The sequence below is a fragment of the Poecile atricapillus genome, chromosome 24, assembly GCF_030490865.1.
Source record: "Poecile atricapillus isolate bPoeAtr1 chromosome 24, bPoeAtr1.hap1, whole genome shotgun sequence".
NCBI lineage: Eukaryota > Metazoa > Chordata > Aves > Passeriformes > Paridae > Poecile > Poecile atricapillus.
In genome coordinates this window covers 4,974,192-5,098,309 of record NC_081272.1, presented here as the reverse complement: position 1 = coordinate 5,098,309, position 124,118 = coordinate 4,974,192, and the positions used below count along the sequence as shown (strand labels likewise).

Sequence of the window (124,118 nt, the reverse complement as noted above, 5' to 3'; positions counted from 1 at the left end):
GGGGGGTTCCCAATTCCCCGGGTGTGTGGAGAGGACAGGAAAGGAGGGCTGGAGAGGGGAGGGGGCTGAATTCTTCCCCCTTCCAGGCGTGTGGGCAGCTGGGTACAGCTGAGAAAGGGACACCCCAGGACACGGAGTTGGTGTCACTCGGATCCAGCCCCAGGGCCCCGCTGCCAGCGCCCAGCCACGCGCTCAGGGATCAGGACCGAGGGGGTCTTGGCCACCCCCCAGGTTCCTCTCCCCCCGAGGCACCAGCACCTGCTGCGGGACCTCAGCCGCCCACTCGGGGCTCCTGCTGTCCTCGCCTCGCCAGGAGCATCTCCCGGAGCTGCCAAAGGATTCCTCGAGGATGTCTCACGGCAGCCAGGACGGGAGCAGTGCGGGATTCCCTGGACGGCAGCGGGACACGGGCCAGGGGCCACGGGCTCCTGGCTGAGCCCACGGGGGGGTGCCGCGGACACGGTGGGCTTCACTCCGGGGAAGTGAGTGGAAGTGGGGAGCCGGGCACGGGGGCTGCCTGCTCCCCGGGACCTCGGGGTGCTCTGGGCGCCTGAACGAGGGTCCTGTGGAGCCCCAGCCGCAGGGAGCCCCTCGTCCAAGCGCCCTTGGCCCTTGCCTTTTCCTGTGAGTGCGTCCTTGGGCAGCTCACGCAACACCGTGCTGGAGGCTGGAGCGCAGCAGGAAGGAACTGTGTCCAGCCCAGAGCCCGACTGTCTCCAGCATGACTGGACTCGTAGGAATCCGCGAATTGAGTGAGTGAGTCACGAATTCCCCCAAGACCCCCAGGGAACAAAGCAAAGCCACTGGCACAAAGGACATCCCCGGCCACTGCTCTATGTCCTTGTGTCCCTGCCAGCTCCCTGACAGCTCAGAGAACGCCGTGGGGTGCTGCGGGAGCAGCTGACCGTTCCCGTAACAGCCCTGTCCCCCTGCCAGCTGATAAGAGCCGCTGCGCGGAGGCGGCAGCAGCCACAGGCGGAGTGTTTGAAGCGTCCCCTCACCCCGTTCCTGCGGCTGGGCTCCACGGCGGGATGCCAGCTCGGAGCTCCCTCTGTGCCGCTCTGCGCGTGTCCCCTCTGCGGGGAGTGGCAGCCTCGGCACACGTCGGGCAGCCAAGGTGGAGGGGGACAAAGTCCTGCCGGGGCACCTTGGGCCCATGTGACGGCGGGAGTCAGAGCCGCGGGCTGGCACACACCCTGCCCTGCCTGTGCCACCATCCCGGTCCTGCTGGGGGAGGGACACGGTGCCAGGACCCGGTCCCCACTGCTCAGAACCGTGGGAAGACCCCACATCCAGCTGGCTGTGCCCTGGATGCCCCATGGACACCCGCGGGGTGCAGAGTGAAGATCCCACTGTTGAAGGGATGAATCCCTCCAAACCCACCCGGAAAAGCCGCACACCCCGCTGGGAACACCGGCAGAGGCCGGGACAGTGGCCCTATGGCTTCGGGGATGCTGCAGCGTCCCGGATCCCCCCCAAAGCCAATCCCCCAGGTGTTGCACCCCACACATCGGGCACTCCGTGGAACCGGGGGGCTGGAGACCCCACCCTCCCCAAATCCCCGGGCCGGGGCAGCTCTGGGGGCAGCGGGGTGGTGTGAGAGGGGCAGGGAGGTGCTGCGGCCGCAGTGCTCGGCTCAGAGACGACCCTGGAGCGAGTTTCTTGGTAGGAAGCAGCCAGGAAAGGCAGGGAGTGACCCGTGGCTTCCTCCCCAGCCAGCGGCACGGGAAGGGGCCACCTCAGCAGGACGTGTTGTCCCGGGAGGTGCCAGATCACAGCCATGGGGTGAAGCTTTGCTGTCTGGGGGCTCCTGGGGAGGGGGACTCCACCCTCACCTCCCTGGGATGGCCTTGGGGACATCGCAGCGTCGGGCCAGGAGCGTCCCCCTGCCATTTGGGGGGGGACACACCAAACAGGCGTGTGGGGCACAGCGACCCCTCCCTGTAATTTGTAAAAAGAACAAACAACAGCGCCCAGGTCCTTCTGCAGTGATGTCAACCCTGCCCCCCCCCCCCCTTTTCCCCCTCACAGGATGGAGCTGGGGAGGGGGGAAAGAGCTGGAGCTGGGATCTCAGTCCCATCTCGGTGGGTTTCTGCTGCTTAAGGGGTCAGGGAGGTGTCTGGACATTTGTGTCCCCCAGCCGGACACTCGCGTGGCTTGGCCGGGCTCTGCTGTCCCCTGGCCGCTCTCGGCGGAAGGGCTGGAGTGCCACCTCTCGGGAGCGCCGGGACAGAGACGGCAGCAGACGGGCAGCCTCTACTCCAAATTTTAATGAAACAAATAAGTTAATAAGTTAATCAAGTGAGGTAACTACCGCTGGCTCGGGGAGGGGGGCCGCGGGGAGAAGCCAGCCCCGGGAGGAGGGGTCCTAAGGGTTAATTCCTGCGTGCGACTGCGGGCAAAGCTGTCACATGCACCTCGCCCCACGCCACCCAGCCAGCGCTGTGTCCTCCTGTCCCCCCGTCCGGGCACTCCCGGAACGAAGGGAGGGCGCAGGGTGGGGGGCTCCAAGCAGCTCCGGCACTGCCCGCGCTGGCCACATGCACTAAGGGGGCGAGGAAACGAGCAGGGTCGGGGGTCCCCACTGCCCGGAGCAGAGGCACGGGAAAAGGGGATGCGAATCCCTCGGTGCCAAGCCCAGAGAGGGGTGGCGCTGGCAATGAGGGGAGCGGTGGGAGCAGCCCAGGACAGAGCCCGGCACCGTGGAGTCACCAGCGAGCCCCACCTGGAGCCTCGGCTGCAGCCCCAGCCGGGCACTTTGGCACCAGCCCGGTGATGCTGGACTGGGAACCAGCACCGGCTCTTTGGCACCAGCCCGGTGATGCTGGACTGGGAACCAGCACCGGCTCTTTGGCACCAGCCCGGTGGTGCTGGACTGGGAACCAGCACCGGCTCTGGGAGCAGGGCAGCGCAGGGGACTGGGGCAGAGTGGGAGCTGTCGTGGCTCTGCTGTAGGTGACATGCAGGGACACTGCCCTGTCCCCTCCAGGCCCGGCCCGTGCTTCCCGGACCACAGAGAGGACAGGGACACGGGCAGGGACAAACTGAGCACGGCAGGACCCAGCTGGGAGGGAATCCTCAAAGCAGGAGCAGCGGCTGGGACACAGCGGGAGGGACACTCCTTGAGGACAGCGCCTTGTGCCTGCAACCCTGCCTTCCCCACAGCCCCTGCTCAGCTTCCTGGCTCCAGGGCCACCCTCGGGTGCAGATTTTCCCCCCAGCCTTGAGCCCTCAGGGCCTCCAGAGCCCTCAGGGGCAGCACAGTCCAGGCCTGGGAGCTGGCAGGGTGTTGCTTATTGCCTATGTCCCCTCGGGTTGCTCTTCCCAGGGGTGTTGCATATTAAGACATTATTGCATAAATATATATATATATATATATATATATCTTCTATATATATATTGCCCTGGGAGCATGCATGGGCAGGCAGAAGGCTCTGCTGTGCTTCTGGAGAGGTGCAGCCTGGTGAGGGGGGACAGTCCCCTGCTCCCCGCACTGGGGACCCCAGTGACGCAGGTGAGACCACCTGGGTTGAGCCCACACACCCCTGCACTGGCAGCAAGAGGGAGGTAGGACCTTGCATAGCTGGTGGTGGCCCCGGCTCAGCTCTGGGGGACCAGGCAGGACCTGTCCTGAGGGCTGGGGTTCAAACCAAACCCCAGGGGATGGGACCAGCCCGGAGCATCCCCACCACAGCTGGGGAGCACCCAGGACCCCGGAGCTGGGGGAGTGTTATCCCTCAGGAAGCCGGGAACATCCCAGGAACATCCCAGGAGCACCCCAGGAGCACCCCAGGAACATCCCAGGAACATCCCAGGAGCACCCCAGGAGCACCCCAGGAACATCCCAGGAGCACCCCAGGAACATCCCAGGAGCACCCCAGGAGCACCCCAGGGGCACGCCAGGGACACCCCAGGAGCATCCCAGGAGCACCCCAGGAGCGTGGGCCGTGCCACAATGCCACAGACACCCCGCTGCAGCCGTGTCCCCGCAAAGGAAGACTTGGTTCAAGTAACACAGCGAGGGACAGCGAGGGACAGCGAGGGGACGAGGCCACGCCGCTCCCAGTGCCCCATCCCAGGGTCCATCCCGCTGCCTCCTGCTCAGTCCATGTTGGTGCTGGCCGACCTGGAGATGCTGAGGGTCTGAGCAGACACAGAGATGTCCTCGTGGTCCACGGGGCTGTGGTAGTCAGAGGTGATGTCGGGCTCTCCGGGCGGGATCCGCACTGCGGCCAGGCTGAAGGAGTTGGTGGAGCCCTTGCGGAGGCACTGCGAGTAGAGGCCAAGCAGCAGGTCCAGCTTGTGCTCGATGGATTGCACCTGGAAGGAGCACAGGGTGGCTCTGAGCCGGGCCCACCCTGCGGCAGCTCCTCCTCCAAAGGCACGGTGACACTCCCGGGGTGTCCCCTCCTGACCTGCCGCTCCACTTTGACCACGCGCCCCATCATGCTGAGCTCGTCCACCAGCTCCCCCTCCAGCGCCGGCTTCTCCCCCTTCTCCCGAACCTTCTTATCCGCAGGGAGCGCCCGATCCCTGCCCACGATCTGGTCCACGCTGGCGGGGGGGGAAGGGGCAGAGCCCATCCATCACTCCCAAGGGATTGGAAACCCACCAGGGACGGAGCTCTGGGGATGTGGGAGAACCCCCAGTGTCACCTGCAGGGCACCTCACCGCGTCTGCAGGCTTTTGATCCTGCCCAGCATGTCCAGGTGTCCGGCCGAGTACTGCTCAATGACATCCTTGACATCGTAGGGACGCAAGGTCTCCTTGAACTTCCTCTTGGCCACCAGGAACTTGAGGATCCTGCAGGGACAGCCGGGCTGGAGGCAGGAATGGGGTGCCCGAGGGGGCTCTGTGCACGCTGGGGGACACGGAGGGGACAGTCTCACCTGACAGCCCGGATGAGGGTCTTCACTGCCGGCATGATGTCCTCAAAGGTCAGGTCACAGGGGGAGCTCCTCTCCTCGCCACTGTCCTCCGGCGGGCAGTCGGCTGTGGGTGCCAGGAGCAGGTGGATGGCAGATCCCGAGGGGGATCCCCAACCCTGCAGCCCCCCGGTGTCCCCCAGCCCCCCCCCGCCCAGGGGCTCACCCTCAGCCGGGGTCCGCGGCTTCAGCCTCAGGGATGCTCGGAAGCGGGTGCGGTCGTTGAAGCTCCAGCTTTTCTGCACCTTGGTGGGGCTGGAGGCCTCGGTGACATCCTCGGTGCTGGGGGAGCGGTGCAGGGGCGGCCCCAGGTGCTGCTGCCGGCCGCGGCTGCCCTGGCGCTGGGAGCTGCTCAGCCGGATCCGCTCCTTGATGCCCATCTTGTTGCTGCGTGGGGACAGCGGGAGGGACAGATCAGGGGCATGGGGACAGGGACAGGGACCGGGGGTGGTCCCTGGGGTGAAGTGAGGGTGGCCGTGCTGAGCTCACAGAGAGCCGCCGGCAGGTGATGGGCACGAGCCAGGCCCGGAGCAGGTGGTTTCTGCAGGGGCAGCTCTGGCCTCGCTTCTCTAAACCCCTTTTTTTGGTTCCAAGAGCAGAGAAAGGCGGTGACAGACAGGGTGAGAGGGGACAGACAAGCGTGGCAGCAGGGGACACGCGGCAGAGCCACCTCTGAGCTGAGCAGAGCTCTGCTCCTGCTCCATCCCTGTTGGCACTGGAGTGTCCAGACCCGGCCTCCTCCTCCTCCTCCTCCTCCTGGCTGCACCTCCCAGTCCTGGCTCTGCTCCTGCCCTAATGCAAGTTCTGCTCCCAAACCCAGCTGCAGTTTTGGGTCGGGGGGAACACCAGGCATTGTTTATGCAGGACCTACACAAACCCCCCAGATTTTGCATGATGAGACCCCAAATACAGCTCAAGGGGACACAGGGACGGACCCTAAAGCTGGGGAGGGCACGGAGTGAATCCCACACCCGCTGCAGGACGGGCTCCATCAAACCCAGGCGTTTGGGGACATTCCTGGATTTCCTCAGCCGGGGCAGTGCAGGGATATAGGCAAGGTCCAGGCAGGGTCCAGGCAGGGTCCAGGCAGGGTCCAGGCAGGGTCCAGGCAAGGTCCAGGCAGGGCACAGGGCTCCCCGTGCTGGCAGGGGGCTGTCACACCCCTCCCACATCCAGCGGCTGTGCCAGAGGGTGGGAAGAGCTGTTTCCCAGGAATCAGGCAGGAGCACACAGGCGGGATGGGATTTACGGGATTTATCCAAGTGCTGGCCATTGCTGCCAGCAGCCCGTGATCATGCACGTTGCAATGGGGAAACTGAGGCAGTAAAGGGACAGAGAGGACAGCCAGCTATGCACAGCCTCCCTGCCCTGCCCAGGGACCCCCAGTTCAGCCTCCAGCCGCGGTGCCTCAGTCCCCAGCCCTCTCCATGCTGCAGGCACCAGGCAGGGAGTGCATCCATGCATCCCGAGCTTCCCGGTCCCGCTCTCCGGTACCTCCGTCTCCACGTGCCCCACGTCTGCAAGAGCCTCCTCTTACCACTAAAGATGGGGCTGGAGGGGCAGGGCAGAGACACAGGAGAGAAGAGAATCAGCCAGGGCCGGCGGGGAGCGGAGCGCGTTCCCGTCCCCCGCGGTGCCACCGCCCGGCGCCACAGCCTCGCCGCTGCTGGGAGGGCAGGATGTTTGTGTAGGTCCTGCATGAACACCTGTGCGGTTTCTCGGCTCTGTCACAAGGATCTGGGGACAGTCCCCGAGAGGAGGGACCGTGGTGGCCCCGCAAACCCCTCCGGGCGCTGGTGGGGGGCTCCCCGCGGCCGGGGGCGAGCGTTACCTGAGGCGTAAACACTTGTGGGGCTGCGCGTCCTCCTCATTCCAGCTTGGGGATGGGGGAGCACGGCGGGTTTGGGGGGAGGGTGGAGAGATGGAGAGGAGGAGGAGGAGGAGGGTGAGCGGGAGAGGGGAGAAGAGAGAGAAGATGAGATGTTATGAGAGGTTATGCTCGCGGGGGAGATGGGTGGGCTCAGGCCCCCAAGGGGGGGGGGGGTTTGGTCCTTCCCCTGCCAGTTCCTGGTTGGTCACCGAGCCCAGGGAGGAGCCCCCCGAGCCCCGAACTCACCTGGGAGAGCAGGTTCCGCTAAGCCCCACACCTGCAGCCTCAGCCCTGCTGATGTGGCATCACAGGGGAAACTGAGGCACGAGGCCTCTCCTCACCTAACCCTGGCCCTGGCTCGGTGTCCTGGGGGGTGGCCAGCGTTGGTGGCACTCTGGAATCTCCTCTTGAGGCAGAGGGGACAAGGGACATGGTGCAGAGCAGTGCCACCAGCAGCAGGGCAGCCACAATCCCTCTCTTCTCTCCTGGTGGGCACCGGGAACCTTTCCCAGCCCCAGGCTCTGGGATTTGCTCCTTCCGGGACCCCCTTGGCTCCATCCCGCCGGGATGGCACCACTGCCCTTGCCAAGGGATTTCCTGCCATGCTCGGTCACCCTGTGCCACATCCGGGGTCACGGTCAGGTTAAAAAGGGCAGTGAGGTGACTTGAGGAAGGCACAACACCCCGGAGTGTCCCTCTAGATAAAATCTGCCCCTTCTGGAGCTGGAACAGAGCTGGGAGCAGCAGGAGGAGCAGGAGGAGCAGGAGGGATGCTCAGCACGAGTGGGGAACAGGGCTGGTTTTGGGTGGTGGCACCTCGGGGTCTGGTCTGGCGGTGACAGTGACACCGGAGGAGGGCACAGAGGAGCAGAGACAGAGCAGAGAGGAGGGAGAACACGGGGGCTGCCCCCTCCTACCTTTCCCCTGAACACATGGCCAGGCTGAAGCTTTTCTGGGCAGGGGTGAAGGAGTGATAGGGCGGTGGGGCTCTGTCAGGCCGTTTTTTCACCTCTGAATTCCTAAATCCTCCGTTGCAAACCCGGTACAAATGCTCAAACATAAGGACCAGCTCTCTGAGGTCGGGGTGAAATAAAAAAGGTGAGAAATTAAAATTTCCAAAGCAAACAAAACCAACAAAGGGAGGCTGAGCAGCACCGGGTCCTTCTGAGTGCCAACCAAACCAAACCAAACCAAACCAAACCAAACCAAACCAAACCAAAACAAAACAAAACAAAACAAAACAACATTTTTGTTCAAAAGACAGTTTCTTATTTTGGGGTGATGGGGCTGGGGAAGGGTCCTGGGGCAGGATTCCACAGGAGGAAGGGTTGGATGTGCTGAGAGGGATGGCTCAGGCAAGGACAAACCTGGGATGGGGACTTGGGGACCTGTCACCATCAGATCCTGGGAGCTGCTGGAGCAGCCAGAAGGGGAAAGGTCAGACCCAGCAGGGATGGAATCTAGCTCTGTGTGAATTCCACCGCAGGGAAAACGGCCCTTGGTGATTCCCAGGATCCGGGGTGATGCTCAGGAAGTGGGGACTCGGGGCTGTGGCTGTTACAAGCCCTGCCTTTGGAAAAATCAAGAGCGGGACAGAAGGATGAATTTGTCACACAGCCAGAGTGGGGCAGGAGGGCAGGGATGCTCACAGGGATGTGCAAACCCTCGGGATCTGGAAGAGAGGACTGGAAAACCTTTTGGGAGCCTTTGACCCACCCACAGTGGCAAAATCCCAGGGATCACGGGGAGGACAAGCTGCAGGGACGGGACATGGGGCTCCCACTGGATCCCCCCGTGTCCAGCTGGGTCCACACTTGGAACCAGCTCCTGTCCAGCTGTAGCTCCACCAGCACAGCCCTGGGGTCCCTGAGGCACCATCCTGCTCCCTGTGGTGTGGAGGAACGCTATGGATGGGGTGAGAGGGGATGGGATGGGATGGGTGCTGTCACTGTGAGGATGATGAGGATGAAGGAGGGTCCTTCAGCAGACTCCCATCCTGGGAAGATGTCGGTGCTGCTCGACCCCCGGGGGGCTCCACAGGATCCCTCCTGGTTTCCCAGGCTGTTCATCCCCTCGGGGACCCCCGGGAGCCCCCCAGCCCTCACCCCTCCCGCCTACCTGAAGGCGGGCAGGAGGCTGTCGTAGTAACACCACGTGGCCGTCAGGTACACGCGGCTGACATCCGTGGAGTACAGGCGCCAGGCAGCCTGCAGGGGAGCGACATTCCCGGGAATCGGGATCAGTCGGGATGAGAGAACCCTCCCGGACCCTTCCCCTCCATCCCGGCCCCCACGGGCGGCAGCGACCAACCCGAAGGATCTCGGTGCTGGATGTCTGGTGTTTTGCAGACCGGGGGACAGCAGAGCATTCCCGGGAAGGGGCGGGCCGGGACTCGCCAGCCCTGCCTCACCTGGATCAGGTTGGCCGCCGGAGTCCGCCTCTTCTCAAAGTGCTTCTGCCGATGCTGCTCCTGCACTTTGAGGGCGAAGCCGGAGCCCAGGATCCCCTGGGGACAGGAGGGACAGGGCCGTGGGTGCGGGCACAGACCAGGCCGGGCACAGAGGCGGCTCTGCCCCTTTCCGCCCCTGTTTTTTGCAGCCGGGACTCTCTCCCGGCCCTACTCACCGCGGGCAGGGCGAAGAAGGAGATGCCGAGCAGGGCGAATCCGGCTGCCAGCATCCTGCCCAGCCACGTCTGCGGTGCCTTGTCCCCGTAGCCGATGGTGGTCAGGGTCACCTGGCCGGGGACACAGCAGCGGGGGGCCTGGAGGGCGCTCCCCCACCACGGCCCCGTCCCACCCTCCTGCTCCCCTCCCGGGGCCGGGGGAGCGCGGGGGCCGCGCTTACCGTGCCCCACCAGAGGGAATCGGCGTAGGTGGCGAACTGCACATTGGCGTCCTTCTCGGCCAGGTAAACCAGGAAGGAGGCGAAGATGAGCACCAGGAAGCCGATGTACCAGGCGGTGATGAGCTCCTGCGGGGCGCCGCGGGTCAGACGCGCTCGGGGACGTGTCGGGGGATGTACCTGGGTGCTTTTTCTCACCTTGCTGTGGGCGTAGACCACGGAGCCCAGGAGTTTCCAGGTGCCGCCGCGGCGGTCCATGCGCACCATGCGCAGGATCTGCAGGAAGCGCATGCTGCGCAGCGCCGACGTGGCGAAGATGTTGCCCTGCGTGCCCGCGGCGATGACGGCCACCGAGGCGATGAAGACGATGAAATCTGAGGGGACAGCGAAGCTCAAGGGGTGCGTGGGTGATGTCAAATTCCTCCGTCCTGCATCCCACCCCGTACCTATCACGCAGAAGGGTTTCCTGGCGAAGCGAAAGCGGCCGCGCCAGCCGCGGTAGCGGCAGCAGCAGCCGGCGGCCCACACGCGGATGATGTACTCCATACCGAACACCACGATCATCACGAACTCCTGCCGGGGGGAAAGGGGGAGTGAGAAGGGCAAGGAGAGAGTGAAGGAGCTCAGTTTTGAGAGGGGTAAAATGAATCGGGCTGAGCGTGGTGCGTGGTGTCCCCCCCCAGGCCACCGGAGCCGCTCGGAGCGGTGGGACGGGAGCCGTGGCCGTCGGGGCTGTCTGAGAATCGCTGCTCTCCTCCTCGCTCCTCGCTGGGTCCTTTTCCTCCGCTGTCAGCATTGTCCTCCTACCTCTCGCACAAACAAGACCCCGTTCTGCTTACTCGCAGGAAAGTCACAAGGACCTTCCCAATTTAGTCTCCATCACCCGGGAGAAGTCCCTGCGTCAGCTCTTTCTGACAGTTTGGGGGAAAGTTGCCTTTTTTAGCCCCTCGTGCCCTGCCTTTTCCAGCGGTTGATGCACGGAGGGACAATGGTGGGATGGGCCACCCACGGCCAGGCCACCCCCGACGGCTGGCAATGAGGTCACAGGGCTCCTGTCCATGACCTTGCCCGACTCTTTCAGGATATAAAGTGGGGAGAGGAAATCTTGAGCACCAGCCCCGCTCCTGCATCACTCACCAGGATGAAGAGGCACTCGTTGGCCAGTTTCTGGTGCTCCTGGATGGTGGAGAAGACCGACAGCACCAGGCAGCTGAAGACGAGGAGGAATCTGCAAGGACAAAGTGTCGGTGGGGGCACAGGAACAGCCAGGGCACCCCAGCTCACAGAGCTATTCCCCCCTCACAGCCTGAACCCCCCAGCCAAGACCTCCACAGGTTGTGGCAGAGCCACTGGGGACACATTTTGCCCCTAGATGGTGGCATGGAGCCTTTGGGGAGCTCAGGAGCCGCTCTGGGGCTCGCTGCCAGCTCTGCCGCAGCCCTGCAGCTTCTTAATTAAAGGCAGGGGGGAGGCGGGGGCGTCCCGCACTGTGGAGGGTTCTGGTGCTGCAGGAAGGAGACCAGAGTGCCTCTGGCCTGTCCCCAGCATCACTGCCACTGTGGGGACCTGCCAGCAGCTCCTGGGAAGTGTCAACCCAGGGGAAAAACCCCCAGCAGCAGCTCTGAGGCAGCTCCTCCCTGAGCACCGGGCTCAGGCACGAGGGGCTTTGGCCCATTTAAAATAAGGAGGGAAATAAAGAAAATTAAAAAAAAAAAAAAAAAAAAAAAGAAACAAAGGTAAAAAGAAAAAAAGAAAGTCGACTCCGAAGCTGAAGCAAATGAAACCTCCAAAAATACATTTTTTTCCCCTGATCCAGCGATTCTAAAAACGGAAAGCGGAGGGTTTGTGCCACGGGCCCACGTGACAGCAAGCCCAGGGCCACTCACTGCTCCGTCACCACAGCCCCACGGTGGCATCAGGGGTTCCTGGCACACCATGCTGGGTGGCACCAGCACGGCCTGGCTGAGCCCTGGTGGCCCTGGCACCTTGTCCTCAAGCTGGTGGCACCCAGCTCACGGTGACAGTGCCCAGGGGCCATCAGGGGTGCTGCAGGGGGTGTAGGGGGCTCAGCACCCGCTCGGGAGCACATTCCCATCTCTTTATGTTGTTGATGGGGAATTTTTGGGCAGAACCAGCTGCCTGGGCTATTGGAGCGGTGAAACCTGTTCCAGCTGTCCCAGCACCGGTGGGGAGGCTCCAGGGGACACAGCAGAGAGGGGCTGATGCTCTGTCCCTTCATCCAGGACCCCTCCCCACTGACCCCACAGCCCTGTGTAGGGCCAGGGGCTCTCAAACCCAGCCCTGGCATGAGAGGGATGAGGATGGCACAGCCTAAAGAGGACAGCTGGGTCCCCTTCCCCCAAAATGCTGCTGGAGCTGGGTGGGACCGACAGCAAAACATCCCTTGGGAATGGGAGAAGGGTTGGATGCGGAGCAGGGAAGAGGAGAGGATGGGACCAGGGGTGTCACAGCCGTGTCACCACCCTGCCCTCGCTGCAGGGGACACCGCTGCTCTGCCGGGCACTCCCCACACACAAGGCAGAAGGTTGGAGCTGGATCCTTCTCCCTCTGAATTATTAATTGGTTTTTTTTTTCCTCCAGCACAGCAGTTCTGGAATTAACCCCCACTGGGGATAGCGGCACCCCCGTGGCACAGGCAGGGAGCGCCGGGCCTTGGGCTGAGGAGCAAAACACGGCCCAGGGCAGAGCTCTGAGCTTTGTGCATCATCAGCAATAAAAGATTATCCAAGCAGGATTTAGCAGGCAATTACACGGGCAGCGGAGCACAAAGCAGAAGAGAAGGCAGAAATCTCCCAGCCTGCAGAGATTTGTGCCCCTTTCCCTCATCCAGCCGGCAGGGAGGGGGTCCCCAGTGCCCAGGGACACGTGGGGACCTGCTGTGGGTGGCCCTGGAGCACCACAGGTCACCCACTGTGATGGAAACCCGCACCCGCTGCGGGGTGGGGAAACCTCCCAGCCGGCATCCCCCAGGATTTGGGGAAGGATACAGGCATGAGGGGTCTCACGGGGCTGGCTGGGAAAGGAACTTTCTGGGAACACATCACCTGCTAGGAATTAACTTGTAAAGCCTGGGCAAACGCCCCGTCTCGGCTGCCGGCAGCGCTTAAGCGGCTTAGGGAAGGGTCAGATGCCTGAAGGCAGAGAGGGGAGCCAGGAATCAGCACCCCCCATCCCTCCCGGGCAGGAATTCTGCTCTCAGCCACTCTACCAAGCACCCAGGGGGGTTTTCCACCCTCAAACACCGTTGGGGATCGGCAGTGCCGGGCTCCCATCCCAATTCGCCGCCCTTCTCACCCGCCAAAAGGAGCTGAAAAACTGAGGAATGCTGGCAGGGAAATGGGGAGAGGGCAGACAGAATGGGACAGGAGCTTCAGGCCTTCCTCAGTGCCCTGCTCCAGGATCTCCGGGGATGGAGGGAACAGAAACTGAGCCGGTGTTTCATCTCTCCCGAATAAAATTCCCATCTCCAGCCCCCTCCCCGCGGGGTGCTCCCCCTTTTCCAGCACACAGCACTGCAGGGACACGGGGAGAGGACCCGGCAGGAGCAGCAGTAATGAAATCTCCCCAAAACAATAATGAAAACCCGGCGGGGAAGGCGAAATCTCCTCAATTAATCTTCATTAGGGTGGGCTTTGCCATCTGCTGCCGCCCGAGCCGGCTGAGGAACAGGTGAGCCGGGAAAGCTGCTGAGCTCAGGGGGAGCAGAGCCAAGTCGGCCTCCCTGGATGAGCAGGCAGGCACCAGTTGGCTCCCAGTGCCCCCCAGACACCCCTGGGCAAAGAGGCTGTACCCCAAAACAGCCTGGGATGAGCTGAGGGACCGGGATCATCAGAGCTCACGGGGCAGGATGGGGATGGAGCAGCCCAGCGCTCCCAGGATTTGTCCCCCAGCTCCTGGGACTGGCACGGGGGTGACACCGGCACGGGCAGGGCTGTCCCAGTCCCGCTTTGTCCAAACCCCTGGGATTGGCACAGGGGTGACACCGACACGGGCAGGGCTGTCCTGGTCCCACTTTGCCCAAACCCCTGGGACTGGCACGGGGGTGACACCGGCACTGGCAGGGCTGTCCCGGTCCTGCTTTGCCAAAATCCTCAGGACTGGAAGTTGGGTGACACCGACACGGGCAGGGCTGTCCTGGTCCCGCTTTGCCCAAATCCTCAGGATTGGCACAGGGGTGACACCGACACGGGCAGGGCTGTCCCGGTCCTGCTTTGCCCAAAGCCCTGGGATTGGCACAGGGGTGACACTGGCATGGGCAGGGCTGTCCCGGTCCTGCTTTGCCAAAATCCTCAGGACTGGAAGTTGGGTGACACCGGCACGAGCAGGACTGTCCTAGTCCCACTTTGCCCAAACCCCTGGGACTGGCATGGGGGTGACACTGGCACGGGCAGGGCTGTCCCGGTCCTGTTTTGCCAAAATCCTCAGGATTGGAAGTTGGGTGACACCAGCATGGGCAGGGCTGTCCTGATCCTGCTTTGCCCAAATCCTCAGGACTGGCACAAGGGTGACACTGGCATGGGCAGGGCTGTCCCCATCCCGCTTTGCCCAAACCCCTGGGACTGGCACAGAGGTGACACCGACACGGGCAGGGCTGTCCTGATTCTGCTTTGCCCAAACCCCTGGGATTGGCACAAGGGTGACACCAGCACCGTCAGGGCTGTCCTTGTCCCGCTTTGCCCAAACCCCCGGGCCAGGGCGTCCCAGCCCGGTGATAACTCGGCAGAAGGAAAACACCACACGCCGCAGGATAAACAGCTCAGCCAAGGGATGAGCGAGCAAACAGGCTCTGGGAAGACACAGATCCCTTCCCTGGTGGCACCACAAGGCCTAGGCCATACCCTCCAGCTGTGCCACCGCTGGAAATTTGGGATTTGGACCAAACCTGCCTGAGCGCTGCTCCAGCGAGGATGAGGATGGTGTTTCACCCTCCAGGCTCCCCGTGCAGTGAAGTTCAGCTCCGTCTGCAGCTGTATAAACAGCGTGTCCCATAAATCCCCATCCCTCGGCCCCGCAGCCCTTGAGGAGAGGTGGAGCAGGCGGACAGGAGATATAAATAACCGGGCTGTAGGGGCCCTGTTTGCGCCCGTAACCATGGCACGGAGCGTCCCACGCTGCCCAGAGGAGAAGCAGAAAAACTCTGAGTGTTTCCCCACGGGCAGAGAAAGCGCAGCCGGAGCCAGGAGCCGCGGCAGAGGCACGGCAAAGGCCGGCACACGCTCAGAGCCCGGCCCTGAGCCGGCTATCAGCACTGCGGGAAGGAGGGTGCTGCTCCCAAAACCAGGGATGAGGAGGGGTTGGGATGTTCCCAGCAGCCTGAGGAAGGCTGAAAGCAGAGCTGGGGTGCAGAGCCTCTCCTGCTCCCCACGGCAGCACCCACAGGGTGACATCCAGTGACATCCAGTGACATCCAGTGACATCCCACAGAGCCCACGGCCCCAAAACCTTTTGCTTTGGGAGGCAAATCTTGCTGGTGGCATCAGCCGGCACCCCTGTGGCACCCAGCACTCCCCATCCCCGCCGTGCCCAAGGGGAGCACGGTCACGAGGCTCCTGAGGACAGTGCCAAGACGCTCACACGGAGCAGCCGGGATAGTTTTGCTCTTGGATCATCTGGCAAGGAACGGGCTGGAGGGGGAGAAGGAACTGGAGTCTTTCCCAAGGTACCTCAGCAGAGGAATCGGGGCTGTCACCCTCCTCCAGCACCTGGGGGGGTCTGCAGGGCATGGGGACATTTGGGCCACAGGGATGTGAGTGGCCCAGAGAAGTTGTCCCAAAATTGGGACCCTCAAAGAACGGAGGGAAGATTTGGGATCGCTGCTGGGGGAGGGACAAAGAACCAAAAACTCTGCAGCATCACCCCTGCACCCCACTGGGACACCCAAACTGGCACCTCCTGTGCCGGCTTGGGGTGGTCTGGCAGGAGCAGGAAGAGGGAAGAAGGAAAAAAACCAGAAGGAAAAATCAATGCACCGTTTCATGTTGCGCCGAAGTCGCTTAATTTTATGCCCTGGTGACACCACATGGGGCTAGGGAAAGTGCTGTGCCGGCTTCTCCTGCCGCTGGCATTGCCCCTGGAGCAGCTCCCGTTTCAGCCCCAGGCAAGGTGGCCCTGGGGGCACAGCCCCTGCTCGAAGGGCACAGCCTCCAGTCCCTCTGGCTGTGGCCATGCCACCAGCCCAGCTGGGGGACACCCCGGTGACAGCGAGTTAAAAGCCTTCAACGAGCTAAATTCAAAGAGGTGGAAGAGCTGAGGGTTAAACTCGAGAGTTTAAGAGAGGTTTAAGGGTTAAATTCAAGAGGTTTTTCCTAGCAGGCGGTGGGGAGTCAGCACTGAGCAGGGATGGAGGGATTTTCCTGTAAACCATCCAAGGCTCCAGGTCTAGGAATTGCCCCGGGGTGCTGGCAAGGGCTGGGCACTGTCCATGGTGGCACGGCCAGCGTGGCAGGGAAGCGTTTTCCAGCCCCCCAAGCAGTGCTGAAGGGCTGTGACAAGGTCGGGGAGTGGAGCTGGGGGGTGACAGCCCCATCCTGCCCTCCACGCCCCTCTGGAACAGAAGCCAGGCACAGGGATGCTCTGGGAGGGACGGGCTGCCACCAGCCGAGTCCCTGGCCGAGGAGGGACACATCCACTGCCACCATCCCAAGCCAGCCGGGATTTCCCACTGGAGGCCAATGCTGAGCAGGGAGAGCCTGTGCCTGGCATCCCTCACCCTGCGCCAGGGTTGCCCTGGGACTCTGCCAGGAGCTGCCACCTCTCTGTCCCCACAACGACACCAAATACCCAACAGGAACAAGGCTCCCCCTGCCTCTCCCCCACGGGAAATAAACCCCAACAGCAGCGGGCAGGGAGCTCGGCCTGGCACGGGGGACGCTGCTCCAGGCGGGGGATTGCGGTTGTTCCTGGTGCTGCTGGCTGTCTTCCCTAATTTGCTCCAGGTTAAACTGCTCTGGATGGAAATGTTCCTACAGGACGGGGAAAAGTGCTGAGCTGAGCTGCTGGTGCACCCGGCAGCCGTTTCATAACCATCAGCACCAGTTCCCAGAGCCCGGGAGCCGCTGGGAATGTGGGGGGAGGCTGGAGGGTCACTATGGGCAGCGGGAATAGCCGGAATTGGACACTGGGAAACTGCGTGGAGCAGCTCCAGGCTGCAGGAACCCCCTGGCAGGGCAGCCCCTGCCCACGGGACCCGCAGCCGTGCCCGTGCCAACCCTCAGCAGCTTTGCCGGGAGCAGGGAAGAGCCTTCCCGCCGGCTACCGAAGAGGAGATTGGAAAAAGGAAGCTCTTACTTTGCCTTCTGGCTCTAAAGCCTCTCCCTTAATGCTCTGGGCTCCCTCCCGGATTTGCTCCGTAAGCTCCAAGGCTGGGAATTCTCATTCCAAGCGGGCCAGGCACGGCTTGGTGAGGCCGGCCAGCGCCTCTCTTCATGGTCAGAGTGGGGCTGGAGGGGCTGGGGGAGACCTCAGAACCTCGGATTTCCACCTGCACGGGCTCCCATGTCCTCACCATCCCCTTCCCGGCGCAGGGGACAGTTTGGGGACATCCATCAGACCCCAAAAGTGGCTCCAACCCCCCCGCCAGCCCCCCAGGCGGAGCTGCAGGAATGATGCAGCCACCAAACCACTGAGCCCGGATGAGATTTGGGATCAATTCGCAGACAGAAAGAGGCTGAAGTTGGTCAATAAACGCGATGGGCTCTGCCCCGCTCCGCGGCTCCGGGAGGGAATCGCGTCACTTCTCAGCGGGTATTTCCATTTTAGCAGTTTGCAGCCCTGTCTCGGGGCCAGCCTGCTCGGGGGAGCAGCGCAGCCGGGGCTCAGGGCACCGGTCCTTGTCACCAGCACTGCCCCGAGCTCGGCCCGCGGGCTCCATCCCCTCCCGTGCCCTGGAGGGGAAGGGGAGGGGGGTAACACCTTGCTCCTCTTTTGTTAAAACCCAGGGATTGCGGCACACAAATCATTCCCGACAACTTCAGAGCCGCTGCAACAGCTTCGCAACTCCCATCTGCTGCGAGAGAGAGAGAGAGAGCAACAAAAAACTTGGAAGAAGCCAGAAATGAGCAACATTACGGGAGAGGCTTTCACAGAACAGATGTCCGCACCTTGCACCCACTGCGGCGTCTTCCCACAGGATTCGGGGGGTCCCTGGCAGGACTCTGCCCTGCAGCTGCCTCAGCCCAAAAATTAAGCAAGTGAGCAAAACGCCTCCCCAGCAAAGGCTGGAGACGTTTGGCTCCTGCTGCCGGCGGCTGCACATCTTGTGGAACAAAGCCCAGCACCCAGGAGCTGCGGGCCAGGCAATGCTGGGGTGGCAGGGGGGCTTGGGGGGCTCTGCAAATGGGGCCGCTTGTCCCATGTGGTTGTTTTGGGAGTAAAACAGGCTCAAACTGGGAGGAAGAACTGGTGGAGGATGCTCAGGGATGGACATCCCATCCGGGAGATGAGCAAGGGCACATCTCTTCCACATCCCATGGGTGTCTGCGCCATAAATCTCGATTGCCTTCGCTGGCAGGGGGTTTGGCTGCCTTTCCCTGCAGGAGAAGCTCTTCCCAGGGTGGGATTTTCCACGCAGGATTCTGGCTCTGGGAGCCCGCTGTGGAGGTGTCGTTACAAATGGGCCCCGGGCTCGTGTCCTGGCTCCCTGGGGAGCTCAGGTGCCCTTTCATCCAGTGACAAATTCCTGCTGCCAGCTCGATGTGCTAACTTAGGCAAAGACCCATTTTCCTGCCTCTTAACGAGCTCCGGCTCCCGCACCCCAGAAACGACGCAGCCCCGCGGCACCACTCCAGGCGAGAGGGAAGGAGGCAGAATTTTGGCTGATGCCCTCACAGAAGGTTTGTGCCCACACCTGGCACACGCGAGGCAAAGAGGGAGAACACGTCCTGCCCCACGGCTGCTGCCGCCATGTCCCGGCAGTGTCCCCAGCAGTGTCACCGGGTCCTGGCTTGGGACAACGCGCCAGAACGGAGCCCCCGCTGTCCCTGCAGCTTCCAGGGGTGTTGGGGACCCCCCAGCTCCCTGTCACAGCCCCCCCTCCCCGAGGCAACAACCCCGAGAGGGTGAAGCTGTTCTGAGCCCTGAGCACGCCAAGAGCCGTGGGATGCTCAGATCCAGCGAGGGAAGCAGGAGCAGCACCTCGGAGCTTAGGAAAACACACGGAGCAGGGGAAGGAGCAGGTGTGCTCCCGGGAGCATCCCTCTGGCCCTGGAGCGGGATTTCCAGTGCCCAGGAATGGGCGCAGCTCTCGGGGTACAGCAGGGACAAGATGACCCCCGCTGTCCCCATCCCAGCCGGACACTGCTCTGGGGTGACACTTCAGCCTTGTCCCAGCACTGCCACAGGTACAGGACAGCAGAGGGTCCCCGGTCCCATCCAGAACTGTCATCCCTCGCGGGTCCGCTGCCTTCGAGGTCCTCCCACGCTCAGAGACCCCGGCCAGGGACAGGGACAGGGGCAGGGACAGGGACAGAGCAGGACGGTGACGCGGCGCCCGGCGGTGCCACCGGCAAGGGGCTCTGGGCCACCGCGAGGATTGAGTCCCATCCTCGGGGACGCGCTCAGCTCCTCGCACCGGCCCCTCTGCCACGGACCCGCCGCGGGACTCGCTCCCCTCCCGTGGTGGATCCCGGCACTGGGACCGGCTCCGGCGGCAGGAGCGGCACCGGAGAGTCCCCCCCGCCCGCCGAACGCAGCGGAGAAACTTCCCGGAGGAGCCCGGCGGGGCTCGCACTCCCAATCCCCCCGGTGCTCCTCCGCCGGCAGCGCCCGCTCCCCGCCGCCCCCGGGACTCGCCCGGCAGCGCTGGGGGCTGCGGCTCCCCGCGGCCCCCCGGTACTCACATGAAGACGTGGTAGATGAAAGCCCAGCCGCGAGGCCGCTCCAGCACGTTGTAGAGGCAGTTCTGGAGGCGGCGGCGGCAGCAGCGCGGGGCCCCGGCGGGCCGGGGGGCGGCTCCGGGGCGCGGCCCCGCCAGCAGCCCCCGGCGGCGGGGCGGGGGCGGCGGCGGGGGGGTCCCGCTGCCGGGGGTCCCCGAGCCCTCCGTCCGCACCGCCGTCAGCGCCGCCCGCCGCTCCCCGCCCGCCGCCCCGGCCATGGCCGCCCCGCTCAGGCCGCTGCCCGCCGCATGGCCCCGGCCGCCGCGGGACCCCCGAGCCAGCCCGGGGCCGCTCCCGGGGCCACCTGCCTTTAGCTGCCCGCCGCCGCCGCCGGGCCCTCCCACGCCGCCGCCCCGCCGGCCCGGCCCGCCCCGCCGTACCTGGCCCCCGCCCCCGGGGCTCCGCGGGACGGGGCGGGCGGGGAAAGCGCCGTGCGGGGCCGCGGCACCGGCGATGCTGGGTGGGTGCTGCCAGCCCCGTTCTGGGTACGGGACCCTGCTGGGGACGGGGAGCGTCCTGGGGCATCCCGCGAGTGAGGATTCCGCACCGCATCCCGATCCACAGCCCTGCGTCCCGCATCTCATCCCAAACTGCGGCCCTACATCGCGTCCCGAACCGAGTCACATCCCAAACTCTATCCCAGCTTCTTCCCATACTGTATCGCAAACTGGATCCCGCACCGCGTCCCAAATGGAATCGCATCCCAAACCACGTCACTGCCTCCTAAATTGCATCCCAAACTGGATCCCTCACCACATCCCAAGCAGAGGGTGTGGAGCATCCCTGGAGGAGCATCCCACCCCACCCATCCTCCACAGACTCAGCCTCCAGCCGGGCTCCGGGTGTTTCCCAACCTACACTCGCAGCCCTTTGCTCTCCTCACCTCTCAACACGGGGGAACTGAGGCAGAGGACTGGGAATTCCCTTTCCAAGCTGGATCCCAACTGGATCCGCGTGCTCTCACACATTTGGAGAATCCGAATGTCCCCACCCCACTCTTGCAGGTTCTCCCGGAGCAGAGATGAAGTTCAGGGCTTTGGGCAGTGAATTATTTAGTGGCAGTCAGAGATCCTGGCACAGCGTGGGCCCTCGTGAGCACTGTGGGATTTGGGAGATCTCGGGAATCTCACACAATAAGTAGACAATTTTATTTACTTGGAGGAAATGGTGCTGTTAAACCCACAATTCCCCTCCAAAGAAACCCCACACAGACGGGATAAGAGCCGTGGAGGCTGAAATCCTGGAAATCCAAATGAAATTCTCCCCTCCATCCATCCATAACTCCTGCATCCTCTCCAAAAGTGCTTCCCAGAGCATCCCCCCAGCTCGTCTGGCCCCTCTCCCGGCAGAAGCTCCAGAGGGAGCACCCTGACCTTCATCCCGCTGCCTTTGGAGCAGCACATTCCCCTCGCTGGAGGTTTAGGTTTCACCTGGGATTGATTAAAACCTCGGGGCTGCGGAGGGGGCGGGGGTTGAGGTGACCTGGAAAGGACTTGGGACGGGCAGGTGGGAATTGGGTTATTCCTGGGGCTGCGGGTCCCCACACGGGTTGGCAGGTCCCCATTCGCACCTTATCACCTGCCCAGAGCCTGGGAATCTCCATCGAAACGGGAGCTAGGAGGTTTTGGGACAGAGCCAGGCAGTCTGAATCAACATGGCACCAACCCATCCGTCAGAAGTGGTGGAGGTTTTGGGAAGGCATCCCGGGATTTGCTGACTTTGCCCCACACCTGCCTGGTTTTGGGGGTCCCACAGAGCCACTCGTGCCCCCTGTCCTGATGAGACTTTAAGGAGGATTCCAGAGGCCGGGAATGACGAGGGGGAGGCCTCTGTGCTTGGAGCCTGCTGCCCTCTCGGGATTGCAGCTCAAGTTCCTGGCACGGAGCGGCGGCCAGGATTTGCATCCACAGGATTTCCAGTAAGTTTTGCAGCCTTGGAATGCAGCTGCAGGGCTGCGGGGCTGGGGACAGCGGCTGTGGGACCGGGGACAGCCGGGACCCCTCACCAGGACACAGGGACCAGGGCAAAGCCCCAGCTGGGCTCCCCTCATGGGGGGTTTTGGGGAACATTTTGGAGGGAGGGATTCCTCCAACCCTTGGGAGCGGGGGAGCCTGACTGGGGTGACTGGGATGGGCAGAGCTGGGGACAGCGGCCTCGGGGGTCCCAGGGGTGGCACTGTCGAGGTGGGGCGAGCGCTGGTGACAGCGGTGACAGCGGCGTGGGGAGCGGGGAGGGCTGTGCAGCACCTGCTCCAGCCGGAGGCTTGGCCTCGTCCCAGCTCAATTAACTCCTGGCACCGCTCTCTGGGACAAAGCAGCGCCTGGGACAGCGCGGCCTCCTGCAGGATGGGGAGCCCCGGGCAGGGGGCTGGGGGCTGCTCTGCCCCAAAGTCACCCCAGAGCCCGGTCCCCGAGCTGCCCTGCGCTGTCCCCGAGCCGGGAGTGACTCCAGCGGCACCGCCCGGAGCTCGGGCACAGCCCGGAGCAGCCTCGTGGGACAGGGGCTCGGCTCCTCTTCCCAGCTCCGGAGGCGAGGAAGGAAGGAAGGATGGATGAAGATGCTGAGAGCTCCCGGGCTCGCCAGCTCTGGGACAGTTCCCAGCCAAACCCCTCCAGTCCATGTCCTGCGGAGATGGAGCAGAGCAAGGAGCTGGAGCTGATCTCCAGGGGAACGGGACTTTGGTGGCGGTGGCTGCAGCCAGAGCCCTCACCAGGAGCGCCTTTCCCTGCTCCAGTGTCCCTCTGTGCTCCTGGACCCGCAGCGCCAGAAGCGTGACCTTCCCTGCAGGGAGTTTTCCTTGGAAAAGGGTGGCTGGAGGTGGCAGCCCGGGGTGGGGGGGACCGGAGCCCTTCAGGGACAGAGCCCGCAGCAAACCGAGCGTGGCACTGCCCGAGTGCCAGCGGCCGGTGCTGAGCTCATCACCCCGAGGAGAAATGGGATCTCAAACCACTCCTTGGCAGGGAAGCACTGCCTCCTCCTCCTCCTTCTCCTCCTCCTCAGCTTCATCCCGGGTCCCTGGGGGTGTGACCAGCCCCGCTCCTGTCGCGCTTGCCCTGTAGAGTGGTGGCACTCCCTGTGTCACACACAGAAGGGTTGATGTCCCTCCTGCGGGTGCCACCGCTCGTCCGGCCCCTCGAGGGACACGTGTTTGTCTCTGTGTCACCCCACAGCAGCCAATCTGTCACCGCAGTCCGCTCGGGGGATCAAAGGAGCCCGTGAGCCCTTGCAGGGAAGTTCTGGCTCCTGTCACTGCCCGGGGTTCCAGTCCCTGTGACAAATGACGTTGGCTGTCCCCAAAGCACCCAACCTGTCCCAGTCTCCTCTGGGAGGGCAGGCAAAGCTGTACCTCTTTTACAACCTAAATAAAAAATAACTTTTGCCCGATTAAGGTTTGTTTCATTATAGAAATCAACATCTTGTATATGCAAATGAGCTTAATTAAATACACACTGACATCCACGATTATTACTCAGCTCTCTGCCCAGATCCGTGTCCGAGAAGATTCCATTCTGAAGCTGCCTTCAACAAACCCCATTTCTGTGCATCTGATCGAGAAGGGGTTTATTGAATATGACCACGCTTCTCGTGCCCAATTCCACACAATCGGGAATTAAAATAATTAATGAATCAGGAATTAAAATACCCCCAGCCCCTCCAATCCCTTGGAACTCAACAGGAACTCAACAGGAACTCCAGCCAAATTTCATTCACTTCATGCAACAGCTGGAAACTCCCTTCGGGAGCAGCATCTCCCTCCCATTTTCTGTTCTTTAAGCGATTTATTCCCATTCAAATTTAACCTATTTCCAGCAAACCCAATGCTGTGGGTAAAGAGCTTTTCCCCAGCAGAGCCTCGCCGGCCGCTGCCGGGGGCTGATAAGGGTGAGCAGCGCCTGTTCCGCTGCCCAGGTCTCTCTCCATCCCCACAAGCGGATTCCCAGCCCTCCAAACCCAAGGGATGCTTTTCCAGAGGTGTTTGGGGGGCACGGGAAGTCACTCATCTCCTGTGGCTGCAGGGAGGGTGGTAGGGCAGCCCCCACCGGGTGGGATCAGCTGCTGGCATCGGAGATCCAAACCCCCATCCCGGCTGTCCCATCGTGGGATCCTGGAGCAGAGACAGGGATGTGGATGCCGGGAAAAGGGACCTCTGAGCCCTCAAATCCAGGGAAAGGACCTCCGAGCCCAAGATCCCAAGGAAAAGGACCTCCAAACCCCCATCCCGGCTGTCCCATCCTGCTCCAGCCCTTCCAGTGGCAGCCTGGAGCCCTCAAATCCAGAGAAAGGGACCTCCAAGACCCCAAATTCCACGGAAAGGATCTTTGAGCCCTCAATTCCAAGGAAAGGAGGGACCTCTGAGTGCCTAATTGCGGGGGACTTCCAAGCTCACAATTTCAGGGAAAAGGACTCCCGAGACCACAAATTTCAGGGAAAAGGATCTCCAAGCCCCCATCCCGGCTGTCCCATCCCGCTCCAGCTCTTCCCGTGGCAGCCTGGAGCAGAGACAAGGATGCGACTGCCAGGGGAAGGGACCTCCGAGTTCTGAAATCCAGAGGAAGAGACCTCCGAGACTCCAAATTCCAGGGAAAGGACCTCCGAGACCCCAGTTCCAGGGAAGGGACCTCCGAGACCCCAGTTCCAGGGAAAGGACCTCCAAGACCCCAGTTCCAGGGAAGGCGCCACCGATCCCCAGTCCCGGCTGTCCCATCCCGGCTGTCCCATCCCGCTCCATCCCTTCCCACGGGAGCCCTCTCGTGGCCGATCCCACGCTCGGAGCTTTCCCGAAAAGTTTCCTTTTCTCCCCCAGTTCCGTCTTTTCCCAGCCCAGACGCTGCTCCAGCCTGGGATATCCCGGCTCTGCCCACGGACGGCAGCGATGCTCTGCGAGCTGCACCCCTCCCTCCCTCCCGCTGCTCCCAGGACTCATGGGATCGGGAAAACTTCGGGAATCAGGGAAAATGGGCTGGAACAGCGAGGCCCAGATCCCGCAGCAGCCAAATCCTGAGACAGAGCTTTGCTTCCCTTCCCGCGGGGCCTGGCAAGGGAGAACCTATGCCAGGTAAAGGGGCACCTGTGATGGGATAAGGGGAACACCTGGGATAAAGGGGACACCTGGGATAAAGGGGACACTTGGGATAAAGGGGACACTTGGGATAAAGGGACACGTGGGATAAGGGGACACCTGGGATAAAGGGGACACCTGGGATAAAGGGGACAACTGGGATAAAGGGGACACCTGGGATAAAGGGGACACCTGGGATAAGGGGACACCTGGGATAAAGGGGACACTTGGGATAAAGGGGGACACCTGGGATAAAGGGGACTCTTGGGATAAGGGGGACACTTGGGATAAGGGGCACACCTTGGATAAGGGGGACATCTGGGATAAAAGGGACACCTTGGATAAAGGGGACACCTGAGATAAGGAGGACACTTAGGATAAGGGGACACCTGGGATAAAGGGACACGTGGGATAAGGGGACACTTGGGATAAAGGGACACGTGGGATAAGGGGACACCTGGGATAAAGGGGACACCTGGGATAAGGGGACACCTGGGATAAAGGGACACCTGGGATAAAGGGGACACTTGGGATAAGGAGGACACCTGGGCCTGGTAAAGGGGGAAAGCTGTGGGGTCACCTGTGCCAGGTAAAGGGCTCACCTGTGCTGGGACAGGGGACATGCTGTCACTCAAGTCCCTGCCCAGAACATGGCACAGGTAAAGGAGGAGTGTGATGAGGTTGGAGCCAGGTGGGATTTGAGCTCTGCTCCCAGGGAACAGGGACAGGACAAGGAACAGCCAGGTGGAATTTCTGCAGGGAAGAAGTGGTCAGGCATTGGGAGGAACTGCCCAGGGAGGTTTGGAGGTGTCCAAGGGACCCCAGGATGTGGCATTGGTGACAAGGTGGGGATCAGGCACAGTCTGGACTTGGTGGGATTTTCCAACCTTGATGATTCTGAGGGTAGAAATTCCACCTGATTGGGAGGAAGACCCAAAAGAACCTTGGAAAGACCTCCTGCCCCTCCTCCCAGATCTTCCTGGCAAGATTTTATGTTGCCCAAAATCTCTGAGCTCTGCTGGAACACTGTGGGGGTTCTTTATGTACTCAATTTCACAAATATGTCACATATTTACCCCCAAACGCCTCACATCACCTGAGCACTCAGCCAACCCCTTTGTTCAGGCATCCTGTGCCTGATTTCCCTGCTCCAGGTGTAACATTTCCAGGGATTCAGGCTGCTCCTGGCCCTGGATCTCATGGACAGCACACACAGGATCTGACAAAAGCAAATTTATTTCCTTTTATGAAGCTTATATTACATGCATGGACCAAAGCCAGGACAACAGGTAACAGCAGGGCTGGGGTTTTGTCCAGATTCCGTCTGTTTTTCTGGAATCCAGAGGTCAAATTCAAGGATTTTTTGCCCTTAGAAAATACAATCATAGTACAAGGAATGTGTTTTTAAATTTTGTTTCACTTCAATTCCTCCTCCTCCTATTCCCTGCATACAGCAAATGCTCCAAAAAAGGAGGCAGGAGGGAAAAATCTAAACCACACACATTTTCCACCCCCCCCACCCACCCCCAAATTCCCTAAAACCCACTGAGATGGGAGGACCAAACCTAGCTCTATCCAGAGGAAAAAAAATACAAACAGAACAGCAGGAATAGAGCTCTGACAGGAGCAGTACCCTCAGGATTTTCCTAGAAATAAAAACATTTCCCACATTTGTTCAATGAGATGCTCCAAACCCCTTCGGATCAGTTCACTCGGGGTTTGGAAAAGCAGCTGGATACACAAAGATTGGTTTGGAAAATAAAAATATTGCATTCTTGGCAGAGTCTGCTGGATATTCTGGGTATTCCCACAGCAGAGCAAGGTGGAGATGGCAGAGCCTGCTGCTATAGGCTGTGTGTCTCAGGTGTGTTCCTCAGCCAGGTGGGTCTGGCAGAGGCGCTCGGGGTTGGGTTTGGGGACTCGTCACCAGGTCCCTGCTCAGTCCCCTGTCACCTGCGTGGCCTGGGCGTCCGAGCTCTGGTTGGTGGACTGGATGAACATGGGCTGGGTGATGTCCTGGCCAGCAGGCATTGTCACCTGCTGGATCTGGTACAGCTGCTGCAGACACACAATGTGACAAAGGAAACTCTGTCAGCGCTTAGCACCCCCAGGAACTCCCACATTCAGTCCCTCTGAGGTACCCCAAACCCACCATGAGCTGCCACCAAATCTGCTAACTCCCACCAAAGTCCTCCCAGGAATTCCTCATCCCCCTTCAATTCAATGGGCCCTTCTGCCCACTCAATTCCCAGAGAAGCTGTGGCTGCCCCTGGATCCCTGGGAAGTGTCCAAGGCCAGGCTGGACAGGGCTTGGAGCATCCTGGGACAGTGGAAAGTGTCCCTCCCATGGTCAGAAGTGGATGAGTTTTATGGTGCCTCCAACCCAAACAACTCCATGATTTATGACACTTATGGACCATGGAGATGATAAAACCTTTACTCCTGAATTGCTCAGGATTTAGGATTTCACCTGGAGTGCCAGGGACTGGGTTCATTCAGAGCAAAGGCAATAGAACATTAAGAATCCACCTCAATTTAGACTGGCACAGCATTCCCTTCCTGTGCCTTTTCAGAAATATGCAGATTTAGGAGAGTCCCCGTGCCCCTGATGACCCCCAGTTCTCACCTGTCCATCTGTGAACTGGCTGAACTGCTGCTGCCCCTGCTGCACCTCTGTCTGCGTTATCTACAGAGATAAGAGCAGCTGATCATTGCCAGCCCTTCCCTGAGGGTCACAACCCCACCAACACCATCCTGCTGCTGCCTGGGGAGAGGTTTTTAAACTCAGCCACGTTTTCCAGCACCCCAACCGCGAGAGGAACGGCAGCCATGGACACCTCCAGACCAAACGCCACTCTCCAGACCAAAACCAGGTCCTTCCAGACCAAAACCAGGTCCTTCCAGACCAAAACCAGGTCCTTCCAGACCAAAACCAGGTCTTTCCAGACCCCAAAACCATGTCCTCTCTGCCTCCCTCGAGGACAACGTGGCCTCCAGGCCAGCAGGAAGGCAGAGAAGGATCCCTCAGCCTCAACGCCGCTCCCGACGTTCTGCCTTTCCTGCACGGCTCCTCCCTCACCCAGGCAAGAAGAAGGAAAGAGAAGGTTGATGAGCCCAAAATGTTACCTGCAAGCAGCTGAGAAGCAGCAGGAGCTTCACCCAGAACCACACACACACACACAAGCTTTGCATGCACCTCTCACGGACACCTAAAGGAGGTTTCCGCTGTGTTCCTTGTTATTTTTTTAAAAAAAAACAACTCTGCCAAACAGGAAGAAAAGAAAAGTAGGAATCCTAACCCAAGAGGTGGTCGAAATCCCCTGGAATTCGCAGCTTCAGGAACTAGGGAAGAAGCCTTGGAGGCAGCCCTGTGGAGTGCATACCTGCTGTGCATTGGTTGCAAGCGTCTGGATCTGCCCCTGGACTACCTGGGTGCCTGACACGGGTTGGGCTAAGCGGATATACTGCAGCTGGCCAGCATTCAACTGGACCTGGAGACAGGTGGAGGGGGCAGGGAAAGAAAATGAAACAGGTCACTCTGCACCCTGAACACACAGCAAAATTCCCTGCTCGATTCCACCACAGGAGTTACGGGGGAGCTTTCCCCAGGAGATCCATGGAATTCTGGAGAGTTCCCAGTGGGAACCACCACAACAGACCCTAAAGGCACCAGGGCACAGAGCTCCTGGATATCCCTGAGGCACCACATTCCCTTTTTTCCAGGCTGGGAGGGGTCAGTTAGTAGCTAAAGCATATTAATGGCTCAGTTTCTCAGGGATTTGGGACCACGTTTGGTTACAAGAATTAAGTTTTACTCCTTTGAGGCAGCATTTCACATCAACTCTTATGAGCTGGCAGCACCAAATCATATTCTACACCTCTATCATATCCTGCACCACTATCAATCATATCCTGCCAAAAAATTAAGGAAGAAACAGGAATTTTCCCCATGAATAAAGCCAGCAGAGATGGCAAACCCCAAAGATATTTTTGGAAGCTTTGAAGGCAGCTCTCTGCCAATACCTGTCAAGCCCCACCTAGCAGAGGCTCAGCTTTTTGGTGTCAGCGCTTCATGTGAGAGATTCAACCCCAAATTTATTCCCTAAATCCTCTAATTTTGGGAGGTTGGATGCTTGGGAATATGGGACATGAAGAAAATACAGGAAATTATGTTAACACACACCTGAGAGCAATAAAAACGTCACAGATACCATTTCTGGATTTTCCTTCTGTTATTTATAACATTGAGATTCACAGTTTTAAGAGTAATTTTATAACAAAAAATCACAGTTTAAGGTTTTTTCTTTTTAAGAAGGGGAAGAACACACAGAACACTCTTCAAAAACTGCTGACTGATAAAGAAGTGCCTGGAACATTTGGCATTTCCATAAAAGCCACCAACTCCCCCATTTGTGTCGGAGAGCTCCAAAATTATTTCAAGAGCAAATAAACTCCCCCTGAGCAACAAAATTTCAATAAAAAATTGGTTTCTAAATTGAGATCTGCAGGGAGGTCAAGTTTTCCATGCTGGAGGATTAGGTTTTAATTGCATCATTAAATGACAGTGGAAGAGATTTAGGAAAAAAGTTCCTCCAGCAAGGGGAGGAAGCTCCAAAGAACCTGCCCAAAATGAGTGTGGGCAAGACAAGGGTTAAATCTAATACAAAATTCTTGTGGCCAAACAATTATCACTTAATTGATGGATTCACTTCCACTTTTTCTCTGTTCAAAAACAAAATTAACTTTTCCACTTTAATTCTGGAATAAAGAGCAACAGGGAGTGTGCACATGTGGGAACATGTGGAAAACCAGGAGTAAGATGCTCCCAACACTTCAGAGGCACTTCCAGTTTCAGGAGAGAATTTCCAACTCTATTTGGGTGATCAAGATTCTTTGCTGGGCCCTCAGAGTGCACAGACCTGTCAGAAGATGGCTCTAACTATGCCAAAAGAGAAAGGAAGTAAGGGAAAAAAGTAAGAAAAGCAAAGCAGGAAGAGCAGAACAGACCAAGGACTGGAATTTTGTGGAGCCAAATCCAAGTTTTTCTCCAAGTTTTATTTTATTTCACTTGCTTCAGCACCAACTATGGTTCTTCAACAGAAGAATCTTCTTGGTTGCAGCCAAACAGGATCTCTGCTGGATGGGGAGCTGGGAATTGGGATTATTCCATCCCACACTGCTCCTATGTTGCTGGTTTGCAGTCTTGGAGCTGTCAGAGACCCAGGTATTCCAAAAAAGATTCCACACTTCAGCCCCTGGCAGCCCCTGAGGAGCAGCCAAAGCTCCCTATTCTCCCCCAGTCTCAGGAAAGAGGGAGGAAAAAGCAAATTCTTGGTCAAAACCAGACCCTAAAACCCCTTCACTCTGTCCAAAACCACAGGATCACTTCCCAAAGGATCCCCCTGGATTTTCTTCAGGAGGTTTAGGCCCTAAATAGCTCCTTTTTAAGGAATTCTTCCTCCCACGAGATGTCTAAGGCCTGTTTTTGTAGTTCCAGCATGCTCAGGAGACAACTGGGGACAAATCTGAGCTATTCTTTTCTTGCTGAGAATCCACTGGACATCTCCTTCCACGATTCTTTGAGGAACAAGTCTCTCAGAGAAATTTTCAGGAGGAAAAGAAGAGAAATAAGAAATGGAAAAGAAAAGAAATGGACAAGAAAATACAGAGAAGAAAAAGGGTTCCTTGCAATAAAACAGCGAATTTGGGAATTTCTTCCTTCCTGATCAACACCTCAAGGCAGCAGGAATCAGCTGAAGACTCAAGAGATGAAAAGAGCTGGAAGAATCTGGCAGCTCCCCCAACCCAAACCCTTTCCAACATGCTCTGGCACAGCATGAGCAAAGCTCAGCAAGGCTGGAAAGGCAAAATCTGTGTGAAAGCTCCGATTTCACAGAAAAACTGAAATCCAACTGAAATATCTGGCCCTGGGTGACCTTTGGGTTCTGGAACACAGAACTGGCTGATTTTTGGTTTTATTATTATTTTTTCTCTAACAGGTGTGATATTTTCCAGCTGGGAAGCAAAAGCCACAGCTTTGTTGTGATTCTAAGTTAATGTGACTTTTTGGACCGCTGTGTTTACTTAGGACACATTTCAGAAAGTTTTGGTTATGTTGGGCACCCAAAATCCCATTTTTAAGGCTGATGTAAAAGTGAGGAGGTATCTCCTGGTTCTGCAAAACCATTCCTCCAACCAGCTCCAAATATTTTGGAGAAATATTTCTTCTAACATCTAAGTTTATTAATAACTCCCAGATGGCACCTTTCCCACTCAGCCTGCCAGGTCACGACTTCAGATTGCAGAGGAACAACCAAGTAAAGGCAAAAGAAATGAATTCTGTTTTATTCAAACCAGGCTGTGGTGAAGAACTGAGGTTCAGCCAGGAAGTATTTGATTTATTGCTTCCTAATCACAACTATTTCACTCAGGGGAAGGTGTTTGGGCTGGGCAATGAGTCTGGACCAAATGGGTTAAGATTTATTTCCCCCTTCATGTCACACTTGGTTGGTTTTCCTAAGTGCAGGAACCACACCACTCAATCCAAACTTCCTCTGCCAGTTAACAAAGCAAACAGAAACAAGCCTCATGCTCACAAATTTGCTTCAGGGGAACTTTTCCACCTTTCCTCCTGGCCAAATCTTACCGGGATTTGCTGGATTTCTCCGGTATTGGTGATGATTTGCTGCATCACTTGCATGGTTTGCCCTGTGCCGCTCTGAGCCTGCTGGGACTGGCCCTGGGGCTGGGCCTGCACGATCTGGACCTGCTGCCCCTCTCCCACCTGCATTGTCACAGGGGTGCTCTGCACAAGAGAAAAACAGGGATGAGGACCCAAGAGGTGGGAAATCCATGAGATGTCAGGATTTGGGCAGACTGAGTCTGTCCTACACCCATGAATTGTGAGGATTACTGCTTGCTGCTGGCGTTGGGGCAGGCTTGTCCTACACCCATGAACTGTGAGGATTAAACCACCACAGATGGAGCTCACAGCCTGGGTGAGACACTTTCCTGTAGGATCTGATCCCGGAACAGGACCAGGAATCCCATTTGGCCCTGAAAAGCTGAGGCTGCCCCACAGAAATGTCCAAGCTAATGTATGACAAGGATTGGAACAAGGTGGGACAGCAGAAGGTCCCTGATTATGGAACAGGATGAGATTCAAGCTCTTTCCCTCCCAACCCATCCCATGGTTAAAACCATGATTTTCATGCTGTCATTGATGTTCCTGTGCAATCTGTCCCCGAGGATTTCCCTCAGGCCTGGCTCACCTGGCCCTGCTCATTGCTGGGGTTGGGGCAGGCAGCCTCTCCTAGAGCCAGATTCAATCACCACAGAGGGAGCTCAGGGCCTGGGTGAGACACTTTCCTGTAGGATCTGATCCAGGAACAGGACCAGGAATCCCATTTGGCCCTGAAAAGCCAAGGCTGCCCCACAGAAATGTCCAAGCTAAGGCAGGACAAGGATTGGAACAACTTGGGACAGCAGAAGGTCCCTGATCATCCACCAAGGTGAGATTTAAGTTCCTTCCTTCCCTCCCAACCCAACCCATCCCATCCCACAGGTTAAACCCATGATTTTCACACTGTCATTGACGTTGCTGAGGAGGATTTCCCTCAGGCCTGGCTCACCTGGCCCTGCTGGGGCTGGGCAATGATGATCTGGCCCGGCTGGATGGTGGTGGTGGCTGTGGTGGTCTGCTGGCCCTGCTGCTGGCCCTGCACCTGCACTGCTGCTGGCTGCTGGGCCAGGGTGAAGTAATACTGCACGGGCTCGGCCGGGGTGACAGCCTGGCGCACCTCTTCCTGCAGGGAAAACACCGGCAACTGGGATGGGAACACAGCACCTGCCCACCCCACAGCCGAACATTCCCTCCCCACACACCCCAAACACATCCCGTGGGAAAGGAGCTCCAGTACCTCACTCTGAACAGTTCAACCAAATCAGTTTGAGCTGATAAAACCTCGTTTATTCAGCTCTATGGAAATCAAAAGCGTTCCAAATAAAGTGTGGATAACGGGGAGTCACCACTGAGGTGGAGTCACAGTGAGGAGGAGGAAATGAATAAAATTGCCAGAGTTGAAAGCCATGGAATTTCCTCATGGGTGAATTCCAGCACAGGAGGAATTGTAAATGCCCCATGAAAACTGACTGAGCCTCCTCTGTCACCCAACCCCTCTCCTGAGCTGCGCTCCCAACCCTCCACCGAGCTCTGATGTCAAAACTCTGGGAATAAAAGGCATGGATTTGATGCTTGCTGTCATGGCTGGAGTTATTTATTTAAATCCAGCTTTTCCAGGCTGACAACCACTCCCTGCTGTGGGAGCAGGGATATCTCAGCAGTGGGAAGAACTAGAGGCTCTGCTCTGCCTCACTGGCAGCAGCAACACTGCTTTCCTTCATCTCAGGAGACAAAATCTCCTCATGATCAACGGTATTCCAGGATTTTCAGAGATTATGGGACATAAATCTCCAGTATCAGAATTCCTGAGCTCCCCAGAGCAGCTGGATGAGGGCAGATGCAGCTCCCAGACGTTCACTCCATGGCAGAAGGCGTAAACAATCCTCTCCCAGCCACCTCGAGTTCACAGCTGAGAGTGTAGGATGTTTACACGTGCTACAACATGGGACATTCCCACTTCCAACAGCCTGCTGCAATCTCTGCTTTTCTGAGGCTTGCTCACGGATTCCCCTTCAGTTGATCCAGCTGGGCAGGAAAAGGAAAATTCACATTAAACAGGAGCATGTCTGGGTGGGCATCAGGCTGGAGTGAGCAGTTTGTTGGCTTAGAAGCCATTTTTTAGGGAGCAGAACAACTCAGGAGTTATTCCTGGGAGGTTTCCCAGCAGAAAATCACATCCCAAAGATTCAACTGATCCCAGCTGGCTGTGAAAAAAGACCAACTTAGAGCCTGGCTCTCCAGGCAAACATCACCACAACCACCACCAAACACAACACTTCCTACTCCTGCAGCTCCCTGTTATTCCCATTTCCCTCATTAACTCCTCTGATGGAAGGAATAATAACAAATTAAAATACATTTTCACTGGGGCAGGTCTGCAGAGAACCAGCAACCCCACAGGCACTGAAGAACTGGGGCTGCTCTAAGCCCAGTTCTTACTTCTGGAGTATTCCCATCCTCAATTTCAGCTGAATCCTGAAATAATTAAGGCAACTGAGTCCTCCTCTGAGCATCTATTCCAGGTTCAATCCCATTTGCCACAGGCTGGAATGGCTTTAAATCCAAATCTGTTTTCACTCCCTCCTATCCCAGTGTTTTATTTCCCATCTTTTATTTCCAAGCCACAGCTGGAGAAGAACACAACACAACACAACACCAGGACTGCATTCCCAGCTCCTCCAAGAACTAACACTGCCTTGTCGAATAAAAGAGAAAATACAGATTGCAACACCAGCCAAAAATAATATAAAAATCCAGGCACAGGCAGCCATTTTTCCACAGGATTTTCCCTGTAAATCCTTAACCTACATTCCTAGGGGGCATCTAGTTCTCCATTAAACTTTTCCTGCTGGAAAAAGCATTCCTGGTGATCCAGCAGTGGTCGCAGATGGGTGAGGAACATCTTCCCCAGCCTCATTTTCACCCAAAACTCCCCAGGATTTCCTGTCGGTGATGGATCAGCAGGACACGTTATCCCAGATGCTGTGACACACTCCTGAAGTACTCCAAGAATTCCTTGGATGTTCTGTAATCACAATGTCCTGATGTAAATCAAGCAAGGAGAAGACACAGGGAATGCTCTCCCTCCCAAACCTGATGCATGACTAAAAACAGACAAGTACAGGAATGAGACACCTCATGAAAAGAAAGAAGAACTGGATTTCTAATGCCAGAATGGAAGTTTCAATTATTCCAGCTGAAAAATAAACTCCAGTTAAAGAAGAGCAGCTGTGGGGGCTGTTCTGTCTTTTAATTAACACCAAACTAAAGGGTTTGGGAGAAATCATGAGGATTTACGTCAATATTTCTATTTTATGTCGAGTTCCCAGCACATCTGGCATGCTGCTTTTAACCCCATGAGCAGCAGGAGGGACTCTTCTAGACATCTGGGACATGGAAAAGTGTTTTCCTTATTTTCTAGACCTTCTGGAAATCAGGATGGGAGGTTAAACCCAGCTCAGGGCACCATCCTAAAGGAAGAGGTGTGGATTCCCTATTCCCTCCCTTTATTGTCACTCCAGGAGCACCACGAGGACACTTCCAAGCACAAAATCAAGCAGCAGCCTCCAAAATCCAGCTCCAAACAGGAATGCTGCTCTGTACACTCACAGCAGACAGAATTTTCCACGCTATCCAGGATTTGAAGTGGAATAGGGAGAAAAAAATCCATGTCAGAGACAGACTTCCAAGTCAAGATGTTCCACAGGGTCCCAAATTCCCCAGTTTTTAGGGACAACTTGGATTTTTCCACATTGCAAACCTTTAGAAGTAGCAAAAAGGAGTTGTTCTAATAATTATTTGAATTGTTAAAGGAGCAAGGAGTAGAATTATCCAAACAGGACCCTGAAGGGAACCCAGAGTTTTTAACCACCTGGGAAATTTTAAGGAAAAGGGGATGAGGAATCCCTGCAGCTCAGCTGAGAGCAGCAGCCTGCTGCTGTAAACATCCGACTGAAAGCTCCTTCCAGCACCTTCCAGCTTCCAGTCAAGGATGTTTACAGAGGCACTGACTGCCCCAAAGGATGCAGGAAGGGGATTTGTCAACCCACAAGTCATAAAATGCAGATAAATACATTTTTTTTAAGTTAAATTTTTCCCACTGGCACCATTTGGGATCAGAACTGTTCAGGATTGGGTTTGGTTTGTTGGTCAGATTTGTGTGGATCTCCACTCAAGCTCTATTTCCATAAAAACACAGTGGTTTTGATTTTTATTTATGATTTTTATTTTTATTTAAGAATTTAAGAACCTGAAAACCACAGTAAATAAAACAGGAACAAACATCATGTTTAAATCTATGTCGCTTGATCACCTCTGTTTTCATCAGAGGCCAAAACCATGCTGAGGAAAGAACAGAAATTCCATAATTTTGTGTCTCACCTGCCTTTTTGGAGGCTTCAGCTCATCCCTGGGGACAATATCGATCAGGAAATCAAACTGATCAAACTTGGTGATTGCCATGGCGATGTCATTCCTCTGGAACAACAAAGGGAAAAGCATTCCTCAGCTTCAGGAGTGGTTTGGCACTGGATAAATGAAGTTAGAGGTGTTTAAAGCTGAGTGAAAAAGGGGGAAATATCTCCTGCAGGTCCCAGCTGGTGGAAATTCAGTTTAGTGTTGAGCAAAGCCTCCAAAATGTGCAATAAAAAATGTTTTTAGCAACTTTAGCCCAGTTTAATGGATATCAGTTGTGGGTGCCCACTCCTAAAAATCAGCAATTCCTGCCCAGGGATAGGACAGCTGATGTGAGCCTGAATATCCCAATTTTTCCCCTGGCCTGAGGGCCTGAATTAATGGTTATTGCATTTTCCAGTAGTTCTGCTCAATACATAAGACTAAAACCGAAAAACTGCTCTTTTTCTCCATAAAAAGGCCTTGAAAAGTTGTATTTTACTCTTTACCCATTAAAAAAAATAAGTATTTTTGAGGGCCTCTCAAGCTACAAGAGCCAATAATCTGTATTTTGTTGCATTTTTATTTTTACCTCCACACTTCCATCACCACAAACCAAACCTCTACAAGTTTAGATCACAACTAATAACAACAAAACCAACCAGAAATTCAACAGCTGCAGCTGCACAGAGCTGTTCCAGCAGGTCACGATCAGCTGAGAGATGGAGATTTGTGTTTGGGTGGGTTTATTTTAATTAAATTAAGAAAGAAAGCCTTTCAGCTGTGCAGTTATGTGCTTTATACATGGGTTGCTGTGTACAAAACATGCCTGGTGTTATGGAAACAGGGGGTTGGGAAGGGATTTGGGAACTCCTTTACCTGCAGGGTCCTGCGTTTGTTATCCTCTGTGTGGATCCAGGCTCGCAGGGTCAGCTCAGTGATGAAGATCTGGGCAGCCTTGGCAAAAAGCACAGGGGCTTCTGCACTGATCATCTGCCAAAAATAAGATTATTTTGAATTTTACCACTCAATTCTAACAGTGTAAAGAGGAATTTCATCTCCTGAGTGAAGTTGGGTGGTTAAATGTGAATTTGGAGGAATTTTCACCTCAGGATTTCCTCGGATCTGACTGAATTAAGGTCATGGGAGAAGAGTTTTGGGCATCTAAAATTTGGCTTGAAAGGCTCCTTCCTCATGGATTAAGGGCATAAAATCACGGAATCATGGATCAGATCATGGAATGGTTGGGAAGGCACCTCAAAGCTCAGCTCATCCCAACACCTCAGGCACCTCCAGGGATCCAGGGGCAGCCCCAGCTTCTCTGGGCACCCTATGCCTGCCACCCTCACAGGGAGGAATTCCTTCCCAATATCCCAATTTCTTCAATTATCCAAACTTCTCCTTGATTTCTGCCCTTTTTCCATATAAAACCTCAGCAACAATGGATATTCACCAGCAGCTTCTCCTGGCAGAGCCTTGGAGTGTCCAGAAAAGATTTGGAAATTGAGGGGGACAGGCTGAGGGCTCATTTTAAACCCAGCCCTTCCTTTGCTGTTTGGACATTTAAATAATTTGAAATAAATGTGAAATGGCAAAGGAGGTTTGGAGTGAAGACTCAGCCTCACCAAATTCCTTTTCCTTAAAGAACATCTGGCTCCAGTTTAACTCAAATGAAGCAGTTTCACTATCAGCTGCCTTGACATTAATGCTTATTAATTAACCTTTAAATAGGAATATTCCAGACAGGCCAGAGACTTTCCCTGCTCTCCATTCTGCCTTAAAATCTCATTTTCCCCTTCATCATCACAAATTTGGCATTTATTTGGTCCAGACACTGAGTTGGGCTCTCAGAGGTCTCAGATCATCCATTTCCAGGGAGCCTGAACGGAGAATTTTAAGGATCTCATTTAAATTAAGGGCTGCCCTGACAGAAAGATGGTGTCACACTGAGGGGAGAAAACAAAACAAAAACCAAAACAAACAAACAAACAATTCTCTTTATTTTCCAAATAAAAAAACAGGGATGAATGGAGCAGCACAAAGTCAAAAACTACAGGTGATTCCTTTTTAATTCTTTCTGTGTCAGGGGGTTTGCATCAATTTGTGTGTCCTTGTCATCAAAATCCCAAATATTGGAATCAAACCCAGGTTATCCACCTGAATTATTGCTTCTTTTTCCATAAAAAAATAAAATAAGTGGCACAAAAATCACTCTCAATCTTTGTAAGAGTGGAGAAAAACAAAGAGGGAACTTGAGAGAAGAGAGTTAAGCACTAGGGAAAATAGGAAATAGTCAGAATTATTTTTGTATTTATTATACCCTTAAAGTGGGATTTATCACAAAAAAAACAAAACTGCAAAATCAAAATCCCAAATGTTTCTGCTTTTCCAGCTCAGTTTTAATTACACAAGGCCAAGGGAATTTTGCTAAAAAATGCTTTAAAAATAATAATAATGAGAAGAATAAGGAATTTCAAGGAACAATAGGTAAAATATCCTGGAAAAAGGATCATAAATTCCAGGTAAAAACCCTGAATGTACCTTCACATCTTCATCCAGCTTCATGATCTTCTTAATCCGAGCCAAGGGCAGCTCCTGAACTCTGAAGTCTTTCTGCAGAGAGATTTGAGAGACTTTTTACTGATATTAAACTGAAAATAAAGGTAAAAACTGTTAAAACTATCAGTGCTTTCTAGAATTGAACTGACTAAAATCAGATTCCTTCTCTTTCAGGTGTAGCAGCTCTTCCTGTGGGCTGGAAAGTCTCTTTTTTAGTGTTTTATATTGATATAGTTCTTCTGTCAGTTATTTATATTTATTATTTCACTTCCAAGCCAAAGTTTTCCTGAAGAACAGAATGTTTCTAATGTCACACACTTATCCATCTATTTATATTTGAAACAACTAATTCAATTACGTTTCCTGGGCCCCAGAAACCATTGGAATTTACAGAAAATCACAGGAGAAAATGAAAGTCAACAAGAGCTCGATGAAATCCTGGCTTTATTTGTACTTCTTGTTGTCAAATTCCAATTTTGGTGTTAAAAACCTTGCAAGAACCTGGTTCAAAAGATCAGTTTTATGTTTTTAGGTGGATTTCTCCCTGTTTTCCAGTCAGGAATGGTGGTTTAGAAGCCTGGATTATCCTGCTCTGAGACATCACTGAGCCCAAATTTGCACCCACACATTCCTTGGAGAGAATTCCTGGGCTCAGGAAATCACCAAGAGGCTTCTCCCTTCCCTGAAGACAAAAAGTGGAATTAAAATAAATAAATTAATCCAGAGTATTCCTGCCAGGAACCTCTTAAAAAAGGGAGAAAGGCTGAGGCTACATCCCACCAGGATCCCACATCCTGCATCAGGAATGCAGAATTTCTACTCACAAAAGACTTCTTTTTAAAAAAAAAAACAAAAAATAATATCCTTTTTAACAAAAATGTCATAGGAAAATAATGGGAAAGTCATTTCTCCAGGGAAAAAGCACTGCAGGATGTGTTAGGGAAACAAAAGAGGGAGAAAAATGCTGAAAATGCTGGTTTTTATTCAGAATTTCTCTTCTGTGGTTCTTTCCAGTGAAGAAAAACGTGGCTGTTCTGCATGGCCCAGCCAGCACTTCAGCAGGGGCATTTAATTAATATCCAGCACATTTATAAATATTTATATAAATTATTTCTCCTATACATATAATTAAAAAGCATTTTGTGCCTCATTCTGCAGAGAAACCCAAGTGTGGTGTTCCTGCTGCAAACCAGAATTAATTTGTTGTGGGGCTGTCCTGTCCTGATGGAGAATGTGGAATTTTGAAGGATTTTGGGCAATAAAAGACTTGTCCTTAAACACACACCACATTCAGGGACATATAAACAAGTGAAGGGGATTCTAGAATATGGAAAAATACCTCAAAAGTGTTTTTTTTTTGTTGTTATTCATGTTTTCCTAATATTTTTTTCCTCAGGTTTTTCTTTTTTTAAAGGGCCTTGTGAACTTTGAGCATCACAGAAAGCTGAGGGAAAAAATTTTAACCTGCAACACTTAAGTCTTAATTTCAACTTTTATGAACTCTATGGAGACACGAACAGTTAAAATAGTATTAAAATATTTAGATTTAGAGAAAAAAATTGTTGAAAAAATTGATGTTTTTTTATTCCTTTAAGGCAGTCAGGCCACGTTCCATAAATCAGAAGGAGCAGTGTGGTGGGGAAGGGAAGCAGGAGCAGGACTGGCCCCAAAGCAGCAGGAAAAGCCTCAGACACCAATTCCAATCTTTTCTTTTCTCCAAATTAGGCCTCGTTGTCTCCACAAGCCTCTTGTGGAGCTGAAATGCTGAGCCCAGCCTAGGCCTGGTTCTTATTTCTCCAGGATTCCACTGTGTCCTTCCTTCCCTTCTTTAAATAGTTTATTCTCGTTTTTTTCCTGAATTTTAGCCACCAAAAAACTCCACAAAACCAAGCACAAATAGCCCCAAAAATCAGGGGATCAACACAGTTTTCAGCCCCACATCCATGGGTGCAATTTTCAATAACAAACAAGGTAAATTTCAGGATTTAATGAATTTAATTCCACAGCATTGGGATGTTTTCTTGTTATGCCTTTTCCTTCCCTGCCCTCAATTCCCAAAATCAGGGACCAAAATATTTTTCCCTCCCTGCTCTGTCCATTTCACCCCCACAACCATGGGAGTAATTTCAATAGTGAACAGAATAAATTTCAGGAGTTGATTCCACAGCATTGGGATGTTTTCCTGTTACACCTTTTCCTTCCCTGCCCTCAGTTCCCCAAAAATCAGGAACCAACACAGCTTTTATGCTAACATCCATGGGAGCAATTTTCAATAATATTCAATATATAACATTCAAATTTCAATAATATTCAACAAAAGAAATTCCAGGAATTGATTCCACAGTGCTGGGATGTCTTTCTGTTATCCCTTTTCCTTCCCTGCCTTCAGTTCCCAAAAATCAGGGACCAACAGATTTTTCACTCCCTGCTCTGCCACTTTCACCCTCACATTCAGAGGGACAATTTTAATAATAAACAGAATAAATGCAGGATTTGGTGCTGGGATCTTTTCCTATTATCCCTTCTCCTCCCCTGCCCTCAGCTCCATTTCCAGTGACTCCTGAGCTTGCAAAGCAATCAATAGATCCCACTGACAGTTCAAAATTAAGCTGCCCATACTTGATAAGCTGCATAATAAACCCCTTTCATGTGGAGATGAAACTCCAGCTCCCAAACACAAGAATTCACTGTGCTGAAAGAGGAAAGTAATTAATTCTGGTTATGCATACAAATTTCTACATCTGTTTCTTTAATCAACTATCTGCACACAGAAAAAAAAAAAAAAAATAAAAAAAGCAGCTTATCCTGGGCCTGGTGGGTTGGGAGGTTTTTCACTTTGAAGAGCCTGGCTTGGACTTGAAGTTCTTTTGTTTTCAGTTGCATTAAAAGCACCAGAACAGTGATTTTTGGATCATAGGAATCCATCAATCTCTCTTCTAAAGTAATTTTTATTATGTGCCCTTGTTCCCACACCTCTTGTGGGGATGGAAAAAATAGAAGCTGCTTAGTCCAGTTGTTATTCTCAGCCTAGATGGGATTTTTTTAGTCAAATGTTTTAAAAAAGCACCTGACCACAACACACTTGGCATTTGAGTGATTTCAACACTTCAGGGTTGTTAAAGGAGGAGGTTCTGGACTACAGCCTAAACTCAAAAATTTATTCACAAAATTGGAATTAACAGGGAATTTAGGGAGGAGGGAAAAGTCTAAGGTGTATTTTGACAGTAAAAACTTGGTGTGAACAAGGGTTCCCTCACAGGTTTATAATTCAGAATATGAACAACAGCAAAGGTGAGATTTATCCTCAAATCCCTCAATCTTCTGGTACCTAAACCAGCCCCTGGCAGCTCCTTTTACACCTGTAGCTGTTCCAGAATCCCCCCTTTTTTCTCCCCAAGAGGAATTCCCCAGGATGCAGCTATGGCCATCCCTGAGCCTGATAAACAAACTCTTAAATCAACTTTGTGTTGTTGTTTTAGCCTGGAAGGAGCTGCAGGTTTGGCTGCTCCACCCAGAGAGGGAACATTCCCTGGAATGTTCCAGGCCAGGCTGGATGAGGCTCGGAGCTACCTGGGACAGTGGAATGTGTCCCTGCCCAAGGGACAGGGATCACCTTGAAGATCTTTTCCAAGCTAAACCATGATTTTCATGACTCTGCTACAATTCCATTTTTTTGGAAAATGGAATCCCCCCTGGCTGGAGATTATTGCTCATTTCTTATCCCAAGAAACACCCAATTTCCCTGATCCCAGAGCAGAAGACGTTCAAGCTGAGCTTTGAACAGGAATTTTTCCCTGTTTTCTGTGGGAATACCCCGATCCCTGGGGATGCTCACCACGGTGAGGTTGCGGATCTCCTCCATCACCCGTGGCCAGAAGGACTGGAGGCTCTGCTGGGCATCGCTGCTCCCGGCCGTGCCGAAGCCGCTGTCCGTGGACATCCTGGCAGCTGGGAGAGGAAAAAAACAGGAATAAGCAAGGAGGGAGAACAGGGTTAAAGGCAGGAAAAGCAAGAATGGCTTCAAATTGATGGGTTTAGGTTAAAGATTGGTAAGAAATTCCTTCCTGTAAAGGGTTGGGATGGATTTCCCGGAGAAGCTGTGGCTGCCTCATCCTTGGAAGTGTCCAAGGCCAGGTTGGAACAGCCTGGGATAGGGGAAGGTGTTCCATGGCAGGGGTGGAATGGGATAATCCTTAATGTCCCTTCCCACCCAAACCAGTCCATGATTACATGTCCCAGGAATTCAGGGAAGGGCTAATCCCTCCAGAAAACCATCAGAAGAAGAAATGCCAGCCTAGGTCTCATGGCCTCCCCATTTGTTTTTTTAAATTAAATTTATATTTCCATAGCAAAAGTAAAATAACCAATTTCTTTTGTGGCTGTCTGACACTAAAGTGTCATTTTGTGGCTTTCCAGCAGTTTTCAAATCCTTCTTTTCCTTGGACAGAATCAACAGGAGGAATTAAGAGTCTGTACAATGCAGGGTAACAAAAGCAGGAAGATTTAAATTCCAAATCTTTTAATTGAAGCTGCTTTAGTTGAAGCTGGGGTGTTACGAATCTGCTGATTATTCCATTTATTCCAGAGGATATCCATGCATCCAGGGAGATTGGGATCTCTGCAAACAGCTTTATTTACCTGAGAAGGAAGGAGGTGAAAACAAAGGGAAAATCACTGGGATCAGCCTCTCCCCAATCCAGGTGAGGAGTTGGGACACTCAGCACTCCTTGCCCTCATCCTTGGAGACCCAGCAACTCCAATTTTCCCCCTCAACAAATCCCTGGATTAAGCTTTGGGACAAGAAACTCTTCAAGCAATTCCAGTTAATATTAACACAGAGTTGGACAAATCCCTGGGAATAGCAGGAGCATTCCTGAGCTTCCTCTGTGGCAGGAGCACGTGGCTCCAGCAGGATTCCCAACAGCCTGGAAGGACTGGGAATTCTGGGAGAGTCACCAACATCAAACACCCCAGAGCAGCTCCAGAATATCTAGGAATGACACAGATCCCAGGGATGGAAAAGAAATCTGTGCCACCACAGGAAGGATTTTCCATAAGGAACGATCTCCAGGATATTTTTGTGGCTTTTTTTCCATTGCACAGTGACAAATGAGCAGATCCCCCTCTGGAAACAGGCACAGGAATTGGCCAAGAATTCCCAAATCAACTCCAGCCAGGAATTCCAAAATCTGCTTTGGCCAGGAATTCCAAAATTCACTATTCCAAAGCAAAAAGGATCCCTAAAAATGGCACTAAGGGGTCAATGCCAGACAATCCTGCAGCCCACACTTCCTAAGGAAAACTTGGAATGGTTCTGTTTTAATTCCACACTTCCCACAGAAGACAGGGAACAGTTGTATTTTAATTCCCCAGTTCCCAAGGAAAACAAGGAGAAGTTGTATTTTAATTCCAGCAACATGGGTGTGGGAAGAGCCAGAGGGAATTCTGACAAGGAAAAAGGGTCAGGGAATTGTATTTTCAGTCTCAGAGCAATGCAAGAATTCCAGGTGAAGGATCCTCTGGAATTCAGTGACTGACACATTTCTTGCTGACTCTTCCACAATTATTTGCATTAGAATGGAACCTGCCCACAGACTGTGATATTCCAAGTATTTATAAGAAAATCAAAGATAAAAATATTCCAATGAGGATTTAATTGGCATCTGGATCTTCCTCACCTCAATCAGCATTGTTAAAAAAATAGTTCAGGGACAAAAAACCCAATCCTTGGAACCTGGGAATATTTCAGTATTCCTGGAACTAGATGCAAGAGGAGATGCAATTCTTTTTGGACACAAGGAAAATAGCTTTTAAAATATGAATCATTTGAATTTATCCCATTTAAATGCTGCACTGGAACGTAACACTGCCCAGAATCCCAGGATACAAGAGGTTAAAATTAAAGGAAAAAAGGTTATAGAATATAGAGGAAGAGAATTTCACCACCATTCAATTTCTTGCATTAAATATCTACCTCCAGATACATTAAATATGCAGATTTCAGCAATGGTTTACTCTGGTCATTTATAATATAAAAATCCTGCTGATGGACACAAAAACTTCCAATTTTAAAGTAAAACACAGAAGTGATTTCAGAACAATCTGAAATTTCTGCTTAGGATCATTTTATGATAAATTGAGTAAAAGTAGAAACAGGAAAACCTACAAAATCAAATTGCTAGAAACCACAAAATAAAAGTGAAACTGCTCAGAACACTACAGGAATTTCTCCCAATTAAAACATGGATACAGAAGTGGTTTGGAGGTGCTGGGGAGGATTGGGAGGAAAGGGAAAAATCCCAAACTGTGACATAAACTCCAGAGAGAGAAACCTCACTCATGACCCATTCCTGAGCAATGAGGGAAATTCCTTCTCCTCCTTTAAAACTCATCCCAGGATTAGAACCAGCAAAAAGCTCACTCAGGGAGAGATGAGCTCAGCACAGCCAGAGGAATCCTTGGATTTCACACATGGATCAAAACCTGTTTGGGCTTTTCATCTGGGAACTTTTCAGCTTCACTCCTTTCCCCTTCCTTTCTCCTTTTCTTTTTCCTTTCCTTTCCTTCCACTTTTTCCCTCCTTCCCAGATTTCCCTCAGCTCACCCAAAAAAACCTCCCAAGGGGTTTAAGAGGAAAGTGGCTGCTCCAACACCAAATTCTGCTGGAAAACAGGCACAGGATCCCAGGGAATGGCTGGAGCTGTGCCTGACAGGATTTAGGGTGGATTTAGGGAAAGGTTCTTCCTCCAGAGGGAGCTGGGGCACTGCCCAGGCTCCCCAGGGAATGGGCGCATTCCCAAGGCTGCCAGAGCTCCAGGAATGTTTGGACAACATTCCCAGGGATGCACAGGGTGCCATTGTTCAGGGCTTGGACTGGATGATCCTTCCAGGATATTCCAGGTGGGCTGGGATGAGCTGAACCACCCGAAATCCTGACTGGCAGAATCCCAGTGAGGAGATTTATGGACACAATGGCTCTGAGGGAAACACCAGGAAAGAAACAACCCCTTTCCCAAAAAAACCACTCCCCACAGAGCAAGGAATGATGGAGGAGCTTTCCCAGAGAAACTCTGGCTGTCCTGGATCCCTGGAAGAGTCCAAGGTTAGGCTTGGAGTAACTTGGGACAGTGGAAGGTGTTCCTGGGGGTGGAATCCCCTTCAACCCAAACCATCCCAGGATTCTGTAACAACCAGAAAAACTGGGATTCACCTCCAACCCATCCACACTGCTTGGGATACCTCCAGGCAGGAAAACATTTTATTTTTCCAGACTGAGGGAAACAGAAAAGCAGGAAAAGCTGAAGCCTCGCTGCCTGGAGGTGATTCCAGAGCAGATCACCAGGAATATCCCAACAGCTGTCGGAGCTTTTCCGCTCACCAGAGCATGACACCTCTGGCAAACATTAAAATTCCCAAATCCTGCAGCAGCTGACAAAACCTGGAAAAGTTTCACTTCATGGGAGAGCAAAGGAAGCGTAGAGACACCTCTGGATGTTTTTTTGGCTGTTATTTTTTGTACAAATGCTGTTTTCTGCTCTTTTTTGGGCGCCCTGGGAAGCGGGAAGCAGCCAAACGGAGCCGTCTCCCCTTGGAAAATTCGCCATTTCAGCTCCTGGAAAACACAACCTACGGGAAAATCGCAAATAAACCCAAAACCTCTGAGCCTGCACTTCCATCCTGAGCAGGATCCAGAGTTTTTCCCTGGAAAAACACCAGATCCATGTCACAGCCACATTCCCAGGCATCCAAGCAAGACAGGAATGGGAATAATGTCCCCATCCAGTGAGGGCCACGTTCCAATTTTTGCTGGCTTTTAAATCTAGTTTCATTTTAAACGTAATTTTCAATTTCTGCCAAGTTCCCCCTGAGTAAGAAGCCAAGCAAAGAGGGTGGAGAGCACCTCCAAAGGAAATTTTTCCAAACATTCCAAGGAATTTGCAAACAGGGAATGCGAGAGGGAAGGAATGAGCCAGGAAGGAGGAGGAACTCAGCAGCATCCCATAGATCCTGGTGGGATCACAAATTCCACGTCCTTTCCATACAAAACAGCCACATTCCCATGATTATTGAGAAAATCCCATCGTTTTCCATGGAAAAAGCAGCACATTCCATGTAAGGATCCTAAAAAATTGCTCAACCATGAAAGCTCCAAAGAAATGAGGCACAAATCCCAAAATTTTATCTCGATGTCCTTAAATTATGGCTTCAAAAAAGGGATAAAACACAAATATTTCTGGAAAAAAATCCCCTCATCTTGATCCTACCACGTGACAAATACAGATTTAACAATTCCACATTGACAGAGTTTAAAAGGTTCCAAATCCTCAAAAAAAATTCCCATAAAACTCCTTTTAAGTGGTTTTTACAACAACCACTATCTCACAAAAACCCCAAATTATTTATTAGGAAGTAACATTAAAAAAAAAAAAAAGTGGAATTTTTTTTGCTTGTTTCCTCCTTTTCTGTGTTTTAAAGATTAAAATTTATCAGGAAAAAAATAAACTCCAACACCATGTCAGCCAGAAAAGCTCTAAAGAATAAAATCAAAGCCCCAGAACTGAATATTTAATACAATATTATTCATGGAATAACAGTAAATTCATTTCCATGATGCTTCCAAACAATCTGGAGGCTCAAAGTGCCAGAAATTGAGGGGTTTTTAGCTTTAGTTTTTTAATTTTGAGAGTTTTTACTCTCCAAGATTTTGGGAGGTGGCAGCAGTGGTAGGGAAAGATTAAATTGTGTTGGAGATCAATGGTTTCTCCTTCCACCTCAAAATTCAAATTTTGACTGCTCAAATATATAAAATTATTTAATTAAAAAGAATTTTGAGCCACTTTGGCACCACAGTTTATTTTTTGTTGAGCAAATCTTGCCATGGAGCTCTAAAAAATTCGGATTTTTGCAGATTCCACTGCAGCAGCTGGGAAAAAAAATCAGGATTTGGCTCTGTTGGAGTGAAAGGAAAGCCTCGAGCACTGGAATTCCAACACACAAGGCTTTGGCTCTTGATTATTTTGCAAGATTCCATGAGAAAATCCTGGGAATTGGAGCACCAACATCCACAGGGACTCATCCCAGTGGCCCAAGAATGGAAAATATTCCCTGGAAAAGCACTGGGAGAGGAGATCAACACCTGGGAAGGGACTGATAAGGTGGGGTTTGGGATAGGCTTTAAGAAATCCCAATCCATAAATCACGGAATGGTTTGGGTGGGAAGGGAATTTAAATCCCGTCCTTTTCCAGCCCCTGCCATGGATAGGGAGACTTTTCCCTATCCCAGGTTGCTCCAAGCTGGCCTTGGACACTTGCAGGGATGTGGAAACCACAGATTTTCTGGGAATTCCATCCCAAAATCCCATTTATCCCTGTCCTCTGGCACTGGGAATTCATTCCCCCTTATCCTGTCCCTCCATCCCAAATTCATCTGCAGCTTCCGAAGTTGTCACAATAAAAAGGAAGGAGGAAAGCTTTAAAAATTACAGCTAATTAAGCACTGGGCCCACAGCACCGCCATCATTCCACTGTAATTATTAAAACATAAAAACTCCCAGCACTATGGACAGGCAAGAAATTAAAAAACAATTAAAACAAATCGCAATAATTAAGACTTTTTACGTTTAACACTGATTTATTTATCCAAAAAAGATTTTAGAAAATGATGTTATAAAAAAATCCAACAGGGCAGTGGGAAAAGGGGATGGACACAAAGTCAGGGGAGGCTGAAATTCTGCTTTAAAAAACTATAAACCACTCACATTTTAAACATTTTCAAGCAAATTTTTAAGAAGACCCAGTGAGGACAGAAGGGGCTGCAAAATCTTGTGTTGATCTTGGAAACACCTGAGCACTGCAGGTGCCTCCCAGCCACTTTTCCAAGGAATATTTAGGATTATTCCACCTTTAAACTCCATAAATTCTCTACCACATTCCCTCTGCTCCCAGCCTCGGACTGAGACAGCCCCAAAGTGGGCGGGAGGGATCTGGATCCCAACTTCCAATTCTTTATTCCAGGGAAATTTGGGACAAATAAATGATTTTAAGGGACTGCAAAGGCTCTGTATATTTATATAAATCCACTTATTTTTGAATCTACGGACAAATATCTATTTAATCCTACTATTCTATTGACTATTCAATATTCCTATTACTGTTGTTGCTCAATTTTATAAATTAAAGCATCCAATGGCATCACCCAAAAGTTAAAATTAATTATTCTCATAGAAGTTTTTCCCTCCTGCTTAAATCAAGCCCAACCTGAAATGCTCAACGGGCAGCCAGGATGGTTTAATTTATTTTTTCTCTCTTCTCTTTTATTAAAATAAAAATGTTTTGGTGTTATAAAGATGCAAATCTCCCACCTTCATGGCATAAAAAGGGACAATTCCTGCTCTGATTTGAGCAGGAAGTGACCAAATAAACAGAAAATACAAGAAAATCTCTTCAGCTTTTGGGATTAACTCCCAAAAAAATCTTTTTTTTTAACTCCGGGATGCTTTGGAGATGTCCTGAAGTTTGTTCTTGCTGTGGTTTTTAACCCTCTGAAATAAAAGTAAATTATTCCTGATCATAATTAAAGACTTTAACTAATTAAAGAGCTTCAAAAATGTAAATAATTCACAATTTTAGGTTTGAAACTCACCAAATTTAATTCATTTACAACACACTAAGCCTTGAAATGAAGAAACCACCTCATGAGCCAACATAATTAACATACAGATGTCACCCTTATTATATAAATACAAGATATTAGCCTGATTAAATGAAATAAAACCCAAATTTAGTGGCTGAAAGGTGACCTCCTGTGGGCACCCAAAGCTACCTTGAGGTGGCTCAAGCTGGGGACAACAATGTCCCCTCCCCAAAAGTGTCCCCAACACCTTCACTGGTGCAAAAAATAGGCTAGAAAAATCAATTTTAAAATAATAATAATTAAAAAAAGTGGTGTTTTCCAAGCTTGAAGTTCCAGGTCAAAAATTGAGGAGAAACTAAAAAAAATAAAATTCACAGGAAAAAGCCTCCTGGAAAAGCAAACTGCTGAAAAATCAAACTAGAAAATCAAACTCTTAGAGAATAAAGCTAAACAATCCAACTCACTGGGAATAAAACTAAAAAATCAAACTCATAGAGAATAGAACTAAAAAAATAAACCTTGTATGAATTTTAAAAATCAAACTCCTAGGGAATAAAACTAAAAAATCAAACTCACAGAGGATAAAACTAAAAAGCTAACTCATAGAGGATAAAATTTAAAAAATCAAACTTCTAGACAATAAAGCTAAAAAATCCAACTCATAGGGAATAAAACTAAAAAAATCAAACTCATATAGAGAATAAAACCAGAAAATCAAACTCTTAAGAGAATAAAGCTAAAAAATCAAACTCATATAGAGAATAAAACTAAAAAAATCAAACTTCTAGAAAACAACAACAACAAAAAATCCCTGGAGAACTCTGGAGCAGAAAGGACACCCAAAGTTCACTCCTTAAAATGGGACCTTCCTACCCCTCCACAGCTGGGAAAAAATCAAAAGAAACTGGAATAATTTGTTAATAAATCCATTTCCAGATTTTCCCTGCTGCTCTTGACCTAGAAAGATCAAGCAGAACCTGCTCTTCTCCAGCCTCCTGCAAGCTGAAGCCATCAAAATACGCCAAATATTGGGTGGAATCAAGATTTCTGCAGGATTTTTATTCTCATTTCTGGGAGCTGCAGGTCACCCTCTTGTCCTGCCAATATTTAAAAGCTGGATATAGCTTAATTTTTCAATGGAAATATATTAAAATATCTTATTTTTGCTTCAAGATGCTGACAATGACCTTCATGCTCACGGCAAATCTCCCAGTCCTGGCCCACAGCCGGCTCCAGAAGTTCCTCCAATATTCCCGAATTATTAAAAGGTGACTTTTGGGGACGTTTCTCCTCTTACTCCATCCCTCACACTGAAACTGTGACAACACCAGGAAGTTGAACAACGTCGAGATGAGGTGCAGGGAGTCTTAATTTTTAATTAAAACACCCCAATTCACACTCAGAACGAAGCTGGAGCCCAAGGAAATCCTGACAGGAGGTGAAGCTCAGGTTCAAGGGCCTGGACCCGTGTTCCAAAACCCTTACAAGAACTTGGGCAAGCTAATTATCCTTAATTTTACAAAACAGCGCTTTTAAAGTCTACAATCGACGACCACAGAAAGGGGAAAAAATGTGTTTTATCACCCTGAGAGGTAAAGGACGAGAAGAGCATCTTGGAGGAGCAGGACTGTCCACGATGTGCTCTCCGAAACCCAACTTTAATCTCCCAACTATCCCCCGTGTCCTTGATGCCCTCGGCCAGCGCCAGCAGCTCCATTTTTTCCTTCCTCTTTTCTCTTATTTTTTTTTTTCTTTCTTTTTTTTTTTTTTTTTTTTTTCTCGGTCCAAAGTGCCGCTAACAAACTTTGTCCTTCAGAGTGGCGGCTCGGAGCGCTGGGATTTCAAGGTCACTCGTGCAGGCCCCGCTCCAAGTTGGGCTGCGGCGGTGGCGGAGCGCGCCCGGCCCGGGGCTCGGGGAGAGCCCCCGGGACCCCTCAGCCCCCGCCGGGCCGCCAACCCCCCGCTCCCCCCGCGCCTCCCGTGACCTTCGGCGCTGAGCTCCCGACAAAAACGACAACAAAGGGCTGCCAGGACACGCCGGGAGTTTGGGGGTGTCGCGGCTCCGCTGTCGCCCCCCAGGCCCCGCGGGGCCATCGCGGCCAGGCCAAGGGCACCGAGAGAGGCCCCGCCGCGCTCGGGGCACCCCAGGGTGGGGGCAGCGCTGCTTTGTCCCCCCCCATCGCTGCCCTCACGCCGATACCGGCGCTGGGGGTGGGTCGGCGGGGAACCCCGGGGGTTCAACCCCAAACCCCGCACCGGGCGCGTCCCGCCGCGCCCCCTTCCCTCCCGCACCGGGACACACGAGCATCCCCCGCCGCCGCGGCCTGTCCCCGGCGCCCGGGCCGCCCTCCCCCGCCGCCACCGCGGCGGCAGCGCCCCAGACTCACCGCCGGCCGTGCCCGCGGCCGGGGGTTGCCCGCCATGGCTTTGTCTTTGAGCGACCCCGGCAGCTGCGGGGCCCCCCCGGGCCGGGCCGTGCCTGCGGCCCCTTTAACGGCGGCGGCCCCGCGCGCCCCGCTGCGCGCGCCCGGCCCGCCCCGCGCCCGCGCCCATTGGCTGCGCGCCCCGCGGCCGCGCTCTGCTATTGGCTGAGCGCCCCGCGGCCCCGCGCTCCCATTGGCTGGCGCTGCGGCGCAGCCTCGCCTGCCGCTTCCTGCTTTAAAGTTACCTTGAGCGGCGGCCGCAGGGGTCAGGAAAGCCCCGCCCCCCTGCCCCGCCCCGATTGGCAGCCTCGCCTCCTATTCAAACGCCTGAAGAGGCTGGCGAGGGCGGCCGCTGATTGGCCCGCGCGCCTGTCAATCACGACGGTTCCCGCCACACCTTCCCGGCGGGGAGCGGGGCCGCACGTGCGCGAGGCGCGGCGGGAGCGCGCGCGGTCGGATCCCCGAGTTCCAGAAATTTTGGGATCTTTGGAGATCACCCAGTCCATCCCCCTACCAAGGCAGGGTCACCCGGAGCAGGTGACACGGGGACAGCTCCAGGTGGGGTTGGGATGTCTCCAGAGGGAGGTTCCAGCTATTCCAGGGCTGCAGGGAATGAAGTTCTTCCTCAGGGTGAGGTGCAACTCGTTGTGTTTTAATTTATGGCCACTGCTCCTCATCCTGTCCCCGAACAGAACCTGGCACCGTCCTCTGACACCCCTTGGGGACATTTTATGGATGATGGGACTCTCTCCCAGCCTTCCCTTCTCCAGGTCCAGCTCTCAGTTTTTCGTAGTAAGGATCCCTGAGAGCTCCAGCCTGGACAAACCTGGTGCTTCTCAGAAATAATTAATTCCAGCAGAGCCACAGCCAACCCAGCTCTCGCTGTTTCTCCTGTATCCTCCAGACTTCAAATCCTCTCCGTGTCCTCTATGGACCGTCTCCAGCAGCTCCTTGTCCTGTCCTGAGTATCCCAGAACTGGATCCCTTGTGGCCCCAGTCCCAGGTTGGTGCTTCCCGGTGGGGACAGGGACATCCCCTCCCCGGCCTTATCCGTGGGAGTCACCGGCAAGAGGGATCGGGATCCCACAGCCCTCCCACGGGGCTGCACCAGCCCACAAACATCCCATAGGATGAGGGGGAAAAGAAAAAGGAGGCGGTTTTTCTAATTCCATGGTACAGCCCTCAAGCCCTGGGCAGGATGAATCCCAGCAAAATTCCCGGCAGGAAGTGCAGGTGGAGCGTTCACCTCCAACACCAATCATTTCCCTTCAGTTTTAACCACACGCAGCCTCACTCTCCTCCCTCCAGCAGCACTTTAAGAGCTCTTGGATGGGATGGGAATTTGGGAATGTTGTGGGTAAAGAATGGGAATGGTCCAGCATAAAAAGTTGTGGAAACCAGGTGGTATTTTAGCCTCTGAATGCACAAATCCCAGTTTTATCAACAGCACCCCAATGGATTTCAAACTGTAATTCCAAACTATAATTTCCTGCTGACAGGATTATCCAGGGGGAAAAAATATTGGGAAGCACAGCCAAGCCTTGTCCAGCCCTGCAGATTAAATCACTTTGAATCTGATAACGAGGAGAGATTAATTTTAAAATAGAACTTCCTGATGATTTGGGGGAATAGAATTGCTTGAAACATGGCCTTAAAAAAAAATAAATACTCTGTTCTCTTCCTGTAGCATTCCTCAGATAACAAAACACGGCTTGGAAGCTGTGGAATTCTGACTATTGGAATTATGTGAGGTACTTTGGGTGGTATGAAAAACAAACCCAGCACCCTTCCTGCAGAACAGAGGAATGCCTGGCTGGAATTCTGGAATTCTGAGGGATTGATGTTCTGACTGGCCAAACACATTCCCTTGGGCCTTGTCACATCCCAAGGGACCTAAAGCTGCTCTGCTGTGCTTGGGAATGACAGGAAGAGCCACGGGAATGACCCACAGGAGCAGCTGATGCTCACAGCTTATTAATTCCTCCTGACAATAAAAACTGGTTAATTTTAGGAAGTTCTACAGTAAAGGGTTTATTTGTGGAAAAACCCCACTGAATTAGTTTGGGAAGCCCTAAAAGGTTTATTTCAATCATTGCAGCTCTCGTTGCTCTGAAATCAAAGAGGGTTTGGGTGGGATTTTGGGAAGGAATTTTCTTTTCTTTTGAGGGTGAGGAAGGGCTGGAATAGAATTCCCAGAGCACCTGTGGCTGCCCCTGGATCCCTGGAACAACCTGGGACAGTGGGAAGTGTCCCTGCCCATGGAATTGAGTGGGACTGGATGGGATTTAAGGTCCCTCCCAACTCAAACCACAATTCCGTGAACTACAGAGTTACTTGGGAAACATTGGAAAAAGGAATGTTCTGAACCCTGTAGCTGTCACCTGTCTCTCTGAGGCACTTCTAGGAATCCACCACTGCACGTGATTCCCATGGGGCAGGAAAATGTGCTTGGACAAACAGGATTTATCTTGATCAAGCAAAATTAACGAGGGACAGACCAGCCAGGCAGGAAAAATGCCCGGCTCAAGGTCACCAGCCAAGCTCAGACACTGGAGAACCTGTTCCTACCTGGAATGAGCAGTCAAGGATTCTGCTGGATCCCAGAACCATGGAATATCTTGAGCTGGAAGGATCCTCAAGGATCATCCAGTCCAACCCCTGAACAGTGGCACCCTGTGCATCCCTGGGAATGTTGTCCAAATATTCCTGGAGCTCTGGCAGCCTTGGGAATGCGCCCATTCCCTGGGGAGCCTGGGCAGTGCCCCAGCTCCCTCTGGAGGAAGAACCTTTCCCTAAATCCAACCTAAATCCCCTCAAATCCCCTCAGGGGCAGCTCCAGCTGTTCCCTGGGATCCTGTGCCTGGTTATGCCAGAGCCAGGTGTGATGTTGTCACCACCACGACCAGGTGAGCTGATGCTGTCACAGAGCATGAGGACAAACAGACCCAGAAGGAACATCCCAGTCCAAAACCAGAACCTCATTTAAGGAAAAAAATAAGGAAAGGACTGGGATGCTGGCAAGGAAGTTTGATGGTTTGGTTTGTAGGCCTGGAGGAACAGGTAACGCGCTCATGGGCTTTGAATCGTCCATGCTCAAACAGCAATGGAGACAGGGAAGATTTATTCCCAAATCGATGGAAAATATTCCACTCAGGAAGAGAAATGTCTCAGAAGTGCTCTGAAGAGTCACATTCCAGGAGCAGTCACGGCTATTGTTCATCCTTCAGTGACAATCTGGAATCTGCCAGAGCTGCAGGGTCTGGGGGTGGCCCTGGTACACAGCTCAGCCAGCCCAAAGCTGCCCTGACAACCCTCAAACACCGGCAAATGAGGAACCCACCTGAATGAAACCCCACCCCAAAGAATTCCCGGTTACCAGGCTATGCCCACACTGCTGGGCAGTGCCCCGGGATTTACCAGTGACCTGGGGGCATATATTTTATTCCTTCACCTCGGGGAAAAGCAGGATTTACAGAGACCAAAGGTGTTCTCACAGCTCTTGCTGCTTTTTGAGCATGGATTAAACAATGCCCGAGACAATACCAGAAACCCTTGACTGTGCTTTCGTTGTCCTGCCCCTCTTCCTGCCAAATACTGTGGCAGAGCCTGAAGAAGCTTCTCAAGGCTTGGCTGGCAAAAATCCCAAAGATTAGTAAAACAGAACCATGAAATGACAAAATATTATGGGTTGGAAGGAATCTTTAAAACCACCGAGTGCCATCCCCTACCAAGGGCAAGGGCACCTTCCACTGTCCCAGGTTGCTCCAAGCCCCATCCAACCTGGCCTTCAGCACATCCAGGGACCCAAAGGCAGCCACAGCTTCTCTGGGAAATCCATTCCAGGCCCTCACCAGTCTCACAGCCAAGAATTTCTTCCTAAAATCAAATCTAACCCTAAGCATCTGAGCTCCTATCTACCCCCTCCCACCCCTTTCTCAGACAGGTCAGGATCACAAACTGCCTTGGAATCACACAACCCGGAACGATTTGGGTGAAAGAGACCTTAAAGCACATCCCATTCCACCCCTGCCATGGGCAGGGACACCTTCCACTAGACCACGTTGCTCAAGGCCTTATCCACCTTGGCTCTGGACCCTTCCAAGGATGAGGCACCGCAGCACATCCCCTGTGGCGGCCCGGGAAAACACCGGGAGGACTCCGCGCATCAATGTTGCCCGCCGGTTGTGAGGCGGCGCGTTCCCCGGACGCTGGCAGCCCCTAATCCCGGCTCTCAGGCCGGGGGGGGGGGGTCCCAGGCTCGGCCAGCCCCGGGCCAGCCCCGGGCCTGTCCCGGCCCTGTCCCGGCCCCGCCGCCCCCCCGCCCCGCGCGGGACAACGGTCCGCTCGCGCTCCTCTCCCCGGCCCGTCCCCGCCAGCCAATCAGCGCCCGCTTCTCTGCGCCCGCCTCCCCCGCGCGGGCCAATCAGCGCGCGCGCAGCGGCCCAGCCAATCGCAGCACAGCCGTTGGGGTGTGGGGGGGGAGGCCGTAACGACCCCTCGGGCCGCCCCCGCCCCGCGTCCCCTCACGGGCCGCCGCCTCCCCCCCGCCGCGCTCCCCGCGCACTCACCGGGGCGGCCGGCGCCGCGACCTCCGCCTGCTCCGCCCGCTGCCCGCGCTGCCTCCGGCGCGGCCTGCGGGAGGCGGGGGGGGAAAAGGGGGGCGGCCGAAGCGGAGTGAGCGCCGAGCGGCCGAGAAACAAGATGGCGGCAGGGCCGTGAGGCGTCGGGGCGGAGGCTCCGCCCTTTTTTGTCCCCCCCCCCCTTCCCCTCCTCGGGCTGGGCCGCGGCGGCGCGCGCGGGCGCGTGACCCAGCGGGGATCTCGCGAGATTTGCGGGGAGGCGGGAACGTGAGGGAGCGGGACGTGCCGTGAGGGACGGGGACAGTCTGGGAGGGGTCTGAGGGGTGACCGTGCCTTGAGGGGCTGCCAAATTCTGTCTCTGGCATAGATCTGCCCTGTCCTAAACCCCCGCCTGTCCACCTCTAGGCCTCTTGTGGGGAACCTTCCCATGTTTTTCTTGCTTTATAAATAAAAAGCAGAAATGCTGCGATGTTTTCCAAGTTTGTTTGCTTCTCTGTCAAGTATCCTCGTAATGAATTGGGTGGTAAATAAATCCGTTAAAGGTGCTGGATAAAAATGCTTAGGGTATAATGAATTGCAATGAACTTTTCTCCACACCGGGATTTGGCAATTTCTGGGAACTTTTTTAATAGGAGTTCGTTTGAAGTGCAATTTAAACACATGCAGTGTTCCTGAGTTGACTCACTCCCAGAGTCCCATTATGTAGCTCAACTATATCTGCCCACAAAAGAAGAAAAAGAACTGTTTTACATATCTGGGAGACCACAGAGTTCTGATTGTTCACATTGTGGGAGAAAAATATTCCTGAAATCGATTTAAATAGATGAAGGAATTAAAGATCCTTTTTTTCTCAGAGTGGAGACTGCAAGCAGCTGATAATCAGAAAAAAACCCCAAAAGCAGCCCTAAAGGAAGGGGAAGCAAAGGCTGCCTTGACATTCCTCTCAAATCCATCAGGTCTGGAACAACATCCAACGGGAGTAACGAGGAAAAATAGGAAAAGTTTGTATTTTCATGGGGGGTGGATTTTTGCTCCTTTTAAGCTTTCCCTTGAAGCCACAGAGGGCTGGAGCTCCACCAGGAGCTGCTGCCTTATTCCCAGTCCCTCATCTGGGAATTGCCATCTCTTTTCCTGCAGGGATCCCATCCCAAAGATTCTCCAGGTGCCTGTCTGGATCCTCCAAGATCCCTTCCCCATGTGACAGTTTCATCCTGTGGATCCTCACAATTCCATGGAGGAACCTAAGGAATTTATTCCCACCCCTGGATGGATTTCTGTTATTATCCATGGTAGGAGTCTCAGGAATCTTCGGAATTCTGCTTTAATAGATTAATTATATCAATTAATAGATCAGTAGTTTTCTATTGGAATTTTTTGTATTTCCAACCGATTTTTATTGCCTTTCTGCACATCCATTTAACAACAACTCTGCTCCACCAGGATATCCCTGGCAGTGCAATCCCAGGGATCATCCAGGGACGTTCCTGGCTGAGCTGCTCCCTCAGCACAGGAAGATTTTCTCCTGCCATCCTGGAGCTTCTTCAAGCCAAGGTCTGTGCCCTGCTCTTGCCAGCTCTCCCAGTTCCCAGCTTTCCAGGACACACTGAGGGGTGACTCATGCTGCCTCAGGATTTTTCCCATGAAAAAATTCCCTTTTCCTTAGGAGTGACTCCATCTTTTTGCCTCCTCACTGTCCTTCTGGTGGCCCAATTTGCAGCCTGGCCAAGTTTCTTTTTTTAATATCGTTTTTAATATCATTGTTCAGGTTATAAAAATAAATCCCTTGAAATATTGTTTGGGATGAGAAAAGAAAGTGGGATCCCACAGGGCTGTTACACTTCCAGTCACCCTTCCCAAAATTGGTGGCTGGGTCTGCCCTGCCAGAGGACAAAATCCCATTCCTGCAAGCACAGGGATTTGGGATTTGTGGGTTTTGTGGAAGAAATGGAGGAAATGGGACACATTTCTGTGTCCTCTGTGGGCTGGGAGCTCGGCTGCCCTGGTGGCTCCGTGCTGGCACCGGAGTGGGAAATGTCTTGCAGCAAAATTCCTGCAGTTTTATTGGAAGTCTTGAGGCTGAGGGCACTTGCAAGGCAGCCAAGAGAAATAAAAGTCGGGATCATGGAGTGATTTGGGTTGGAAGGACATTCAGAATCATCCAATTCCACCTTCTTCCCATTATCCCAGCTTGCTCCAACCTGGAATTGAATACTTCCCAGGATAGGGCAGCCACAGCTTCCCTGGGAAATCCATTCCCCACCCTCACAGCTGCTCCAGTTCGGGTTTTTTTTGTTGTTTTTTTTTTTAATTCCCGAATTTCTGAGCTGTTTCCTTCTGTTTCAGCACCGAGGACGACGATCCATCCCCAAAATTCCCTGGAAAACGCCCCATTTATTAATTAATTACCGAGCAGTGCTGCTCCTGCTGCTGCCAGGCCCAGCTGTCCCAGCACCCAGCTTGGATGCAGCTCCTCTCCAGGGATTTCTGGACAATCCCCCCTTGCTCCTCCTCCCGCCGGATCCTTTTGTGCGGCTCCGTTTCCTCCCCACCTGCTCCCTTTTCCAGCCGCAATGGATCCATTGTCTGGAGCTGCTCGGCTTTTCCCACAGGGATTGCAGCTCCACAGAGCTCCCTGTCAGCCTGCCCGGAACGTGGAGGAGCCAAGGAAAACATGAAACAGGGAAGGGAAGGGAAAAAAAAAAAAAAAAATGGAAAGGAGAAAGTGCTTTTGCAGGAATTCGGTGGTGCTTTGATGAGTTTGGACTTACCAGCACCTTCCAACTGCTCATCCCATCCCTCCCATGCTTCCCACTGCACCCCAGACCTAAATTTGGGAGCCAAGGATTCGTCTGACACCAAGGAAAATCAGCTCGGAGCAGCAGAGACAAGGCTGACCCTTCCCAGCTCAGCCCCTGCCATCCCCTGGGATTCCTGTTTCAGCAGGACTCTGGATTTATCCCAAACCAGCTGTTGCTTTGGGGCAATAATCCACAGGCACGGGAAAACCTGGATATAAATTCTTTCTGGACATGGACGCACTTGCTTTATGGATCTGCAGGAAAAAGAGGCCATTTAGGGCCAGATTTGGGGGTTTGACCCCTTGTGCCACATCCCACCTGGTGCCTCTCCTAGCTGGGATGATCCATATGGTATTGAAGGGTATCTAAGGATATTTAGGAATATGTCTGTGCCTGGATACTGTTTTGTTTAAACCTTCTGCTTTGAAATTAAACCCCTGGGAATATATTTTGACCTTTGGGAGTTCCCAAAGGATTCCTTGAGGGCCCAAAACTCCTGAGGGATGATCCAGGATCAACTGTGGGCTTGTGGGTCCCCTTTTGTGCTCAGGTTTGAACCTGTGTGCCAGGGAATTTTACTTTTTCTGATCCAGATGGGAATTCCCAAAGGAATCCTGGTCTCCCTCATTTTCCCACCCTCACTTCCTAAGGAAGAGCTGACAGAAATCAGGAAAACCCCACAAAACTTTAGGATCAGCGCTGGGAGCTGAGGTGCTCAGCCTGGTGATGTTTGGGAGGCCTCATTCCCAATATTCCCACTCTGCTGGCAGAGGGGAGAGGATTTCCCAAGAATGCACCTCCTGCCCAGTTCAACCCCCTGGCTGTCCCAGTATCCAGCTGGTGAGCACTGGTGACCTGATTGCTCCTGCCAGGAGATTTTCCAGTGTCTCCACACAGCTCCTGCTCCTGCCAGAACTGGGACACGCCTCTGGCAGGGAGAAGGGAAGGAGCTGACCCAGCTCCAGCAGCTCATCCTGCTGGGCACTTCCAGAGGGGCCAGGGCTCATCTCACAGCCAGGACAGGGACTGGCACCTTCCTAGAGCAGGGTTATTCCAGGGAATCCCCACTGGGATTCCCAATCCTGCCATAAGCCAGCCCCTTTCCATAACCCTTCTCCAGATGCAGCTTCTCCTTCCCTGAATGCAGTTCCAGGACCTCCAGTGCAGCCTCAGAGCCTCCAGGACAGCCCCAGGAGCACCCTGGGAAGCTCCAGGATCCTTCTGGGAAGCCTCAGTCCTCTGGAAACCTCCAGGACACTGTTGGGAACCCCCAGTATCCTCCTGGGAAGCCCCAGGACAGCTTCAGTATCCTTCTGAGAAATATCAGTCCTCTGGAAAACTCCAGGACCCTCCTGGGAAGCCGCAGCACCTCCCTGGGCAGCTCCAGGACCCTCCTGGGAAGCCTCAATCCTCTGGAAAGCTCCAGAACCCTCGTGGGAAGCCCCAGAATCTCCTGGGAAGCCTCAGGGCAGCTCCAGGACTTCCCAGAGCAGCTCCAGAGCCCCAGCATTCCCACCCTTTCCCTGTGTCTCCATCCCCATTCCCTCCCCCTCTCTCCGGCACCAGCAGGATCCACTCCATGGGCAGTTTTCCACCCTATCCCAGGGAATGGCAGCTCGTGGCAGATCCCAGGGTCACCCTCACGGGGACAGCTCTCCCATGCTTCCCCACATCCAGCAGGATCATCCCTATCCACACCCTGCAGCCGAGCCCTGGGAATCCTCTTAAGGGAGTTTTACCAGGATAATCACGTTAAGCCACCCCCGTGGTGCCAGCACAAACCCAGGAGGGAAAGGAGAAGGTGCCCAGGAGCCGGTAAAGCCGAGCTCCTTAAGGAATTAAGAGACATTGGAGATGGGAGAGCTCTGATAGGATCTCAGGACAAGGCCAAGGCTTTGTCCATCCAGGGAAACAATTCCCAGGAAATTGGTGCACCACAGCCCCAGCCTGGAATCTGCAGCACCAAATCCTTCCCAGTGTGAGGTTGGTGATCCCAGAAAAACCAAAGGAGGCAAAAGAGCTTCCAGCGGATCTGAGAAATCCATTGCCGTGAAACTTCCTATCGTCAGAAAGCAGCTGGAAAAAAAATCCTTCAGAGAATCTTTTAGGGATGTTGTCTTCATTATCTCTTCCCCCCCAACAATGCGTTCCCAGGAGTGGCACTTCCTCCATAAAGCCAGAAATTTCATGGAATAGCCTTCCCTGCTGGGAGAATTCCAGCTGGTTTTCCAAACTCTTCCTCACCAAGGCCCCTCTGGACAACCTCCCTCCTCCTGAGTTTGTTTATATGCTTTGAATCCCATTAGGAAACCATCTCCCTCCTTCAGCGCTGGTTTATCCAAGTTTCCATATTTAGTTCTTTCAGCTATTCCTGTTCCTGAACCAGCTTTCCTGCCGGGACCTGCTGCATCCCAGTTTTTCCCTCCAGCAGCTGCCACGGGGAGAATTATCCCACATCCTCCCTGCACTGATGGATGCTCACTGACCTACCCCGATCCCAAATCGCTCCCCAGGCCCTAATCCCGGGATTGGGAGCGCCGGGTGGTTCCCTGCGGTCCGAGGTGCCGTCCCATGGGATGGGGAGATGGGAATCGCGGGATTTTAGGGAGGGACAGAGTTAAAGGCGGGGAAGGAGGCTTTCCTCCTGGCACGTGGCTCCATGTCAGCCAGCAGAGGCAACGCAGGGAAAGAGCAGGAGGAATTCACCGGGAGCAGGGAGACGCTGCTTAGAGGGAAACCGGTGTTTGGATCCTGGCAGCCAAGGTGAGTCCAAGGGCAGCGCTGGAATCGCTGCCTCTCTGCCCAAACTTCCTCCTTCGCCAGGTTCCAGAGCCCCGGGGGTGTCCCCATGGTGTCCCTGTCCCCGCTCCAGCGGGATCGGATCTGGGAGGTTTGTGCATTCCCAAAGCCCAGGCTGAGCGGGATCCAGCTCAGCCCAGAGGCTCCCGAGGCCCCGGGGGTCTGCCTGGGGACTCTTGGGGTGCAGGTGACAGCAGTGGGGTTGGCAGCTGCTCTTAGGGTCCATCTGTGACAGAAGGGGCAGGTGGCAGCTCCAGAGACCAAGTGGTGACTGGAGGGTCCAGCTGGAGGATCTGGAGCTTCAGCTGGGGGGTTTGGGATCCGCCTGGGGGCTTTGGGGTTTGTTTGATGGGTGTAGGGTCCAGTTGTTGGGTGTAAGGTCCAACTGGAGGCTCTTGGGGTCCGATTGATGGCTGCAAAGTCCAATTGATGGGTGTAGGGTTCAACCTGAGGCTTTTGGGGTCCAGCTGATGGGCACAGGGTTCAACCTGAACACTTTTGGGGTTGGGTTAAGGGATGTAGAGTCCAGTTGATGGGTATAGGGTGCAGCTGGAGGCTCTTGGGGTTCAACTGATGCCTGTAGGGTCTGATTGAAGGGTGAAGGTTAACCCTAACCTGGTGCCTCTTGGGGTTCAATTGCTGCGTGTAGGATCCATCTGGTACCCCCTGGGGTTGTAGGGTCCATCTGGTGGCTCCCAGGCTCCGGTTAATGGATCCAGACTCCAGCTGAAAGCTGTAAGGTCCAGCTGGGGACTTTTGGGGTCCAGCTGCTGGGTGTAGGATCCACTTGAAGGCTTTAGGGTCCAACTGGAGGCTCCTGGGGACCGGCCGCTGCTCCGCTCATCCCTCAGGACCCACCTGATGGCTGCACGGTGCTGCCGCTGCCTTTTGGGGTTCGGCCGCACCTCCCTTCGCGCAGCTCCCGGGCCGGTCCCTCGGGGGGTGCCGGTCCCGCTCCGCTCCGCCCGGGCCGGGCCGGGGCTCCCCCGCCCGACGCTCCCAGCAGCCCGCCGGGGCCGGGGGAGGAGCGGGCACGGGCGGCGGCGGCGGCGGCAGCGGTGAGTGCCCGCGGGGTGCGGCGCTCCGGGCTCCCGGGACAGCGGCGACAGCCCCGGGCCCCGCGGCCACCGTGCCGAGCGGGGCCGCACCTGCCCCGGAGCATCCCCGGCCGGCGGCGGGGGAGCGGCGAAGGTGAATTTGGGGATGTCCGGCGCGGTTGCGGTACCGGGGAGCAGCGGGATGCGCCCTCTGGGAGCTCCGGGAGGAGGGATGGAGGGAGAGGAGGGGGTCTCGATCCGCCTGGGGACAACGCCGGGGGTCCCCCGTGCTCCACGGCTGCCGGTACCCCTAAATCATCCCCTAGGCTCTGAGCTGGGATGCGAATCCCCCAAAATCATCGCAGCGCCGAAAACGGGTGAGCTGCGGCCGCGCTCCGCCCGTTCCCGAGGGCTCCCCAGGCCGGTTCCCCGGAGCCTTTCCCGGTGTGGGGCGGGCAGCGCTTCCCGGCCGGAGACTCGGCACCGGGAGCGCCTTCCCGTGCCATCCATCATGCCGCTGAAAGCCCGTTGACGTCAACCCCGTCCCGTGCACGCCGGTCCCAGCGCCGGGAAAACCGGGATAGGAACCGGGAAAAGCGGGGAGGGTGCCGGGGAAGGTCTGCCCCGGGGCATCGCACCGGACTCAGCTCGTCCTGGGCTTCCCGGCGTCTCCAACCTGGGATCTGTGCGTGGATTTGCCTCTGTCTCTATCCAGAGGCTCCTCTGCCCTCCGTGGGGTTTGGGGCAGGTGCTGGGCTCGGTTCTGGGGGGGAAATTGTTAAGGGAGGGGTGGGAAGGATGAGACGGTGCCCTGGGATGGGCAGAGCTGCTGTGCTGCTCCCTCGTGCCACAGCCAAGGGGCAACAAGTGGGGACAGCCCGAGGGCAGCGTGGGCATCACCCTGGCACCCCAACGAGCACAGGCCTGCCTGGCCACCGTGTCCCCTGTGTGCCCCGAAATGGTCCCCAGGGCCACCGCGTGGGAGCTGGCATTGGTCTGCAGGGTGCTCCCCACGGGAAGTGGTGGCTGTGAGGGGCTCTGGGGTGGTCAGTGCCCACTCCCAGGGGTCTGGGACCCACAGGAAAGGCGTTTCCGAGGCTGAACCCCATCCCTGGGTGCCCAGGGAACATCCAGGGCTGCGCTGCTTGTTTCAGTTGTGAGATGGGAGTGGGAGGCTGCAGATCCTCCGGGAGCATGGGATGGGCTTTGCTGCCAGGCACGGGAGCCTGGGGTTGTTCTTCCACCATAGGATGAGGGAACACTTGCCCAAACCAGCCCTGGCTGCATCCCTTGGCCGTTCCCAAGCCATCCCTGTTTTTGTCCCCTGGCCATTCCCAAGCCATCCCTGTTTTTGTCCCCTGGCCATTCCCAAGCCATCCCTGTTTTTGTCCCCTGGCCATTCCCAAGCCATCCCTGTTTTTGTCCCCTGGCCATTCCCAAGCCATCCCTGTTTTTGTCCCCTGGCTGTTCCCAAACCATCCCTGATGCCCTGGCTGCTCCCAAACCATTACTGGTTTCATCCCCAGCATGCTCCCAAACCGTCCCTGTTTTTGTCCCCTGGCCATTCCCAAACCATCCCTGGTTTTATCCTCTGGCTGCTTCCAAACCATCCCTGCTTTTATCCAGCCCCAGTTCTCCATGTGCCCATTTCTTCCTGCACCAACACCTCTCCAAGGCCACTCCTGCTGTGCTCACACCTCTCTCCCTCTGTTCCATCTCTGACATCCCTTTGTGAGGCCAGACTCCTCTGCCACCTCCCACATTCCCAGTGCTCCAGCCTTTGGCTTTGTCCCCATTCCAGCCTTTGTGGGACAGGGACAGAGGGTGACATTGCGGCATCTTGGGTTGCTTGGCCCCAAACCCGGGGATGAATCCCCTCTATTCCACGTCCCCTGAGCTGTTTGCCATCCCTGGAGCTCAGGTCTCCGTGGGCTCCCGCTGCAGCACAGCCTTTTGGGAAGCCTCATGTGGGTACAAAATACAGTTTTAAGGTGATGAAAATCCCTAATTTTCTTTCTGATTAAAACCGGAGCTGTGTGGCAGCAGCTCTCGGTGTCCCTGTCAAACACTTCAAATGTTTTGCCACCGCAGCTCCACGAGCAGGGAGAGCCTCGGTTATGAATTACTGGGAAGGGATTGATAGCCCCGCTCCTCCCGCTCCCTGCCAAGATCAGGAGCTCCTTCCCTGCCCTGGGATGCTCTACTGGGAGCCTCTCCAGGCTCCTCATCCTTTCCACAGACAAAAAGATTTCTGGAGATGGAAATTTCCCCCTGGAAATTGGGAATTGTGCAGATTTTAGTTGTTGGCTGGTGAAGCAACACCAGAGTGTTTGGCCTCATCTTCTCACAAGTGCTCTGGGGGAGCAGTGCCTTGCTGGGATCATCCTGTGTCCCTCCATCCCATCCTCCTGCTCTTCTAGGGATTCAGGAGCCACTGCCACCCCAGGAGAGCCGCCCCAGCTCCCTGTGCCACAGCAAGGGGTGTTTGCCGCAAGCTCTGCCCCCTCCTGGCATCACTCCGGCTCCCAGAACTCTTCCCAAGTTTTCTGCTGATCCCTGAAGAAGCTCGGGAATAATTGTGCAGCCTTAGCAGTTAAAAAAGAAACTTTTTCTGCAAACAAAGCTGCTCAGCCCCGACTCCTGCTGGGCTCGGGAGCCAGCTGGGACCTGCGGGATGGATGCGGCTGGGCACGGAATGTCAGATCCAGCTGGCACATCCCACTGCTGGATGTGGATTTGGGGATGTGGGTGGGTTCAGTGACCCATCCTACAGCTGGTCCCCGGAGACCCCAGGAGCACTGGGCAGGTGCTGGCAGCCAAGGGTGGAATCTGGGCAGCACTTTGGAACCTGAGGGATTTCAGGATCCTGAGCCCCTGGAAGGCACAGGGATATTTGCCAGTGTGGAATGGGGAGGATGAGGAGGATCTGCTGGGTGCTGGTGGAAGGAAAACAGACATTCCCTGTTGGTAGAATCAGCAGAAAGCCAGAGCTGAGAGCAGCCCTTCCCCTGGAGGAAGCAGCTCCATGAAATATTGATGGGATTCACACACAGCAGCCGAGCCGTGCGAGCTGCATTGCAGAGCTCAGAGCCGAGCAGCCAGAAAGGCAGCGGGAAAAGCTCCTCTGCACATTCCCTGTGTGCCGGGGAGATCAGCCCCAGCCTCGGCAGGCCCTGCCAGCCCTCAGTGCCACCAGGACAAGGGTTGGGATCTGAGTGGGGCCATCCCATTCCAAAACCATCCCGGGGCTGCTTTCTTGCCTTCCCATGGAGCTTCCCCAGTTTTTGGGGCCACATGGCGGCTGCATCCCACTGCCCATGGTGGCTGCAGCATCCCACTGCCCATGGTGGCTGCAGCATCCCACTGCCCACGGTGGCTCCAGCATCCCACTGCCCATGGTGCCTGCAGCATCCCACTGCCCACGGTGGCTCCAGCATCCCACTGCCCATGGTGGCTCCAGCATCCCACTGCCCATGGTGGCTGCAGCATCCCACTGCCCACGGTGGCTGCAGCATCCCACTGCCCACGGTGGCTCCAGCATCCCACTGCCCATGGTGGCTCCAGCATCCCACTGCCCATGGTGCCTGCAGCATCCCACTGCCCATGGTGGCTCCAGCATCCCACTGCCCATGGTGCCTGCAGCATCCCACTGCCCATGGTGGCTGCAGCATCCCACTGCCCATGGTGGCTGCAGCATCCCACTGCCCATGGTGGCTCCAGCATCCCACTGCCCATGGTGCCTGCAGCATCCCACTGCCCATGGTGGCTCCAGCATCCCACTGCCCATGGTGCCTGCAGCATCCCACTGCCCATGGTGGCTGCAGCATCCCACTGCCCATGGTGGCTGCAGCATCCCACTGCCCATGGTGGCTGCCAGCTCCTGGATGTCCCCAGCGAGGTCCTGCTCCATCCCCAGCTGCCCGTGGTGGGCACAGCCAGCACCGAGGTGCCACCAGAACAGATTATCCACGCTCTGTCCTGGGTTACCTCCAGGATGAGTTGGACTATTGGGAATGCCCAGTGCTTGCTGCCGTGTCCCTGTGGCTCTGGTGGCCAGCTGGGCTTGGTGGGCACTGGCTGTCACCCGGCCTGGCCCTGCCCAGTGGCTTTTGCTCCTCAGATTCCTTGATGTTGCCAAGGAAACGCTGGGATTCAGCACAGATCTGATTTAACCGGGCCCAGACGTCACGCAGGGACATAGGGGACAGGGACAGCATGGTCAGGGTGTGGACTCTGGTGTCCTGCAGCCCCTTCCCCACCAGGAAGGGCTGAGACATGGCTGACCTGGAATTCCACACCTGTCCCACCTTCCCGGTGGACGATGGGCACAAAGTGGGTGCAGGAGGATGCTGTGTCCCACTGGTTCCCCATCCCAGTGCTCCAGGATGGATCCTTCTGGAGTTGTGGCATCTGGAGATGGACACATCCTTTGGGAATGGGGATGGAAAAGGAATTGCCATGACCAAGGTGTGTTTGGACATAGTGGGACTCAGGAAGATTCCCATGGGACATTTCTCCTGTGCCACTGCTGCCTGGAGACCCCGTGCTGGGCTGTGGCTCCCAGTCTGAATCCCAGTCTGGATCCCAGTGGTGTTCCCAGTCTGGATCCCAGTCTGGATCCCAGTGGTGTTCCCAGTCTGGATCCCAGTCTGGATCCCAGTGGTGCTCCCAGTCTGGATCCCAGTGGTGCTCCCAGTCTGGATCCCAGTCTGGATCCCAGTGGTGTTCCCAGTCTGGATCCCAGTCTGGATGCCAGTGGTGTTCCCAGTCTGGATGCCAGTGGTGTTCCCAGTCTGGATGCCAGTGGTGTTCCCAGTCTGGATGCCAGTGGTGCTCCCAGTCTGGATCCCAGTGGTGTTCCCAGTCCATGCAGGAGCAGATGGAAGCATGGAGAGCACCTGGAGCAGCCCCAGCTGCTTCCAGGCTGGAGGAATTCCATCCCACAAGAGCCATTCCCAGGTCTCTGGAAGCCCTTGGGGACATCCCTGGTCACTGTCACCACCATCCATCAGAGCCTGAGCTCTCCACCCACACCACGGCCACCAACACTTCCCATCTTGATGGAAAACCAGTCCAGGTTCCCATCCCTGCACCTGCCCTTTGGAAAACCATCCTGACCAGAGCCATCCTGTGGGATTTGCTCCAGGGCCTTCCTCATCTTCTTCCTCCCAGTCAGAGCCTGACTAAACCTTGCTCATCCAACATCCAGGCCTTTTTCCAGAGACAGCAGCTGCTCCTGTGGGATCCCTGAGCACAGCCCCACCCAAACTTCCCAACTTCTCCAAGAAATGGAGCACATTTGGACCCATCCTTTAATTTTAAGCAGGTGCAGCAGCAATAATACTGCACCTGCAGCAAATTCCAGCCAAGACAGAACTTTGCTAACCTGCCTGAGCCAGGAGAAGCTGAATTCCAGGACCTGGTGTTCCTCCCAAAGTCCCAGCTCACATGCACCCAATTATACCCCTTGTTGGGCAATTAAAATTATACAAGTAGCTGCTTATCAAAGCTGAAGCAATTAATTAGAATGAAATGCTTTTAGGGGAAATAAGCCTTGCCTTATTCCCAAATTCTTGGAGGAGCACGTGTGTGGGAGCTGGGATGCTGCAGCTTGTCCTGGTGTGTTGTTGTCCAGGACTGGCAGGGCCTTGGGGTGGCAGCTCTGGCAACCTTTTTATTCCCCAAAAAAGCTGATTTTAGGACCTACCTGCTCCAGACATCCACAGTTTTCAGTGCTCTCCCTCCAGGCTTGAGGCAGCCCCAGCCCAGGGGCTGGAAGAGCCTCCTGCCCCACTGCCAGGGCTTTCCAGCCCTGTTTTTCCCTGGAAACACCGACCTTGATGGTTTTGAGGGGGCAAACAGCTCCCAAAATCCCCCTGCCTCCTTCCCTGGCAAGGCAGCATTCCCAGCCACCCCCATCACACTCATTTAGCGCCTTCCTCCTCCTCCTTTCTCACCTGTGTGGGGGCACCTGCTGGGCTGCTCCTTCCTTCTCCGGAGCTTTTCCCCAAGCATCCATTTTTTCCTATCAATATTTTGGCCCTCATTCCTGTTTCTGTGGTGGATTTGGGGCCAGCGCTGCCTCCTAAGCCCAGGCTGCTCCTTCCCACACCTGCAGCCCCTGGCACTGTCCTGTCACCGGGGTCCGTCCCCTCCTGGGCTCACCTGTCACCCCTGTCCTGCCTGGAGCCCCTCTTTTCCCAGCCCTGCCATCCCCATGGCACCTACATCTGTGTGCAGGGATCCAGGGGGGTCATCAGCTCCCTGAATCCCGGCCCAGGTATGCTCCCAGCACATCCCAGCCCGCTGGACCACTGTGCCCCTGCTTGGGGCTGGGAGGAGAACTGGGTCAGCCGTGTAACCATGGAGATGCTGAGGGAGATGCTGAAGCAGCGCCAGCGCAGCCCCGGCTCTCCAGAACCCTGGAAAGATTCACGCACCCTGGCACCCTCCGGATCCGGCCGGGATGGGGCTGGGAAGCTGAGCCGAGCCACCTCCTCCCCGGCGCAGGGCCGGTAAGACACCTCCATCTCCTCTTTTTTTTTTTTTTAATATTTTTTTTGGGGGGTGCCAGGAGCGGGGAGGGGCAGAGCTCGGCCCCCGCGCCGCCGCGATCCAAACGCAACAGGGATCCCGTTTTTCCTGCCGCTTGTGCTCATCCATCGGCGCCAGGCGCTGAGGGATGCTCCAGCCATGACACGGCTCCCGGCGGTGTCCGGGGGCTCCGTGCGTTCCTCGGGATCCGGGTTTGGCTCGCTCGGGACCTTGCCGGGGCTGCCGGTGGTCGTTGTTTCCCGCAGGGACGGAGCGTGGTCGCGGTAAGCGCTGCGGGGGCTGCGGCGCTGCCCTGGCAGCTCGGGAATGCGTTCCCATGGCACGGCAGGAGCGGGCTTGGATGCGGCGTCACGGTGGTTTGGGATACAGGGAATAAATACATGGAGGGGAAGGGGGAAATGTGTGTTTGAAGGGAAAAGCGATGCGGTTCCCTGAGTCCCGCCGCGCTGCCGGGGAGGGGGAGACGGGGCTGGGGGGCAGCAGCGGGGCTGGGGGTGCAGCAGTGGCCTGAGGGGGCTGTGGTGGCTCGGGGGTGCTGTGGTGGCTCGGGGGTGCTGTGGCGGCCTCGGGGGTGCTGTGGTGGCATCAGGAGTTCAGCGACCACACCAAAGATGCTGTGGTGGTGCTGAGGATGCCATGGCCATGCCGAGGATGCTGTGGTGACACCAAGGATGTTGTGGCCATGCTGAAGGCACCGTGGTGGCACCAAGGATGCTGTGGTGATGCTGAGGGTACTGTGGGGATAACTGAGGATGCTGTGGCCATGTTGAGGGCACTGTGGTGGTGCTGAGGATGCTGTGGCCATGCTGAGGATGCTATGGTGGCACCAAGGACCCTGTGGTGGTGCTGAGGGCACTGTGGCCATGCTCAGGATGCTGTGGTGATGCTCAGGATGCTGTGGCCATGCCAAGGATGCTGTGGTGGCCCCAAGGACCCTGTGGTGGTGCTGAGAGCACTCAGGATGCTGTGGCCATGTTGAGGGCACTGTGGTGATACTGAGGATGCTGTGGCCATGCCAAGGATGCTGTGGCCATGCTCAGGATGCTGTAGTGTCACCAAGGATGCTGTAGTGTCACCAAGGATGCTGTGGTGGCACCAAGGACCCTGTGGTGGTGCTGAGGATGCTGTGGCCATGCCAAAGATGCTGTGGCCATGCCAAGGCTGGCTCAGCTGTGGCAGCCACAGGCTCCAGCACTCAAACCCAGTCTCCAGCTCCGCTCATCTCATCACCATGCACCCCCCAACCCTTCTACCCAGCACCCACTCCGGACAGAAACAGATTGTGCAGAGAGATACGGGGTAAAATCATGGGCAGGGGAAAGCAAATCCTCCCTTTGGGCTGAGGAGCGCGCTCGGCTTCCTTTGCGGCGGATTATCCCTGTGTGTGTTGCATTGGAAATGATCCCATTAGTGCTGTGCTCTCCTGATCTAATTTGCTCCCAGCAGAGCCTGGTGCTCTCCGGGTGGCTGGAGTGGGGAGCAGCAACAGGAGCCTTTTGTGTTCTCCTGGCCCTACAGGGCTGGGTTATTCCAGGGATTTCTCACCTGGAGCATGGAGGGGCCTGGGCTGGGCCTGGCTGAGCCCTTGTGCAGAGGGATTTGTGTTTGTTCAGGCACAGCCGAAAACACGTGTGCCTGTAGGGAAACTGAGGCACGGGGTGCAGCAGGGCGCTGTGGTTGGGATCCATTCCCTGTGTCAGGTGCATCCTAAGGGAAAACTCAGAGATTGCAGCAGTTTTAGGGCCTGGGAGCTGCAGGAGACATTAGAAAGTGTCATCCCAAAGGTCCCCAAGGCAGCGGATCAGCCCCGACCCCTCCTTGAGGAGGTGCTGTACATCAGCACATGGCTGTGATGGGATGCACCTGATGCCACTGGCTCCATCCCTCTGCAGCTGGGACCTCTCCCACACCAATGGCTTTTCCCAAAGGGTTCCATCCCTCTGGAGTGGGGCTCATCCCACAGCAACAGCTTTATCCAAAGGGCTCCATCCCTTTGGAGCTGGGATTCATCCCACACCGACAGCTTTATCCCAGAGGAACCATTCTTCTGGGGTGGGGCTCATCCCACACTGACAGCTTTATCCAAGGAACCCATCCCTCCAGAGCTGGGGGTCAGTGCTGAGCCCCCTGGGCACGAGGAGTGGGGGGAAGGCCATGGGTCAGTGCCTGGGCAGAGCCAGGAGGGAAAACCCCAGCCAGGAGGGAGCTCATTAATGATATTAATGACTAATCACCCACTCACCCCTGGAACTATTCAATCCACGAGTTCAGTGGTGCTGGAGCTGATCCCACAGCTCCTGTCAGGTCTCATCCATGATTCCCACCAGGTCTCATCCCAGCTGTGCCTCTGTGGAGCATCAGAGCCCCCTCCTGCCCCACTCCCCATCCCACGGCTTCCCTGCGCTCGTGTCCATCCCTCTCTCCTGAAAGGGAAACATTTTTCCAGGCGTTGCCTCCATCCATTATCACAAAGTGGCTTCACTTGGCCTGCAGTTAATAATTCACCTTTCCCTGGAAGATGGATGCTCCATTCTGCTGGAGTTTAAATATTCATGGGCAAGGGAAGGCGGCAGGGCTGTGTGGGAGGTCTGGCATCCACCTCCAGTGCTCCTGGCCCCCTGGCACTCCAGGGATCCCTGGAATCACCTGGAGCAGGCTGTCCTGGACACGGTTTGGAGAAGGGGATGTGCAGGGAAAACTCGGCTGGATGTGAATTTGGATGTCCTAAGGTGTGGATGGCCCCTCCCTCGTCCCTGGCTGGGCAGGTTGGTGACACTCAGAGCCTTCTGCCCATCCAGGTCTCTCCTGGATGCTGGAAGTGTCCAGGTCCCTCAGAGAGTTGAGGCAGAGCTGGATGTTCCCCCCAGGGGTCCTGATCCCTTCCCGCTGCTCCCATGGGTGGGGAAAAATCTTGGAATATACTGAGATGAAAGGGATCCACAAGGATCCTCCAGTCCAACCCTTGGCCCTGCACAGACACCCCAAAATCCCACCCTTCACATCCCTGGGAGCGCTGTCCAAACACTCCTGGAGCTCTGGCAGCCTCAGGAATGTTCCCATTCCCTGGGGAGCCTGGGCAGTGCCCATCCCTCTGTGGGGAAAAACCTTTTCCTGATTTCCAGCCCTCAGTAGGCCGTGCCACCTGAATTTCCTGCATTTGCAAACAGTGATGGCACCACCCATCCCTGTGGGGACGCTCCAGGGATGCCACAAGCGCTGTCACCCCTCAGCGTCCTCCACTTGTCCCCAACAGCTGATCCCGGGCAGCAGAGCCGGTGGCGGTGCCGGCGGACGTGCTGACCATGTTCAACGGGGATGCCAGCTCCTCATCCGCCAGGAATGTGGTGCGCAGCTCCAGCATCAGCGGCGAGATGTACAACCTGGAGAAGAGCGCGCGCGGCAGCGCCGACTCCGTCACCGTCACCGCCAGCAAGAAGCGACGCTCCAGCCTGGGCGCCAAGATGGTGGCGATCGTGGGGCTGTCCCAGTGGAGCAAGAGCACCCTGCAGCTCAACCAGACTGGTGAGAGGCCACCCTCAGCCCCCTCCTGGGGTTTTAGGTGGCCGCCACTCGTGCTTTCGTTGGCCACGTGTGATGGAGGCACTGGAAAATGGCGCTTGAAAAGTGGCGCCTGAAAATGGCACCCAAAAAATGGCACCTGAAAATGGCACCTGAAAATGGCACCTAAAAATGGCACCCAAAAATGGCACCCAAAAAACTACACCCAAAAATGGCACCTGAAAATGACACCTAAAAGACTACACCTAAAAATGGCACCCAAAAATGACACCTAAAAATGGCACCTAAAAATGGCACCCAAAAAACTACACCCAAAAATGGCGCCTGAAAATGGCACCTAAAAACTTACACCCGAAAATGGCACCTAAAAATGGCACCCAAAAAATGGCACCTAAAAATGGCACTTAAAAATGACATCCAAAAATGGCACCTAAAAATGGCGCCTGGAAAGTGGCGCCTGAAAATGGCACCCAAAAAACTACAGCCAGAAATGGCACCTGAAAATGGCACCTGAAAATGGCACCTAAAAATGGCACCCAAAAAACTGCACCCAAAATACTACACCCAAAAATGGCGCCTAAAAATGGCACCTAAAAATGACACCTGAAAATGGCACCTAAAAATGGCACCCAAAAAACTACACCCAAAAATGGTACCCAAAAAATGGCACCTGAAAATGACACCTAAAAATGGCACCTAAAAATGGCACCCAAAAAACTACACCCAAAAATGGCGCCTGAAAATGGCACCTAAAAAATTACACCCGAAAATGGCACTTAAAAATGGCACCCAAAAAATGGCACCTAAAAATGGCACCTGAAAACGGCACCCAAAAAACTACACCCAAAAATGGTGCCTGAAAATGGCACCTGAAAATGGCACCCCAAAAATGACACCTAAAAATGGCACCTGAAAAACTACACCCAAAAATGACACCTAAAAATGGTGCCTAAAAATGACACCTAAAAAACTACACCTAAAAAGAAAAAGACACACTTAAGAAATTAAACCCCCCCAAAAAATACACCTAAAAAATGACACCTGAAAACGACACCTAAAAAATTATACACAAAAAATACACCTAAAAAATGACACCTGAAAACGACACCTAAAAAATTATACACAGAAATTACACCCAAAAATGACACCTAAAAAAAGTCACACAAACCCTCCTTTTTAACCCCTCCCCACCCGAGTTTTAGGTGCCCACCCCTCATGCTTTGATTGGCCGTGTGTGATGGAGACACATAAAAACGGCGCCTAAAAAAGGACACCTAAAGAATGACATTCCAAAAAAACACACGTAAAAAACGACACCTAAAAAAAGACACACACACACACACACAAAAAATGACACTCAAAAAACCACCTAAAAAATGGCACCTAAAAATACATGTAAAAACAACCCAAAAAATACATGTAAAAAACGATACATAAAAGAGTCACCTAAAGAAATCGCATTTTAAGCCCCCCTGGCGCTTCTCCAAATTCCGGATTTGCAGGTGAGGATGTCGCTGGAGCTCTGCACAATTTCAGTGTCCCCTTCTCCAGTAACTCCCAGTCCTGGCTGCGGGCAGGAGCTTGGGGAAAGGATTTCTCCAATGCTCTGGCAAATATTTAAATGCTCAAAAATAGCTGTTCAAGGGGCAAGGGAAGCACCAAGCTCCTTTTAGTGCAAGCTTTCCCCCTGGTTATCGCTTTTTACCCCGCTCCTTCCTGCCATTCCATGATTTGGGGAAGGAAGAGTTAATCCAGAGCCCTCCGTCCATCCGAGGTGGCTCTGAAGGGGTTAAATCGATCCCAAAAGCGGGAGCGGCAGGAGCGGGCGTGGGGACAGCCCTGAGCCAGCGGGACAGAGCTGGCGATGCCACCACTCACACATGGTCACCCAGCAGGGCTCGGGGACAGTGCCAGGGCTGGCCGCTCATGCCACCCTCCTCCTCCTCCTGCTGCCATCTGCCAGCGCTGGGGACACGTGGCGGGGACGAAAGGGGACATCGGGCAGCTTTGGGGCTGTGCCCACACCTGTGGCATCGCGGGCTCCTGTCCCCTCTGGCATGGGGACATCGGGCAGCTTTGGGGCTGTGCCCACACCTGTGGCATCGCGGGTTCCTGTCCCCTCTGGCACGGGGACATCAGGAGCGCTGGGGCTGTGCCCACCTGTGGCATCGCGGGCTCCTGTCCCCTCTGGCACGGGGACATCAGGAGCGCTGGGGCTGTGGCATCGCGGGCTCCTGTCCCCTCTGGCACGGGGACATCGGGCAGCTTTGGGGCTGTGCCCACCTGTGGCATCACGGGCTCCTGTCCCCTCTGGCATGGGGACATCAGGAGCGTTGGGGCTGTGCCCACACGTGGCATTGCGGGCTCCTGTCCCCTCTGGCACGGGGACATCAGGAGCGCTGGGGCTGTGGCATCGCGGGCTCCTGTCCCCTCTGGCACGGGGACATCGGGCAGCTTTGGGGCTGTGCCCACACCTGTGGCATTGCGGGCTCCTGTCCCCTCTGGCACGGGGACATCAGGAGCGCTGGGGCTGTGGCATCGCGGGTTCCTGTCCCCTCTGGCATGGGGACATCAGGAGCGTTGGGGCTGTGCCCACACCTGTGGCATTGCGGGCTCCTGTCCCCTCTGGCACGGGGACATCAGGAGCGTTGGGGCTGTGCCCACACCAGGGGGTTGCTGTCCCCTCCAGCGTGGGGACAGGGATTTTGGAGCTCCAGGGGAGGGATAAAGGGACATCAGGAGCGTTGGGGCGGTGCCACTGAGGGTCGTTGTCCCTCCTGGCACGGGGACAGGGATTTTGGAAGCCAAGGGGATGGAGAAAGGGGACACCGGGAGCTCTGACATCGTGGGTTGCTGTCCCCTCTGGCACAGGGACAGAGGCACAGGGGACTTTTGGAGGCCAAGGGCTGGAGAAAGGGGACATGAGGCAGCTTTGGGCTTGTGCCCGCACCTGCAGGTTGCTGTCCCCTCCCCACGGGGACAGACGCACAGGGAGGGTGCAGAAAGGGGACATCAGGAGCTGTGCAATTGCGGGTTCCTGTCCCTGTGGCACGGGGATTTTGGATCCCACACTTGTGGGATGATTAGGTGTCAGAGGGGACAATCAGAGGCACGGTGACATTGGGACAGAGCGAGGCGGTGGCAGATGGGGTGGGGACATTCGGAGCCAGCCCGTGGCTCTCCTCTCCGGCCGCACCGGGATGGGCGTGCGGGATCCCCTGGGAATTCAGCCAGGGAACGGTGCGCAGCTCCCGGGAATGAATGATGGAAAACAGGAAGGCAGGAAAGGGCTGAGGGCAGGGAAGCGGAGCTGATCCCGTCTCCAATTGCAGAGGGAGGCCCCAAAAAGCTGCGCAGCACCATCCGCAGGAGCACCGAGACCGGCATCGCGGTGGAGATGAGGACCAGGGTGACCCGGCAGGGCAGCCGGGAATCCACGGACGGCAGCACCAACAGCAACAGCTCCGACGGCACGTAAGGAACGGGGCAGAGATTGGGAACGGCGCCGGGATCCCTCCCGGCGTGTCCCCCGCGATGGGCAGAGGGATGCTCCATGAAAATCCCTTGCAGGTTCATCTTCCCCACCACCCGGCTGGGAGCAGAGAGCCAGTTCAGCGATTTCCTCGACGGGCTGGGGCCGGGGCAGCTCGTGGGGCGGCAGACCCTGGCAACCCCCCCGATGGGTGAGCAGCGCCCGGGGGGCTCCCGGAGGGAGGGAAGGGGGGGAAGAGGCCGCGTGTTTCTTCCCAGGGCTCCATCCCAGCACATCCCGGTCCGGGAACGCTTGGGAATGCTCTGCCTTGTACAGGGCAGCGTGCAGGGCTCAGGGCAGGGCATCCCTGAGAAGCAGCAGCTCTGCCTTTTCCCGAGGCTTCCTTTTCCCGAGGCTTCCTTTTCCCGGGGCTTCCTTTTCCCGGGGCTTCCTTTTCGAGCGTCCTGGAACCAAAACTCCACCTTTTGTCCCGCTTTTCCCTTTAAAATCCCAAATGGGGATCAAAAGCTGCGCTCTGAATTCCCAGCTGGGGACACACCCCGAGGTGGCCGCCGGATCCTGCTGGGAATGGGAAAAGCTGCCCAGAGTCCCCTGATCTGTCCCTGGGGCACTGGGAGCTGCTCCTGAATAAATCCCAGCAGGAGAGAAGGGAAGTTCAGGGAAAGGAAAGGGGAAAAGGGGAAAAGGGGAAAGGGGGAAAGGGGAAAGGGGAAAAGGGGGTGGTTGAACCCCAGGTTCTCTCCTGACCCTGTTGGGAGCAGCTCAGTCTGGCTGAGGATGAGGTTCCTTTTTCCTCCCATTCCCTTTCCCCGCCTCTGAGGAAAAGGTGGCTTTCCAAGGGGAAAACCCCACTGAACTCAGAACAAATCCAGCTCAGCACTATTTTTGTTTTCCAAAAATTCCTGGCCCCTGATGTCTCCTGTCTCCTAGCCTCTCCTTTTCCTGGGGAATCACCCAGCCAAGGCCCAGCCTGGGTAAATCCCAGCCTTATTCCATCAGGAGGGATAAAATCCCAGTGAGAGGGATGGAGCTGATGGGGAGGAGGGGCTGTCCTTCCCATCCACCAAGCCCCTAATTCCCAACAAATCAGGCATCCAGTGGGACTCTGGGTGTGAGGACGGGCGTGCCCAGCTCCCACGGGTGATGGGGACACGGGGCTGTGGCTGTCCCCAGGTGGAGGTGACCATCAGGTCACCTGAAGGTGTGTCCCCCCTTGCAGGTGATGTCCACGTCAGCATGGCTGACCGCAACGGGCAGCTGGAGGTGGACGTGATCCAGGCCAGGGGACTCATCCCAAAGATGGGCTCCAAGTGCATCCCTGGTAGGTGGCTGTGGATGGAGGGGGGTGGGTGCTGTGCTGGGATCATCCCAGGATTCTGCTCCATGTCCCTGTTTCTCATGGCAGCCACCTATGTGAAGGTTTACCTGCTGGAAAACGGCGTCTGCCTGGCCAAGAAGAAGACCAAGGTGGTGAAGAAAACCTGTGACCCCTCGTACCAGCAGCCCCTGCTCTTTGAGGAGAGTCCCCAGGGCAAAGTCCTGCAGGTGGGCAAGGACACCTTCCCCTGTCCCTGGGGGCACTGAGCCCCATCCAGGTTTCCTTGGACTGCCAGGGGTGGGACAGCCACAGCTTCTCTGGGCTGGGATGCCCTCCTTGGAGCTGGGATGTTCTCCTTAAGGTCTGGTGCCCTTCTTGGGGTCTGGGATGCCCTGCTTAGGGTTGGGATGCTCTCCTCGAGGTTGGGATGCTTTCCTTGAGTTTGGGATTGGGATGCCCTCTTTGGGACCTGGAATACCCTGTGCCAGAATCTCCCCACCCTCACAGGGTGAGAGGAGCAAATCCAGGGATCTCCAGAACCCTTCCTGCATCCCTCAGATCTTCCCAATCCCGACCACAGCAGGGTTTTTCCATCTGGGCATGATTTCCCCAGAATTCCCAGCTCCATCACCCCTTCCCTGCCCACAGGTGATCGTCTGGGGCGATTACGGGCGCATGGACCACAAGTGCTTCATGGGGATGGCCCAGATCATCCTGGAGGAGCTGGATCTCTCCAGTGCTGTCTCGGGCTGGTACAAACTCTTCCCAACCTCCTCCCTGGCCGACTCCAGCATCGGACCCCTGACCCGCCGCCTCTCCCAGTCCTCCCTGGAGAGCTCCACCAGCCCCTCCTGCCCATAGAGGCTGGGATTGGGAAGGAGACATCCAAGGAGACCTTGCAGAACTGGTCGTGGAGAGCTGTAAATATCCTTTTTATTTTCTCCTTTTCAGTTTTTCATTTTCAATCTCCTTCCCTCCCCAAAAAAATCCGCCCTGGACGCCCTCCCCAGGAAGGGAGAGGGAGCGAGGGCAGGGGGGAAGGAGAGGCGAAAATTCCCTCCGAGGGCTGCGACTGCCAGCAAATCCCAGACTGTTCCCAGACCTCGTCCTGGAAGCTCCCAGGTTCTCTCCCAACCCTGCTGGGAGCAGCTCAGTCTGGCTGAGGACGAGGTTCCTTTTTCCTCCCATTCCCTTTCCCTGCCTCTGAGGAAAAGGTGGCTTTCCAAGGGGAAAACCCCACCGAACTCAGAACAAATCCAACTCAGCACTATTTTTGTTTTCCAAGGAATGTAGCATCTTCTCTTATGTAGCTTTGCCACGTGCTAACAACACAATCACTGCAATATCCAAGAGAACTCTGGATGGACCGGGAACATCTGCCAGTTTCATCCCGTTTGGTCGCTTTCCCAGCACTTTTGGTGGCCATTTCCCCGCCTTTTTTTTCCCAGTTTTTTTGGTTTTCCCGGGAGCATGTAGCCTGTGACCATTGCCAAAGCAAGAGGGGACAGGGAAAGGGGCGCTTGCCTCCCCTCAGTGTCCGCTGGGCTTCTCCTCGTGTCTCACTGCTGACCGTGCTCATGTCCAGCCAAAACCAGACCCGAAGGACAGACTCTGGGAATGCCTGACGGGAGGCGGGAGAAGGCGACCCAACGGAGCGGGAATGCCGGGATCCTGTCGGATCGGCTGCCTCCCAACCCCCTCCTTCCCAGCTGGAGGGCTGGGATATTCTCCTTGAGGTCTGGAATGCTCCTTGGAGCTGAGATGTCCTCCTTGAGGTCTGGAATGCTCTCCTCAAATCTTGGATGTCCTCCTTGAGGTCTGGCTGTCCCTCCTCGGGGTCTGGAAAGCCCTGCTCAGGGTTGGGACACTCTCCTCAAGGTCTGGAATGCTCTCCTCGAGGTCTGGAATGATCTCCTTGTGGTTGGGAGTCCCTCCTCAGGAGTTGGGATACCCTTCTTGGGGTCTGGAATATCCTCCTTGGAGTAGGATGCTGTCCTTAAAGGCTGTGATTCCCTCCTCAGGAGTTGGGATAGCCTCCCTGAGGGCTGGGATGACCTTCCCAAGATCTTGGATCCCCTTCTGGAGATGTTCTCCTTGGAGCTGGGATCTCCTCCTCCTCTTCCAGACTGGGCCGTCCGCCTCGAGATGTGGGATTCCCTTCCTGGGCTCTGGGATTCCCTTCCCGGGCTCTGGGATTCCCTTCCTGGGCTCTGGGATTCCCTTCCCGGGCTCTGGGATTCCCTTCCCAGGCTCCACCACACTCCCCTCGAGATCTGGGGCATCCTCCTTGGGGTTGGGACGCTTCTGGAGAGCTGGGATGCCCTCCTGGATACTTGAATTCCAAGCAGGAGCAGAATCCAGCCCTGGTTCTTTCCAGGGGAACATCTCAAAAGCAGCTCTGGAATTCAGGGGACAGACAAAGGAGTGGAAGTTCCTTAGTGGGATGAGTGTTTTTGGGGTTTTTTGTTTGTTTTGTTTGTTTTTCCAAGCAGCATTTTGGTTCCCTCTGAGGGATCCAGTTCTTGTAGCAAACCCGGGAATTACGGAAGCTTTTTTTGAAGGTGCCTATTGAAATTTGCTGAAATTACTCAGGGGAGACACCACTAGAAACTCTTGGTTTCTTCATCAAATATTCCTAAATCCAATGACTGTCCTGAAGGATCAGTTCCCAAGAGAGAAGGAACAAAATCCCAACACACCAAAAGATGAGGAGACTGGAAGAGGACAAGAGGTTCATGGGGAATTTCATGGGGCTGGCTCTGACCTTCAGTCTTCACCACAAAGCACCCCACAGCACGGCTGGGGTTTTTATTGGATTATTTTTTGGCAAAACCCAGAATTCCATGATGCACAGAGCACAACAAACCCACATGGGCTTCTCCTGGTGGCACCGGGAATGAAGAACCAGCTCAGCCACAGTGGAACAAACCCAAACCTGAAGGAAAAGTCTTGGGATGAAGCTGTTCCACAAACTCAACCCCAAACCTGGTGGTCCATAAAACCAAACCTGGGAGTCCTCAACCCCAAATCTGGGGTCCACAAACCCAAACCTGAGGGTTCACAAATCCAGACCTTGGGATTCACAACCCCAAATCTGGGGTTCCACTAACCCAAATCTGAGAGTCAACAAACTCAGCTTGGGAGTCTACAAATCCAAATCTAAGGAATCATAAACCCAAACCTGAGGGTTCACAAATTCAAGCCTTGAGGTCCACAAATCCCCAAAATCTGGGGTTGTATAACCCCAAATCTGGGGGCCCAAAACCCCAAACTTGGTTTTCCTTAACCCCAAATCTGGGGTTCTACTGACCCAAATCTGGAGGCCCACAACCTCAAACTTGGGGGTTCATAAATCCAGATTTGGGGCATCATCAATCCAAACCTGCAGGTTCAGAAATCCAAACCTGGGGTTCCACCAACCCAAACCTGGGGTTCCATAACCCCAAAATTCCACAACCCTGAATCTTGGGGTCCGCAAATCCCCAAACTTGGGAGTCTACAAACCAGATCTGCAGGTCTACAAACTCAAACTTTGGGATCTACAAACCATCACTTGGGGTTCCACAACCCCAAAACCGTGGCCAGCAGGACTCGTCTGTGCCGTGGCCGATTCACCCGACACTGCCACAACTTCAGCACCGTTGTGACCGGGACTCGGAGCTGCTGCCGTGACTTTGCCAACTCCAAGACAATTCCAAGAAGGGAATTGGCCGGATCCTGCTGAACTGGGATGGGGAAAAATTCATCCTTTTTACCCCTGTGAAGGATGAAAGATGAAATCCTCCTCTGCTGGTTGGAGGGCGGGCTGTGATTCCTGGATGGAGATTTATGGGAATGTGGGATGGCCTGAACCTCCGGTGGTTTGGGGCCCTTGGGTGCTGAGACAGGAACAAAGAACAAAGAACAAAGAACTCGATGTTCTCTCAAGCACAGAGCAATTCCACGAGGCCGATGGAATCACGGCAAACAGAATTCCATGAGGCTCAACCTGGCTGAGCCTGTGCTTTTGACTCTCCATGGGGGAAAGTGTCCCAAAAGGAAAAGCTTTCCGCTCCTCCAAGCTGCCTCTCTTCCCTCTGGCTTCACCGACTCGATGCTGATGGAAACCCTCCAAATGTGCCGTGGTGGGATGGTCCCAGATGGAGCAGGAGTGTGGGCAGAGCAGGGAGCTGAGCAGGGACGTTCTGCTCCTGGCGTGGGCACAGCTTCCCACCCCCTCCGCATTCCCGCGTTCCTCCAGCAGCGCTTCCCTGCTCCGTCCCTGCCAGGAACATCCCACCAGGAGCATCCCACGGCTGTGCCGTGACAGGGAGCAGGGGCGGGGGATGAGCAGCACAGCGCGGCCACCAGGGCCAACACGAGCATCCCTGGGTTCCTGCTGGAAAAATCCTGGTGAAATTCCATTAGGGAATGAGGAAAACTCAAATATTTTGGCTCATGAGTTGGGGGTGACAAGGACAAAGTGCAGCCCTCCATGGGAGGGGTTCTGGAGAAGTGGAAAAACCATGGATTGCACCAAAACCCAGGAAAACATTCCCTCCTTCCCTTCCAGTCCCCCAGGAGCTGCCACACATTTCCCAGCAGGAATGACCCACCTTAAACTGGTGTGGGGAACCCAAACTCGGGGAAGAGCCAGGATTGTGCCACACTGGGCTTGCAACATCAGCTCCTCATTTCTCAACCCCCAGGACCTCGTGTCAGACGTTTTGCTTCCTCAAACAACCAGAAACACACAGCCAAGACACTCAGAAATCCCCAACAGCCCCATGCCAGCTCCTGAGGAAATGAACTCCATCCCAGGATAAATTCCTGCACTCCAAGGTTTTTTTTTTGTTGTTTTTCTGGGGGAATATTTCCTCGCAAAGGGCATCTTTTGATGTGCAATGTGATTTGCAAAATTCCCTGGAAGGTATTTTGAGTTTTATGATTTCCTCTATTTTCTATCAAAAAAAGAAATCCAAACCACTGGATTTGCCGGGGATTTTTTCCTGGAAAGAGGAATTCAGATGGAATTAAATCAGTTTTTCAGCCCATTTGACACCCAGCCCCCAGCAGAGAGGAGCAGCTCCCACCTGACACTGACAGAGCTGAAATCCAAACCCCCAGCTGTAATCACAAGGATGGATTTGACAAAAAAAGCCTTGGAATGATACTGAAACATCCCCTAAAAACTGACAAAATTCACACAAAGCACAGAAAACACTCCAAGATTCCAGGCCTGAGTTATCCCTGCTTTTCCACCAGCCTGGAATGGGCCAGATTTGCCAAAGTCCAGTGAAAATTTCCAAGAAATTGGGATCAGTCAGAATCCAGCTCCTGTTTCACCATCATCAGGGTGTGCTGAAAACCTGGGAGAGGAGGTTTGGATGGAATTTTCCCGAAATCCAGTGGAATACAGCACCAATTCCCTGAACCTACTGCCACAGAGCACTGGAGAGAGGGGGGAAAAATTCCCTCCACCTTTCCCAGCTCTGCCAACCTTTCCTCCAGGAGCTGGCAGTTCCTGGTTCCAATCAGACCAGGAATTCCTCAGGAATGGGATCAGGATTTCCTTGGCTTCCAGGGAATCTCTTCTGTTCACTGCCTGACACCACAACTTGGGAAATCCAGCCTGGATTCCACAATTCCCCCCTGGACTCACAAACCCCAGCAGGGCAGGAATGATTTTTCCTCATACAAAATAATCCCTAAAAAAACTGCACCAGGAATGTTTTTTCCAGGTGGAAATTTTTTCTTCCAGTTGACTCAGATGTTTCTTTCTGGATGGATGGGAAATGCCTGGATGTGGGAACCTCTGGAAGGTGTGGGATTGGTTTGGAAAAGAACAGGATTGTACAGACCAAGGAACAGTGGCCAAGCTGAATCCAACCTAAATGTGTTTTTCCTCATGGATGGGAAGAGCTCTCCCTGCTTTCCCTTGGGATTTCACAGCTACAGATGGATCTGGAGAATTCCCTGCAGGAACAGCAGGGTTTGCATCCCACTGTGGTGAGGGCAGCACAGCCTTTTCCAATATTTTTGTAGCAAACCTGTTCCAACTGGAAGTCTTCCCTCTGCTCCACAGGATCCCAGGCTGGCTTGGGTGGGAAAGACCTTAAAATCCATCGAATTCCAGCCCCCCAGAGGCTGCTCCCAGCCCCATCCTGGGACACTTCCAGGGACAGGGCAGGATTTCTTTTTCATGGAGAAACCCCTCCCAATCCTTGGCTGGTTGGTTAAAGGTGTGAAAATCACTTTTAGGAGTTCAAAAGCTGCAGGGATTACTTTTTTTGGGAAAAAAAAAAAAAAAAAAGCATCCCAAATAACAGGGTTGGAATTTTGGGGGTCAGTCTGTGACCGGGTGGGACAATCCTGCTCACCTGAGGAAGATTTTGGGTTTAAAAAGACTCAGAAAAGTGTCCAAGTGTTGGTATGGGTGTCTGAGGAACCTCCGTGTTGTGGGAGCCCTGAGCATCCCTCAGGAACACCGGGATGGACTCCAGAAATCCAGGAGAATCCAGGAGAATCCAGGAGAATCCAGGAGAATCCAGGAGATCCCGGTGCTCCCCCAAGGGCCTGGAGCTGCAGTGCCTGGCTGGAGCTCCGCTTGTTGCTATACCTCATCCTTTCCTTTTCCCTGGATCCTTCCCCTTTCCCACTTTTTCCATTCCTTTAGGACCCAGAGCTTGTGCACTCAGCCACATCCAGGTTTTTGGTTTTTTTTTTTAATTTCTTTCCCTGTGGAATGAAAAGCAATCCATGATTGGGGTAGGCAGCTCCCAACCCTGCTCCCTTTGGGATTTGAGCCCAAGGCAAGGGAATCCCAGGGTTGGAGGGATGATCCAGCGGGATCCCAGGGCTGGAGAGATGATCCAGAGGGATCCCTGTGCCCCTTTTCCAACTTCCCTGTCCTGCAGTGCCTCCAGGGCTGCTCTGAGCCCCCCAAAACCCTCCCAGGGGTGGGAGAGGGGCTCGATTCCAAAATCCAGCACTGCTGCCGCCCTTGGAAGGGCACAAAACCTTTTCCAGAGCCCTTGGAGGGGCACAAAACCTTTTCCAGAGCTCTTGGAAGGGCACAAATCCCTCTCCAGAGCCCTGGGAAGGGCACAAATCCCTCTCCAAAGCCCTTGGAAGGGCACAAATCCCTCTCCAAAGCCCTTGGAAGGGCACAAATCCCTCTCCAGAGCCCTGGGAAGGGCACAAATCCCTCTCCAGAGCCCTTGGAAGGGCACAAATCCCTCTCCAAAGCCCTTGGAAGGGCACAAATCCCTCTCCAAAGCCCTTGGAAGGGCACAAATCCCTCTCCAGAGCCCTGGGAAGGGCACAAATTCCTCTCCAGAGCCCTGGGAAGGGCACAAATCCCTCTCCAGAGCCCTGGGAAGGGCACAAATCCCTCTCCAGAGCCCTGGGAAGGGCACAAATCCCTTTCCTGAGCCCTTGGAAGGGCACAAATCCCTCTCCAGAGCCCTTGGAAGGGCACAAATCCCTCTCCAGAGCCCTGGGAAGGGCACAAATCCCTCTCCAGAGCCCTTGGAAGGGCACAAATCCCTCTCCAAAGCCCTTGGAAGGGCACAAATCCCTCTCCAGAGCCCTGGGAAGGGCACAAATCCCTCTCCAGAGCCCTGGGAAGGGCACAAATCCCTCTCCAAAGCCCTTGGAAGGGCACAAATCCCTCTCCAGAGCCCTGGGAAGGGCACAAATCCCTGTCCAAAGACCTTGGAGGGGCACAAATCCCTCTCCAAAGCCCTTGGAAGGGCACAAATCCCTCTCCAGAGCCCTGGGAAGGGCACAAATCCCTCTCCAGAGCCCTTGGAGGGGCACAAATCCCTCTCCAAGCCTCTTGGAAGGGCACAAATCCCTTTCCTGAGCCCTTGGAAGGGCACAAATCCCTCTCCAGAGCCCTGGGAAGGGCACAAATCCCTCTCCAGAGCCCCTGGAAGGGCACAAATCCCTCTCCAGAGCCCTTGGAAGGGCACAAATCCCTCTCCAGAGCCCTTGGAAGGGCACAAATCCCTCTCCAAGCCTCTTGGAAGGGCACAAATCCCTCTCCAGAGCTCCTGGATAGCCAAGGAGCCTCTGGAGCAGGCAGGGGGTGACCTTCCCTTGGGAGGACACTGGAATGCTGATCCCATTCCCTACAGGATCCCAGCTCCCTCTGGCTGAAAAGGGAATTTTTTCCTGCCACAGGGAATATCATGAAGGAATTCCTGATCCCGAGGGCCTCTGGAAGCCTGGGGGAGCCCCTGAATGTTCAGAGCACTTTGAAGTTGGTGGCCTTGTTTTCTTAAAGGGCTTTGATCTTTTCATGAAAGGAGAGAATCTTCCCCATCCCATCATCTTCCTCCTCCCCAGCTCAGAATTCATCCCAGGAAAGAGCACCTGGAATGTTCAGGATGATCCAGGACTCTGGAATCTGTCATTAATCCCTCAAGTTTACACCTAAAAGCAGCTCTGGAGAAAGCAAAGTTGAGAATTTCTCCTGGAATTTGGGTTGGGAGAAGCACCAGGGAAATACAAATAAGGGGGAAACTCCCAATGGATTTTTAGGAATAGGCAAAGTGAAGTTTGGGAATGTTTATCCCACCCAAAAATCCTGGATTTCCATTCCAAATGGAGGGATTCTATCCATAATAAGGAATCCTTCAACCCAGCTACCCCCTAAAAAGTTTGAGGGGGAATAAAAGGGAATTGTGGGATTCCAGGCTGGTTTGGGTCCATTAAAAATAAAATAAAAGGGTGCAAATGATGAGGGATTAAAGGCAAAGAGATGCTCCCAGAGCTCTGCCAGAAATTCCAAACCCTTGGAAGCTGAAAGGAGGGACAGGGGTGAAAGTGCAAAACCCCACAAGGACCCCAAAATCCCTCCCATTTTCCAGCCTCAAATCCCCCAAAATTTGCATGGAAAAGAGTCACCAGGAGAGGTGGGGAAGTGTCAGAGCTTAATTAACCACCAGTTAATTGGCACTACATGAGAAAAAAGGGGGGAAAGGAGAGCCAGGGGAAGACTTTCCTTGGATATTTTAGGACTTCTGGGAGCTGGGATGGGAATAGTTGACTCCATCCCCCCAATCTGTGCTAAACTTGGATTAATGACAGATTCCTGCCATTCCTCAACTCCACCCTCCCCCAAAATCACCGGGAAGGGAGGAACTGGAGCATCCTTGGAGCCCCAGTCCCACATCCAAGAGAAGGGGATGGGTTTGGGATGGCTACAGAAAAGTGGGAATATTTCAAAAAACTAACAAATGGAATTTTCTACCTGTGTCCTGTCCCGTTTTCTATGTGTGTGGTCCTTTCTTAAATGTCAAACTCTTGTATTTTTGTGGTTTCTATCTGCGGGACCGATGGCTCTGAGGGCGCACGTTGTTTTGTAAAATATTCCTGACATTTTCCTTCCCAAAAAAATAAAAACAAAAAAAAAAAAAAAAAAAGGGAGGAAAAGCTGAATTATTCACCTTTTAATTGGCTTTGCATGTACAGTATTGGGGCAGCAAGTGGAGATGATTAAAGCCAGCTTGAAAACTTTTTCCTGTGCTTGAGTTGAGTTTTCCACCCCCCCCAAAAAAAAAACCCCAATCATCCCACAACTCCTCCTGGATACTCTGGGAAAGAGGGGAATGGGATAAAACCTCTTTTCTTTTTTTTTCCCCCCCTGGAAAAAGCAGGTTGGATGTGAGAAAAGAAACCCCATAACGAATAAAAAATCCCACAAGCACCCCCAAACCTCCCTGGTTCCCAAATCCCCTCCAGCTTCCCAAGAAAAATGGGGAGGGAGCTTCTCCCAAGGACATGGAGGGACAAGAAAAGGGGGAAGTGGCAGGGCTGGGTGGATTTTGGGATGAAATTCCTCCCTGTGAGGGTGGGGAAGGGCTGGGATGGAATTCTCAGGGAAGCTGTGGCTGCTCCACCCCTGGATGTGTCCAGGACCAGGTTGGACAAACCTGGATTGGGAAAGGGCCAGGGGGTGGAATGGGACCCAAACCATTCTGGAATTCCACAATTCTCTGATTTTCCCTGTTCCTTCCCATTTTGGAAGAGCCTCAACCAGATTTTGTTAAATCTGAGTTTAAAGCTGTGATGAAATAATGGAATTAAAGCTGGAATAAAATCATTTAATGCAGGAATTCTGCTCCACCTTCCCCCCCATCCCAGAGCTGAGGGGTTTGTATATAAAAGTGTCAACTTTGGATTCTTCCAGGCCTGGTTGTGCTCCCTCAGCTCCCTGGCATTTGGGACAGAGCCCAAACAAAAGGGAACTTGGGCTGATTTTTGGGATAAAATTCCCTGAATTCCCCACACCTGGAGTGATCACCAGCACCAGAGGAGTCCACTGCAATATTTTATTTGGGAATTTACATATCCACAGGAGAGAGCAGACCACAAGTCCGACTTCTTGCTGACTTCTGAAGCAGTTTTGGGTTCTAGTGGAGATGAGAAAAGAAATATGCCTAAGATTAAAATGTCCCAAGCGAGCCAGGAAAGGGGAGAACCAGAATTTTACACAGGAACAACGACAACAAGAATGAAACAAAACAAAACAAAACAAAAGAAAAAAGTATAAATTAGGATGTCAGAGTCATTTTCAAAAGTGTAAGAAAACTTGCACAGGGCTCTGGGCCCCAGAGAATTAACTCTGGTTAGATTGTTAGAAGTGGAATTCCATCAAATCCCAACACCAGCCAGAAAATTCACTCTGGAGTGCAAGTTTTTCACATTCCACCGGCTTTGCCCCTACTCTGGGCGAGATTCCTGCTTGCTCAGGAGGGGTGGGAGAGGGCTTTTCCCAAGGACTTTGGTTCCAAGGAGGGTGGGAGCAGGGAGAGCTCCGCTGGAGGAAGGAGGTAGCAAGGCTTGCTTGCCCCTGGGCTCAGCTTAAATCCAGTTCCTCAGCACCAAACGATGTTCCCCACCCCTTTTCCCCCCACAGAAAAATTCTAACACTGGAGTTGAAGTGAGAAATCCCGGCTTTCCGGGCGGGATTCAGTCCAGATTTGCCAGTCCCACCTGTACCCAGGTGCCCAGCAGGGCATGAAGTGCTACCCAGGAGCTCTGGTGGAGCTTTGTGCAGGGAGGGATCCCCTCCCCGTGTGCATTGACTGTGCTGAGAACAGGGCGCTCGCGGCCTGGCCACCGAGCTGGCCCCGTGGCTGTGACAGTGGAAAGGCAGAGATGGAGCTCAGGGATGGAAAAAAATTCAGGTTGGGCTGGGTCCCCAAACCCGAAAGCAAAAACCCTGAATGTCTCATGGAGCGGGTTTGGAGAACAGAACAAAGGCAGAAATGGTCACGTGCGAGCAAGCGCTCATTTCCACAGCGGGGAGCTGAGGGAGGGATTGCTGCCCTGGGCTCCTCCTCCTCCTCCCATGGACTGTCCATAGCCCATCATTCCATTGGCTCCATAGAAGTTCATCCCAGCCATCTGCTGGGTCACCTGCAAACGGGACAGGAGAGAGGTCAGGGATGGGCCTGGACACCGCCCACGGCTCCCAAAAACAGCTGAACCCTAAAGGGGAGCAGGGTGTGGCTCCCCAGCATGGGAGGACTTCAGGGCAGGTTGGACAGTGGCAGGAATTTCTCCATGGAAAGGGTGGTCAGGCCTTGGAATTGCCCAGGGATGTTTGGAGTCCCCACCCCTGGAGGTGTCCATGGGCTCAATGCTCTGGGCTGGGAGATGAGGTTGGAATTGGAGTGGGAATTCTTTCCCCACCTGATCCTGGGATTCCCAGCTGCTCCCAAACCAGGGAAATCCAACTGAACCGTTCCCACACCGAGCAGAACCCCCCGGAGATCCCCCTCACTCCTCAGCAATCCCTGCACCACCATCCCTCCCCACCAGCAGAAAATCCCTGGAAAAAGCCTCTCCAGGTGTGTCCCCCTCACCTGGGCGAGGTTCCACTGCAGCTGCTGTGCCGGCTGCACCCCGTACACGGGCTGGGCCACCGCGGCCACTCCGGCCACGTAGCCGGGCTGCTGGGCCCCCATCATCCCGTTGGGAACGCCCAGCACGTTGCCCACGTATCCTGCTGGGATGGCCATGGGTGCCACCATGCCTGCAGCTCCGGGCTGGGCCAGCAGCCCCATGGATGGGGCCATCATGCCCCCCATCATGCTGCTGGAAGGGGGCACTCCAGGGAAGCCGGGGTAGGGAGCAGCGGGATAGCCCAGCTGAGCCGGCGCCATGAACATCGCTCCTGGGAAAGGCAGCGAGGGAGCAGGGAAGAACGGATCAGTTCAGGGGCTGGGAATGTCAAAATTCCAGTCACAACCTGGTTGGGATGTCCAGACTGAGATGCTCCTGGTGCTGCTCACAGCTCTCAACAAAGCTGGAGAGGGACTTTGGGCAGGGACATGCAGGAAGGGATTCCCGGTGCCAGAGGGCAGGGTTGGGCTGGATATTGGGAAGGAATTCTTCCCTGTGAGGCTGGTGAGGGGCTGGAATGGATTTCCCAGAGAAGCTGTGGCTGCCCCATCCCTGGAAGTGCCCAAGGCCAGCTTGGAAAGAGCTTGGAGCAACCTGGGATAGTGGAAAGCACATGGCTGGAACGGGATGAGCTTTACCTTCCCTTCTCACCCAACCCACTCCGGGATTCTCCACCCACATTCCCACTTCTCCTGGAAGTTTGTCAGCACCCAGGACACCCCACCCACCCTCCCTTGGCGCCCTCCTGGTCCCAGCTCATGCCAGGGTTACCTTGAGCTGGCACCTGGGACATTTGGGAGCCGTACAGGGACAGGATGGAGTCTTTGGAGAGCTGCTTCTTCCCCACTTCCTCCCCTTTCCCTCCAGGCTCCGGGAAGAGATTCAGGTTTTCAGGAACAGAGCCGGCGCTTCCAGAGGTTGGCATGGAGCCAACGACCTGGGACAAAGAGACAGGATCAGGGCAGAATCCAGCACGAGGGGAAGATGGGGACTGTCCATCCTCGTGCAGGGATGTGTTGGGGTGATGGCTTCAACATGGAAGACAGAGATTTTAGGATTTAATTAATGGAAATTCAGATGAAGCAAGATTTAGGGCAGACAACTGATGTGTGTGGTGAAACAGTGGCACAGCATTCCCAGGTGGATACCCCATCCCAGGAAGTGTTCAAGGCCAGGCTGGAGCACCCTGGGATAGCACAAGGTGTCCCTGTTCTTTAACTTCCATCCTAAATTATCCTGTGTGTCTATGACCCAAGCAGGCTTTTCCAAGCACCAACATTCCCAGCTCACCTTCCTGGAGTCTGAGCTGGATCCCACGGATGCGAAGAGGTCCAGATCCTTCTCCAGGCTGCTGGGCCGGCCGTTGGTGACGGGCGTTGTCACCGGAGCGTCTGCAGGGACAGAGAGCTCCCGGTGTCTCCACACTCTGGGGACACCTCTGTGCCACCAGTGCCACCCCACCCAGTGACCTGATCCCCCCTGGCGCTGGGAAGGGACTGGAGCAAGGTTTGGGGAGTGTCCCTGGGTCCTGTTTGTGCCACCAACCTCCTGGAACACCACAGGCTCCAGGGCAAAGGGAAACACATGGGAAACTCTTCCCAAGCAGCACTGGAGCAGCTCCAGCTGAAGATTCCTGCAGGATTGCTGGAATTGTTCACCTGACAGGGAAAATTAGCACTGAAACTCTTACAAATTCCCAAAATTTCTATACCAATTTCTCTTACCCAGGCCCAGCAAGTCCATGACTGGCTCAGATTTGGGGGAACTTTTCCTGGATTGCTGCGTTTCATCTTTCTTTTGAGGCTGGGGGAAAAGAAACAACACAAATCTTGTGCAGCTTTTGGGTTCACTCTGAAATGTCAGAGGTTTTAATGAGATTAATCCTTAAAATCCTTTTTTTCCCCATCGGATTTAAGTCAAAAATAAAAGCAAAATTCTCTCTGCTCTTCCAAAATGAGAATTTCAGTGAATATTTCCAAGTTTTTTACTGTCCCAATAGGTTGTCAAAGCCAAGCAGGCTCTAAACCAGGGAGAAGCAGCTGCTGGAGCTGGAAAAATCAGCAGGGAATAGCTGGATTCCAACCTGCACATCTGCTCAGTGTCTGGTGAGCAGAGCAAAACAAGCTCCCACCAGAGACTCAAAGCACCCAGGGTGTGACTGAGGCCAGAAAAATGCTCCCAGAGCAGGCTGGAATCTCTCTGCTCTGCCTCAGGGATGTCTCCACAACTGCTCCAAGATTTTCTTCCTCATCTTACCATTTTCACCTTCTCAAAGATGATGGGTTCCAGTTTTCTTTCTGATTCATTGCTCCTTTTCCATTTGTCATCCTTTTCTTTCTGTGAGGGAAAAATCACTGACATGAGGGAGAAAGTTTCTGATTACATCAAGAAAAAGCTCACACCTGGTGCTGTAACTGATCTAAAATCCCTCAGGGATAAAATCCCTCAGAAACAGCTGAATTTGAAGTAAATTTTTGCACTTTTCCTGCCCTGAGGAAGGAATTGGATAAAACCCTTCCAGGATCTCATCCAATCATTATTCCTGGAGAATTATTGCCTCCCTCCTCTTCCATCCACACAAATCAAACAGCTGGAAGAGGGAAGAAAACAGGAATTTAAACAATTTTGCTGTCCTTTTCTTTCTGTGAGGGAAAAATCACTGACATGAGGGAGAAAGATCCTAATTACACCAAGAAAAAGCTCACACCTGGTGCTGTAACTGATCTAAAATCCCTCAGAGATAAAATCCCTCAGAAACAGCTGAATTTGAGGTAAATTTTTGCACTTTTCCTACTCTGAGGAAGGAATTGGATAAAACCCTTCCAATATCTCCTCCAATCATTATCCCTGGAGAATTATTGCCTCCCTCCTCTTCCATGCACAAAAATCAAACAGCTGGAAGAGGAAGAGGGAAGAAAACTGGAATTTAAACAATTTTGCTGTCCTTTTCTTTCTGTGAGGGAAAAATCACTGGCATAAATTTTTGCACTTTTCCTGCTCTAAGCAAGGAATTGGATAAAACCCTTCCAGGATCTCCTCCAATCATTATCCCTGGAGATATCCATCCACACAAACCAATCAGCTGGGTGAAGAAGAGGGAAAAAAACCAGGAATTTAAACCACTCAAAAAAACTCCAACCCCCAGAGCTCTGCCATGTCTGTGATCCTGTTTTTTCTCCTTTTTTCCTGGATAACCTGGAGATCTCCAGAAGATTCCCTACAGCAAAACCCATCAGCATCTTCAAATCTCCTCAGTGCTGGGCAGGAATTCATCCCATGAAGTGCAAGCAGCCCTGGAGAAGAGATTGCCCCTGACACAGGGAACAATTGAAGTGTTTAAATCACAAATTTCAACCTCCAGACTCACCCTGAAGGCGTTGATGTCAATGCTTCTGTCCATGTATTTCTTCTTCTCGTATTTATCCCGGATAAAACTCTCCACAGCTCTACAGCAGCTGGTTAAGGACAAAGGATTCCAGAATAGAAGCCTTATTTGACAGGGAGGAACAAGGTACAGGCTGTAACTAAATTAAATCATTGTTTAAAGAGCATTTCCAGCAGTAACTTTCTTAAAATAATTTACTGCTGGATCCCAGCTCAGTTTTTGCCTGTGGGTTATTCCAGGTTATTTCAGTGCTATAAAAAGGGAATTAAATCAGGATTTAGGCTCTTGCTGTGTTTTCTCCACTGCTTTTGTGGGGGTTTTTTGCCCCAAGCATCCTCTCAACACATTCAGGTGACCAGCACAGATCACAGTGGTCACAGCAGGATCCTGCACCTCAAAAAGCACCTCAGCTATCAGATTAACTCAGAAAATGATGGTGGAAAGGTACTCCTGTGGGGATTTCTTAGCTTCACATCATCCTATCCCTGTTTACTCAGCATTCCTGACAGGTAGGAGTTACAGCTGAAGTTTTCAGCAGCATTAAAAATTCCATTGGAGAATCCCAGTTTTGGGATGCCAGGGAAGGGAAGGGACCTTAAAGCCCTTGGGCTCCTTCCGCTATCCCAGGCTGCTCCAAGCTCCATCCAGCCTGGGGAACACTTCCAGGGATGGGGCAGCCACAACTTTTCTGGGAAATCCATTCCAGCCCCTCCTCACCCTCACAGGGAGGAATCCCTTCCCAAAATCCCACCTATCCCTGCCCTCTGGCAGTGGGAATCCACCCCTTCTATCCTGTCCTTTGTCAATCATCTCTCTCTCCATCTCTCCATCTCTCTTGCAGCTCCTTCAGGTCCTGGAAGGCCACAATTAGGTCTCCATAGAGCCTTTGGAATACTCAGCACTTTGGAAAATCCAACCCTCCCGTTCCTTCCAGGTTTCAAACCCCAGCAGCCTCCTGTGGTGACCTTGGTGTCCCAGCTCTCCTCCCCCAGAACTCGGCAGCAATTCCTTCATTCCCATTCCCTGCCCCAGGGAACTCCTCCTCCTCCAGGGAGGTTTAACCACACAGCTCCAGGAGGGAAAGGCTCCGTGGTTTTGTGTTTTTCCAGGGAATAAAGGATGCTGGTCTGTCTGGGGCCTCCGGAAGTTCTCGGGCAGGTAGGCTTCGTAGAGACGATTGGCTTTGCCGTTCCCCATCTCCTGCACGCACTGAAATCCAAACAAATTCCTTAAAATTTTCCTTTCCCGGACATAAAAGCTTTCCCACAGCATCCCAGGCTGCCAGGGAAAGGAAATCAAGGAAGGGAGACGCTCCTGAAAGCCACTCTCCACACGCCAGGGGATCCTGAGGCAGCTGCTCCAATCCCCTCCCATCCCAAGCAATATTCAGTGCAAGGCAGGATAAATATCCCGTTAGCAATCCAAAATCCCTCTGGAAATCCCTGGGATGCTCCAGGACAGGTGGGAAGCACCTCCAGGCAGGGATTGGTAATTTAACAGAGACCTGCAGCCTCTTTAGCTTTACTCTCTGCTGCTTGTCAAACCTGGAATGGGAACATTTTCCCTTCCAACCCATCCCAGCTGGAATTCTTCTTCCTCCTCCACTTCCCACATTTTTTGGGCTATCCTGGCTTCGTTTAACTCCAAATTTATGAAGCTCCACAACAAAAAAAAACCCCTGTGTTATCCCAGCCTTTACCTGAATCTGTTCCTGCGTCCACTGGTCGAGGTTGACGGATTTGACCCTGGATATGTGAACTCCCAGGTTCCTGTGGATCCCGGCACAGCGGATGCAGATGAACACCCCAATATTCCAGGACGCCCATCGTGGCCCTGGGAAGAGACAGGAAAGTGTTTCTCATTAATCCAACCCCCCCCTTTTTTTTTTCTTTTTTTTATTTTGCCTGGAGAACAGGGAAACTGCACCAAGTGAACTGGGATTGAAGCCTTTGGATTCTCATCCAGGCTGGAAACTGCAATTCCACATCAGCAGGATGTTCCCAATCATTATCCTTGGGGATATGTTGCCTCCCTCTTCCATCCACACAAATCAAACAGCTCAAAGAGGAAGAGGCAGGAAAAGAGGAATTTAAACCACTCAAAAATCTCCAACCCCCAGAGCTCTGCCATGTCTGTGATCCTGCTTTTTCCCCTTCTTTCCAGAATAACCTGGAAATCAGCTCCAGCAGAGTCCCTACAGCAAAAACCCACTCAGCATCTTCAAATCTCCTCAGTGCTGGGCAGGAACTCCCAGCTGAGCCAGGGGAGCAGCACCAAGCCCAGGATTTGGCCCCCAGACCCAATCCCAGCCCAAGGAATGATTAGTTCACTCCAGTTTCCACGGCTCTGATGGAGATTCCCGGTTTTCATGCGGCTTGGACAGGCAGGACAGCTCCGAGGTGTGGATGGGAGATCATGCCAGGGATAAAAAAAACACCCACAAGGGGAAGATTAACGAGCTCAGATCGACTCAGTGCACCCAGGAATCCCAGCAGGGCATTCCCCAGGGGATACAGAGATCCACAGGAATTCCCACCCCTCTCCCTGCCAGGCCAGACCCTCAATCCTACTGAATATTTTAGGAATATTTAAAAATTAAACCCCCTGCTCCCAGTGCAGAGTTCCAGCTCCCAGCACAAACTGGTGTCCCAGTGCATGGGAAACTGGGAAAACACAGAGTTAGGGATCAAACAGCCTCCAGCAGCCCTTTTTCCAGACATTATTCCGGAGGATGAAGAGTTACCCGCTTTTTCTTGCCACAACTAAAATAGCAGAGCTTCAAGTTAATGAGAGGGAGGTGGGAGGGGGGGAAGAGGGGGAAAGTGTCATTCTGAAGCCCTAAAAAAGCAGTGCTGTATTTGAGATTCTGTTAACAGTTTAATTCCTGGTCATAGGGAAAGCCTGGAGCATCCTGAGGGATTTGGTGCTGAGAATGCAATCAGGGACCCTTCCAGAGCACAGGTATCCAACCTCCAACAGGTAACTCCAGCACTTCTTCCAGGGAATTCACTTCAAAAATGCCTTTATTAGGTTTTCTGGCCTTTCCTGCCATTATTTGCTGCTTTTTCCCCTCTCCAGGAGTGGCCTTTGGGAATGATATAAATTTAATGGAGCTGAGGAATTCACTTCCCAGACACCTTTGCCTGCACCTCAGTCCCTTTATTGCCTCCTTTATTACCAAAGCAAAACCCACAACTTCAGCACCACCTAAACATGCCCAAAAAAATGGGAATAAAACCCTTAGAATTCCTTCGATTTCCACACAGAATTCTCTCCCAGATCCACCCCCAGGGCTCTAACGTGAGACTGCTGGAAGGATTACCATGAGATTCAAGGTTAGACTTAAACTCCAGATAAATTTAGCCCCTGATAGGACTAAAAGGATTAATGGGCAGCTCCTGGAGTAATCGGCTCAATGGGTTTGTCACATGGACCAGCTCAAGCCACCACAACCTCCCCCTAAAACATGACTCAGGGGTAGTGTCACACCCTCCTGCTGCTCCAGTGTCCCCTGAGAGCTCTGGGACAACAAGGAAATCACAGCTGGAATGTGTTGCAACTCCTAAATCCAAGTTCTGGGACAGGCAATACAGGCAATTATATATATAATTATATATAATATATATATTTTTAATATATTTAATATCAATTTAATTTATATTTAAATGAAAATGAATATTTAGGGCTTCTTCAACTCCTCCCAGCAATAAATACATTATACAACCAGAGGTGAGCTCTGCCCTGGGGAGATTCCATCTGGGATTTGGGTGTCCTTGCACAGCCAGAAGGTGCTGCAGGAAAGGCTTCAAATCTTCAGGGAACAGAGGAGCTGGGGGATGTAGGGTTGGTTTTATTCAGAGCCAAGGCACAGATTGTGACCCCAGCAGCTCAGGATTCTGCTCTGTGACAGGAAGGACACAGAGCCACACAGGGAACAAATCTGGATTTTCCAAAGTGCTCCCTTACAGCCACAGCAAACCCTGGTGGGGTCAGGTCAGGTCCAACACCCCCTTCCCACACCTCCAGCTTTACTAAACCAGCATTTTAACCTTCAAATGCCTTCTAGAAATGTCTTTTAAAATGTCTCCCAAAGCCCTGAGTTTGTGGGAGGCGGGAAGGGCTTGGTGCAGATGTAAACAACCTCCCACTTCCCTCTTTGGAGCAGCTCACACTGAAACATCTCCCACTAAAAATCTCCCTGCAAGTGCCCAGCGCCTCACATTTTGCTTTTTAGGGCTTTTTGCAGGCATTTCCCCAAGGTTTCACAGCTCTTTTCAAGGTGACTTGACTCGAAAAAGCCTCAGGTGGCATCTCCAGATGTGACTTTCACCCTGTGCTGCTGCTTTTCACCTCCCCAAAACCCAGCCCCAGCTCAGACTCTGCAGCAGCTTCAGTGACAAAAGGGGGAAAAACGCCTGGGCTGGAGTTTAGGATAAATTTTTTCTGAGGAAAATGGATTTATATAAATAAATAACAACAGGGCAGCTTTAATCAGCACAGCTGATTAAATAATCACCCCTCCAAAGAATTGGGCAGACCCTGATAACCCACCACGAATTGAGGACAGGGAGCACCTCACCCTCCTGGCTCAGGGAATTATGGATTTATCTCCCACATGGTTGAGGACAAAGCCAACATAAAAACATTCAGCTCCTTAAATCACTAAAAAATAGAATTGTTTCTCTCGTGAATCATCTGGTTATAAAATCAATTCCCCCGAGGCTGAGCACCCTCAGAGCCACCAGGCTGAAATGGAAACCCCATTCCCACATGGAAAACTGGGAGTTTCCTCCAGTGCCCACCAGTGCCAGCCTCGCCTGGTGCTGCCACCGCTTTTGTCTCAGCTTTATGGATAATTTTAACATCCATGGAAAGCAAAGTCAGAAATTTGTGCCCCTGGGCTTGCACAAATCCCTCCTGGATTGAAGGAAACATCAATTTGGAGTAAGAATCCCAACATTTTTCAGAGCCTGGATGCCCACTCAGCCCTGGCACAAGATTTAGGGTAGCTCAGACCCCCTTGGGATGCACTCCCAGCCTGGTGGGGGCTGCAGGAGGACCACGAGCTCCAAAGCATCCCTTGCTCAGTCAATTTTCATTCCCAGCTTTCCTGAGCATTTGAGGACGTTCCCAAGTGAGGATGCACCATCCAGTGCTCCAGGAGACAATTCCAGAGCCTGTTTTACATCATTTACTGTCAAAACAAACTCCACATACCAAACTTCTCCTGCCAGCTCCAGTCCCCATCTAAGTCCTGCTCATTAATGCTCCAAGGGCTGCTGAACAATCCAAATGACTGAAAAGGATCCCAATTCCCTTTAAAACCCCGAGCCTAATTCCCTTCTCAACTCCCAGCTTGAGGAGCCTGCTCCAAATGAGTCACTGCTCCAAGTTCATTAAAACCTGGAGTGGTTTTAATTGAGAAATCCCGAGGGATTCACTCCTCACACTTTACTCAGGCACCAAATTCTGGCCAGAGTTCCTGAGGCAACCTTTTGCAGTACTAACTCTGCAGAAAGTGTTTTAAAATAAACCAGGAGGTGGCTGCAAAGTCACAGCTCCATGGAAAAGGAGGAGCAGGGAAAACAGAGATGCTTCCATGGGCAGGATTGAGGGAGCATCATAATTCTGATGAAATATTCCCAGTGGAAATGAGCAGCCAGCTCTTCCAGGGATACATCCATGGATCCCAAAACTGCTCCAAAACCGTCTGTGGAGTCATCCAAACATCCCCTGAGAGAAATGGATGTGGGGAATTGTCCCTGGAGAAGGAGAATCCCTGCCAGGGGACATCCACACCCTCAGCTTTTCACCAGAGAAAAAAATTTCTCGAGTCCAATCTGAAAATCCTCATTTTTTGCAGAGCCAAATGAGGAAAGAACTCGGGATCCAAGAGGTTTCCTCTGCCTTGTGGTTCTAAAGAAATTGCTCAAGGATTTATTTCCATTTGTCCTGCTCAGAGCTGTGACCAAGCCTCTCTTGCAAAACAGCTTCCTCTGCTCTTTGCTGCAAGTGTCTACTCTGCACTTCCAGGACTTTGGGGAAACAAAGGAAACTCTAAAAACTCCCTTAAATCAGCTCCAAGATCTCTAAATGATGTTATTTAGTTATTAACACTATAAATCGCAGCTCCTGCTGCAGGGATCACAGATCCAGCTCAGATTTGGGATTAATCCCTGCTGCACTCCCAGATTTAAGCCTGGACTGAGTGATTTGTGCAGTTTTCAGGGGATGCTAAAGCCAAACCCTCACTTTAGCACACACAAAAGGGCTTTGATAAATATTTACACCTCATCAAGTAGTTTCATCACCCCAAAATTCAGCTTTATCCAATCTTTTAAAAGGAAAAAAGGCCATTTGGGGGATTTCTTTGTACTTTTTTTCTCCTTCAAAATAATTGCAGGCCTCAACCACGTTTCCCAAGAAAATCCAAGGTGCTGGCTGTGATTTTGGCCAAAAAAGGTTTGAAATCTTCCAGTTTACCAAAAATATCCAATATTTGAGGGCCCTGTGGTCTCAAAGATCAAGTTTTGTGCGTTTTTGAGTAAAGATGAGCAGCTTTCAGTGCAGCTTTATCACTTTATCACATCGTGTTCTTTGAAGTGCAGGTGGAGGAAATGAAAATTTCTGTGAACAGCAGGGTGGGGCTTTCCTGCTGCTGCAGAAAGGGATGGTTGTTTCTTCACTCAATTAAATGGTGACAGGGACAATTTCAAGCAGTGCTATCATCAGGATCCAGGAACAAGAACTGGGTGATATCACCGACACTGATGGTGACACAGCTTAAAAATATACATTAAAAACAAAAATCAGTCAATTCCACAATCCATGGACTTCCTGTGGGGTATCATTTTTTCACCAAAACCATGCATCAGTCAATCCTAGAAATTCCAGATTGCAAGAAGGCCTGAATTTCCATAAAATGCAAAGAATTTAGGTGATAGGTGCACCTGTAAACAGGAGCAGCAGGATGGAAGCTCTACCATCAGTAAATTGACTTTTGATGCTGTTAATAGAATTTTGCTGCTTTTTAAGATGTTTTTAATTCATCACTCGGGTGTTAAAAATATTTAGACTCTGTTTTCCAGTTTAATTTGAGTTGGGGATGTTTTAGGAGCCACCAAGTGCTTAAAAAAAGCTCCAGGCAGAGGAAGGTCCTGGGTCAGTCTTTGATGGATGGAGAATTCTTCCAATATCTGCAGCTACACATGGACTATCCATTGAAATTCCTAGGGAAAGGGTCAGGAAGGAATGGCATATCTTGCCAAAAGTAGAGCTAAACCCATTTATTAAGGGCCAGGTAAACCCAACCTCACACTCACTGCTCCAAACCAGCTCCTGCTAAAAGCTCCAATTTTATCCCAGATTCCTGGGCCAAAGGGAACGATCACTACGAGGCATCAACCCAAAGGAGCCCTGAGCTATTCGTGACTTTTTGGTTGGTTTCAAGACCTACTTTGCATTTTGGAGCACGAGCTCCCTTTGCGCTGCAGCTGCCGTTCCTTACATAACCACCGGCAGTTTCTATAGGAACAAACTTTACTCCAGCTGGAAATCACGTGGCATTTTTTTGGGGAGCTTTCTTTTCCCACCTCCACGCCCCAGGTGGGTCAGTACAGAGAGCCCAGGTGCTGCTGCTCCGAGGATTATCCCTATTTCTGGCAGATGTAGGGCCAGGGATCCAAGTGTGACTCAGAGCTCTGCTTAAAAGGGATCTTCCTACAACTAATTCCACACTAAATCCCTGTGGGGAACACTGATGCTTTTTTCCCTTGCTTAAGTGGGAAGTTACAGCTTCAGGCAGGCTCAGGGTGGACAAAGCTGTGTCCTCTCCCAGTTTTATCCTGCTGAGGTGAAGATCCCGGAGGGATAAAGTGAATTTCAGAGCGTTTCCACTCCCTTTGTGCAACCTCTCTGATCTGAACTGGGAAAAGCAGAATAATGGAAGATCCCAGAATATTTTGGCTGCAGCTGAGGATTCAAATGAACACACAACCCACATGCATCCCTCTGGCAAGATTCCCTTGCATAAGGCTGAGTTTTCTCCTCATCCCAGATTTCCTAAGCCAAGCTGAGCAGTTCCAGCCCCACCACTTTGGGTTTTTGGAGGCACAGGCTGCACACTCCCCCTCCATCAGCATTGCCATCCTGATCCTCCTTCCTCCCATGCAGCTGTTCCAGCAGCTATTTAAAAAGTTCCTCTTGGAATTGCTCAGACTGCAAAGGAAATTCAGCTGCAGCTCAAGAGGCTGATGGAGGAGTTGAGTCACGCAGATTTTTGGGGAATATTTGGTTTGGATTAACAGGAGTTAGGCTGGACTAAAGCAGCTCCACCATAAGATAATTCCCAAATTCCACTGGAAGTCAGCCTCCCCATAGCACCTACTCCAGCCCCAAGTTTTTCCCCCTTCCCATCCCATATTTAACCACCTCTGGGCAGCGATTTCCCCAGTCTTACACCTCTTTTATTCCTGGTGAAGAATTAAACCTGGATTTGCACCGTGCTCAGCAGCACCTCTCCCATCTAATCCCTTGGGATACAAGGGATGGATTTAGGCCTGGACCCCATGGATCTCACAAGACAAAGGGATGAAGGGAAGAGCCAGACAAACCAGGGGGAGCACAGGGTGACCTGAACCTCTGGGCAGCCACGGCTGCCAGTGCTGCCTGGGAGGAAGCTCCCGCTCCGACGTCACCGCCCCGGGATCCATGGAGCTTGCTGGATGGGACTGGAGAGCAGAGGGAAGAGTTTGGGAGAAGGAGAGAACCAAACACAATTAGCTGGAGAGCAGCTGGAGAGGCAGCAATGAATCCACTCAGTGTCGCTCAATTGGAATTTTCCAAATCCTGGTGGAGCCCAACTCCGAGATTTCAGCACATCCCTCCCTCCCTCCCTCCCTGAGCCATTCCAGCTCCAGACTCCTGCTCCAAGCAGGGAATGAGCTGCTGGATGCTCAGCTCAGGCTGTGCAGCAGCTCCATTATCTCACACACACACAGGGAACAGCAGCACCACGGCCGCCCTTGGGACGCCTTCACCACGGGAATGGCACCAGTAGGAAAAATCCCACCTGCCCAGCAAGTGCTGCTCTTTCCAGGTGTTTCTCCAAGTGATTCCCACAGCAAAGACCTCCAAGGAGAGGATTATAACTCAGCAGTGCCCACCCTGCCCTAGCTCAGCTCACCCAGTGCCCCCAGACACGAGGCTGGCAACAAAAAGAGGAAGAAGATATTTCACCCAATTTCCTGCAAAACAAGAGATCTGAGCAGGGCTTGCTGCTGCTGCAGCAGCAAAACCACCCTGGGGTTTCACAGAATCTCACACTGGCTTGGGTTGGAAGTACATTAAAGCTCATTTAATTCCACCTCTGCCATGGGCAAGGGACACTTCCCACTAGCCCAGGTTGCCCCAGCCTGGCCTGGGACGCTCTAGCCCCTGTACAGAGAAGAAGCTTTGCTTCCAGACACCCCTGGAGGTGCTGAGGGCACCATCTGGAGCCACCACGGGGCTCCTTTCTGTAGGCAGAGTGGAATGTTGCAGTTATTCCAGGAGGAACATCAAGCCTTCCTTGCCATCGCTACTGGGAGAGCCCTGTGTTCACCAAAAGTACCAAAACTGCCCCAAAAGCAGTTCTGCTTTTCAGCAAAAAAGCTTTTTGCTTTTCCGCAATTCCCTGAATTGAAATCCCCTGAGCTCCAGGCAGACACAGCTCCATTCACCAAAAGCACCAAAACTGCCCCAAAATCGCAGGAATTCCTTGGAGCTCCAGGCAGAGACAGCTCCATTCACCAAAAGCACCAAAACTGCCCCAAAACTTCCCCAAAACTGCAGGAATTCCTTGGAGTTCCAGGCAGAGACAGCTGCCATGGCACCATATTGATGAAAAGTACCAAAATTACCCCCAAAAGCTGCAGGGATTACCTGGAGTTCCAGGCAGAGACAGCTCCCATGGCCACACATGCCCTGGAGGAGGAGATTTCCCACTTCCAGAAATCTCATTAGTGCAGGGGGTAATTAGTGGATCAGATAACTGGGGACAACCCCAGCCTGCTCTTCAGGACTGGTACAATCCATGTTCCCAGACAGGAGCAGCTCCCAGTTTGGAAAGGCTGCACTCCACTCTGGAACTTGATTATAATTATTAATTAACTGTAATTCTGCACTGCCAGGACGTGCTGTGACCAGGAGAAGCTCCACCACCCCATCACCCGCAGCTGTGGGGTTGAATTTATTCCCATTTTGGTGGAATTTGCTGTCTCAGGCCTAGAAAGCTGAGATAAAGGAGCTATTTCTGCCCTCGGGGCTGGCAGGAGGTGCCAAGAGATAAAGGACTGGCACGGGAGGGGAACATCCTGATCTCCAACAGCACCTTCATCCCAAAGCCAGGTGAGCTCCAGAGAGGTGGGAAGGATGAGGTTATTGTGGTTTAGGCATTTTTAAGGTGAAAAGAAATCATAATTATCTAATTGTGAACGTTGCTCAAGGGGGCTCTGCAGTTTTTGAGGTCACACTGAGGTGATCAAGTCCTCTGTTTACAGATGGATTTGGCCAATCCCTCCTCCAAGTTCACTTCCAGCAGCTCCTGGGAAATGAGGCTCAAGTCCAGATCTACAAGTGATTATGGCAGCTCATTAAAATGGGATTTTGGGCAACTTTAACTCTTTTGCTGCAGGAAAACAAAGCAGCAACCACAGAGCAGCAGCAGGGGACAAGGAACAGTTTTATTTCTTTGTTTCATCCTCTGGAATTCAAACATTTCCCTTCTCAGGTAGATCAAGGTCATAACTCGCCTTGGAATCAGAAAAACATGGAATGGTTTGGGTTGGGAGGGACCTTACAGCTCGTTCTGTTCCACAGGGACACTTTCCACTATCCCAGGGTGGCCTTGGACACTTCCAGGGATGGGGCAGCCACAGATTCCTGTGCCAGGGCCTCCCCACCCTCACAGGGAAAAACCAGCTGGGAAAGGAAGCAGAGGACAAAAATCTGCCATTCCTCCAGTGCTCCATGATCCCAGGGTGAGGTTACAACTCCTTCCCTGTCCTTACAACATCCAGGGCAGATCCTGCTGCACATTCCAGCCCCAGGTGACAGGATGTGACTCCCAGAGCTGGAATTCCCTCCATTCTACAGCGCTGGCTTTTCCAGGTCCCTCTTCTTCCCCTTTCCGGGGAGGCCCCCACCCACCCTGAGGTGTTTCCCGGGATTCCCACGGGGAAATCTGGGGCCATCCCCTCCCCATCTTCCAGAGGCACCGGGAAGGGCAGCTCCTCCAGCAGCTCCTCCCGGTGCGACTCACACCAAACCCAGCTGTGCTGCAGCCATAAACTGGGGCTTTTCCCCCAAAAAACACCGCGTTCTTTCCTCCAAACCATGGAGCTCTTTCCCCTAAAACCACCGCGTTCTTTCCTCCAAACCATGGAGCTCTTTCCCCTAAAACCACCGCGTTCTTTCCTCCAAAACCACCCCATTCTCTCCTCCAAAACCACCCTGTTCTTGCCCGCAAAACTACCCCGTTCTCTCCCCCAAACCATGGAGTTCATTCCCCTAAAACCACCGGCTTCTTTCCATTAAAGCCACCCTATTCTCTCCCCCAAACACACCCCGCTCTCTGCCCCAAACCCACCCCATTCTTGACCCCAAACCCACCCCATTCTCTCCCCCAAACCATGGAGTTCTTTCCCCTAAAACCACCGGCTTCTTTAAAGCCACCCTATTCTCGTCCCCAAACCCACCCTATTCTCGTCCCCACACCCCCCCCGTTCTCTGCTCCAAACCTACCCCGTTCTCTCCCCACACCCCCCGTTCTCTCCACACCCCCCGTTCTCTCCCCACACCCCCCGTTCTCCCCCCACACCCCCCGTTCTCCCCCCACACCCCCCGTTCTCTCCCCACACTCCCCCATTCTCTCCCCACACCCCGTTCTCCCCCCACACCCCGTTCTCTCCACACCCCCCGTTCTCTCCCCAAACTCCCCCGTTCTCCCCCCACACCCCCCGTTCTCTCCCCACACCCCCCGTTCTCTCCCCAAACTCCCCCGTTCTCTCCCCACATCCCCCCGTTCTCTCCCCACACCCCCCGTTCTCTCAGCCGCTGTCCCCGCTCGCTCCCGTAACCGCCGGGGCAGCACCGTTGTGCCCCCGCCTCCACCGGAGCGCTCCCTGGTACGAGCCCACCCCCCCGACAGCCACCCGGGGATGTCCGGCCCCCGGGGCAGCGGCGGCACCGCAGAGCACCGAGCGGCCAGGCCGGTGTGTGCGGGGGCCGGACCAACGGGGTGCATCCGGTGCGGCGCGGGCTCCACGGGTCCCGCCGCCCACCCGCGCTACCTTTGGCCTGGCAGTCTGCGCAGAACTTGTTCTCGTCCTCGGCCAGCAGCCCGGCCAGCACCGCCTGGTAGCGCTCCACGTCCCGCACCGATTTTCCCGTCATGGCGCGGCCGGCGCTGCCCGCCCGCGGGTCACGGCCGGCCCGCCCGCTTCCTGCTTCCGGTATGGGCGGAGCTCCGGCCGGGGGAGGAGCCAATCAGCGCCGGCCCCGCGCGGGAACACCTCCCCCGCGCGCCGCCTGTACTGAGCGCTGATTGGTTTTGGCGCGCCGGCGGGAGCCAATGGGGAGAGAGGGCGGGGCCACCGCGGTTATGAATGGTGAGGGTCACGTGACGGGGGTGTGGGGACAATGGGGGACACGGGGGGACAGTGGGGGGGGTCGGGGGGGACAGACAGGGGATGGGGGACACGGGGACACGGGGACAGAGGGACACGGGGGGACAGGGACACGGGGACAGAGGGGGGACAGTGGGGGGGGGTCAGGGGGGACAGGCAGGGGATGGGGGACACGGGGACACGGGGACACAGGGACACGGGGACAGAGGGGCATGGGGACACGGGGACACGGGGGCACAGTGGGGGGGGTCGGGGGGACAGGCAGGGGACGGGGGACACAGGGACACGGGGACACGGGGGCACAGGGACACGGGGACACAGGGACACGGGGACAGGCAGGGGATGGGGGACACAGGGACACGGGGACACAGGGACACAGGGATGTGGAGGTGATGGCCGGGGGTGCTGCGTGGGAGGATTTTGGGGGGCTGGGTGGGGGTGCAGGGATGCTGGACAGGGGATTTGGCGGTGCTGAGATGCTGGGTGGGGGTCCAGGGATGTGGGATGGGGGATTTTGGGGTGATCAGATGCTGGGTGGTGGTGCAGGGATGTGGGATGTGGGATTTTGGGGGTGCTCAGATGCTGAGTGGGGGATTTTGGGGGTGCTCAGATGCTGGGTGGGGGATTTTGGGGGATCCTGAGCTGCTGTCCCTTGGGCTGGAGGGGCACCTGGCGGCAGAGGAGGCTGGTGGCCATGCTGAGGAGAGAATTTCGAGACCTGCAGTACTCGAAAAACCGCTATAAAACGAGCAATGGCACCGACAGGTGACAAAAATCTGTCATTGAAGTACTCTGAGAAACAGCCGGAATTACATAATCCGCCCAAAAGTGACACTCGTGTCCCAGAAAGGGACAGTGCTGGGACACTCGGGCACGAGCAGGAGCATCCCAGCAGCTCCGGGGCAGAGATATCCAGGAGATGCTCCCAGATGCTCTCAGCCTGGATCTTTTATTGCCTCAGACCCCCAGGTTTTGGTGGAATTGCTTCCCTTTCAGGCTGGGACGTGGAGAAAACAATTCAGGAGAGATCCCAGTGCAGAGCGGAGCATTCCCAGTCCCAACTGGTCCGTGCTGGGATGGCCCCGTGCCCGGCTGTGTCATCCCTGCCCCGATCCCAAATCGCCGAGCCCCAAAGGCGATGAATCAGTGGAGCATTGTGGAGCCTTGGAGCTCTCGGGAGGAGGAGGAGGAGGAGGAGGAAATGGCCGGGATGAATCATCCCGTGTTCCCTGGGAATGGCAACTGGGAATGGGAATGGGGGTGTGAGCGGGACATCCATCCCCCTGTGGGAACTGTCTCTGTGATCCCCCCCTTCCCTCCCAGCGCCACTCTGGGGACATGGGGACATCCCCGCGGGGGTCACAGGGCAGGAATTGGGGCAGGAATCCCCCAGGAGCTTCCCTGGGGTGGCAGGAACTGGTTCCCAGTGCCGCCCCCATCTCGGGGTGTGGGGGAACTGCAGCCACAACAGGCAGTGGCACTGGGGTGGCATCATGATGGGGACACCACGGGGACCCCCTGGCACATCCTGGCCGGGCTGTCCCCAGCAGCAGCTCCCGAGGTCATCCCCGTCCTGTCCCAGCACCTCGTCTGTGCCAAATCCCATTCCCATCGTGACAAATCCTGTCCCCATCATGCCAAATCCTGTCCCCATCGTGCCAAATCCCTTCCCCATCGTGCCAAATCCCGTCCCCATTGTGCCAAATACTGTCCCCATCATGCCAAATCCCATCCCCATCGTGCCAGATCCTGTCCCCATTGTGCCAAATCCCATCCCCATCGTGCCAGATCCCATCCCCATCGTGCCAGATCCTGTCCCCATCGTGCCAAATCCCATCCCCATCGTGCCAAATCCTGTCCCCATTGTGACAAATTCTGTCCCCATCGTGACAAATCCTGTCCCCATCGTGCCAAATTCTGTCCCCATCGTGACAAAGCTGGTCCCATTTGTGCCAAATTCTGTCCCCATCGCGCCAAATCTTGTCCCCATCGTGCCAAATAATGTCTCATTCATGCTAAATCCTGTCCCCATCGTGACAAATCCTGTCCCCATCGTGACAAATCCTGTCCCTATCGTGACAAATCCTGTCCTCATTGTGCCAAATTCTGTCCCCATCGTGCTAAATCCTGTCCCCATCCTGACAAATCCTGTCCCCATCATGCTAAATCCTGTCCCCATGGTGCCAAATCCTGTCCCCGTCGTGCCAGATCCCGTCCCCATCCACCCCGCAATAACCGCGGGCTCACCTGAGAGGGGCGGGGACCTGCCCTCATCCCTCTGTTCCATATTAATGAGCCTCCTCCTCCTCCCTCTCCTCCTCCTCCTCCTCCTCCCCCTGCCCGCCCAGGATCCCGGAGCGCTGCGAGTCGGGGCCGCCGGCGCTCGGTGCCAGCCGTGCTCGGTGCCAGCCGCGCTCGCCATGGCCCGTGTCACCCGTGTCACCCTCGTGTCGCAGCTCTGGCTCCTGCTCCAAGCCTCCTGCCTCTGCCTGGCCCAGCTCGTAAGTGCCGGGCGCGATCCCGCTCCACTCCGGGCAGGAATGGGGATGGAGAGGGGATGGAGAGGGGATGGAGAGGGGATGGAAAGGGGATGGAGAGGGGATGGGGATAGAGAGGGGACATTCCCCATCTCCGCTCCCTCGCAGTGCTGAACGCTTTGGGTTTATTCCCAGCTTTTCCCTCACTTTTCCCAGGAATGTCCCCCTGGGAGGGTGGGAACAGCCACAGCCCAGACCCGCCCGACACCGTGCGGGAAGTGCGGGCTTGGAAATTGGGGAATTGTTGGCTAAACAAGTTTAGTTTGATTTCCCCCTGGAGCAGCAGTGGGGAGGCTCTGTCTTTCTCACTGGATTTTCTGGGAAGTTTGCTCCTGCTTTCCTGGGATGTGCTGCAGATCCGGGCTGCGCAGGGCTGGGGGGTCTCGGACCGTCCCGGGGTTGTCCCAGGGCTCCGGGGGGGCTGCCGAGGGGTCCCCGTGGACCCTCCAGACTCACCCAGGGGCAGGAAAAAATGGATCTGGAAAAAGGGAATGTGAGCTCTGGAGCGGGGTAGGCAGCGGGATTCCACCTGGAAAAACTCTCCTTGCCTTACAACTGCTAGAAATAAACCAACAAAACCAACAGATTTTAGAGGTTCGGGGAAATTTTTCCATGTGGCTCCTGAGCTGCCTGTTGGAAACTGGGGGACGACTCCTTCCTAAACCACTCCCGGGGTCCCCGAGGGCTTGTGGGGGCAGCGGAGCGGAGCAAGGGGGATGTGGGAATTTCGGGAACAAGGAACCCTTTGGAATTCGTTCCTTGGGCAGGACAAAGGTGCCATTCAGGCGTGATCCCAGCGATGGGGACTCGCTCCCTCCCTAGCTCAGGGATTGATCCAAGGTGGAGCCAGGACTCTCCTGTTGTGTCCATGAACCAGAAGCACCTCTCATCTCTACAGATTTACATTTATTCCTATATTTATTCCTTATATTTATATTTCTTTCTGAAATGAATCCAGCCTGGGAGGCTGGAGCAGGCACAGGAGTGCAGCCCAGCCACCGTCTGCTCCCCATTTCCAGGAACACCAGGGCTTCAGTCTCCAGGACTGGAATCTCTTCCCCCTGAACTCCCTGTTAGGATAACAGAGGTTTCTTTGCCGAGTCCTGTGCAAACCTCAAAGCCAGGACTGGGCTCCGGGAGCTTCTCTGAATGGAGCTTTTGTCTGGAGCCTGGGAGCGGAGCCAGCCTGGCCCAGGGAGAGCTCACACAGAGGTGTTGGGGGTCTCCACCTCATCCTGGGCGTTTGGGCACCTAAATGCTGCCAGTGCTTCCAGAAATCCCACTCTGAGCTAAAAGGGGTCTTTGGAAGTGCTGCTCTCACCCCATGGACACCCTGCTCTGTTGGGGCAGGAAAAAGTGTCACTAAAGGACACAAAATGATTCACAGGAACACTCTCAGTGTCAGAACAAAAAACCCATGACTTTTTTCTCTGACTCCAGTATTTATAGATTCTTAACAATGGCCAGGGATTGGATAATTAAGTTACCACCTTCCCAAGCACACTGATCATGCAAAATGTCCACCCAAAGACGTTTCTTAGAAAGAATGTGATAAACAACTCATGTTTATCGGGCTCTCATGGGAAAGCAACTAAAACTATGAAAACATTATCAGAAGGTGTAATTTTCAGGAAAAGGAGGTGACAGAAATGGGGTAGAAATGCTTGGAGATCCTGCTCCAGCCAGGCAAAGAGGGAAAAAACCAAAACCAGGGAAAGAGGGAGCAGAGATGGGGTAAAATTGTCATCCCATGGAGATCCCTGCTCCATTGGGATAGGAGGCCATGGACACCAGGGAAAGGGGGAGCGGAGATGGGGTAAAATTGTCATCCCATGGAGATCCCACTCCACCAGGGCAGGAGATCCAGGGAAAGAGGAAAGAGGGGTAAAAACACTGCCATCACCCCGTGGAGACCCTGCTCTGTTCCCTGTGGACACCAGAGCAGGAGATGGGAGAAATGAGATAGAAACTGGGCAGGGAATGAGGAGCTGGAGGTGCCAGAGTGAGGAAATGTCCTGGATTTCCCCATCCACGCAGAGCTCCGACCCCTCGGCGTGTTCTCCATCCCAGCTCCCTGGAATTCCTGCTCCATTCCAGCGGCTCCCTGTGCCCCCACACATCCCGGGGTCCTTCCTGACATGGATCCCATCCCTTTCTCCCCACAGCGAGGGCCTCCAGGAGAGCCTGGCCCACGAGGGCCCCCCGGTCCCTCCGGAGTGCCGGGAGCCGATGGCATCGACGTGAGTGACGGGGAACCCGTGGGGAGGGAGGGAGGGGACACAAAAGGGACATTGTGAGTGGCACAGTGCTGCTCCCACTCCTGATTTAGGGCAGATGGAGCAGCCCCAGCTCTGCTGCTGGCAGCAAACAGAGGCTGCACCCCAAATCCAGCTCCATTCACAGCTCGGGAATCGGGGCCTGAGTGGATTTTTGGGGAATGCAGGGCAGGGAGGTTGGAATGCGCCGAAGGATGCTTGGAGGGGCTGGGGCAGGGGCCACCCCAGAGATACCCAGGGAAGGGGGGATGTGGGAGACAGTGACAATCCCAGTGGGGTTCCTGCAGAGGGACTGTGGCTCTGGATGTTCCACAGGTTGTGGAATGGGGGCCCTGTGAAGCAGCAGAAATTTCTCCAGGATGTGGTGTTATTTTGGTGTTATTTATACCCAGAGCAGCCAATGTGCTTTGGAAACCCCAGCAAACCCTCATAAAACCCCATCAAACCCTCATAAAACCCCATCACAGCCCTCACTAAATGCCAGCCCTTCACAAACTCCAGGAGAACCCTCTCAAAACCCTCAAAAAAACACCCCAAAAATCGGCCCTGAGAAAACCCTAGAACAACCTCCAATTCCCCCTCACAAAACCCCAATAAAATCCTCACAAAACCCCAGTTCCCCCTCACAAAACCCCAATTCCCCCTCACAAAACCCCAATAAAACCCTCACAGAACCCCTGTTCCCCCTCACAAAACCCCAATAAAACCCTCACAAAACCCCAATAAAACCCTCAGAAAACCCCAGTTCCCCCTCACAAAACCCCAATTCCCCCTCACAAAACCCCAATAAAACCCTCACAAAACCCCAATTCCCCCTCACAAAACCCCAATAAAACCCTCACAGAACCCCAGTTCCCCCTCAGAAAACCCCAATTCCCCCTCACAAAACCCCAATAAAACCCTCACAAAACCCCAAGAAAACCCTCACAAAACCCCAATTCCCCCTCACAAAACCCCAGTTCCCCCTCACAAAGCCCCAGTTCCCCCTCACAAAACCTCAATAAAACCCTCACAAAACCCCAATAAAGCCCTCACAAAAGCCCAGCCCACTCTTCCCAATGCCGCCCCATCCTGCCCTGCCTGTGGGATCCAGCACCTCCCTCCTGTCTTAGGAGTGAGACAGGGATCCCAAAACCCTCTGTGGGGTGAGCGATCACTTTTCCACCTTCTCCCCTTTTCCCAGGGTGACAAAGGTCCTGCTGGAGCCCCGGGATCCCCGGTGAGTACCCAGCCCTCCCTCAGCTTCCCGGTGATCCCGCTCCTTCCAGAGGGGCTCATTCCAACCTGATCCCATTTTTTCTCTTTTCCAGGGTGTCAAGGGTGAGCCTGGAGCCCCTGGTCCGGATGGACCTCCAGGGAAGCCGGGCATTGATGTGAGAACTGACCCCATCCCCTGGTGGTGTCCCTGCCCGTGGGGTCCCAGCAAACTCCTCCTGTCCCCGGTGTCTGGGGGACACCACATGAAATCATGCCCAAATCCCCTTCTGCAGGAGCTGAAACTACTTTGGGAATCCCAAATGAGCTCAGGAAGAGCTTTTGCCACCTTTTTTTCCACCTTTGGGATCCCAGCAGAGCTCAGGAAGAGCTTCTGCCACCCCTTCCCACCCTGGGAACTCCAGAAGAGCTTCTGTCACCCCTTCCCACCTTGGGAACTCCAAAAGAGCTTCTGCCACCCCTTCCCACCTTGGGAACTCCAGAAGAGCTTCTGCCACCCCTTCCCACCTTGGGAACTCCAGAAGAGCTTCTGCCACCCCTTCCCGCCTTGGGAATTCCAAAAGAGCTTCTGTCACCCCTTCCCACCCTGGGAACTCCAGAAGAGTTTTCTGTCACCCCTTCCCACCTTGGGAACTCCAAAAGAGTTTCTGCCACCCCTTCCCACCTTGGGAACTCCAAAAGAGTTTCTGTCACCCCTTCCCACCTTGGGAACTCCAAAAGAGCTTCTGCCACCCCTTCCCACCCTGGGAATTCCAAAAGAGCTTCTGTCACCCCTTCCCACCTTGGCAATTCCAGAAGAGCTTGGGAATTGCTTCTTCCACCCCTGCCCACCTTTGGGATCCCAGCAGAGCTCCTCTTGTTTTCCCCCAGTATAAATCTGAAGCAATTCCTAGTCCCCCGCTGTCCCCACTTCCTTGGCACCTATGAGGTGGCACTGGTGACTTTGCCACTGTCCCCTCCTGGGCACAGCCCGGCAGAAGTGGTGGCAGGAAGGGGATGGAGCTGCCACCTGACCCTGCCTGTCCCCAGGTCCCCTGGGTGGGGTCCCAGGGGTGTGTGATGGGAGCCTGGGGAGGTTTGGGTGGGTTCCTGCCCCATCCCAGGGGTAAAACCAGGATCAGGGATGGGTGGAGCTTCCCAGGTGTACCTGCCAGGCTGGACGTGCCCAGGGTGTGAGGGTCCTTGCAGGGCACCCCCGTGCCATGGAATTCCACCCTTGGCCCCTCCTGATGGATTCAACCCAGCAAAAACTCCTGGCTGGAGAGCAGGAGGAGTGGGAATGACTCCCTGTGTCTCTTCCCTTGCAGGGCCTGACGGGAGCGAAAGGGGAGCCAGGACCTATCGGCAGGCCAGGAGTTAAAGTGAGTGAGGGGCCGCCCCAAGCTCCCACATTCCCAAATTCCCACCTTCCCAAGATCCCACCTTCCTAAATTCCCACCTTCCCAAATCCCATATTCCAAATTTCCCACCTTCTCAGGATCCCACATTCCCAAATTCCCACCTTCCCAAGATCCCACATTCCCAGTTTCCCACCTTCCCAAGATCCCACATTCCCAGTTTCCCACCTTCCCAAGATCCCACATTCCCAGTTTCCCACCTTCCCAAGATCCCACCTTCCCAAATTCCCACCTTCCCAAGCTCCCACATTCCCAAATTCCCACCTTCCCAAGCTCCCACATTCCCAATTTCCCACCTTCCCAAGCTCCCACATTCCCAATTTCCCACATTCCCAGGATCCCATATTCCCAAATCCCCACCTTCCCAAGCTCCCACATTCCCATTTTCCCACCTTCCCAGGATTCCACATTCCCATTTTCCCACATTCCCAGGCTCCCACCTTTCCAGGCTCCCCCCTCCCCTCCCAGGCCCAGCCTAGGATCATCTCCATCCCTCTGGAAGGGATCCATGGATGCAGGATCCATGGCTGACAGAGTTTTTGGCCCTGAGGCTGCATCCAGGGAGGGGGAATTGCCAGGGCAGATCCTCCTTTTCCAGCTCCTGACTCTGCTCTTGTGTCCTGGCAGGGCCAGCCTGGACTCCCAGGGCCACCAGGGCTCCCTGTGAGTATCTGCTGCTCCCATGTGTGGGGTGGGGACCCTCCAAGTCCCCCCTGCCCCATCCTTGGTGCCAGGGTGGGAATTGCCCTCCTTGGGGCAGGAATTCTGATGGATTTGGGGAATTTAAACCAATTGAAGCTTGCTTTTTGTTGCAGGGTCCTTCACTGCCAGGACCCCCTGTAAGTGACACGCTGGGGCTGGGATGGGTGGCCTGGGATCCTGCTGGGAATTGTGCAGGAGGAGCTCAAACCTCAGCACCCCCAGAGGGGAGGAATCAGGATGGGACCTCTCTCATTCCATGAATTTCTCTCCCTTCTCCCTAAGGGGCTTCCAGGCCAGGTTGGACTTCCCGGAGAGATCGGGGTGCTGGGACCCAAGGTGAGGAGTCAGGAGGGGGCATGGACAAACCTCCCCTCCTTCTGCCTGGAGCTGCTTCTGTGCCCTTCAGGGCTCCTGGGATAGTCAGGGATGATCCTGAAACGTGGGAATGGAGGTTTCCCTGGTGCCATCACCCCGGGGGTGTCCCCATTCCTGCTGGGACATACCGGCCCTTTGGCTCTCCACCTCCCCTCCCCATCCCAAATTCTCCTTTCCTGGCCTTCTGTCCCAGGGTGATCCCGGACCCGACGGCCCCAGAGGTCCCCCAGGCCCTCCAGGGAAGCCTGTGAGTATCTCCCAGCTACCTCCAGGAGGGGCAACCTTCCCGAGGCTCATCCCAGGGACTGGAGCTGGAATTCAGGCTCTGGCTCTCACCTCCCACCCCATCCTTTGCTCCCTGCTCCATCCTGATGTAAAACCAACCACAGAATTCACAGGTTTCCTTCCCTGCAGGGCCTCCCGGGACACCTCCAAGGCCTGGAAGGCAGCGCTGATTTCTTGGTGAGAGCTGCCATGACCTTGTCTCTTGCTGTGACCAGGGTGTGTCCAGACTTTTCCCAGTCATTCCCAACTCATCCTTGTCCTTCATCTTCTCCCAGTGCCCCACCAGCTGCCCTCCAGGTCCCAAGGGCCCCCAGGGACTGCAGGGACTGAAGGTAAGGAGGTCCTGGAGCTGCCATGGGGGGGAAAAATGGGAATTGTCACTTCCAGGATGTGGTGGAGTGAAGGATCCTTCTCTGGGATCTCTGGAGCACCAGGACAGGGAGGTCTGGAGGAAAAGGTGCTGTGGGAATGGTCCCTGAGGGTCCCCAGCCCCTTCCTGGGGGTGGCACCCTGTGCCAAAGCCCCAGCCCCAGCTCAGGATGTCACCTGTGGGATTTTGAGTCACCCCTAATGTCACCTGTGGGATTCTGAGCCCATTCCATGGCACCTGTGGGATTCTGAGCTCCCCCCAACGTCACCTGTGGGATTGTGAGCCCCCCTCAATGTCACCTGTGGGATTTTGAGTCCCACCACGTCCCCTCTGGGCACACCAGGGTGGGATGTGGAGCCAGGATGGCTCTGTGGGACGTGGCCACCAGAATGGTGCCAGCCCCCTGTGGCTTTGCCGGGGTTTTCCTCATGGATTTCCTCTCCTCCCCTCAGGGACACAGAGGCCGCCCCGGGGCCCTTGGAGAGCCCGGCAAGCAGGGAGAGCCGGTGAGTGTTCCACCAGGATCCCACCAGGATCCCACCTGGATCTCAGCTGGATCCCACCCAGATCCCAGCAGGATCCCAGCAGGATCTCAGCTGGATCCCAGCCAGATCCCACCAGGATCCCACCAGGATCTCAGCTGGATCCCAGCCAGATCCCAGCAGGATCCCACCAGGATCTCAGCTGGATCCCAGCCAGATCCCACCAGGATCCCAGCCAGATCCCAGCCAGATCCCACCAGGATCTCAGCTGGATCCCATTAGGATCCCATCAGGATCTCAGCCGGATCCCAGTAGGATCCAGGTGTGGCTGTCCCTGTGGGGCTGGACCCAGGGAAGGAGTTTTGGGAAGGGAGGGAGATGGGAAACGAGGGAATGGGAGACCACGGTGACCTTCCCATGGTGACCTGCTGGGCAGGGCCCCCTGTCCCCATCCCCTGCTGTGTGCCAGCTGGGGGCTGTGGTGTCCCCTGGGTGCTTTGTCCCCCCTCTCCCCCCAACATTTCCTTTTCTCTCCATTCCCAGGGCCCCAAGGGGGATGTTGGTGCCTCTGGAGAACAGGGAGTCCCAGGCCCTCCGGTAAATCCTTTATTCCTTTTTTCCCCTGTCCCCCAAGTGCTGCAGGAACTGGGAGTAGGCTCTTTGTCCTTGTCCCCAACACCAGGGAGGTGACACTGGCATGTCCCCACTCCCAGCACTGGGACTGAAGCAAAGCCTTCATCCCATCCCTCTCCCAGCCATGGATGCCACCACCTCTCCCTCTGGAGAGCTCCACGGGCACCTGGGTTGTTCCCAGGGATAATTTGGGATAAATCCCTGCTGTACACTGAGTCTTCCTTGCCTTGAGGGGAATTAAAGCCACTGGAATTCTTGGAGCACTTTGAAGATGAAAAGCAATTACTGGGCTAAGCCCTCCACACCAGGAAAGGGCAAAACCACTTTGAAGCCAAGAGCTCTGGCACAGGGAAGTGGCTCCAGTTTGGGCCCGCTGGAGTTATGGAACTGACAGCTGGAAAAGCACCTGGTGGGGGGCTCTGGAATTAGGAGGGACTGGAATTCCTCGTGTTTGGCAGAACTGGTGGATTCCCAGTGTTGGGTTTTGCTGTAATTGCTGCTTCCCCCTGGGCTGCTCCTGGGGTTTATTTCCAGCTAAATTGGCTGTGGTTTCCTTCCCTGCAGGGACCTCAGGGCCTCAGGGGTTATCCTGGCATGGCAGGACCCAAGGGAGAGACGGTGAGTGCAGGTGGCATCCCCCGGCTCCAGGATCAAGATCCCATGGAAATCATTCCCTGCGGCATCCTTCCCATGCTGGGCCATCTCAAGGATGCTGCCTGTGGAGCAGGGATGGATTGGGATGGGAGCTGACCTTTCCATGCTCTCTTTCCAGGGTCCTGCTGGGTACAAGGGTATGGTCGGCAGCATCGGAGCAGCGGGGCGGCCGGTGGGTGCCCCCTCACCCCTGGGTGCTCTGGGATCACACTTTTCCCTGCTCAATCCTTGCTTTCCTCTCTCCTCCAGGGCAGGGAAGGCCCCAAGGGACCACCTGGGGACCCTGGTGACAAGGGAGAGCTGGTAGGTGTCCCCCCTCCAGTGCCACTGTCCCCTTTTCCCCAGCCTGGCACCGTTCCTACATGGAAAGGGATTGGGGTGCCCTCGAGGGGCATCTCCATCTCCCAGCTCTGTCCCCAGCAGGACACTGACACTTGTCCCCTCCTGCTCTAGGGTGGCCGTGGCATCAGGGGACCCCAGGGTGACACTGGCCCCAAGGGGGAGAATGTGAGTTCAGCTGGTGGCACCTGTGCCATTGCATGTCCTTGTCCCCTCCAGCACAGACCTGGAATGTTCTTTTCACTTCCCACATTTTTTTTTGTCCCCACCGGGAGCCTTTGGGTCCCTTTGAGGTGTCACATGAGTGACCCTTCCCCCCTTCCAGGGCCTCCCTGGCATCGATGGCAAGGATGGCACCCCAGGTATCCCTGGAGTGAAGGTGAGAGCTGCAGGTGCTTGCACAGGGAATGGCAAAGGGAATAACGTCCCTTGGCATGGCAGCTCCTGGCCACAGGGTCAGGGGCAGTGTCCCCCCTTGGGCAGAGTCCCTTGCCCACCTGTGGGCACCCCATTCCCGGTGACACCCCCTCTCCCCCTTGCAGGGTGGCACAGGACAGGCCGGACGCCCGGGAACGCCGGGACACCGGGGACAAGCTGTGAGTGCAGGACCCCCCAGCCTGTCCCCTGAGGGGTGACACCCCTCTGCCAGGGGTGCCAGCACCCCGCAGGGACACCGAGCTGTGCCCAGGGGTGACACCCGGGGGTGCCAGCACCCTGCAGGGACACCAAGCTGTGCCCAGGGGTGACAGCCAGGGGTGACACCCAGTGCCAAGGCCAGGGGTGCCAGCACCCTGCAGGGACACCGAGCTGTGCCCAGGGGTGACACTCGGGGGTGACACCCAGTGCCAAGGCCAGGGGTGCCAGGGCCACTGTGGGGACACCGAGCTGTGCCCAGGGGTTGATCCCAGCTTTATTTCCTTAGGGATTGCCGGGCCAGCCAGGAAGCAAAGGTGGCCCAGGTGACAAGGTGGGTGACGCCTCTGAGCACCCACCCCGAGGCTCTTGTCCCCTCCTTTGTTTGTTTTGTTCCCGCTGTCCCCTCGCTGTCCCCACTGACCCTCCTCTCTCTCCTGTCCCAGGGTGAAGCTGGTCCTCGGGGCCACCCCGGTGTCACCGGTGCCCCAGGGCAGCTTGTAAGTACCGAGATGTCCCCGTGTCCCTCCCGGGCACAGCCTCGGGGTTGATCTCTCTCTTTTCTCCTTTTTTTTCCCCCGGTTCCTGGAAGCTAAAAGCGGAATTGAGCGCTTTATTCCCACCCTGCTCCTCCTGGGAATCCCCTGGGATCGCTGCTCCTGTCACCACCCCGCGGTGGCGACAAGGACAGGGCCACCCCTCCCTCGGGGAGGGCCAAGGAGCACAGGACACCGGTGAATCCCATCTTTTGTGGGGATTTTCTCTCCCATTTTTAGGGCGAGCCCGGACCTCGGGGTGAGCAGGGCCCGCAGGGTGTCCCCGGGCTGAAGGTGAGCTGGGGACACCACGGGGATGTGGCCACGCCAGGAGGGGCTGGCCCTGACCCCGCTCCTTTCCCGCAGGGTGACAGGGGTGAGCGTGGCCTCGTGGGGCCCCCCGGCGAGCAGGGCAGAGTGGTGAGTTGTCCCCAAAGCTGGGCTGGGACACTGGACATGCTCTGAGCTGTCCCCAAAGCTGGGCTGGGACACTGGACATGCTCTGAGCTGTCCCCAAATCCAGGCTGGGACACTGGACATGCTCTGAGCTGTCCCCAAAGCCAGGCTGGGACACTGGACATGCTCTGAGCTGTCCCCAAATCCAGGCTGGGACACTGGACATGCTCTGAGCTGTCCCCAAAGCCAGGCTGGGACACTGGACATGCTCTGAGCTGTCCCCAAAGCCACTCTGGGACATGTGGGATGCTCTGAGCTGTTCCCAAATCCAGGCTGGGACACGGGGGATGCTCTGAGCTGTCCCTAAATCTGGTGAGTCATCCCCAGAGCTGGGCTGGGACACAGGACATGCTCTGAGCTGTTCCCAAAGCCACTCTGGGACATGTGGGATGCTCTGAGCTGTTCCCAAAGCCACTCTGGGACATATGGGATGCTCTGAGCTGTCCCCAAAGCCACTCTGGGACATGTGGGATGCTCTGAGCTGTCCCCAAATCCAGGCTGGGACACGGGGGATGCTCAGCCCCAGGATGGGGGATGCCAAACCTGGATCAGCAGGACACAGCCACGCCTCCCCCTTTGATCCCGGGGTCAATCCCATGCTTGTCATGCTGCTGAGGCATTAGGGAATCGCTCAGGGATTAATGGGACCACGCTGGGTTTGCAGTCCCAGCTGGGACAGGAATTTCCTCCCGTCCCAGGAGAGTGGGGAGGCCACCCAGCCCATCTCCAGAGCTTTCCTGTACTGGAAAAACAGCAAATAAAAAGAGATTTTTAGTGCTTTTCCTGGGGACAGGAATCCATCCCTGGAAGGTCACTACTCTTGGCATGGTTTCTCCATAGTTTTGTGCCTTGTCCCCCCTCAGAGCTGGGACTTAGGGGAGGATGGGATGTTGGGATCAGCTGAAGGATGGGGAGCTGCCCGTGCACCTCAACGCCTTGGGGAGAATTCCCTGATGGGTAAAATCCTTTCCATTGTCTCCTCACTCATTTTCTCATATTCCTTGGATTTCCAGGGGCCGAAGGGCGAGCAGGGCCCACCAGGCATCCCAGGACCCCAGGGCTTGCCAGGAGTCAAAGGAGACAAGGTGACAGCTCCAGGGACAGCAGGGTGGCTTCCTGGGGATGCTGCTCTGCGCTGAGCTGATCCCGTTTTTCCCTTTTCCCAGGGCTCTCCAGGGAAAACCGGCCCCAAAGGCAGCATTGTGAGTACATCCCAGGGGTTTAACAGAGCTGGGTGTAACACTGGCTCCAGGAACCTTCTCCATGAATTCTCCATGAATTCCCAGAGGGTTTCCAAAGCTGCAGAGGGTGGGGGTGACTTTGGGAAGGTTCCCATCTCTCCTTGCCTTTCCTTTAGGGAGATCCGGGTGTCCACGGCCTGGCAGGGCTCAAGGGAGAGAAGGTGGGTGCATTCAAATGATTCCTGGGAATGCTGGGGGATCCCTTCCCATGCTGGGGGATCCCACCTGGCCTTAAATCCCAGCTCCATCCCTAAATTCCTGCTGTGTCCTCATTGCCTTTCCCATGTCCTCTGTCCCCAGGGGGAATCAGGAGAGCCAGGACCCAAGGGACAGGTGAGTGAGAAGGGGGGGTTTGGCACCAAGGGGACCCCACAACTTGAGAGGATTTGTGGGATCCTCAGCCAGAGTGGATCCTCCTGGCTGAGGTGCTGGTGATCCACGGAGCTGCTGGGTGCTGAGGGAACGTTTTCCCCTGGAGATGGGGGCCAGTGAGCACAATCAGCCCTGGGTTTGGGCTCAGCTCCTCTTTGGGGTTAAACCATGAATTCAGGCTCAGCCTCTGGGCTCTGCCCTGGGTTCAGGCTCAGCCCCAGTTTGGGATCCAGCCCTGGATTCAGGCTCAGCCTCTGGGCTCTGCCCTGGGTTCAAGCTCAGCTCCATTTGGATCCAGCCCTGGATTCAGGCTCAGCCCCATTTGGGATCCAGCGCTGGGTTCAGGCTCAGCCCCATGTGGGATCCAGCCCTGGGTTCAGGCTCAGCCCCAGTTTGGGATTCAGCCCTGGATTCAGGCTCAGCCCCAGTTTGGGATCCAGCCCTGGGTTCAGGCTCAGCCCCATTTGGGATCCAGTCCTGGATTCAGGCTCAGCCCCATTTGGGATCCAGCCCTGGGTTCAGGCTCAGCCCCATGTGGGATCCAGCCCTGGGTTCAGGCTCAGCCCCATGTGGGATCCAGCCCTGGGTTCAGGCTCAGCCCCATGTGGGATCCAGCCCTAGATTCAGGCTCAGCCCCATTTGGGATCCAGCCCTGGATTCAGGCTCAGCCCCAGTTTGGGATCCAGCCCTGGGTTCAGGCTCAGCCCCATTTGCGATCCAGCCCTGGATTCAGGCTCAGCCCCAGTTTGGGATCCAGCTCTGGATTCAGCCCTTGCCCCATTTGGGATCCAGCCCTGGCTGTGTTTTTTGGGAGATTTTGGGCTCTCGGGGTGCAGCCTCAGGACAGGCTGAGCCCCTCATGCCCCCGTTCCTCCATCCCTCCTCCAGCAAGGCATCCAGGGAGACCTCGGCTTTCCGGGCCCTTCGGGGGATGCCGGAGCTCCGGGAATTCGGGGTTATCCCGGCCCGCCCGGCCCGCGGGGGCTCGTGGGGGAGCGCGGAGTGCCGGGAATGCCGGGCCCAAGGGGCACAGCCGTGAGTATCCCGATCCCACATCCCTCCTCGCCCTCCCGCTGCCCTCAGCTGCCCCAGCTCTGCAGGAATGTCCTCTCCTTCCCACCAATCCCTCTGGGAATGAGGGGCTGTTCCACTCAGGAGCTGGGAGGGGTGGGATCCTGCCTTCCTGGGGAGGAATTCTGTCTTTCCTGCTGTGTATGGCATCCATAAACCGTCCCTATATAAAGCAGTCAGCTGCAGGGGTTTGCAGGGTTGGGATTTTCCCCTAAAAAACCATTTTGGACTCAAATGCCACGAGTGGGATGCACGGAGTGAGCTGAGCATGGAGCACTTGCACTGGGGCAGAATGGGGAAGAGCAGGGTGGGAAGGTGACCTGGGATTGGGATTTGGATTTGGGTTGGGAATGGCTTTGGGAGGGGACAGAAGGAGCGAAATTCCCTTCCTGGCAGGGCCGGGATGCTGGGGACCAGCACATCGTGGATGTGGTGCTGAAGATGCTGCAAGGTGAGGGCTGAGTGGGGCCACCACATCCCATGGATCCATCCCATAGATCCATCCCATGGATCCATCCCATGGATCCTGTCCCATGGATCCCGTCCCATGGATCCCGTCCCATGGATCCATCCCATGGATCCCATCCCATGGATCCATCCCATGGCTTCCATCCCATGGCTTCCATCCCATGGCTTCCATCCCATCGATCCCATCCCATCGATCCCATCCCATCGATCCCAACCCATGGATCCATCCCATGGATCCTTCCTATGGATCCATCCCATGGCTCCCATCCCATGGCTCCCATCCCATCGATCCATCCCATCGATTCCATCCCATGGATCCCATCCCATGGCTCCCATCCCATGGCTCCCATCCCATCGATCCATCCCATCAGTCCCATCCTATCCCATCCCATCCCATCCCATCCCATCCCATCCCATCCCATCCCATCCCATCCCATCCCATCCCATCCCATCCCATCCCATCCCATCCCATGGATCCATCCCATCCCATCCCATGGATCCATCCCATGGATCCCATCCCATGGATCCCATCCCATTGATCCCATCCCATTGATCCCATCCCATGGATCCATCCCATGGATCCCAGCCTGGCCCCTCTCTGCCCCACAGAGCAGCTGGCAGAGGTGGCTGTGAGTGCCAAGAGAGCTGCCCTGGGTGGGGTCGGGGCCGTCGGACCCCCCGGCCCCCCCGGGCCCCCAGGGCCGCCTGGTGAGCAGGGTCCCCACGGCCCCATGGGACCCCGAGGTGTCCCTGGAATCCTGGGAGCTGCCGGACAGATCGGGAATGTCGGACCCAAAGGTGGGTGGAGGTGGCAGGTGCCAGCTACAAACCCTCCTGGGGGTGACACTGCCACGCTTGTCCCCATCCCCAGGGGGGCAGCGCCCTCCTCTCCCAGCCGGGCTTTCCACGGATTCCTTCCCTCCTTTTTATACCCACAGGGAAGAGAGGAGAGAAGGGCGAGCGGGGAGAAGTTGGCCGTGGCCACCCGGGAATGCCGGGTCCTCCAGGGATCCCAGGTGAGCCCAGGTGTCCCCAGCACTGGCACGGCCAAGTGACCTTGGGCACCTTGGGGTGATGAGCCCAGGGGTGCCCAGGGACCTTTGGATCCATCCCACAAAACCTGCCCAGCTCCATCCTGTCAGCCTGCTCAGATTTATCCCACAAAAACTACACAGGCTCATCCCTCAAAAACTGCCCCAGTTCATCCCACAAAACTGCCCCAGTTCATCCCTCAAAAACTGCCCCAGTTCATCCCACAAAAACTGCCCCAGTTCATCCCACAAAAACTGCCCAGGCTCATCCCATAAATCAACCCAAAACCTGCCCAGGATCCTCCCACAAAAGCTGCCCATAAAACCTGCTCAAGATCATCCCACAAAACCTGAGCAGTCTCATCCCACAAAACCTGAACAGTCTCATCCCACAAAACCTCAGCTTCATCCCACAGAACCTGCCCAGGTTCATCCTGTAAATTTTCCCAGATTCATCCCACAAAATCTGCCTGGGCCTCATCCCACCAAGCTCCTACCAGGATCATCCTTCCCCTCCTTCTTCCTCACCTCTGCCACCTTTTTCCTGCTCTCTGGAATTGCTCTTCCCACACCCCTCCCATTCCCAAACCCCAATCCCCATTTCCCAAGGCTCAGCATCCCACCAGCCGCATTCCCCTCTCTGAAGATGCCGTTCCCATTCCAGGTCTCCCGGGCATTCCTGGCCACGCTCAGGATGGCAAAGCGGGCGAGCGGGGCCTGCCGGGCTCCCCGGGCGAGGCTGGCAGGCCGGGATTGCCGGGCCCCCCGGGATTCCCGGGATTTTGCGAGCCGGCCGCGTGCCTGGGAGCCTCAGCCTACGCGGCCGCTCGCCTCACCGAGCCAGGGAGCGTGAAGGGCCCCCTGTACTGAGGAATTCACCGTGGAAAATCCGTTCCCAAAGTTACCACAACACTGCAATTCCATGAGGAGCAGCTTCCATGATTTCCCAGTTCTTGGGAATGCCGGAGTGAGGGCGGCCACAGGGAGAACACAGCCATAGGAAGGTAATTTTGGTGTTGGAACACGTTGCCGGCACAGTTTGGGAATAAAGGGTGGCCTCAAATCCTGGTTCCATCCATGGGGTTCCAAACCTGCTCCTTGTGCCCTTTCCCCCCCAAAAATAAATTGGAATAAATTTTATAAACCCCTCTCCCTGTGATGTTTGAAGGAACCCGTGGAAATTCCTTTTTTATCCTTTCCTTTCTTAACCTTTCTTTTTTAAATTGGAATTTTTAAAGCCCCCTCTAAAATCGTGGTTCGATTATTTAAGAGAATTCCCAGCTCCAACTTGGTCACTCCCATACCAGTGTAAAATAGGGATAAAAATAGGAATATTTTATAATTGTGACGAGGAAAACACCAACTTTTGGAAAAAATGGACAATAAAACCAAGCTGGATTCTTAATAAATGGAATGATGTGTGGATTTCTCTGGATCAAAGCAAGGCCATGGAGGGGTGCAGACTTTTGAGGGTTGAAGTTGCTCCATCCCATAAGGAAGGAGCTTGGATGCCATTCCAGAGAGATTGAAACCCAAGTGTGGAGATGGAACAGCTGGAAAACATCCAACCCGCTCCCAAATCCCTGTTGGAAGAGGGGAAGGAACAGCTTGGCTGAGCCTCCCTTTCCGGGGAGATTCATCCCGATCCTTTTCCCTGGAATTCCCGTTGAATTCCTGAGGAATTCCCGTTGTCCCTCCCTCCAGGGAATCCTGCTCCA

At 54.4% G+C, this 124,118-nt stretch overlaps 6 protein-coding genes across 8 annotated transcripts; 3 read left to right on the top strand and 3 right to left on the bottom strand.

Annotated features, from left to right (window-relative positions):
• Window positions 1-3,891: 3,891 nt before the first annotated feature.
• Window positions 3,892-17,641, bottom strand: KCNQ4 (potassium voltage-gated channel subfamily Q member 4). Its single transcript, XM_058856417.1, has 14 exons — window positions 17,572-17,641; window positions 10,777-10,867; window positions 10,086-10,212; window positions 9,838-10,013; window positions 9,643-9,768; window positions 9,422-9,532; window positions 9,207-9,302; window positions 8,915-9,003; window positions 7,714-7,869; window positions 5,093-5,313; window positions 4,891-4,993; window positions 4,673-4,804; window positions 4,417-4,555; window positions 3,892-4,321 (listed from the first exon to the last, which is right to left on the bottom strand). Exons 1-14 carry the CDS (start codon window positions 17,616-17,618, stop codon window positions 4,103-4,105), a joined length of 1,833 nt encoding a protein of 610 aa, XP_058712400.1. The 5' UTR covers window positions 17,619-17,641; the 3' UTR covers window positions 3,892-4,102.
• Window positions 17,642-25,809: 8,168 nt separating this feature from the next.
• NFYC (nuclear transcription factor Y subunit gamma) lies at window positions 25,810-56,111 on the bottom strand. Of its 3 annotated transcripts, none has more exons than XM_058856330.1 (10): window positions 55,849-56,111; window positions 42,060-42,172; window positions 38,207-38,278; window positions 36,545-36,658; window positions 35,654-35,749; window positions 32,223-32,396; window positions 31,238-31,396; window positions 27,975-28,082; window positions 27,218-27,277; window positions 25,810-26,649 (listed from the first exon to the last, which is right to left on the bottom strand). In XM_058856330.1, the coding sequence occupies exons 2-10, from the start codon at window positions 42,162-42,164 to the stop codon at window positions 26,530-26,532; spliced, it is 1,008 nt and encodes a 335-aa protein (XP_058712313.1). In that variant the 5' UTR covers window positions 42,165-42,172; window positions 55,849-56,111; the 3' UTR covers window positions 25,810-26,529. The 3 variants fall into 3 exon arrangements, with proteins under 3 accessions (XP_058712313.1, XP_058712312.1, XP_058712314.1); XM_058856329.1 differs by lacking the exon at window positions 55,849-56,111 and adding an exon at window positions 51,245-51,390; XM_058856331.1 differs by lacking the exons at window positions 27,975-28,082; window positions 55,849-56,111 and adding an exon at window positions 51,245-51,390.
• On the top strand, window positions 50,040-54,089 carry LOC131588169 (proline-rich protein HaeIII subfamily 1-like). The gene is made up of 4 exons (XM_058856810.1): window positions 50,040-50,125; window positions 50,674-50,837; window positions 50,937-51,817; window positions 52,968-54,089. The coding sequence occupies exons 1-4, from the start codon at window positions 50,040-50,042 to the stop codon at window positions 53,028-53,030; spliced, it is 1,194 nt and encodes a 397-aa protein (XP_058712793.1). The 3' UTR covers window positions 53,031-54,089.
• A 5,089-nt stretch (window positions 56,112-61,200) lies between the features above and the next one.
• RIMS3 (regulating synaptic membrane exocytosis 3) lies at window positions 61,201-78,258 on the top strand. The gene is made up of 7 exons (XM_058856654.1): window positions 61,201-61,421; window positions 72,303-72,571; window positions 75,901-76,042; window positions 76,139-76,251; window positions 77,281-77,382; window positions 77,467-77,606; window positions 78,028-78,258. The coding sequence occupies exons 2-7, from the start codon at window positions 72,352-72,354 to the stop codon at window positions 78,238-78,240; spliced, it is 930 nt and encodes a 309-aa protein (XP_058712637.1). The 5' UTR covers window positions 61,201-61,421; window positions 72,303-72,351; the 3' UTR covers window positions 78,241-78,258.
• Window positions 78,259-87,684: 9,426 nt separating this feature from the next.
• Window positions 87,685-105,148, bottom strand: SMAP2 (small ArfGAP2). Its single transcript, XM_058856450.1, has 10 exons — window positions 104,992-105,148; window positions 94,362-94,495; window positions 93,786-93,871; window positions 92,645-92,723; window positions 91,534-91,614; window positions 91,002-91,080; window positions 90,568-90,668; window positions 90,049-90,214; window positions 89,238-89,548; window positions 87,685-88,788 (listed from the first exon to the last, which is right to left on the bottom strand). The coding sequence occupies exons 1-10, from the start codon at window positions 105,092-105,094 to the stop codon at window positions 88,660-88,662; spliced, it is 1,269 nt and encodes a 422-aa protein (XP_058712433.1). The 5' UTR covers window positions 105,095-105,148; the 3' UTR covers window positions 87,685-88,659.
• Window positions 105,149-105,290: 142 nt separating this feature from the next.
• Window positions 105,291-123,747, top strand: COL9A2 (collagen type IX alpha 2 chain). The gene is made up of 34 exons (XM_058856449.1): window positions 105,291-105,309; window positions 106,324-106,391; window positions 107,676-107,828; window positions 110,030-110,104; window positions 111,324-111,359; window positions 111,451-111,513; window positions 112,663-112,716; window positions 113,380-113,415; window positions 113,568-113,591; window positions 113,737-113,790; window positions 114,023-114,076; window positions 114,244-114,291; window positions 114,390-114,446; window positions 114,937-114,990; window positions 115,510-115,563; window positions 116,164-116,217; window positions 116,372-116,425; window positions 116,503-116,556; window positions 116,707-116,760; window positions 116,918-116,971; window positions 117,135-117,188; window positions 117,515-117,559; window positions 117,672-117,725; window positions 118,002-118,055; window positions 118,128-118,181; window positions 119,231-119,302; window positions 119,384-119,419; window positions 119,575-119,619; window positions 119,759-119,791; window positions 120,719-120,865; window positions 121,298-121,352; window positions 121,979-122,167; window positions 122,308-122,385; window positions 123,065-123,747. Exons 1-34 carry the CDS (start codon window positions 105,303-105,305, stop codon window positions 123,268-123,270), a joined length of 2,229 nt encoding a protein of 742 aa, XP_058712432.1. The 5' UTR covers window positions 105,291-105,302; the 3' UTR covers window positions 123,271-123,747.
• The last annotated feature ends 371 nt before the right edge of the window (window positions 123,748-124,118 follow it).

Excerpts from the sequence above, each read along its gene's own strand:
- KCNQ4 (XM_058856417.1), bottom strand. The coding sequence starts at position 17,618 with ATGATTTGTGTGCCGCAATCCCTGGGTTTTAACAAAAGAGGAGCAAG. Across the intron at positions 9,533-9,642 it reads ATTCCCTCTGGTGGGGCACG|GTGACCCTGACCACCATCGG; the intron begins GTAAGCGCGGCC and ends GTCCCCGGCCAG. Across the intron at positions 4,556-4,672 it reads ATCAAAAGCCTGCAGACGCG|CGTGGACCAGATCGTGGGCA; the intron begins GTGAGGTGCCCT and ends CCCCCCCGCCAG.
- SMAP2 (XM_058856450.1), bottom strand. The coding sequence starts at position 105,094 with ATGACGGGAAAATCGGTGCGGGACGTGGAGCGCTACCAGGCGGTGCTG. Across the intron at positions 94,496-104,991 it reads CGCAGACTGCCAGGCCAAAG|GGCCACGATGGGCGTCCTGG; the intron begins GTAGCGCGGGTG and ends GTCTCTTCCCAG. Across the intron at positions 90,669-91,001 it reads CATGGACTTGCTGGGCCTGG|ACGCTCCGGTGACAACGCCC; the intron begins GTAAGAGAAATT and ends CTGTCCCTGCAG.
- COL9A2 (XM_058856449.1), top strand. Across the intron at positions 112,717-113,379 it reads TCGGCAGGCCAGGAGTTAAA|GGCCAGCCTGGACTCCCAGG; the intron begins GTGAGTGAGGGG and ends GTGTCCTGGCAG. Across the intron at positions 122,386-123,064 it reads GGGTCCTCCAGGGATCCCAG|GTCTCCCGGGCATTCCTGGC; the intron begins GTGAGCCCAGGT and ends TTCCCATTCCAG.
- NFYC (XM_058856330.1), bottom strand. The coding sequence starts at position 42,164 with ATGTCCACGGACAGCGGCTTCGGCACGGCCGGGAGCAGCGATGCCCAG. Across the intron at positions 28,083-31,237 it reads GAGAAATCCAGCAAATCCCG|GTCCAGTTGAATGCTGGCCA; the intron begins GTAAGATTTGGC and ends ACCTGTCTCCAG. Across the intron at positions 27,278-27,974 it reads TTGCAACCAATGCACAGCAG|ATAACGCAGACAGAGGTGCA; the intron begins GTATGCACTCCA and ends TTATCTCTGTAG.
- LOC131588169 (XM_058856810.1), top strand. The coding sequence starts at position 50,040 with ATGACCTTCATGCTCACGGCAAATCTCCCAGTCCTGGCCCACAGCCGG. Across the intron at positions 50,838-50,936 it reads CCGCTCCCCCCGCGCCTCCC|GCCCCGCGGGGCCATCGCGG; the intron begins GTGACCTTCGGC and ends GTCGCCCCCCAG. Across the intron at positions 51,818-52,967 it reads GGCAGGGTCACCCGGAGCAG|CATTCCTCAGATAACAAAAC; the intron begins GTGACACGGGGA and ends CTCTTCCTGTAG.
- RIMS3 (XM_058856654.1), top strand. The coding sequence starts at position 72,352 with ATGTTCAACGGGGATGCCAGCTCCTCATCCGCCAGGAATGTGGTGCGC. Across the intron at positions 76,043-76,138 it reads AGCAACAGCTCCGACGGCAC|GTTCATCTTCCCCACCACCC; the intron begins GTAAGGAACGGG and ends AATCCCTTGCAG. Across the intron at positions 77,607-78,027 it reads CCCAGGGCAAAGTCCTGCAG|GTGATCGTCTGGGGCGATTA; the intron begins GTGGGCAAGGAC and ends CCCTGCCCACAG.